Here is a 144,179-nt window from a genome sequence, read left to right as displayed (position 1 = left end):
AAGGACGACACGGCAAGCTTAGAGGCAAGTCGTGTAGGATTGTCTCTTTGAATTTTGCTTAATATATTGTTACATCAAACACCCACAATGTATAGTCCCGATGAGCTGATATTAGATGATATTTCCCATCATGCTTTTTTGTTGTCAGTTTACAAAGAAGAATTTTGCAGCACACCGAGTCTCAGAGAGAACTAAAAGCACCTAAAAGGTCATTTTTTTGCATTTAGCTTGATTGAATGATGCATGAATGATGCATATCTACAGTTTACATCTCAATTTAAGCAGCCGCCTACTCATACATTCACAAGAGCTGAAAACCGAGGAACATTCTGTTCATCGGCAGCTATTTTGATCATCACTCGTTTGAGTAATTGTTCAGGCAAAAAAACACCAAACATTTCCTGGCTCCGGCTCATAAACTGTTTACTGAGGTAATAAATCAAGTGAGAAGTAGGTTCATTCTCTCATCGACTTCTATACAATCCGACTTCTTTTTGCAAACGGAGGAGTCGCCCCCTGATGGCCAGATGAGAGAATGCAGGTTTAAGGCACTTCTGCATTGGCTTCTCTTTTCAGAGCCGGAGGTTGCCGCCTGATCCATCCTCTAACACATGCCAATTTAGATAGATGAAGCACAAAACAGATTCATTGATTATGAAAATACTCGTTAGTTGCAGCATTCCCTAAACTATCCAGCAACCCTAAACCGATCTGCTCGGCCAGACAATCAGTGAACATCTACAACAATCTCATCACATCTTCAATCACTGACAGCTCTCTCATCTCCTCATAGAGATCAAGCTAACTTCCAGCTGTGCTATGATATGGCTTCAACGACAATAATCCTCTTTAAAACCCTTTTATAAATTATATTTATACACTTGTGTCCCCCCTCTCTTGTTTGCTTGTTGCACGGCCCATGCCTAATCTACTTAAAACAAGTTGATAAACTGGTAATATAAATGAGACTGCCTGGCCATCAGCGTATCTGTCTCTATTAGGAAGCGGATCTGGAGAGAGTTTCTATTAGCTCACTATCAAGATGGGGAGACTGTGAGGAGGAAATTACGCATGTCACAAGACAAAGTGTGGTGCGGCCCACAGCTAAGCCCAATGGAGGATGAAAAGCCTTAATCAACGACCAGGACCACCGGTGACAGGGCACCATGATCGCCCAATGTGTCTCAATGTAGAAGATTACATCCAACCTCTGACGGATCGACACTTCCTCTGTACGTTCGTGGCTGGAGAGAGGAAAGAACAGCTTCTCCTCTCCTTGCTTTATTCGTTGCTATCAAAGGCCTTTCCCACATTTGGGTCATTATTTTTTTTTGTCTCATCTGCAAGGGTAATAACGCTTACTGTTCTCTGACAGATAACAGCAGCAGAGTGAGCCCCGGGAGGAACATAAACATAACTCGCCAACACTGTTAGACAGTAAATTACACCAACAACGGAATGGAAGAGTTCAAGATATCTGAGGATGTTCCCATGTGAGATACTTAAACTCAATTTAAAGGTCATTAGCCATCTGAATGAGAACCCTCACTGTTATGTTACTCTCATATCTGTTTCCTGTGTCACTCTCTTGTCCTTGTCATATTACTATGAATAAGTTACGTCAACAGTGTTGGTAAAAATTCTGCCTTCTGTTCATTTCTGTGCTTCATTATTGTCTGACCTTCCGAGGAAGACTTCATTTACTCAAGATATGGCTCGAAGCTACATTGGTGCTTTCCATCGTGCAGATAGGATGATGAGTTCAGGGCTATCTTACACGCATGACAAACTAACTAACAAACAACAACAACAACAAAAAATAATGTATGTGGGCCTTTGTCTACCAATTCATGGTGTTGTGTTTCTACCAAAACAATTTACCCGCCTTTTGAGCCTCACTTGGCTGTAGCTTCATCCATTGCCAAGGTTACTGGCCATGCCTACTTCTCCTTTTGACATTCTTCTCCTTCATGGGGCACTGGCTGATAATTAACTTGATTTAATAGCCCGGTCCTCCGAGACAACTGTGCTAATTAACACACATGAGCCCATATTTTCATCTTGCTCTCAAAAGGGTGCTAATTGTTCAAATCAAAACTGTTTGTCTGTATGCTGCATCTGCAACAATGGTAAAACCCATTCTTTGTATGTGGATTTAGTTTTGCAAATTTTAAGTATATTAATAAGAATATTGTCTTTTTCATTTCATACATTCTGCTACAGGTGCCTACATTACCCACAATGCATCACAACGGCACACAGTTTGGTCAGAGATTCATGAATGCAATGCTCGTAGCGGCGAGTGAGTGAGTGTGCACCTTTGTGTCTGTCCACGGCTGCAAACCGCGTAATAATTTGCGTGGCCGGTTACGGCTGCTTAGCCAAAAACCTCTCGTGGTTTGCGGTGACTCGAACTTTCGTTATTTTCAACTACTTTGCATAGTTTTCTACTGTGTTGTTTTTTGAGAGTAATTGTCACTTGTTAGATGTTTGCGATTGCTTTTACTTATTTACAGGCTGAAATAAATTCCATTCATCCATTTATTCATTGATATTTTTGGAAAAGAATCATGAATTTAGACTCTGGTGATTTGTATAATAACAATGACTAAACCTTTTTCTTTGTGTCTGCGTTCTTGCCCAGTTAAGGGTTAACATCAATGTGATGTAAACAAAGGCTCATTTTCAAGTTCATGTTGTGCATTCAATGAAACACCCAAGCGAGTCAAAAAGTAGAAAAAAACAATATCAGCGCAAATAGGATTCATCATAAATGTCACATCTAAAAAAGGCCACATGGCAGTTAAATCACACAGTGTTAAGCAGTCTTAAACCATATCTCACTGAACGATGTAATTTCTAAATATCATACATAATGCCTGGCATATCAAAGGCTTTCATCGCGGTGGTATGTGCTTCTTTGCTATTGTAGATTTGCTGTATATTTCAGTTTCTGCCAGTGGTTATGTAATGAGGCTTGTCACCAGGGGTCGAGCTAACACAAGGGACCCTGCTCTCTTCTCTGAGTAAGTGCCAACAAAGAGAACCCAGGGTTAGAAGGAGGAGGCAGGGAGAGTAAAAGCCAGCTTTCTAAATCCCAAAAGCTTTATATGAGATTGAATGATCAAGAGTGAATACAGCATCCTAATAAGAGCGAGAGATACTGTCGTTGCAGGACTTTTATCTGGATAAAGAGCTACAGTTGGGGGCATGAATATTGACCGTGCAGGCAGTGAGGTTGCATTTGGGCCCAAGGGGTACAACGTGTTGGGCAGAGACCAGGCCCTTGAAAGCAACTCGGATTGGCATATTGGAAATATGCCTTTGTTCAAAAAACAACTCACACCAATATAAAAGTGGAGTGATTTGCTATATATGCCCTCAAAAAGGCAAAAAAATTGTAAAATAGTCAGTAGCAATAAGGAAATGATATGTTTATTCTACATTAACTATAGGAACTATAAAACAACTATAAACTATTCATTTAAATGATTTTATTAGTTTCTTTGGTGTTTTATTCATACAGTGATGATTTCTGGGTACTGTGCATGATGATATTGTCCAATGTCAAGTCACGTGATGAGACGGTACGATGATGGGCTCGCCATACTAGCATGCACTGTGGCCCCTTGTGACTACCTAACGCCACCGGCTACACCACACCACAGGTCTAAGATGTGTTTCACGGCTGATATGAAATACTTGTCTACTCTGCGTCTCTACTGACCTTTACAATAAAGAGCCTGCAGATATGACAGAGGTTCAGTAAATTCCTGTAGGCGGTCAGGCTGCGGTTTCTGCAAAACATATCACCATGGCACAGTGACACTTGTCATTGTGAACGGTTGGCTGGGAGCGGTGACAGGAGCATCGAGAGCCGGAGCTAGTCTGTCGCTTGTCTCCACCCGGCCGCCTACAGTGATTAAAAATGGCAGGGCAGTTAAACCCTCAACCACGAGCGCTCTTCAGGGTATCATGTCATGTTTAGTTTGAGGCAGACTCCTGATGCTGCATTTTAAACAAAAAAAACAAAAAAACCTTGATGTTGCTTTCTCCTGTTCTCGCACTTTTTGCAGCAATCTGGTGCTGCAAATGAACGTTGAGAGGTCCGACACCCACAAAGCGATTGTGCCTGTCAAGGGGACTGGCAGTGCAGTTATCATGTAATAACAGCGTTTCTCCGTGGAGCGGCACCTTGTTGAGACTTCATTGTTTTCCATTCTAATCTGGTTATCCCCTGCATTTCCTAATTGGGGGTTCTGTGTTATTTGTGTTTTGGACATCCAGCATTGCCAGCTTGCTCAAAGTGTTGTTGGATAAGCAGCAGCTCTCCACTTCAGGGGTCGAATCAGAGCCTGGAGGGAGCATCAGGCTATATCTTTGAATATAGCTTTGAAGCTCTGAGGGCTGGACAGAATTCACCCAACTGCCAGTTTAATGGATTGAGTCTGGCTTTTCAGGGGGGGCCACAGAGACAGAGCTATTTGCCGTGCTGGTTAAAAGTCACAAGACAGAGGAAAAGGATCTGTGCTCTGCCTGTCTCTCATCCTCTCCTCTCTCTTATTCATTTATTCACTGTGTAACTGTGAAACAACTAAGCAAAAAGGAGTTGGAAAATACTGACGCAGGCACACATTTTAACATCTAGTCAGTCCCAGTGGGTGCGAAGTCAATACCGCATAGATTAGCACATCTTAACTGTCGGAGTTTTTAACCACATTTCAAAGTCACAAAATATTTGTATGTCTTTTCAAACAAAACTGCAATCTAATGAAATTACAGTTACAGAGGGCTTCAGCTCTGGATAAACTCAATGTGTCCTTACTCTCTGGAAAATCAGAGTCATCAATCACAACATTCCTAAACTGCATTAATAGTGTTTTGGTAATAAACCATATTTAATTGCACTGTGTTTTCACTGTAATAGAAAGGGGAGGGGGGGGGGGGGGGGGGGGGGGATGTAGAAAGGGAGAAATTAATTGAAAACACAAGATGAAAAATGTCTTTATCTTAGAAAGAAAAAAAGAACCTCAAGGACAGCCATATGAGTCAAATTAAGCTGAATATCAAACACTGCATGTGTCAGTCTGGCAGCCACTACTTTCATACAAATGATGAAAGAAACAGGAAAAGCCAACTTGCACACTCTAATGCTAAACAATGCTGCCTCACATGAGTGACAAGCTAACGTTACTGAGAGGAACAGCTTTACCTTTTTCCATAATTATGCTTCCTCATATCACTTCTGATGGTTTTCTTTCTTTCTTATCAGTTTGCATTCGGGAGTATAGAACAAAGATAGCCTTTACTGGCAGAGCATGGGTCAGACCACTATACACTGAGATGATTACGTTTAAATATTTTATATAATCCACGTTCAATGATTTGAATAAAAAGCGACTGCAGGCTTGATGTTCAGAACTAAGATTGTGGCTTTGGGCAGCAGCTTCAGCTGATCAGAATAACAACGACAAACATGGAAAAACTGTATCATCAAAGAGGAGCCATCATATAAACCTCCCTGAGTCAACTGGAGAGTTTATGAAGCAAATAAAACTGTGGCCTGAATATCACAGAATTTAAACAGCACCTCTGTGTCACAGTAAGAAAAAATATTATGTATATTATGAGCTACACAAATCTGACATTTACAGACTGGCAGCCATTTACTGCTTCTATCTACAACCAATGGGTGTGTGGGTGGAACAAAGAACAAAATTTCCCCTGGGGATGAATAAAGTATACATCTATCTATCTATCTATCTACATATAGACAAAATTGGGATCATTTATCAGTGGGGAAAAACACTAATTACAATGAGAGTACATTTACAAAAAAAACATATATATTTCAACCCACAAAGTACAGAATGTGAACAAATGTTAAAATGCTGCAGCATCTGTCGGATTGATTGTTCAGCATTGTCGAACAACTGCCAGGAATTGTGTTTTTTTTCTTTTACAACACCAAGGAGGTTGAACATTGGACACTCTGTTACCATACCAATGGCAAGGCCAGAAATCTGAATTTAGGTGGTCCTATATACTGATAGATAGATATAATGTGTGTAAGAACCAAAGTGAGGGGGGGTCCGGGGGAAAAGCCCAAAATTGGTGGCCTGTGGCAAATGCTAATGCCACCATTCCATCATATGCATTGATATTAATTACTGCATTTTTTAAATGCCGATTGTAAACATGTAGTGAATTATTGTAACGAAAAATTCGGCTTTTTGTGTGTTTTAGCCCTGGCAGTTGGTAAAAGCTCTTCTTCTCATAGTCTACATTTCTTTTTCAGTGATTATATTGGATGTGCCAGCCAAAGATTGAGATGGCAGAGGCACATCTGGGCACACCCGTGGCTATGCGGCTTCACCATACACACTGCAAAACAAATTCAGCAGTTCCTCCGCGAACACCAGGATGAAGTCAAACTGCTTCCATGAACTCCACAAAGACATGAAACCTTTATGAGATGTTCTAGAGTGCAGAGTGTAAAGCAGAAACCCTCCTCCTTCACCCGCAAACAGCTGGAGGCTTACACACAGTTCTGCAACAGCATGGCAGCATTCAAAGGACTGACGCTGCTCTGAAGCAAAATGTCGGTCCGACTCCTCGCTTTGTGCCTGATATTCATATCTGAGTTGAGAATATGGTTTTAACGATGACAAAAACCCTTGTCTGACATGCATCTCTTACGTAAATGTGTCTGAATGAGCCACTTCTTTGTAAATTGAGTCTAGTATTTATGGGTTAAATACACAGAGTGAAATTAAATGCATGTCTTGTTAGCCTGATTAAGATCACTGGTATACATCTCATTGAGGTGTCATCTCATATGATGAAAGTAAACCAAATGTGTTTAATCAACTGCAAGACACTCTGAATAAGCTGATTATACGTTAGGTGGATTCTTCTCTTGCCAGATCCTTCTATAAAAAAGGATTTCCCCCCCCCCCACTGTGCGACCAGGGCATTAAAGGGTGACAAAAAAAAACAAGCCCTCATACAACTTCAGTCCTACTCAGACAGCAGTATATCTTCAATTTGCACTATGCCAACTGCATTGGATGAATAAATGAATATCCAGCATAACGGTTTACATACAGCATGTGAGCAAATCCAGACCGTGAGCAGTTTCATGTGAAAGGGTTGAAAGAAAATAGTTCCTACATGACACTGCTCAAAACTGTGTGCAGAGCGACTGTATACGTATGCATACTGTAATTGCCACCAACTGACATTTATATTTTTTGCACTTATTTTTTGTAGTACATTCTGAGCGACATTCTGAGCTATGAAGCAGTGAAAAAGCATAAAAACAGAGTTCCAATTCAGTTAGCGTGTGTAAAATAACCATCTTTTAAATTGGTAAAAGAAACTCAACAAATTGGACGCTTGAGTTAACGGTTCCAGGATGCAAAGCGCGTCTGGAAAGTGTGTTTTTGCCTCCATAAGGAGGAACGACAGACGAGCCTTTTAAATTGGGCTCAAAGCAAAAACGCATCGTGCCGCCTATAGCCTCTTATACTGTAATAGAACTCAAAAGTGATAAATAAAGGCCTAACAGCTCTAATTAGTTCTCAGTATGGGGTCCTCCTCCCATTACACAACTGACTCTCTTCCCCACTTCTCCTTCCCTCCTCTTGCGCAATCCCTTCTGCCCCGATACATTTTAACCTACTTTCTCTCATTGATACTCTCTATGTTTAAATTGAAGGAGGCATTTCAAGGTTGTCGCCATCTTTGATCGTCACACAGTGGACCCCATCGGAAATATCAAATATTAAAGCAAGAGCTCCTTAGTAGTGCACACTTTGAGGCACGCTATGCCATGAGAATGCATAGTGTGATGCTCGAAATGCAAAGCAGGGGTGTTACAGGCTTTCCACGGAAGTTCCCACGGGATCTTCTTTCCACTACTTTGAACAGTTTGATATTTGAGCACATGAACATTCCCACAGCTAGAAGGTTAACAGAGAGTCTCGGGCCATGAAGGGCAGAGAGCTTTCAGATTATACCTGGTGGTTTCACTGAGTGGGTGAAGAGATGAGGAGGAAGCAGTCAAATCGTTTGGGGTTGTTTTCACAAACAGAGAGAGCAGAAAAAAAAAATCCGGTTTAAAGGTGATTCAAGAAAGTTCTCCAAATGACTGAGGAATGAAAATACTTTTATTTCAGCAACGAGGTTTTCTTGATCTGACTCATAAAATGGGATGATGGAACACAAAATGACAATACTATGACCTCAGTTTACTGTTTCACTTCCTTGGCTGAAAGTGTGGTTCTCTGAAAATGCCTCTCTCCCAAATCACATCAACGTGTCCTGCGGATCGAGCACCAAGCAAGCTAATTCATGTTGGTAGGCGGGTTGGAAATGGAAAAAAAAAAAGAAGAAAAATATGTGATCGTTATATTCAAAATCTGTAAAAGTCGAAGACAAACAGCCACGAGTCTCCAAACAACACCAGTGCATGTTTGCTGAGAAGCAGGTTCCTGACATTATTCTGATGCGTTACAGACAACAAGCAGAAGCCCAGAGTGTCCTCCTACTTTTATAGAGAAGAAGCAATCATTCCCATGTTTGCGGGGGAGGCACTAACTCACAATGAACAATCACATACAATAGACGCTTCTCCTCAAAGACCCCATTCACACTTCACTTCATATGTCTGTCCTCTGTGATAGTGACAGCTGAAGTGACTCTGAAATTAAACCAAAATTAGCCGTCGTTCCTCTCCGCCTCTTTAAAGCGACAGGTCACACTGAAAGTGCACCAAGCTGTGCAACCGCTGAGCGATCTGCGTGGGTGAAGGAGAGCTGCTTGAATGAGAGCCGGGAAGACGACAAAACTTTTGTCTCGCTTGTAGTGCTTAAATGAGATCCACCCGCGTGTTTTCTGTTAGTTTATGGGTCGCTATTAGCCAGCTAACTGTTATTGTTGTAACCATGGATGTTAACTGTGTAAGTGCACAAGTTACTCTTCTTTTGGGGGGGGGGGGGGGGGTTTGTGGCAGTTACCAAAAAGCTTTAGTATCATCTTGACTGAAGTTGGGCTGATTTGCATCTCGCCCTGAAAGACCAAGACGGATTGCAATCAGATTTATGATCTGGCTTACAGCGACTCATTCACTCTACGTGGCTAAGCGTAAACGAAAGTGAATTAAAAAGCCTCTGCATTTGATCTGGATAGACGAAGAATGACACGCCAAGTGTAAATGGGGCCAATAGGATGCAAACACACATTGCACCATGGCATCAAATCCCAGTCTGGAATATCTTTCAATTATTTCTGCTTACATTCAGTTGAGTGGATACGATAAATGTGTCATAACACTTCTGTCGGTTTTATGTGAGGAGGTGATGAAAATGAGTCAAGACTTTGAGCTATAGTATAGCGGAAAGCCCACATAAACACGTTCGCGCTCATCGTTGGATGACGCAGACGGGCGTGTCATCAGCGACACCAACAACAATAGAGAAGTCTGTTAAACCGATCAATGCTGCTTGTTTGGCTCACATGGTGCGCACATCCTGTGGTAATGCCATCAATCTAAGCCGTGGAACAGTGTAAATGGTGTAATAGCATTGATTTATTGAGTGACGAATACAAACTCGTCCCTAATGAGACAAAGATCCACCACAAATATCACCTATGCACAATCTAATCGGCAGGACCGTTATAGCTGCAGGTTGCTCTGAGGGGTTTTGAGCCTATTTCTGTTGGTCCTGCAGCCAATGCTCGTCTCTTTAAGAAGATCTAACGATCAATAGAAACCCCCTATAAGGGCTTCATTATTATAATGCTTTATATATATTTACTAGGACTTAAACTCATTCTAGTCTCTCCACTGGCACACTAAAGCTTCGTGAGTGCAGCCTCTGGTGCAGTGATGGTTCAAATGAAACCAGCACACTCCAGAGCACATGATTTGACACCCCTTTTGGGAGACTGTGATGTCACCCAAAGACAGCGACCGTGCTTTCACAGGGGTGTGGATATTTCATTTTCTGGGTCAAAGCTTCTAGCCTCACTGAAACTTGGTAAAGCTAAAGAAAATAAACAAATACAGTCTGTGTTTTCACTTCGTTGACAACAGAGAAGTTCTTGAAAGAGTTGCTTGAACAAATGATATTTTGTTGTTGTGACAGCTCATGTGCATAGAAAGCAGCACTTTACTGTGCCTCTTACATAAGTCGCAAGTCATTTGAAAGTCAAGCAAAACAACATTGAAGATCCATCGCAACATATTGCAGAAAAAAAAAAGAATACTTTTTTTTTTTTTTTCTTTGCCAATTTCCATCCTCCTGTGTCTCTGAGACAGATAAGGAAGAAGTCCTGACCCTCGCTCCAGCGGCACTCTTGAGAGATGAGAAAAGCTAAAGGGGTTGTGAGAGTTCACCTCACAGGTCCACAGGGAAATGTCACTGTGGGCACATTAGCTCTCTGCTCTCCTCACTTCTACTGTCAAATGTCAGTATGCTAATAACCAGAAATCCATGTCCACAATGTTATGACGTGCCATGCTGAGCTCGCGGTGCTTCTGCGGCATTTTAAGTGAGTCCTCTGCGGATTCCCTGGGTGCATGTGGCTTCTTTTCAGTACATGCTAAGGCAGATACGATCTGATGAAACATTAAAAAAAAATTCAGTGAGCCTTTGTGGTCTCTGTGGAGGGCGAGCAGATGCTGCATGTATGTTCCAAGGTTTAAGTCACATTTCCAGACCCTTTGGGCTTCACCAAAAGTGGCAATTGTGTATTTATATGTTTATTTTTAATAGAAGCACGGGCAGGATGCAGTTCCCATATGCATGGATGGCTACAATACATGCTGCATAGTGTCACTGTACCAATACGTATTCAGCACTTTTACCGTGTGCTCGTAAGAAAAGTTGATGATATACACACGCTTGTGTCGTTTATTTCACAAAAAGATCTATGAAAAGGGGAAAAGTCACCCACTGCATACTTCTGACTGACGGAATAACTGATTAATTCATGCAAGATATCATGGGGCTGGGGTTAATGTGGAAAGTTCTAAATGTATCTGTATTGTTTTCGTATTAGATCGTGGACCGCGTGTCTGGATTAATATTGAGTCGTCTGAGAGGGAGAGATACACACACCTAACATATGCTCACACACACCAACACAAAGCTGCCTTTCTATCAGGTGCGGCGGTTGACTGAGCAAGCATTTAGTGTTGGTGTTTGTTTGTGTCTGCCACAGGATGGTTCATCCATCTGCTGCAGTCCCGCAGCCGGATGGTGAGATTCCAGTGTCCAGTGGAAAGTGACAAAAGAGGAAAAGATAACTGGCCCCATATGCTTAAGGACAAGAGAAACACATTAAGAGCTGAGATTACTAAGCAACCTCACGTCAAAGAGATGAACAACTATGCTTGGAGCGTTTTTTTCTTCTCTTTTGTCATTGAGCCCGTCTTGACTCACTTCTTTCAGCACCATCAGGAGACCATTACCAAAGTGCCAGAGAGCAGTGCAAAGAGTGACATTTCTACAATGAACGCACATAGGTTGTTGTCTACGGATTGAACTTTTTGTTTTCAACACGTCTTGTTCTGTATTCATCGAGCAGCCTCAGCCTCATCACCACGTCAATGACAAATAACTGCTTTTTCAACCTTGTTGCACACAAAGTAAAGCGAGCTCTGATTCTGATGGCTGTGTAAGGAAATTAGAGTGATTACTGTAATGTGGAAACCTTTCTCGCCCTCACAGCAGCTACAACAGCATGGACCTTTAATAGGTGCACCGCAGATAGAAGGGGTTTATTCTCCGCAGTAATTAGTGCTGTTCAGAGATGAAGCTCTCTTTAAGGAGAACGTTTCTTAATTGCTACCTTTGTCGCAACATTGCTGCTGTTTGAAAGGATAATAACAGCCGGTTAAAGTAATTGTTGCTATATGAATTCATTTGTTGAATTGTGCTGGAACGTTCGCCCCAAGAAACTGGTTATTGTTCTTCACTCAAAGCTGTTGCATTGTTGCACAGATACTGCTTATTATGACCAGAAATATAGATACATGTATATGCTAATATGTTCCAGCAAGAACTCCTGATAATTTGAAGAAATAAGGGGATGATGTGCACCTCCAGGGAATTTCGGAAATTACAATTCCAACCTGGAAACCGGTATTGGTTGTGAATTTAACGCATCCAATAATGCAGTGATATATGAATTAATTAGTAAACAACTCAAAGGTTCCTTGTGAAAGGCCAGTGCAGACCTGCCCTTGGAAATTGATATGCTGGCCATTGACAGTGATTCAAATGCCTGTGGTTCTCCCTCCTACGCCTCTCCTGTCAGAGTAAGGGCGATAATGAGACAGCACGCATTATCTGGCCTTGCTGTGATCATGTTTTACCAACCAAACAGCAGCAACGGTAACCTGTTTCAATGGTCCTGCGCCGTCATGAAACTGTGATAAACCAAGCACTCTGCTGTAGGCCATGTGTACAACCACGCATACATCATCATATAAAGAGTCAGTGACAGCAGTTGACAAAAATCTATCTTGTTTTAATCAGTGGAAAATGGATTGCTGTAGATTTGGCACAGTGTGGGTAAAAGCTATGAATGCAGGAACATGCTCGTACGAAATCTGCACACAGGCATTCTCTATTAGGCTTGTAACAAAACATGAATATTCATATGTTACACACTTCCCTGGACAATGATCTTAACTTCCCGTCAATCTTTTTACAACGAGCCCATGTTCACTTTTCTCTAAGTTTATATTGTTGAATCCTGTTTTATGTATCTGTATTTGCTGTAGAAATATATATATATGTGTGCATTATATACAGTATGTATGTATATATACATACATATGAATACATATATATTCATATCTATATGCATACATTTATATACATATATACATACAAACATACTGTATATACTGTATATATACAGACATATACATATATATATATATACACATATATATATACATATGTATATATGTATACACCTATATGGCCAAGCCGGTCGGGAAAAAAGCTAAATAACTTCTCCATCGCGTAAAAGCTCCAGTGCTGATTTTTGCTAATCTTTCAATGAAGAAATATTCTCCAGTTCTGACATAACTGATGCTATTGCAGCATGTACGCCAACGTCTTTGGGAGCCATTGTTGTTTAGAACGAACAGTCGTCTCTCTGTGTTGTCACGCCACGCCCATAGCTGCCAGTTGCTCCTAACAGGACACTGATTGGTCCGTGCTCTGGTTTACTGGACACAAACGCATTCATTTGAAGCCTGACAAGATGGATTGTCGTGTGATATGTGATCCCGTGATTCTTGTGTGATGTTGTGACATCTCGAGAATCCAGCTGCTGTGTATGAAGGCAAATCAATATCAAAATCCGCACAAATTAAGAATATATCTGCTCCCGTGAGAAAACCATGCTTTGAGGGCGAGGAGCGTCCCCTGGTGCACAACTTCCGTCACTGCTGTTCTGCTCGCGAAACTTTCACCTGCTCACTCACAAGTGTTTTTTTATTTTTGACAGTAAGTGGGCGGACCCACTCCCCATTGTATCACTAACTTTAATTGGCTACAATCCTGGTCTTTGGATTGGCCGGGTATCACTCCCGGCACAGACGCTAGCTATAAAGGTGGTTTTTAATCCGCCGCTTAACACTACTCCACTGCATGTTAATGAGGCTAGTGCGTTAATCTGACCCTGGACCTCTATCACATGTCATACTTTGTCTCTGTCCCAGGCTTTCCTGTGTCTCAAACTTTGGGTAATAAATGTGAAAGATATACGCAAATTAGCCGCCAAAAAAAAAGAAAAGAAAAAGATCTCATCCCCTGAAATGTAGATACATTCAGAGGGTTGAGCCTTTACACCCATTGCATGCCTAATCAACATCCACTGAGAGAGTTTTGGCTCATTAAACAGGCCCTTTGTGCTGGCATTAATAATGCAGAGGCGATGTGAGAGTCGTGATGTGCTCAAAGACCTGCCATCTAGTTAATGCACCATTAATCGTGCAGGTTAAGACAACAGCATTGGGGGCAGCTGACCCCTCCCCTCTCTTTAGGAGGTAAAGTCAGAAAAGTGGGCACCTGGCCTCCTTGTCTCAGATGCTCATCGGATCCACCTGGAACGCCCCGGACGGATAGAAAACGGAGCAAAATATACTCACGGAATATAGGCATTAATGTGTGACACTTTGTTCTGCATTGTACAGAATTCATCCATTACACCCTAACTCCTTTGTGTATGTATTTGTACCTTGCAGTGCTAAAATAACAAGGTGAAATTGACAAAATATGGGTAGAAAACTAGCACCTCGAGGAGACAAAAGAACAGGATGTTAATGTAAGTGCAGCTCTAAATGTAATCCTTAAATTCCCTCTGAATATTTTTAAGCACAATCCTTATCATGGCACCTGTGTTTGCTTCACTCAGAAACATCCTGTCGCTCCCATATGAAACTGAAGACACAAATCCCCAATAAACATTTCTACATACTGTACAGAAAAAGTTGTATATGTCTGAAAATGGTCGCGTTTTCATTCTGGTAAAGAAATAAATTCCTCAGATATTCCGTAAATGTATGAAATTAGGGGAAGAAGTTATCACGGTGACCAGAACTGTCGACTGACTTTTCCCCTGCACCCACGTGCGCATTGCTTCGCTTAATCTGACTACATTTCCCTCGACTGGGGACAGACTGCTAGTTAGCAGGCTTTTCTGACTCGCTCCTATTCCCTTTTCCTCCCACCTGCTTCTTGGACTGAAATCAATGTTCCAACCCTTTCATCCTCTCTGAAGATTGCCTCAACCGGGGCAGAGTCTATCAGGCACCACCAGACTGACATTTCCCTCTAGCTGCAGCACCTACGGGGGACTCCATAACTGACTCAGCCCCCCGAGGGACGGATAATCCCGGGCTAAAACCCCCAGATTCTGTGATTAATGATATATGTCTAGTGGTTGTGACCCCTGTTCTCTTGCTGTGATGCCTCGTGTCGAGCCCAGGGAGCTTTGGAGAGCTGACAAGGGAGACCTGTACAATTATGCACTGGCTCAGCGAAGCAGCCCCCCTGGCGAACATAGACGGAGCTTGACAGGACCTTTATTAGCAACAAGACATGCGCTGCATAAACAGTATATTAAGAAACAAAGCGTGTGTAGCCGAAGTTATTTATACACTGTGTGTGCGGTTTGCGGCGTTCACAAAGAGTGTAAATTTATTCTAAATGTTAACTCATGTGTGGTTAAAGCTCGGCTTTTCTACAAACATGTATTCTGCATATAACCACACATATGTTAAAAGGTACCCTGTGGAGTGTTTCCCATCAAATGCATATTGCATTGTACTCTTGAAGCGTACAAATACATAAGTTCTTCTTCATAAAACATTAGCAAAAATGTTTGCGTCCAAGTTACTATCAACTATCAGTCTTCTTCTTCAGCTCTGTTTTCTGCCACCAACTATCGATCAGTGTAATAAATTTCATAAGTACGTCTGCAATAATAGTATGCTTTAGGGCGGAGCTACCTTGTGATTGACAGGTCACTAACTCAATGTTGTCAGGTCTGGGAGTTGTCAGTGTTCTTCTCTTCAAACTTCAACCCTTTCACAGTGTGTTTTCAGGTCATGAAAGTTAATTGTAACCTGCTGGTTGCCTAAAAATGTCTTAATCAGCTTTAGGTTGTAGGCTACTTAGCTCAACCATCACGTTCTTCGAATGCTGGTTGCAAAAAGCCCAATGTCGACGGTTAAAAACCCTTCAAAACGGTAGTCCACAAACCAATGGCTGACGTCACGGTGATTACGTCCACTTCTTACATACAATCAGAGTCTGTGTGCATGTTAGGGTACATTGGGCAATGACACTAACAGTCACTGTAATGGCTGTTTTACATTTACGCATCAAAAGGCTTGTACATGTCGAAATGTTGATATTCTAAATACAGATGTTTCGCAATGATAATTAGGAGTGTCCAAGCTTGGCAAAAAAAAGGTTGTGTGCAAGCTTTAAGTTAAGTTGCTTTTCAAGGTTTTACTTTCAGACTTTAAGGGCAGTAAGGCAAAGGCAACAGCTCCAGAGGGGCTGCTCAGTGACCAACAGATACAACTGGGAGTGTACTGTGCAGCCTCCAGCTGCGACTCTGTGCAAATGTGAGAGTATGCAGCAGGGCGTAGCTACAAAAAAAAAGAGACCTACACACTCAGACGTACGGGAGCGGTACATTGAAACTGTTACCATAACAGGCACATAATGGGCCTGGGTGTATATATTTCAACCCTTTCATAAAAGGCACACAGTAGCTGCTGGTAGTTTTAGGTCCAGATGTGATCAGGCTGAAGGTTAAATCAGGCCTGTGCACCACTGTTGAGGCTCTGGTTCAATTCCCGGAGGCAGTGCTTCTGGCTTGGCTCCACTAAACATAACTGCTTGTTCTTCCAAGTGAGAAGCCATTGAGGGACCAGGTCCTGGAAACTGCAATAAGAGTCTTCTGCCTTCACCTTTCCAAAAGCAAGATTGGGATTTAGCAGTAACAACTATATCCTACAAAGAAAATGCAAAACTCTAAGTGATGCCAAAAAATTAGATAATTGTTTCCAGGTGAAGAGTTTTCACTTGGGGTTACATACTGTACTAATCAAACAAATGACGTTGACCTCGTTGAAAAAGGATTGCAACGTGTCTCCATCAGATCATTTTATCCACAGGAACACTTTAACGGCTGCTTGGCAAAGTGCTCAAACCAAAAAGTTTCAGACAGGCACACAATTTAGACAAAGAAGGAACAAATCAAATGTTTGAGAGCAAAGTCGGAGATCGTGCTTCTGAAATACTGTATAAATTTGAATACTCATCTCTGCCAAAGTGGAAAAATTAAAGTATTTGTTTCAAGTGTCTCCGTTTCACTCTTTAGCAGCTTATCTCCTAAACAAGTTGACTTCGGTGCAAAGCTAGGCTAATAAACTTCAGAGGATTGAATCTAATCCAGACGCACCTTAGATTACCAAACAGACAGCACCTGATGGGTTTAGCGATCAGCTTTTGTTCTTCTCCCCCAGACCCAAAAGATGAGTGCGTCACTAGAAGACGGATTACGCTCCAGTACTAATCTTCACCACAGCATCACACAGTATCCAGCTGGAACATTTTTTTACAAAGATACTCATACAAATCTTTTGCATGATCCTGTTATGGATCAAAGTCTTTCTCGAAGGTTTTTGCTCAGAAAGTCCCGATTGTTCAATCAGACACCTATTTCCTCCGAGGAGCCTCAAGTTAATGACCCCGTTTCTCATCTGGGCTCCTCCCTGTTTTCCTCTGGCGTTGAGGGTGAATGCTTAATCTTCAGGGGAAGCTGTCAGAACATGATGAATGCTAGCAGTAGACTGGCTCTCAAAAGCTGCATTAATTTTTAAGCACAATTACTAGAACAAAATTTCTTTATTAAGCTACGTAAGATGACTGCAGAGGCACACGCAAGGCCTGGAAACTGGCACAGGGGTTTTTGCTGCAACAGTATTTTAGCATATTTGAGTCTGCGAAAGTTTTTACTGAAATGTCAAAGAGGGTCGTGAAACAGAGACAAGACTTCTCGCAAAAATGTTTTCGCCTTGATCTCCAAACACAGATGGCCGTGTTGTGGGACTGTTAACCCGTCCAACTCTTAGCTGTGGTTTGCAATCAATGTTCCATTCATGCTCTGCCTCGTCTTCTTTGATCCAAGTATTAACCAGAGGAGAGATGAAAGGAACAAATTTCAGGTCCCACGCTTCACTTAATGGACCGTCTTACACTAAGTTAGCTTGGTTTACGCTAAGCTTTGCTACAAAGAGAGGTTTGCATTCTCCCACTATCTGCTGCGGGAAATTCGACGAAAGAGACCGAGGCGCGAGATAAAGAGGACTAAGGAGGCTGTGATAGAGCAGGGAGGGGTGAATAATTAATGGGCTGTATTCAATTGTGAAAACCCAAGATGCACACAGCAAACCTGCAAGTATGGATGCTGCAGAGAGAGAGAGAGAGAGAGAGAGAGAGAGAGAGAGAGAGAGAGAGAATCCTAGCATTTCAGAAAATCCAAGCATGTCAAAGGACCCTGAATTGGAAGGTCTCCTCCTCTATCCCTGCAAAAATGACGTTTGTGAGACAAAGACCTTGAAGTTTTGACACAAGGATTTAACAGCCAGCGAGACTAAACAGGAAGAACCCTGGAATCGAAGGTGTTTCCTGCTGAAAGCCACAAAGGAGCCGCAAGGCCGGCTGCGCCCAGAGTGTGTCTACTGTTTCTGTGTATTGACATGGAAGACATACTTTCTATTTTATTGCAATCGGCGGGGGAGAGCAAAGCCGTGCGTCATCTCAACCTCAAAGTTCTTTATTTTAACAGGTTCTATTCTGTGGTCATTAATTTCTCTGACAATGTTCAGTTGACACATTCCGGACAACGCATAACATTTAACCATCTCTTTCTCATATTATTTATATTCGTATGAGATTCCTGTGATTAGACGTTTAATTCCGTCTCACTTAAACATATATAGTGAAATAAGCCTGACCAAGATGTTAATACTGCATATGTATGACTACAATTAAATATTATTTTCATTATTGATTAATCTGCTGATCTTGTTCTCAGCTAACTGATTAATAAAATAGTGAAAAACTCTTAAGAGGCTTTTTTTTGTCCAACAAACGATTGTCCAAATGTGTTTGATTTATAATCATAAATCAGAAAACCAGACATGTTTTTTGCGAAATTTTTTGCTTTAAAAATGACTACATCGATTAACCAATGATCAAAATGTTGCAGAATGATAATACTGTCAGTCAACCTGTCGATTAATTGACTAATTGTTTCATCTGTTAATGTATGAGATGTATGAGGAATAGCTTTCTGAAGACGGCATGTTCATAAAGGTTGTGTTTCATGTTACAGCTCTGTTCTACGTTCCTTCACAACAAATACAGAATAAGAAGCAGTGTGAGGATGTATTCTAGCATTAAGTCATGTCAATTATAGAGTTTGTCACTTGACTTGGATTTTCACACTTCCCTCCGGTGGGGATTGGCGGACAGGCGGACAGGTCACCATTATCATGTCTCATTTAGCCACCAACACCTTCAATCACTGCAGCTCACTGTCACCGATTCAACGCTCCTTGTAAGGAGCTTCTACAAAGTCGGAGGGCGGTTACTTCTCAAGTCCTCAAACGGCCTCTGCAGAAGGTCAGAGGCTTCTGATGGCAGCGAGATCACAGCTGACAGGCCCCGTGGCCAAGCTCGGGGCCATTGTCACGAAGCCATGTGCTGGACCCCCTCGGAGAGACGCATGCATGCGTGCATTCGTGATGGACTTGAAACGCTGCTGGAATGTCAGATTTTAGATTCTGTGTTCACAGAAGTCAAGTGAGGGGGTTTTGCAGAGCCGTTAATCACAGTTACAACCTTGAAAGGCTTCATAATGGCCGAATCATAAAACAGTAAATGAAAAGGACAACCCCTCCGCACCCACCTGAAACCGTCGACTGAGGATAACTCCTACGAAAACACCAATTAAGAAAGAAATTGCGAGGAAAAGGCCACATAGAGAAGAATGCCAAGAGTACACAGGCATGCAGAAGACCTGTTTTTTTTACTGCTTCTATCCCACGCCCAGTTGGATGATCCAGTAACAGTATTTGTGTAACATAATTTGATTGTAACAATCATCATGCACTACTTGCCTGCAGCGCTCTACTGTACCTCTTTAATGGTTTGCGAGACACTTTCTGCCAAGAATCACAGAAAAAACAAAATAAAATAATGGCAGATTTTGACAAGAGCGCACTGGCAGCCCAATTAGCAATGATGCAAAGCTTACAACCTAATACCCCTTGATTCACTGTTTCATTCCTGTGTTTAACACTCGGTTCCACTCCTCTTGGCGTACTAATGACATGCTCTTTCAGCCACACTCCAGCTGCCCAGCATGCACATTTGACAAGACGAAGGAGGGCAAAAACTTTTATAAAATCTTTAGTTTGGGGATTAACTCCATGTCCATGAGACCAAATGCTCACTGGGTACCCTTTGAAGCTGGATAGATCCCTCTAAGAAGAGATGAATGGCAAAAAAAGAGGAGGGATTTCAATGTTGGCAGATAGTATTATGCAAGCTGGGCTCTGCTCACTAGTTTATTTAGTAACGATACGTAAATAAGAAAGAAGATGAGTAAAGAAGAAAAGATAACAGCGCCAGCAAGTTAACGTGGTTGTGACGCTGACAGAGACCTTTGATGGGAGTGCCAACGAGTGTGCGGCCTGATGCTCATTATCAGTCTGCCGTTGACCTGTAACACAGCGTATCAAGGAGTCACTGCACCACGATGCTGTCTGTGAGAACATCTCGTCCACAGAGCCTGAGCAAAGGCAATTATTGTGGATGAGAAGTTTCGGGATAGTGGACCAAATCACAACTATTTTAAAGTACTTTTATAACCCTGTTTCTCCAAAGAGTGACATTCAAAGACAACTAAATGGTTTTGCTGACCACGGTTTGGTTAGGTTCAGGCGACACAACCACTTGGTAGGGGAAAGACTGTGTCATTTTGGGAAACGTGCGTATTTTGCTTTCTTGCAGAGAGTTAGATAAGACGAGTGATTCTCATCTCTGCACGGTTACTACAGCAGCCGGCTAACTTAGCTTAGCTGAGGGACTTACAGGGGAAAACAGCTAGCTTAACAACATCTCTTAACATAGTGTTTGTTCAATCTGTACAAAAATAAAAGTATAAAAATGGCAATTCGCTGCGACACAGGGGTTATGCGCTGGGCAATTCCTTGAGTTGCTTGGCAACCAGGGGGGAGTCCAGGAAGTTACTGGTGGAAACAAAAGTGAAAACTCCTTCTTTAAGGTTATTGCTCTTTAGTCACAGTTTACTTTTTTTAAATAAATAGCCAAAATGGTGATTGTTCCCTTACCTTGTTGCCCTAAGAGTTAAAATCATCAGTCGATTAATCAACTAGTCAAAGCAACAGAAAATCTATTGCCAACTATTATGATAATTGATTGATCAGTTCAGTTGTTTTTTTTATTGCAAAAATGCCAAATATCAATTGGTTTTAGCTTCTCAATTGTGAATATCTATTGGTTCTAAAGGTGATCAGACTTTAGCCATGACGTTGATTATATTAACGTGTAGGAGGCGTCTCTATGCTCTTTTTCAGCCACCTGTCCAGTACAACCTTTTACATCACAAACAAACCACTGACAACCAGCAACGTGCAGGTGTTCAAGAAACAGTAAAAATAAAAGATGAACCTTACAGGAACATGACAAATCAATACAATCACCAGAAGGCGTGATCTTGGTAAAAAAAAAAGGGAACCAGTAAAATTGATGAATATGGCAATAAAGCAAAGACTATCACCGGGTAGGAATGCAGGGTTTACAATTTGTGAGAGTCCAGCAGAGCTCTTGCACAGAGGAAGAATGAAACAAGAGCGTCAGTGCTTTTCTCTGTGCGCTGGGAGAGAAACGTGTTATTAAGGCCCTGCTGCTGTGACCTCCTGACACTCGTACAAATCCCTCCTTCCAGTAAAGAGTGCCGCAGTAGTGAGTTCTGTTCGCAGATTTGCATGTCTGGTTATCTCGTCTCAAAGTCAATGGGTTTTTCTGATTGATTTTGTTTTTGGTCAGAAGTCTGAAATATGGTTTGTGGTTAACACAAGCTTGAAACATTTTAACGTCTTGTTCTACCATATAAAATATGTCAGTAAATACCCCTTTTTATGAATTTTGAAGCTTTTCCGTGTCTTAAAAAAGACGGTTTCAAACGTCATCACGCCGACTAGCACGCCTTCACATGCCTCTTTGTCTTTACTCTCTCTCTCATGTGACCTGCGGTGTATTCCGTTTATAGCCTAACGTCAGCTTTAAACTTCTGCTGATTGCATTCTCGCTTGAAAAACCATAAAAGTGATGTTTGGATGTGAAGATTATCTTGCTGAACAAAACGTGTAAGCATCTGTGTTTGCCACAGAGCTAATTTTCTGCAATAATCCAAAACTTGAGTGATGCTAACATTTGGGTGGACCAAGAATACGTCATCGCTGCCAATCAAACAAAAGTATCAAACTATGGCAGGTGGTGAGGTTTAAGGAATACTTCTTGGGGTAAAAAAAGTTGCGTTAGTTATCAGGTAAATATCATAAATATCAGATAGGACAACATATTCAAGATTATAATTTGTAATATGGATGCAATTGTGTGAAATGCATGTGTTTACAACTCACCAATGTTAGCCATTGTTTCAGGGAGGCACAAACAGCACGTGCTCACCCTACGTTTCCTGAAAACACCATACATCACAAAGGGAAGATTCATCTCTCTTCGTTCTTCATCAAATATAATGTTGCCTTCAAAGCCCTTCAGGAACAATCAGCTTTCCTTTGCATCGCACGTCTGTATGTAAAAGAGCAGAGAAGTGAACGGTGGTGTTCTCATGCTAAAAAATCCACTTTATCCATTCAAGCGTGGCTCAACATTGAAACCCTCTTTGACAGGATGGCAGTAACTGGAGAGATGCAGTATTCATACAGTCACTTCTGTCTCCAGGAGCAGATAAACCCGGGCTATACTTAGAAGCTCAATGTGCGATTTGAAATATGTGATTCCTCACAAATAAGTCTGTGCCCCCCTATTGTTACCATCAAGGGAGGTTCACTTGGAGCGTTCGCTTTCTCTGACAAAACTATCTCCCTTGCACACTCTGAAATGTGCTCAACACTCTGAGCCAGCTATTACTTGACTATTAGGGTGCCGCTCTTGGGGAGAGATTTATTGGATTCAGACAGTGCTTTACATGGCAGCTGCCCCAGTCTTCCTCCATTTGATTTGAAAAATGTCTCGTTCTAGCTTGAAAAATATTTGCCTGGCAGCTTTGTTGTTTCTTCAGACCTACAGCAATGTAGTATCCACACTGCGTAGGAAAGTTCAGACTTAAGAATGGTTGAATACCTCTAAATGAACTGCAAAAATATTCGAATACTCAGCCTTTACTGTGAAATAATCGATTTTTCTTTTAGTCCATCCTCTCATTTTGAGTCATTCCTGTCTCTCTAATCCCACGCATGACACCAGCTTATCGATCTGCAGGATACAAGCGTCACAGCATCATCTGGCTTGACTATCGATCGGCTTGAGCGGTTGTATTCATTCTCACTTGGTTGGGAACGCCGGCAAATGAAAAGCCACATGTGGAGCGACCGTGAGAAGCTGTCCCATGTTCAACATCTACGTTATTGTTGTACTAATCCTGTTTCGACCGGTGAATCTACTAGGGTGTCTCTCTGAGTCATGTCTCCCCATGAAGCAAACAAGCGGCAACATTAATCAGCTGCATTGACGAAATAAAAGATTCTTTGGTTAGTTGCCATTTGAGGCTTGTCCGCAGCCGCAGTTTGTAAAAGCAAAAAGGCATTACACTGCAGCTGATTCTTCACACCGTCCGCTCCAGAAGTTTGTCTCATTTGGCACATTTAGGACAACGTGATTCAAGAGGTAACGGACTACCTGGCTCCTCAACAGCAAAGCTCAAAGGGTGCTTTTTGTGTGTTGTTATAAAATTTTAAAGACAGGAAAAATTTGTCCAAGCAAAGTGGGACACACATAAAGCCTCAGCTGCTTGTTCATTGCTTCACTGCCTCTCATACAAACATTTCATATCTCTTTCTCTCTCTGTCTCTCAAAAAATAATAATTCTGTCTTGAATTTAAAATAAAGGAAACAGCAGGACAAATTCACATCTCTCCTTCACCCCTACAATCCTTCTTCCATTAATGCGCATATATGTTGATATGTTGGCAGAGCCTTAAAGGAATTACCCATGAATAATTCACACCTTACATACAGTGCAAGTATGTTGCGTCATATAGCACGGAATCTGTATGAAGAGCCACTTAACGGCTGCAACACAGCGGCCGTCCAACAGTTCAGTCCTTTGATTCAATTCATTCGGATCTGTGAGAGCAACAAAGGCGTCCGGCTGAGGGAAAGATGTGTTCCTGCTCAGACGATACTCTTGTGCTCTGCCTGCATTCAGCCTGTATCGATAGATTTGTTCATTTGAACAAACAAAAAAGGAAATAACATTTGGGATCATTTTCCGTAACAAGGACACTATGATTCAGGCGTAAACACAAAAGAAATAGTCTTGTGAATCTATATTCTCATTATTATGTTTCTGTGACCTCCTTAACAAGTTATCTTGACTCATTCTGCATTTTCACCGTTAGACGTTCTCCACGGAAGTCTTGAATCGTCTTCCCTGTTAGCCCTGGGCAGTAACACAGACTGTTTGTTAATGGAATCTGCATATTGCATGAAGAAAGTGTTAATGAGCGAATATGAATCGACCCTAATATCTCCAGCTCTGGTTGAGCGAGCTAATGGACAGTGTCCTGGAGAGGGAGAAGAGGGTAATGGAGAAAAGGGGAATTAGTTTTGAGGTGGGTGTCTGATGCCTGTAATGGAAATGGGATGAATGCAGAGCACATAGTACTATAGAGTCACAATGCATGTAATGAAGCTTTGTGCACACTCCCCTCAGCTTTCCATTTCTTTCATGCACTTGCTCTGCTCCTGCACCCTGGTGTCCTTGTTTTTTCAGTCATCATACAAGGGAAGTTTCACACAGATTGAATGCGACAGTGACTCATATAATGCATCCCCGGTGATTTGCGTGATATTTGCCACAAAGGTCAGTCTGTACACACTTGTATCTGAGATTATCCCAATGTCTAACACAGGGGTTTTCAAAGGGATACACTTGTATAACAATAACCGCTGTCTATAATAAACATCCATAAATTTGCTTTATCCAGAACTTGCCTGAGAATCATCACGTTTTTAAGTTTTTCCTCAGCATCAAAGTGATCCAGTGATGGTTTTCTTTACATCCATGGGTACATTGCCAACAGGAACTCCTGATGGCTAACTCGGCTTACTTTTAAGGGTGTTCAGGTTTACCAAAGCTCTCCCAATGCATTATTGGATCTGTAGTTCATCGAGGATTATTTACCCTCACAATGAGACACAGACTAATAATAGGCATGACAAAACCATTCATATAAATTTTTTCAAATTTGCTCTCAATATACATTTTTTGTAATTAGAGTGGAAGGTATGTTGAAACCACCACAACACACACACATACACAGCAGCTCCATAACTTAATACAATTCCACCCATTTCATTTACGATTTGCGTGTACAGTAAATGCAAAAGATGTCAACTGTCACATATAAAAATGGTTACAAGACCTCTCTAACATGCTGCTGTAGACTGCATTACATTCTGTCCTTCTACAGGATACTGAAGTGTAAATAAAATGGATTCTTCTCAAACACCATAGCCAGTGAGTCACCGCTTTTACAGGATCTGTCACTACTCTCCTCAGCAATGAGGACAGGCTTGTTCCCCCCTTCGCTACTTTTATTGTCTGACAAACAATAGTCACAGTCATCAGTTTGACGTCAATAATAATTAAGCTCCCGTTTCTTTTATATTTCAGCAGAAAATGACACAGAAACAGTCTATGTCACAGAACAAAATGATACAGAGGCAACTGAATATCACAATTCTCTCCTCTGATGGATTGCTTGGATAAAAAAAAAAAAAGAGACAATAACGTTACAATGACATTTCTTTTGAACAGTTGCTCGAGCTACTCAACATTTTCTATTAACTATGCACGTGAACTTAACTAGCACCTGATCATTTACAATGAAAAATAAACATCTATGTATCCGAGCAGACCAGCAGGCAGTGTAACCCTCTCTGTACTGAGGACTCGATCTCCATCCTCCACTGTGATCATTTGGTCTTTTGGGCCTAAGTATCTCCTCTGCTGAAGCAGAACTGCCAAAACAGCAGCTCTCTGTCGGATTAGGACATAACTGTCAGGCGGTCCCAGCTACACTGTGACAGACCTATTAGCAGGCCGCATGTCATTGTGGGGCTTTGCAGACACGACAGGATGTAAAATCGAGGGGGTGTGTCTTCCTGCATTTCTTTGGTGCTTTTCGGAGTTTAGAGAGAATGAATAAAACATCCAAACATGACACCATCAAATACTCAAACTAAAAAGTAGTAGTACACTTGTAGCACCAGTATTTCCTGTGCAGATTATTTAGTATTTCTGAAGATAAAATATTCACACTGGTTTGTTTGGTTGCATAGCGTTACATGTTGTTAGAGCAGTGTCATTGTTTGGTTCAAGTTTTTCTAGTATTCATTGAAATTCTTGTCGAATAGGAGACACTAACTAAAGACATTAACTGCATGATTGTGAAAAACACCAGCTAAAAAGATGGCTTTGATGCTATTTAATACAAACAATAGCTGAAATGATATTCAGTTGCTAATTATCGGCCCGAGTTGCCTCGGAAGCTGTCTGGCTTTTGGGGGTTTGCTTGTCTTGCTGCCTTGCTGTTTGGCGAGTAGCCAAAGGCTGATTCAAAGTTTAGAATTCCTTTCGGCAATCTTTGATCATCTGGCAGAGAAAAGGTTTGCACTGTTTCAGAAGCCGTTCTCATGTGTCCCTTCAGTTATAGCATTTCATCTTTTTTGCAGCTCTCGGATACTAAAGTTAAATACCTCACGGAACCTCCCGGGCATTCAACTTCCCCATGCTTGTAACAAATTTAAGTAAATTGCACTCAATTAAAACGTCAGAACAGAGTGTGTGGTGCTGCTAAAAAAAAAGAGCCTTTATTCAAAAATCTCCATGCAGCTAATTGCTCTGGAAACAATTACCAAGATAGATTTTAAAATATCTACAAAGAAAATATGTAAAAATCATAAAGTCTTTCTCCAAAAAGGTTAGTTGATAGCAACCATGCCATGAAATGACCTGAAGTCACTGCTTACTCCACGCACACCCTCATGTTTACCTTCACTTTCCTTAAAGCCAATTTAAAGTGCAAAGAAATGAGCTGAGCATTGGTAAGATGGCTTTATCGACTATTCGCTGGATTAATTTGCACCCACAACGTAAACAAACAGACTTTAATAGTGATTCATCTAACTTTAATGAATGGTTTCCGTTCACTCAGCCGTGTAAAAAGCACACAAATGCCAAAAAAAAGAGAAGGCGTCCCTGTCTCATCAATTCTAGACACACTCCAGTAAATACTTTATACAAAAGTGTATTCCGTGGCAACGTGTCATTCCATTTTAGAGAAACCCTCAGTGGACTGAACCCTACAAGCTCTGTCAGCCATCAGTGAGGGAGTGCACACAGCAGCGGGGGACCGTGTGCAGAGGAAGCCGGAGTTCCTCCCCGTCACAGTGTGGGGGGAAGACGGCCCCTCACTCCTGCTCTCTGCAGACAGCTGATGTTTATCTCCTCTGCCCATCTGGGCCTTGTAACTAAACATCTGGTAAAGCTGCCACTGTGCGCGCAGGATATCTCAGAGCGATGACAGTATAGGGGCACCGCTGTCCACCTCTTCCAAAAAGATCCTGAGAGACAGGGCGGACCTCTTCCGAGTTGTCGGGGCTTATTCTTAAAACGTGACTCAATTATTACAGTATTGTCCGGCACTTCATTTATCTGGTTGTTTTGTTCAGCGCTGCACTGTATTATCCCGACTGTAGTTTGTCATCACAATGACGAAGGACAAGGTGATGTGAAATGTGAGGCAAACTCCTTGCCTGCAGCTCCCTACATTATTATCAAAATGCAATCGTCAAATTAAAAAGCTATTTGCGGGCCACCCGTGCTGCAAATCTTTGCAAAGTATAGCATATGGCTCTAGAGAATCCTCATGGTCCAAACAACATTGACCACTTTCTACATGGTGGTTTTGTCCTGGTGCTTAAAAAGCAGGTGTCGCTCCGTCATCACTACCCAGGCGCAGCTTTGAGCAAGTGCAGCAGTGTCGCTTCTCAGCTGTTTGACTGTTTTCAACTCCATTATAAAAGGCAGAGCCTACGTGGCCGTCCTTCTCTTCGAGGCTTTCCCCTAGAATGAAATGTTATGCAGCGACTGGTAGGCCCTCATCCATTATGGATGCTCTGTTTTAGAGGGGTGATCTGTGCAGGATGATATAAATATCTCCTTTTGGTTCCCAGCAGGGCGAGAGGAGCGGCACAAGACAGGCCCGCCTTGAAGTGTTTAGAGCAGGCCCGTCTTTAGTATTTGATTTGATGTCCAAACGTGACGGCGACGTCATCTTTAATTCATGAGTCGCGGCGAAACTCTTGACTCCTCCGATTCAACGAGATAGTTCTACAAACGTGTACTCAACATTAGAGGGAAAGATGCTACCCACTACACCTCCATTTCAATAATCACAAAATATCGCTGCTCCACAGTGATGCGTGCGGCAGCTGCTGCAAGGTAGCACACCTTTGTGGTCTTGAATGAGCTTTTGCCCTCTGTGTCCTCTGTGTCCTCTGTTATGGGCCGCACTGCCGCGGGACGCTGTATGTTAGCACACAAAAGCAGCATGAAGTAAAGCCTGACAGATATGTGTGTGAGATGGTCAATTGAGGCGGAGAGAGAGAGAGAGAGAGAGAGAGAGAGGGAGAGCTGCAAGACTCTCCCACTGTGTCCAGATCCTCTGCTCTATTAGTCTGGCACTGTGGGGGAGGCAGGCCTACTGTTGAGAGAACGCACGCGCACACACACATGCACACACACACACACACACACGCACACGCACATACACAGAGTACCCATTACCACTCTTGATACAAGGGTTATGCGAGACTACGAGGGATCAGATGTGCAAAGAGCAGATGTGTTCACAACCCGGGGAATATTGTTTCTTTCATTATCAGAATCCCATGCTCTTCATTTAGCACTATATTTCATAACCTTTTGGTTAAAACACTCCGTAGAGGATCTACATGAGCAGAGCAGTGTGCGGTTATGAAGTCTATGAAACGGTGCCAAGCAGCAGCGAATCAGTTATGCTCAAGGCACATAGAAATAATTCATCGCGGTGCTCTGAAAGCAGCCGAGGCATGGGTGCAACGCACAACAGATTTCTTGTGTAGAGTGCTGGGTCTCCGATATTATTTCTGCTTGAATTTTAGGACATGGAAACTAGTTTGCATCGCTGACTGCCCAATGCAGTTTTGAGTATGATATTATCAATTAAAATATGGAGAGCGTGACATAGCAACTTGTCTCCCATTCACTGTATTAAAGACTAATACAAGGCAAACCCACTGCATTAATCTATTGTATATTAGATCAATGCGATTGCTTTTGGTCTATCAAGTCTCCCTTTGCTCCTTCTGTTGCTTCCTTAGTGTCTAACGCCTGCCCTCTCTTTTTTCAGGAGCCTGCTGTGGAACCCACTGGCTCGTCTCATGACTTTCAGCCTGCTCGAAGGACCAAGAGGAGCGCTAAACGCACCCGAGTGATCCCGGAGAAGCAGAGAAGAGAGGCCGACTTCCCACCTTTGTACTTGCCTTGTGAGAATTCTCTCTGTGGACTCTGTGTCTCAGCTCACCCCGGTGCTGTTTAGTTACTGCCTGAAGCCGCCACTCTGAGGTGCAGGAAGAGAGTGAAACACAGAGGGGAAAGAAGAAAGAAGAAAAAGAGAGCGAGGGTGCATAATTAGTACCACCGAGTTTGTGTCAGAGCTATAAACCATGAGAAGAGACTTCTGAAGATGGCTGTGCTCTGATAAAAATTGCGCCTAACCTTCAGGACATTTGTGTGTGTGTGTGTGTGTGTGGGTACATGCGTGCACGCCGCTTTCTTTTTCAAAGGGCTTGAATTTGTATTTGGATGCAGATTTAGCCTTTCATTATGACTCTGCGAGGAGGCTTTGAGAGAGCGTGGATTGGCTGCAACAGAGGCGTCTGCTGCTGGGTGTTGCTGCTCACTTGTTATTTCTCCATCGCCTTGGCAGCCAAACCCAAAATGCCAGGCCACACACACCTCAATTCAGTACGCATTGATGGGGACATATCTCTAGGTGGGCTGTTCCCAGTGCATGCGAGGGGAAACGATGGCAGAGCCTGCGGGGAGCTGAAGAAGGAGAAAGGGATCCATAGGCTGGAGGCCATGTTATTCGCCCTGGATCGTATCAATAACGACAACGAGCTGCTGCCTAATATCACTCTGGGGGCGCGCATCCTGGACACCTGCTCCCGTGACACCCATGCTCTGGAGCAGTCGCTGACATTCGTTCAGGCATTGATTGAGAAAGACTCAACCGATGTCAAGTGTCTCAGCGGAGGGCCGCCCATCATCACTAAGCCTGAGAGGGTGGTGGGAGTGATTGGTGCATCTGCCAGCTCCGTGTCAATCATGGTAGCCAACATCTTGCGTCTCTTCAAGGTCAGTTTCTCCTCCTTCTTACTTTACTTTTTCTTCAATATCTTTCCGATGGTGGTTGCAGTGCACAGATATATTAAAGTATTCCCGACAGGATATTCCCTCCAACATGTTTTTGGAGATCAGATTCTCAGTTAAAATCAATATTAACCAAAGGAAAACTTATAATTTCATTCCGCCACTGTGGCGGTATCACCACACTGTAAGCAAAGTTCACCTTAATTGAATAAACATGCGCACACAAACACACACGCTCTTTCATTCCACACTTCACAGTCCGTGTCCTTATTGCTTCTCCTTTGACCTTTTTATTTTCCTCAGAAGCTCGAATCACAGTAGCTTCAGAAATGTCTTCCCACTGTCCAGAAAACTAGGATCAGACGACTATGCCACAATTCTCCTCACTAATGACATTAATATGCCAGGAGTCCTTAGTGTTGCCTTATTCTAATTAATCCGGGTAAGCCATGCATGGCACCATGAGCACATTGCACTGCTTTTGAATATAGTGCATAAAATGAGCCCCTGCATTGTGTTGGCTCAGCAGATGCAAATATAATGTGCAAATGAGAGCAACACATAAACAATATATGACAGGACTTTTGTAATACCTGCTCAGTGCTGTCAAACCAAACTGCAGGTCACAACCCGACTAATGAGCATAAGGACTGTGTCAAAACAGGTTGTCTCTTTTTCATAATATCCCATTATTCATGCCAGACTAGCTGCAGTAAGACGTCAGTGGTTATGTAATGTAACCCTTGCTCTACGAACACAAGTGAGGGCCTGTAATGGGCTTCCAGGGCTTGTTTTTACGAATTGACTAAAATTGTGCATGTATGTGCCTCCAGCACTTTATGTCACATGCCAACATCTTTTCGGGCTGCACAGGACTGTTTTATACATGCATTAAATCTGTGGGAAATGTTTCCAACAGGGATGCACTTATCCAACTTTTTCAGTCCCAGCCCTGATACCTGGGCTCTGGGTATCGGCTGATACAGAGTACCGATCCAATACCAGGGATTAATAAATAACCTGTATGCCTCACTGTGTGCAAATGGCTGGGATTAAATAAAATAAATAAGGAAATAAAACAAAGGCTTGCTGCCAGACTCCTTGTGGAGGGCACATCAAATCGGCAGCGGAGAGCCTGTCCACTCGCAAGCTTGTGCGACTTCTTCACAAATTGGCAAGCCTCTGTTTGAGCAGGATTTTGCCAAGGAGTTGTTGTGTGTTCCAAAAAGTTTGCCAAATCCTGCAGTGGGAACAAATTACCCCCCCCCCTCTAAAGGGCATTGAGCTGTTCCATCCAAGACTTTGTGTTCTTTGTGTTCTTGGTGCTACTCAGATTCTGAAAGGCTGCACAAGTTATTCTCCCTCTGGACTGAGGTCAGAGTAAGCAGAAATCCTGTTTTTGATAGACAATGGCCTTAAAGGTATCTGCCCCGTGGGCTTGAACAGCCTGCATGAGAGGGCCTTGAGCACGATGGACAAATCCCACTGAGGGACAGAGGCGAATGCTACAGGATGAGGTCACTTCACTCCAACAAGGAAACACTGTATTTCAAAAGGCAGCTAATAAAAACTTCCTTTCTTCAAACCACTCATGGCAAGAGATAGCGGGAACATGAACTTTGATGTATGGAAGGACAATCAAGACTCGAGCAGAATAATTAATTTCAAAGAGTCGGAAGTGATCTTGGCATATACCATTTCTGGCTACAATACTGGAATCTCCAGTCCGTCATTTACGTGATACAAGCAATGGGCGGCATTGGGAGCAGCCATTAGCTGAGCATGTTGTGGATATCACAGAGCTGCAGCCGAATAACCATGAGCTGCACCTGTCCGACTCTTTGCATCCACAGTGGGATGAGACGGAAGGACGGAAAAGCATAAGAACAGGCTTTTATGTAATAGAGTATGTGCAAATGCATCCACCTCCAATGGTGGATTTCTCACTGGCGTGGGGAAAAGAATCACAGGGTGTTCAGTCTCTACACGAACAGTTGACATCACTCCAGCTTTAAAAAGTGTGTGGCCGTCTTGAGTCAGATGATAAACTCATAAATGATGACACATTTCAGGTTTATTTTGGAACACCAACATGGCATGGCAGTACACCCAGGATGAAACATGGATGGTAAACAGGCAGGTTGGTAACAGTGGTACTATTTGTAAAGTAATCAACCCTGGAAAACCCACGATTGTCCAACATTATACGAGGGTTTCTCCAGTCTGAATGTGTAACACTGTGGTAATGAATTTTATAACGTGCAGCAATGAGTAGCTCAAATTCCTTTTTATTGGAACACCAACACCGACAGACAAGTGCTTCACCATCCCTGTCTGAAAAGCAGATGCCTATCAATGTCACTGAAGTGAAAATATTGTCTCTAACAGACACAGCAGGTCAGCGTGGCTTCCCCTTGGCGTATCTACTTCTTTATGTCTTTGAAATTCTTACTTTGTTCAGTGTTGGTTTTCATAATGTTACACCAAATGCCAAGGAGGTAGCATTAATTGCAAATAAAAAGCAGTCATTCACAACCCTGGTGGCGACCTTTCTTAGATATTCATTCCTCGAGTATTTCAAATAAACATTGTGGAAAACTGGGAAGCTCTAAAAGCCTTTAATCGACTTATCTTGTGTTTTGCAGTCGACAGGCGGAACATTTTTTCATGAATCACACTGATATGGAAACAAGAAGCCGTGGAAATGTGATTTGTATGGGGCCCGGAAGTGGCCTCAGGTGAAAAGAATATCGCAGGGTTTAATATTTTGAATAATGTTAATACTACACGAGTGGAAAGATGATAGTGAATATGCATGAATTAGACCTGGTACTCGTTTTTTTAATTTAGTGAACCAGATGCATATCACCTTTGTTTTCGTGAATGTGTGCCCTTGTTTCTATAATTTTCTCTTCAGGATTTAATCTTCATGCGAACAATTTAATAACGTAAACAAGTTGATAAAATGTTCCCCCTGTGCTTAATGTAGCTAATTATGAAATAATCAATTAACTTGTTTGCAATATTTCATTTAATAATAGTATTTAGTTCAGGTGATGGAGAAAAATGAGCCTTTTATTTTTGCTGACAGCAAAGCAATCCATTACTATCGCAAAAACATGAACCCACAACATATTGAGAACTTCTACCACAAATGCAAACTAGAGTGATGTTAGAGTGTTTTGGTTATTAAGTTGGCCGAGTGTTCATTTTCTCTCAGCTCTGGTGGAATTGCATGAACTTCTGGGTTGGGAGCAAAATTATGCTGATTCTCTGGCAATTGTCCAGATGCATTGTGGGAAAGGCAGGCAATCACTAACTGGTACGGAGGAAGATGAGTTGAGGAAGAGAGGGTATATTCAAAATAAAATAATGGGTGGATTTTTCCTTCAAAGTATTTCTCTCAATAATAAGCTTCCAATTTGGCCTTTTTGAACAAATACTATTTGAATTTGAAAAATGTAAAAGTCAGCGAGAGCCATCAGAAACCACTCTGCCGCAATCACAGTACATGCAATCCTCAGTGCTACCCTTACCCCTAAGGATATTGAATAATAAGTGGAGCTAAGGTTGTACTCCTGCACGGCACGGCAGGTTCTGCTTCTTTTCTCCTATCATTAAAGTCACATAAAACCATAAGTAGGACTCCCTTGAGTGGCAAAGGAGAGTTTCACTGCTCACCACTTCCCTCTAATGACTTCAAAAGTCGGGTTCTTCTTCTGTCAACGTTTTCCTCACCTAAACTGCTGGGATGAAACTAAACCCAAGATGATGATGATGGGGATTCTTTCTTTTTTGTGTGTGCATATAACACAGCCACTGGATTGTTTTGTAGACAATCCAGGTCTTGATGACTTAATAAACAGAAACGCATGAAAGCATACAATAAACATAATATACCACCGATATAATTTTGGAACGGATGCTGTTGACGCTGCTTGCCATCCTCGTGAGGGAAAGAATTTGTTTCCTGACTGTAACAGGCTTCATGCTTGCAGTTGTATTTCAAGCTCCTTACTTTTGGGCTCTTCCTTATCCTGCTCACAGTCTTTGAGTGCCTGAGGGCAAAGTGTTTGCTCAGCACTTCAGAGCAGGCAGGATTCCGTCCCCATGGTGTGTCATGAATATTTTACGATATTGTTATGTAATTTACGCCCTGGGATTGGGGTTGAAAGCTCCCTCTCTGCACGCCCTCCTCACTGGGTCCAGCCTTTGGTCTGTTCTCATCAGTTGGCTTTTTATACTACTCCATAAGCAGGAGCAAAGTGCACCAGCACTTGTGGTAATTAGTGGTTGGTTGCGTATGATACTCAAGACAGACTGAGAATAATTAAAGCCCCCGGCTTTTGATTGTGTCTCTTACACATCACTGAAAACAGCTACACTGGCTGGCTTTAGGGATATTGCTGCAGCAGTCAGAAACTGCAGAAGCATGCGCTGTGTTTCAGGTAGCCAAGTTGCTTTGCTGAGACAATCATAAGCTCTCAGACAAAGAGGGTGGTGGCTTGGGCAACTTCCTCACAGCAGCTCTCCAAATTAGGGACAAGCAGGCACAGTCAGTCTGCAGGAGTCTTTCCTCTGTGGAGGAGTGAGCTTGGAACTGTGGAGAAAGATGGAGTGAGGAGAGGAGAGGTGCTAGCAAGGTAGGCTGAGCAGAGAGAAGAGGTTTAACTATTTCCCTGTTGTGCTGTCTGTGGATAAGAGACCTTGCATCCTACTTTCTCTTCCCTCATTAGAGACAGAGGCAGAGGCCCTTAGGCACAGTGCCTTCCTCCCCCTCAGCATTTCACTTTTGGATTATCGCGCCAGCCTAGAGCATCCTGATCTCACTGCCAGAGCATCAAATACGTGAGCAGTGGCACTAGGCGTGTTGATACTGACGCACAAGGCACTCTTTAGCGTCTAACTCCATTGTAAACCCATCTGTGTCATTATAAGACGCTCAGAACAACGGATGTAATATTAAAAGCAAGAAAGTCAGCAAAGGGCAGGAGGGAAGGTTGATGGATGGGTCAAACAACACAGGACTTGCACTCAGTGGACCTGCATTCATGTCCCCTGTGAAATCAAAAGTTGAGTGATTTCTACGTTATGTCACGAGATGCTACGTCACTGAGTCACATGACTTAAGTTACATTACCAACGTGCTTATGTTAAGGCTAACCATGTTGTTTTTTCTCAAGCTAACCGCCATCGTTTCACAACATTATCCACACACAAACTTTCTGCAACAAGCTACTACTGCGCAAAAGGCTGTCGCCAAGGGCTTCTGCCCCAGTAACACAATATGACGAGTATGAGTGAGATCACATTGAATGAAGACTCTCAAATACATGCACACGTCTGCTTTTTACTTTCACTCGTTCATGGTCAATCCATTCATCGAGCCATGAAGGTAAATATCTTTCCCAGTTAATGTCATACATGACAATTCAGCAGCATTTATTTAATAAAATGTTGCTGTGAAGCTACACAGATATGGTCGAAGGGGTGAAAGTCACTCCTGAGTAAAATATTTGGCTCTGTCGTTTTGTGCTTTGGCAAGATGTGTTTTTTTTTTATAGCTTTTTTTGCTGGAAAAGTCATTTGACCCATTGCTCATTGCAAAATATCAATTTGTGCAGCTTTAAATTCTGTATGATGTCTTCTGACTTAATGGACATTTTGTCAACTCCATCAGAAATCTGATGGCAAAGGTTCAACCTTGACCTTTCAAGAAGTTACAGTGTGGTCAGATGTCCACTGACTCACGATAATCATAACATAAGTAGGGCACACTTTAAAGTAATTGTGTTCAATGGGATTCTCGATCGTCAGAGTATGAAACAGTTATACGCTACACTTGTTAGTGCTCTATCACAGCTGGACAGTGCTCCCAAGGTTTACCCTGTCACCTTCACAGAGAGAGAGAGAGAGAGAGAGAGAGAGAGAAAAAAGGTCTGGATAGGATAATTGATTCTGACTAAGCTCACTTCCATTCTGTGCTAAGAGTAATTGGGTGCACACTACGCTACATTAGCTCATTCACGCAGCCCATTCCCTCAAACCCACCCACCCATGCCCAACAAAATCCCATGTACTCGCTGAAATTCCTACACCCGTCGAGTCTAACCGAAACAAACAAACATGGAAGCGAAAAGCAATTGTTTTCAGTGTGCTCACAGACCAATGAGCTTCCACGGTTTTATCCGTGCCCCTCAACTTGACTTTTACAACCGAGCACACTAAATCCATGACGCCGTCTCTCTCGACCCGATTGTGGACATACTCCATCCACCATGCTCTGGCTACAAAGGAGAAGCTCCTTTAGTTCAGGATTAGTTCCGACTCAACTCACTCTGCCCACCCAAGCCCAGGCGGTCAATTCTCAGGACAGTCATGAGTGAACGCTGCCCAGAGCCTTGCCTTTTCTTGGCACTAGTATATCCCCTTTCTCCTGCTGTCGGCAAATCCCTCTGCAGGCAATCCGCACCACTGCTGGTAATCACCAAGCACGGTGACAAAAAGCTACTGTGTGACTGTGTCCTCATGTGCATTCTCTTTCTCGATATGTTAGGTTTCACTCAAATTAATTCCTGGCATTAAATTAGTGTGCACTAGCAGGCCCACTGAGGGGATGCTGGCAGGAGGGTAAAAATGTATTTTCTTTTTTAAATGTGTGATTTAATTCGGCTGAGCATTGCTGTGAAATTCTCAAAGCCAAGAGGGACATCAAAGAGCACAACACAAACACCAACAGGGTTTGCTTATGTTCTCTGTACTGGAGCTGTCACTGTACCACAGTGGTTGCAATCCTCCAATCTCGTACATTAAGATGTGCATCTGGTACTCTGCTCTGACTTTTTAGAAGTTTAAAAGAAGAAGAAAAAAAAAACCCAGCGTCTTAAGAACAGAACAAACAGAGCCCTGACATCACATAGTTTTCCTGAAAAGAGCGTGGGATTAAAGGCTTGGAGCTGTCTCACCTGCATAATCTCACCGTCAACCCAACAATCCATCACTGTCCTGCTGTGTTGAGGCTGTGCTGCTTCAGACTTAAACAAAGGGTTGATTCCACAAGGAAGAGAAAACAGAAAACCTTGAGTAGCTCAAGCAAATTCAAATATGAAGTAATCAATGGTGCCATGACAGCTTCCGTATTGATCGTGGGAGAGGGATTTTTATGTTCCTTTAACTTAAGCAGGCAGACTGACAGTGTTCGATGGCGGAAAATGAGAGGTAACTGAGTGCACAGTTATGTCTTAATTTCAGCACAGCAGTTTGTGTTCTGCTCTTTAATAATACATATAAAACCTATGAAGAAGAAAAGGTCAATATAATAAAGATTTCATAGGGCCACTGTAAAGTTCCTTCAAGGGATGATCTTAAAGGGATTGTTCTGTCAGCCTAATGCCAGCCGTTATCTTGAGTTTACCGTGCAGTGGGGACAGAAAAAGAAAGTTTGGCCGCCTTCAGGCTAAGCAGCTTGGACGTCATCCAGCCTTCCAGCACATGAGACAACATGGAGGCTCCCATGAGTCACTGCTGTGTCACACAAAGGGACTTGCTCTCTGGTCAGAGGCAGTTGGGATTTACCATGAAAACACAAAATTCAGGCTATAATTTTGAAATAACTGGGGCAAACTGATACTAATTTTACATTTTGTTTTGTAGCGAGCATTGTGATATCGTAAAGGGACAGCCATTGTGTGATACTGTGCATTCAGTGGACTTGATAGACAATGTGTTTTGCAAAACCGGCTTACAGAAAAAACAAGATTAACAGTCTAAAACCATGCTAACACGCTTAATGAAACATGCTGATATTTGAGATGTTCAGCATCTTAGCTTATGTTAGCATGCTTACGCCAATTAGCAATGAACACAAAGTAAAGCTTAGGCTGATGGAAATGTCAGTAATTTTCCAGGTATTTTGTCATTAACCAAAATATTGAACAGATTGAACTACTTGAGGAAAAGTTAAGGGATAACCAATGTTATTATAATTTGTCCTGTGGGAACCATGAATATCTGTACAAAGGTTTGTGCTAATCCATCCAATAGATATTGAGATCATTGAGTGGATAAATGAAAACTTTCAACCTGCTGGTAATGCTAGAGGAAATGTCAGAGCATCACCAAAGTCATTAGGGCTCATCCTCTGGCGAACACAAATTCACACACATTCAAGTCAATCCATACAATAGTCGTTCAGATATTTTGGTGTGGTCTAAACACCCATGACAACAGGGTGTTGGTTATACTCTGAAACTGATAATTGACGAGAGGGTTTTGCCTCTAATCTACCAACTAGACTGATAGTCATATACTTTATATTTGAAAAAATAGAAGACATCAAGCACTAGCTACATTTTGCTTTTAGTAATGTTTAATTAGAATGTCATACGTCTTTTAATTGAACAAATACAAACTCTGCCAAAAGCAAGAGACGTCAAAACCATAATTTCCTACAGTGTTATTAATGTGCAGAAGTTGGGTGTTGCACCAGGACGATATAATGAGGAAAGTACTGGCGTCATGAATTATACTAATTAATATCTACATTAATTCCACTGATTTTCTTGGCAGAAACCATACGAATTGATTAATCTAATCTCACCCATTGCTTTGAAATATATTTAAAAAACTTGTTCCAGAGATATTATTTATCATTTTATTTTTAAAGCTGTGGAACCATGCCATGAGTAGAGCTTTGATTAGCTTGAGCATAATTGCTTATTCTTCACTTTAGAAAAATCTAAATGTTAAGCGATGAGCCAAGAAAAACAATTTTGGGGTTGCATTCCAATTTCATAACACAGATGAATGTAAAAACAACAACAACAAGCTGACAAATAAATGAAATGGTTTCAGTGACTGTGATAGTTGATATTTACTGTTTGTGTGCCAACAGGCAAAGATGAGACGAGGTAAAACAACAGCATGCTGTTTACATCCAGGTCTCACAAGCCAACAGTACTATTTACACCCGAGACAGGCACGCAATAGATACTGCAAGTGTATATGTGGCCTACTGTAGGATACATATTGTTTCCTAAATCTAGCAAATAAAAAGTCAGAAAATAATAAGTCAACTCTTGGTGTAAGTCTTCAGTTTGACACAATCATCCACAACAACTCCCTACACTTACTTTGCCACTATTTATACTACTACTACTACTACTACTACTACTACTACTACTATCACTACTACTACTGAATCTTTCTAACCTGACCCGCCAGATGGTTTGTTACACAGAGACATCAGAGAAGCCGTCATTGGAAACTGTTTGGAAAAGGGCAAGCACTTTCAAAATATGTGGCAGGGGATTGGATGAACCATCTGTCGCTTAAACTCTTGCCAAAGTGAGTCAAGAGAAGAGCAAAAACATCTTTTAGATTGAGAAAAAGCCTTCAGTATTTGTTGTTTGATCTTCTTTCAATGAACAAATACTGTCCAGCTCTGATATAGCCGATGCTATTGTAGCATGTACACTAACCTCTTCAGGTTCCACCATTGTTGCTTTGAGCGAACAGACGCCTCTCAGTGACGTCGCACACACCTAAGCCACGCCCATGGCTGCCCTCACAGGACTCTGATTGGTCCGTGCTTTGGCTTACCGGACACAAACGCATTACCCGAAGGCTGACAAGATGGATTTTCGTGTGATCTGGCAGCATTGCAAGAATCCAGTTGCTTTGTAAGGTACAAATATTTCAGCCAGCTAACTATTGCAAAAATAATGTTCAACTTGGCCAGGTGTGAATAGCTGAATAGCTGCCGTGTGGCTACTGATGCACTTAGACACTTGCAGTGCATCTATTCATAATTTGTTATGCTGTTTGAAAACATTCAGACCCTTTGCTTCTTGCTTGCTTGAGCTCCAGTATGAATTTGTAATGGTCTTACACCAGATGGTCCCACTAGGCTCATCCATTTGTTTGCATTTTTTTCCATCAAGATTCCCTTGAGCGCTTCCAGTTTTCTGTTTCTACGGCAGTGCAAAGGTGGAGCGCTGCCATCGGGGAAAGAGACTATTTGCATGGCTTTACGGCGGCTGCCATTTTATGAAGTCAGTTGATATTTAAAACCAGAATCCAATGAGACTGACTGCAAGAGACGCCAATCATGCATACTCTCCAAATATTTGTACACATTCACACAACCAGCTGGCAGAGGGGGATCAATTCTCATTTACAGGCTAATTATCGCCTGAAAAGCTTCCTCACACAATAGATCCTTAAAGACTAGCTGTCCGTTTGTCACCGCCGCCCCATCACCTTGTTTCTTTAACCTGCAATCATTAAGCTATCAAGATTTGAAGACCTTCCATTACAAACACCTGGATATTGACCCGGTGTCTTCAAGCTGGTGAGACAAGATGTTTGCCTTGTCTGAAAGTCAGTGTTTGAACATGTACAAATCAGAATTCTAACATATTGCTATTGATTTCTCAAAAAAGGTGACATTTTGGCATTAAACATCTCTGCCCTGCTCCCTCTGAAGATAATTTCCTTTTGTCATTAAATGCTGTATCAATAATGATAACACCATTGTGGGCAGTTTGAATTCAGTAAAATCTTTCTACACATGGCATCAACAGAAGTGTAGCTGTGTTCAGCAGTCCGGACAATAACAGCAATACGAATAGTAATAAAACAGAATAATAGTCATCTCTCATGAGGCCAGCGAGCCACAGATTCTTTGTGAAATCTTGTCCTCCGGAACCAGCATTTTTTATTTCATGCGGAAGTAGTGTTTTGTATCCTGAGGTCCTTTGTGTTAGTCACCGCTGATCTGTCTCATATAATACCGTTTGTTACACAGTTAAACCATATCTTGTAGGTCATCTTATCTAATCTTGGTTGCAATAAATTAAATCACTTAGTATGAAGTGATAATAATTCAATATGGGCTTCAACAACAATAATGATACTAATTAGTGCTGGGCAAGTTAACGCGTTATTATCGCGTTAACGCATTAATTAATTAACGGCGAGAATTATTTTATCGCACGTTAATGCCATTTTCTTTATTATTATTAAGCAGACATTTTCAACACAAGAACCGGGCAGCGAGCGGTGAACAGCTGTTTGTGTGGCGTCTCTGCCGCGCAAAAGTTGCGGTCAGATTTCTTGGGGTAGTTTCCAGATTTCAGTGGCCACAAGTACTCAAATTAAAACAACGAGGTTACTCTCCACTCCACATCTCACCTCCCATTTCCTTTCATTGTCTTCCCTTTTTTCCCTCTCCTCCCATCCCCTCTCCTGTGATAACTCCTTCTGAGAAACGACTTCCATCGCTTCCCATCGTGCACCTCTTCCTCTCTGTGTTTGGGGAAGTTTGGTTAGATTAAGACACATAAACGACTTGGTTAGGGAAACATCATGGTCGTGGTTAAAATAAATCAACATTGATTGTTGGTTGTAAACAGGAAGAGAATCGCAGCCTTGCGTGTACAAAAATCGAACCACTGCCGAGTTACTGGCTCAGAATTATGTTTTTAGGACACATATACATAGCTAATAAATGATGCTTATGTTTCAGAGAGTTTCTACTCTCCCTGTTTGTCTGCACACAACTTTTGCCGGTTATACAGATTTGATTCCAGGAGCTCCTGGGTCAGTTCCCCATCTCAAGCTACTTGTAGTTCTTTTCACACACCATGATATCCTCTCAGGGTGGGGATCTCTAACCTGCGGGGCTCCTCGATAAACTCGTGACGTGATCCACAGCTTCAAGAGTGTTGCGAGTCCCTGCTGCTGCTGACACACAGCAAATGAAATGTCGACAGAGCATCAGTATAATCACATTAACAGTGTCACATTCTTTATTTTGTAATGCACGACTTTCTGAGTCAGGGAGAGGATTTAATAGTCTTTATATTATAGCCTCCCGTATTTTGTTTGACCTGAGATTTACTGTCTCGTGCGTCGCAATGACACGGCAAAGTCGAAAGTACAGATGGTAAACCCACAAGATCCTATTGACCCCTGCTTGAGTACGACCATTACTTAAAACCCGAGTAGTATCGACACGGGGATGAATACAGTGAATGGATGGACTTGTTCCAAAGTCATTCAAAGGTGTTGTGCCATTGGATTTAAATGATAGTGCAGGCTGTGTGTGGGAGATCAATATCCGGGAATGAGCATAACAAATTCAACTTTCTATAAATTCTGTCATTGATATGTTCAGCAAACAAATGCTGTTGATACAAATAGTTGAGTTTCCATCGTGTCAAACAATCTATTGTGTGCCTCAGGGGAAATATGAAATCACTTACAGTTTTCACCCTTTGTGTTGGAATGGAAAACATTCTTGCAGCACGGATTTATCCATATTATGTGAATCACAAGAGCAAAATTTGCTACATTTTTTTTGTCACCATTTCTGAATAAAAGATCAGATACAATATATATATATATACTGCAAGATATGACTTTTGGTGCATGCAAAAGGAGGAAAAACGTTTTCAATGAACTGAAACATAGTAATAGCTCTATTTCGGAAAACATTCCTCTGTATAAGTAATTCAGCAGCCAAGGGGGAAAAAAGAAAGCTTTAGATAAGTATATTCAATTACGGAAAGCAGGTAACTATGCCCAATGTGAGTGTGAAACTTACTTTTACACAAATATAAATTAGTTTCAATGGTGCTTAGAGAGTTCTAGATAAACCCGGAGGAAACTCTGGGTTAAATCAGCTTTTTTTTTCTTTTCTTACGGTTGGATTAGCAACACAGGATAAAGGTTACAGCTGGATAAGGAGGATAACACGGTTTACACCAATCAGGGAGGTGATCTGTAAAGTTAGCCGGAGTTTGAACCAAGGAAGAACATGTTTTAAATAACAAGAGCAGTCCTTGCAGCAGCGAATGCATCCAGCCAGCGACCGGCCTCCTAACAGCTTGTCTCCTCTAGAAACAGATTACCTGTGGAGACAGAGACACTTTTGTGTAAAAGCCATTGCCATCGACTCAGTGAATACATTACCTGCCTGCGTACTGTTCTCACAGTTAATCAACTAGTCAGTGTTAATGGAGGCGTCACATCCTGACATAGACACCGAGGGCAAGTCTGCAGCTGAGTGCTTTTACCACAATGTCGTTTCACAATAGACGGCTCTGGTCAGCCGAAATAACGTAAAAAGGCTCCGTGAAGTAAACAAGGTGTGGCGGATTAATTGTTTCGGTCGAATGCTTAGTCGCACGTGATTCATGCATGAATTACACTGCCCAGCAATTTAACGTTACACAACAATATGGATTGCACGTGACATGGAGGCGCATTGTAAAATGTCCTTTTGTTCAACAATATGAGATATGTGGAACTTCTTTTGTTGTGCGTACAGAAATGGAAAATAACATCTTAAAATCCTCATTACTCGGGATGTTTGGAAACTATTCAAGGAGGAAAAGACGGTCCACGGTCAGCACTGTGGATTATCCAGAATAACCTTTCTAGTGCTATGAGCACCACAAACAAAATCCAATTGTATTCATTGCTATTCAGAGACATACTGTCTGTCACTGTTGCTAAAGCGAATGTGTTGTATTTGGCTCAATATGGGCCCTGTGTTTTAGCCTATAAGGGGGAATCAGAGAGTGAATGCATGTGTCTGTCACCTGCAGCTTTAATGGATATTAGAGTAACATGAGGCCCTCAACAGCACTGCATTGACATCATCACATACAATCTCAGTGTATTTGGCAGATCCCAAAAGTCAGCTGAAAGCATCACTACCAGGTTTAAAAAAAAAAGAAAGATTAATCAGTTTCAACTTTGAAGCAGTGCGACAAACAGTCGGTAGAGTTTTATGATTTTCAGCAAATTTACTTATTGTTCTAAATATTTCATGCTGCCGTCAGTCTTTGTAAAAGCCACATCGCGAGTATTGCACCTATGTTTCATCTTATTTCCATTTGCAGGTCCTAAACATCAAAGATCTCCCTCAGGTGAAAAGCCTGGTTTGCTTGCACATGGAGAAGTTGGCTGTCTGTTGGCATCAATGTCAAAGCGCACACAGAAATGACTAGATTGAAACACTCAGGCAATCAGCCTGCACTGCTCACAGACTTTAGCTAGGCACAGCTTGATTTTGAGCAGGAGAGACTGCAGGCACACTCACTCAGCCCACTCTGTTGTCTCATAACTGCTGCACGCTGCATGTGCTATCAATGCTTTTTCGCCGCCCCGCTTCTCTTTTCTGCAAGTTAAGCTGAAAAAAAAAAGGGAGTAATGAAATATTTAAAATCCAAGTATTGAGGTTTGCAGAGGAGTGCCTTTCTTTCTCTCTGCGTCCCGCAGACGTTCCACATGTAGGTGTAGTTTGACCTTGATTCAATTCAATTTAATGAGATGCAACTTATCGGGAGACGAGTAAATGATCACCGGAAGATTTGGATGGTGTCTATTGGTTCATGTAATATGAGGGTAGCCAATAAGAGTGGACTGTCTTCCACTAGTTTACAATGCATGTTTCGATTGTTGCTCCATATAATTTGTCTCTGTGGGATGGGTTGTAATTTGACTAAACAATCTCTGCAAATTAAATGTGATTTGCATTACTTTGTTCAGTTCAGAAATTAGTTGTCTGCAATTCAAATGCTCTTCAACAGGGGAGAAAGGCCACCCCAGACACATGGCACTCTTAATACTGTGTCAACCCTCAAAGCTTCTGAACAAGGATTTACTCATCTCCTATTTCGTGGGAAGTTGATAGTGTGAGAGTATTCTATTGTACAAACGTTCTTCCTGTGTTCTCCTGAAATGTTCTCAATTGACCTCAAAGAGCTGATCCAGAAACTAGTTTAAATTTAAACAACCCTCTGCTTTAATGTAACAGTTCTTTTTTATGGTCTGTCATAGAAAAGAAAGAAATAACCCCATTAAATCTTTTTTTTATTTAGGAATGGGGTCTTAATAGCTTTGCAATAGATAATGAAGTGGTACTAATCAGTTGCCTTCAAGTACTTAAGGGATACTCAGAGGGGACTCAAATCCCATAATATTAAAAAGACAGATAAAACCTACCCTAGATTAATTTAAAGTTACAGAATGACAACATGATCTACATACGTTTGAGTTGAGAAACTTGCCATTAGGATAAAAGGCAATGTTTTATCTCTTACATCAGTTTAAAAGCTTCAAACTTTTCTTTATTTTTTCCCAACAATCTTGTTCGTTTTGATTTTGGTCATTCAATGCACATCCGATGGGGTACAGCCAAAGCACACAGATCAATAGTGAAGTCAGAGGCTTTAAAAGCTGGCGGGATGAATGGATGGCAGAGTGCTTTGAATTATTCAATGGCACTGTCTCTTTTGCGCTGACCGGACTGTTTACGCAGCTACATTCAAAAGAGCGGCGACCAAGATGTTAAATATCAGAACAGACACCATTAACTTATTACTTTAACACACCACTTATATTCAAGAAATATGTTTTATTGTGGGAGACAAGCTATTCATTTCTGTTTTGTTACAAGAGAAATATATATATTTATATAAAAACAGCCGTCAAATGAATTTAGACCCAGTTGAACAGCGTAGGATGATATCGCTGGCTGTCCAGATGGAGAAAATGAGAATCCTGCTTTTTATGAAAAACATGCCTGCGGCTTAATCGCATTCAGTCGACACAATTTGGCCATTGATGACAGCAATAACTTGAAAAAAACAAAACACCAAACAACAATCAGTGGATGCTGATGCCTTTTACTTTAACAAGGCAGCCAAAGTCACATTTCACATAACGTATGCACTGGTTTCCAGCCGTACGGTCTGTGACGTGCTTGACCTTATATAAATACACAGGAACACACATGGGCGTTGCTCAGTAGAAAGTGGACCTCAAGTGACTAAAACATTTATCTTAAGAGTGGATATCTAACGGTTTAACACGTCCATCAGTGAGCCATTCATCACGAAACATGCTTTAACCACCATATAATACCGAGCAAACATTGCTCCAGTTATAGAGAATTAGAGCTTAAGGCGACACGTCTGCATTCAAATCGGCAGGATCCCCTCTCAACGCAGACTTCTGAAAACAAACAAAAGGAGCAGCATGTAGGTACAGATTAATGTTTCCGTTATAAGCTGTTAGCAGGTTTGGGACTGACCATCAAGAGCACCCGGAGAAATCAGTCGATTGGCCCAGAGGGTCAAGTCAGTGTTAAAAATGATAAATGTAAATGGGTAAATCAAATCGAAAACAACGCAGGGCTGCTACTGTCTTTAAAAACTGTAGACCGTCAGCACCTCTGCCTGTTGTTAACCCAACGGCATGATATCTGCCTGTTAGCACACAAGCTTACTCAGAGCTAACAGAGCTTCATGATCAACAGAGCAGCCGGGGCTCTGAGGAAGTGACAGGTGCAAAACAAAACACTCCCAAAGAGCACAAAATGTATATGAATATTCATTCCTCTGGTCTCGATTATGGAAGCACAATTGACTAACTCTTGAAACTAAAGGCACTTGGCTGCAGTATACATTAACATGTTGTATGTGTCTTAAATGTAATCACCCTTTAATTAAAATGATGTTTACTTACTGCATTCTCTGTCTTGCAACATTTCTTTTTTTTTGCACAAATTGTAAACATTCACGATGTGAGCTACGACAAGACAAAGTCACATGTTGAGCTGTGACTTCCCTATTGAGCTGAACAACCAGGGTGACGCTTGGAAACTCAAACAGCCAATCACATTTCTGAGCACATTTTGTTCCCGCAGCCACTACAGTTAGTGTCAGGGACAGCCGTAAGTCTTTTTCTACTTCTAAGAAATGGCAGAAATGAAAGTACTCCGTAGTACAGGAGGGAATCAAAATTGGTTTTAAGTGTTCGAGCAGAAGATTGAATCCAAAAGAAACTGAACAGAATAAAAATAAATCAAGGTTTTATTTGAATATCAGTTGAAAAAGGAATGTGCAGGTGCTCGAAGACATTTCGAACATTTTTTGATTTAAAAGTTGTAACGACTTTAATCTGGACTAAATGTTGGATGTGACTCTGTTCATGCTCTGCAGCAATATGTGCAACATGATACTCTCAATAGAAAATAAATAGATTGATCTATTCATTCCTTAGAATATAGTTGTCTCCTTTCAAGTCCCCGCAAACCATTAAGTAGAAAGAAAAAAAGATCTTCTTCACCATCATTGTTGGTCCAGTTATCCATATTGGATGTTTTTGTGTAATGTGCAAAGAGGAAATATAAATGTGGGTATCATATCTTAACACAAAGCCGGAGAACACAGTGTGAAGAAGATCATAATGGAAACATTTTGGCACTGAGTGCAGTAACTCAGTAGTGGACACATGCTGCATATATTAATCAAACAGGAAGTGTTCTGAGGTCCTGTTGCCTCCATGTAATTACTGCAACAGTGAACCGGACATGTTTGATGAAAACTCTTTGAGAGATGACGGCAGGAGAGTAGACAACAAAGACGCACTCAGCTCTACTCGAGTCGACACCTGTTCCCATTTGTTTCCGAAAGACTGACACACCGCGACTTGTCAGCCGGAGCTCGGGGAAACAAGATCTAATTAGCTCCAACCTCCTTCTCCCAACTCCGAACCACAATTATACCTCATTTCCTGACACTCCACAGCAGGACAGTTGTCATCAACTTCCACTTTTATTAGCTATCTGTGGTGGCTTTTGACCAAATAAAAAGTGGTCGGGTAATTAGTTGCCCTGGAGAACAGGAGGGGGGAGAAAAAACTCTGCATTGTTTGTCGCTTGAGGCTATCTTTTAGGAATTATTTGTCAGAGAAGAGACAAGTGAAATAAAACAGCACAGAAGAGGGGGAACTAAAAGTGAATGGGTTCGAAGAGATGGAGAGTCTCCAGTGGTGCAGGGGAGAAAGGGCGCCGAACCCACAGGCGTCAAGTCCTAAAACTCCTGAAGTGTTGTAGCAGCCCGTGAAATGGCTTCCTGGGGTCGTGTAACCCCAAATTGTTTCAAGGGGTTGCGTATAATGGCATGTATTCCACCACCTCCTACTAAACCACTGAGCGATAATGGCAGGGAAAGCATACAGTAAATGTGGGCAGAGTCTTCAGGCTTTGTTTCTGTTTGTGTTTATCAGGCATCCACAGATCCCTTCCAGTGTGGGCGTCTAGGGTAATGGATTAGAGTTCTGGTGCCAGTGATATCGTGCTTGAGAAAGAACTGCATATTTTAGAGGTTCTTTGTCTCCATGTGAGGCCTGTGTATTTCACTGGTGAGTTAGACTGCTACTGATATGCCCCCTGACATGGCGGTCCAGTGTGAGCGTAATTTAGTGCAACAACACTGGCCAACCCGAGGGTGTGGAACAATGGCGGGGTAACAGGCTGGCCACGGAGGATTAAACATTAGCCTCACTTAATGCCTGCAGAAATATGGATCTTTTTTTTGCATGCAAAATGCAGCCAGGTGCACCAAAAAAGTACTCCTGGCAGGTATTACATACACTACCTGCCAATGTTTGAGTGATGACTTTAGTTACAACTGCATAAAATAAAATGAACACCAGATGTTTTGGTGCTTGAAATAGTGTTTCTGTTTGTTGTGATTGTTGGCAAGTGGCATTTCCTCACGTTACCTGCACATTTTTCTCAGCTTTTTAACAAATCGGTCCCATTTCAAGTGAAACATTTCAATTTCAGAAACATCTCGGTGGAATTTTGCAACAAAAACACAGAAAGGTGTAAGATTTCGACGACAGTACAGCACATCGTCCCACGGCTTCCCTGCGCGCATGTTCTGTCACAAGCGTTCCTTGATGCCTGACATCATCTGTCAGCCATCAATTTTAAAACGGGCGCTTATATGGAGGGAACAGATGCAAAGATGAAACAATGATGAAACAATAATGAGACGCTTACTGACATCGTATGCTTATTGATGCTTCCTGAAAATCCTGAGATGCATAAATTGTGCCCGTGTCTCCAGTGGAAAGTTGCGCAGCTTCATCTAATATGTGATGTTGTCAGCTTACATCCTGCGGCTTTGTTGAGGAGAGTCTCCCACCTCATCAATATCAACATCGCCATGTGAGGATTACTTGAATTAAAGGCTCAGAGCCGGTAGACTACATTGGTCTTTACTGAAAAATTCACATTTGTGCAAACCATTAGTGAGTTGAGGAAGAATCCAAACCATTGAAAGAGCAGCGGGGATCTCCTGATATGATATTGAAAGTGCCCACATTAATTCTGCTTGTAGTCCACCGTGGCCTAATCAAAGCCCACATAAGTAGGAGTCCACGGAGAGCTTGTGGACTCACATGACTCCGCTCTGGTTTTCTAGATCCCCACATACACTCGGAGGCTGATGGACCCATTTTTATGAGCCCATAGAGTGGTGCAGGAATGAGTCCTAAAACAAGGAAATAAGTTAGCTATTTTTCTCACTTCTACTTCCTTCTTCTCGAAGTCAATGAGATTTCTGAATGTTTTTTTTGGTTAAATGCCTGAAATAAGGTTCGTGGGTTAACACAAGCTTAAGAGAGTTTAATGTTTTATTTTACAATATGAAATATGTCAGTAAATATTCCTCTTGTGAATTTAGAAGTTTGTACATTACTACTAAACGCCATCACGCAGACTTCACAGCATTGCTGTGTATACTCGCACTTATGCGACCATGTGTAGTGTGTTTATAGCCCAACGTTAGCTAATCATGAAAGCGGTGTTCATTTGTGGAGATTATCTTGCCGAACAAAAGATAAACTGTTTGCCACACAACGTATTTTCTACAATAATCTAAAATCTAACAACATTGTTTAAGCCTAACTTCCAGGGTTGGCATACAAAAACACGTCGGCCCTGCAGTACTCTATTTGGGAGGCTTCATTGAAGGCCAAATGCCAGACCATCACAAATCCATGTGAAGCCTACAAGGATGTTCAATAAGAGAGGCAGTTTGTCTTCAAAGCTTCATGTGATAATGTAACATATTGGTTGCATATCCACAATTCTTAAACCTAAATAGCTGATATTTTGGCAACTTGGGGGCAGTGGAACAAGCTGCAAACAACAATACCATATTATAACTTCATATAGCAGATCGTGAACTTAGCTGCTTATTGACAAATCCAGCAGAGATGGAGCAACATTTAATTTCGTGTTTCTGGCTGCACGATGAATCTAAGACCAGTTTTCACCCTCCTTTTAGCTCTGATTTGCTCTCGACCGACTCCTGAAGGAAATATCTGGCTCTTCAGCTGCTAAATGCACCACCACATTCACCAGCGTGTCGCCAACTGTGCCGTTTGTTGCTGGTCAGGAAGCGTGCAGAGAGGGCTTTTAAAGCTTTATTTTTTGGCAAAAACAGCTGCCTGCTGCCTTTGGAAACGATGCTGATGAGAGCTGTGAGAGAATAAAAACAATAAGCTGAAGGCCGCTGAAAGCTCTGTCGAGCTGAAGGAACCTGAAGAGCCGGTGGATGATTCTCCGTGGGTAATACAAAAATATTGATTATAGCAGCTTTAAATTCGCTATGACAGGGTTTACAAACAGCTTTAGTCAAACTGTATCAAGCTTTGCTTTGTCTTTTAAATCGTGAATCAGAGAATTCAAAGTAGGCAGGTGCTGCTCGAATCTAATTCAGTGTATAATCGTCCTCTGCACATGTTTCGTCTTCTCTGGTAATTTGACCACCGTGCACATTCTCAGACGACGGAAAGGTTGTTTCCACTCTCGAGTTAAAAGAAAAGACAAAACAACATGCCATAGGCTTATCAAAATGTTTGAAAAATATTGACTCTAGCAACACAAAAATAGTTACATGAAGAATATAATTGATAAGTGTTTTTTTTCTTCTGTTCCTATTAGAAATACTGCACACACACCTGCCTGTTCTATCACTACCACACGAAGAGAGAAAAGCAGAACTTCAATATGTTGGTGCTGAGAGGCAGACTCGTTGATTGGATGTTCAAAATAAGAGCGTAGTGAATACAATTAATCACACCTTGAAATGATAAATAAACCAGAGGCCTTTCTAAGCCCAACAGAATGAAAATGCAGCTATCCCTAGACCCCGCATATGAGCCAGTTAAGTAAATGGAACTAATAAACGGCACACGACAGCAGCTCACTGCTCGCTAGTGGACCGGGATCATTATTGAAGGAAGTGAGGAATCACTACCGGCATTAACTCTGACGTAAAACAGCTGCTTTGCTACCGGATGCTGAAAAGGCCGAACGCTGAAGTTATACATCAACTGATCGAACCAATCGTCACATATCGCCCGATTTAAATAAATCAATGAGGCGGTCTTAAAAATCTAGCAGCATACACTCAGCTACTGATAACTCAGCTGATGCTTCACGCCGCTTCTGCTGTTTCTGGTTCTGCCTCCCACGTTGCCACATGCCACCGTAACTAATTAAGCTGCTGCCAGTTTCTGCTGCGACACCCGCTAAGAAGCAGAGGGTCCGTACTTGGATTGCTTTAAGCCAATGGCCTTTCATTATATCAAGGCCTTAACTCAGCCATAAAGTCCTGCTTCAGGCCCTGGAAACCGCTCATTAGCCTGCTCCTTTCACCGCCAGCCACACATGCATTGGAGCTCCTCGAAGAGAACCCTTTCCCTTGAACTCATTAAATGCCAGGGCCTTCACTTCCCAAGGAATTTTGAACACAAAGACGTCTCTTTAGCAGAAAAGACTGCTGGGACATGCAGTACTCTTATTTAACCTACATCACAAGCTTTAACTCCTACTCACACTAACTTTTAAATCACGTTCTTGCCGCCAGTAAGATAGGAAGATTGACCCCACTGTCAGATATGAGTTGTGTCGATCCTTTCTTCTAACTCTCAGCCAGAAAGCGAATCATTTCCCAAAATGTCTCACCGTTCAATTTAAAAAATATATTTTACAACTATTTGCCATGTAAAGATAAAGTGGAGTAATGTACCTCAGCAGAGAATGAAGCTGCTTCCTGCGAGTGTTGTAATCCGAGCTTCTCCTTGCTTTGTTGAGCTCATGGCCGCCGTCCTGCACTGCGCTCGCACGGCACTCGTATGGCGGTAACATTTGAAAATGCGCCGCGTCGTCGTGGAAGCGTAGCACCCATCCTCCATTTCCCCCTCAGGTTAACACTGTTAGGGCTACCAGCAGTTTTGCAGTAATTTGCACTGTTAGCACCGCTAGCTGTTAGCACCACTCAGACGTCGCCATGTTGAGAGCCGTTGAGAGGCAACAGAAATGCTCCCAATCTTGTGTAAAGCACCTTTAACCCTCATCTTTAAAAAAAAGAAACAATTTGCCTTGCCTATGTAGGATCATAAATGACATCGTTAGGCATAAAAACCTTATTGAGTGAAAACCGGAAACATCTGATAAAAATAAATGTTATGGTTAATATGACAATCAAGACATGGGTATCGAGACATCTTAATACAGCTGAGTCTCAGACTTTAAGAGTGTTCGTCCAAGACAAACACCACCGTTACGCTACATACTTTTAAAACTACAAAATAACTTCAGATCAGTGTAAAGTGAGAGTGAGGAAGACATCGTGCTTGCACACAGATTGACCATTTAGCATTCTAAGTAACACCTCAGCTGCAAACTTGCAACTTTATATTCAAGCTTAGAAGTTGTCCAGAACTTTTCCCTCGTATAAATATACTGCTGCAATCTTAATCATTCCGGGGCATCCAGGATGCTCGCTGAACTCAAACCTCAAATGAAAAGATTTGCAAGCATCCACCAAGAATTACAACTTGCTCGCTACCTCCCACACATGAGCTACTCGGATGAAGATTGTGCCGTTGTCTTTATTCTTCGAGGCTGTTTCCGAGGTGCACAGCTTTGTTTTTTATTTCATTTTATTTATTTATTTGTTACTGTGCTCACCACAGACTTTCACACGCCTGCTTGGATTAATTAGGGAAGTTACTTGGAGAGCGTAGTGCTATCTGCCAAACTCAACCATTTCTGGGTGAAATGGAGCATTGCATCAATTCAGGCAGAACACTGCAATCATGCACTCCATCAGGCGATCACTATTAGCTCTTACAGTCACCAATCACATTCAAAAAAGTCAATGAGGTGGTCGACGCTCCCTTTGCTGATCATTCAAGCCAATACAACACCACTAACTAGGGTTTTAAAGAGTCCCCTATCCTGATCAACTAGCAGGTGTCACTGATCTATAACTATTTGCACAGATATTTTGTTGATGAAAGCACTCTTATCCTGCCATCTGTACGACTCGTGGACACATGGTGTGGGTACCTCTCACTCGTTCTTTGTGTAAAGCCTGTAGATAATCCAATCGTCTTGAATCTGTCAATCATTGCCACTTCACGGGCAGAGAAATGTAGGTACTTGAATTTGTTGTGCATTGGTCTGCATTGAACACTGAAAAAATGACATCGCTGCACAAAGGTAAGCAGGTAAATAGCCATTTTCTCCAAATTAGCATCGACACACTTGTCACAAACAAAACAGCATCCTCGTGGTTCCAACAGCAGGCAGACTGCGTTTGTGAATCGGAGGCACGATTTTACACTCGTACAAGACGAACAACATCATTGAGGCACTTTTTGATTATTAATAGGATGTAATGTCTTGGCATGGTCTTTAGCCTTGTTCTAATTATGGATTTAATAAACCTGCAGTCTGTTTTGGCGCAGAAACTCAAATTACTGTCGTCTCATGAATAATAGATCCTGTTTTAAATACCGTATGCTTCTCAATTCATCAGCGGGCATCCAGTACACTTAAGGACATTCTGCCTCCGCTAATGTGTTTTTTGGGGATTTTAGGACAAAGTGTGAGTTACATTTTCAGAGAGAGATTTCTTTGTTTCGTTTGTGAATTCCAGAGAACATTGCATGGTGATTCAGTGGAATGTTTAGGAGGTGAATGGGGATTATACTACACTGAAGCTGAGTGTTGAATAGTCACTGTTGACGGGGTTTATACAAGCAAAAGTAAGGGATACCCTTTAGAAGAATCAGATGGGCTTATACACAGATGGAGTATAATAACTTCAAATCGATCTCTTGCTTACCAAACAGAATATATGTTTTTAAATCCAGGGAAGGATACATTTTGTTTTCTATTCAAATGCTAATCTTGATTCAAAGTCATTTAGTAGATCCGCTCATTCGTGAATTAAAGAAAAACACATAGAATAGATGGTGGTCCCAGACTGCATGCCATTAGGTGGGACAGTGGAAAGTCTGCATGAGATGGAAACATGACTGGGTCAGTTCCAGTGTCAGTTTCCCCAAACACAGGCCAACAAATGCCCGACACGGCATGTGATGCTTGCAAGTTAGCAGTTGTCTGATGCTCAAGAGAGAGATGTTACTTCCACTTAGCTTGACTGGTGTCAAAAGGCAGAATGGAAAGCTTGTATTCGGGTTTATGATCACATATAATGGATGAACCAACCTGAACCAAGAGCTGCTTTAATAACTAAATGATATGACTGTACTTTGATGAAACCCATCAATGCTGGCGCCAATATTGATTAAAAAAAATCTGCATTGGAAATGACATTTTCTAAAGTAGCAGGGTGTGTTTTACATAGATGGGGACATGGTTTGGATTCTGGGATGGCTATGTAAGGATGGCTTGAGGGAGATTCAAATATAAGTCATTTCTGCTTCAAATGCCGTGCAACAGTTGTTTCAAAGTTAAGAATGTGCAGTTTGTTTCAAGGCTGTCTCTTTTATTAATCCAAACTTCCTATTAAGATCGGTGGGAACAGTGTGTGAGTGAAAGGACCAAAGGGACAACACTCAAGCTGTTCATCCAGCTTGACAAATTAAATGATACTCCATATTGACTAGGAACTGATATGGTGTCATCTTTTTTTTTAAATCTTTGTACCGCCCACTCGTCATCCTCCTCATCTGTACTACTATCACTCTAAAACATACCTGCCATTGGTTCTGTTACACTGGCACCGGCAGCGGAGCAAATTTTTGCCTCACTAGGGCTCATTAAGCCGAGACGCACAGTGAATATTGTTAGCAGCAAACACGAGCAGCAGTTGATTCTTTGATGAAAAAAAGTTGAGAGAAATGCTTTCGTCTTTTTTTTCCTCTCTCTTATTTTGTTTGTCTGTGCCAGTTGGGTAGCTTTTCTTTATTTGTTTGTTTGTTCTTCTCTTGTGCAGTAGAAAGGAAAATTACCGTAGAGACACTAAATTCTGTGCTTCTGTGTACACCAGGGTTGGAAGTAAACTATTTGCCACTTACCACTGTGGCTGGTGGACTCCAAAATCAACCAGCCACTCAACAGATCACCATTGTTGTTTTGACTGGTGAGTGAAGTGAATCTAGCAGCAACTTGCATGTTTTACCAGCATTTGGCTGCTGCTAATGTCCAACCCTGGTGGACACTTAGAAGTGGGTAATGTGATGTTTGATTCTTTTTAGAAATGAAACAAGTTACTATTTGTGTTATTGTTGTTACTTTAAAGGCACATCAGCTGATGTATCATATAGTTGTTGTTCTGATTAAGCGTCTGCTTACCTATACTACAGCATTTTTAGTCGACAGGAAGCATAAGGGTCAACATCCACGTAAGCAGCTCTGTGAGGAATGCTTTTAGGTAAACGCTAAAGTCAGCATGGCAACACACTCAAAAGGACAACATGCTGATGGTTGGTATGTATCATGTTTAACATATTCATGCTCTTATTTTGTAACGTTATGTTAGCATGCTGAGATTTAAAATGAGTGCTAAACATAAAATGCACCTGATGGGAATGTTATTAGTTTTTGTAGGTATTTGGTCATAAACTAAAGTATTGACCAAATTAAACTATTGAACTGGTAGTGACACTGGAGGAAAAGGTAGGGGTAACTAAAGTTATTACAGTTCATCCTGAGGGGGTCATGTACGTCTCAACCAACTGTGATAGCAATCTATCAAATAGTTGTTAAGGTATTTCAGACTTTGGGTAGATTAACAATTGAAAACTTGCATTTTGTTTTAGAAGCTTTGCCATGTTTGTAACATTAGACTACACTGCATCAAAATAATGCACAACCCCCACAAATATGGCAGATTTAAATGGGTAAGCTGCAGCTGCACTATAAAAACTTTCTAGTTGGTATGTCTATATCATTTTCTGTCTCATATTAAACTGCATACAGTATGTTGGTAATTGAGGGGTACAGTTTAATATCTGTCACCTTTACTTCTCCGAATCCCCAAATCCCAGGAATGAATAGCTTGTGTTTCTGCAATTTGTATCGTCTTGCATGTCCACTGCATATTTCATTGCAGAGAGTAGTGCACCTGCTGACAAATATCCCGTGAGTTATTGGTTCACAATCTGTTTTTGATGTACACTGTTTTCAGCTTCAAGCTGTGTTGTTATGTTCTTTCACATAGAGGTGTGACTATTTCATGCCACAATTTTTGTCGCAGCACCCAGTTATGACCTCAAATCCCCAAATTTCCCCCAAGGATTTTGGGGGATTTGGGAGCAATAGATCAGGATATATACCTTTAAAGTCCATCATTTACGAAAAAAATGTTCTTTTAAACACAAGCTTCTAAACCTCCTATTGTTGTGTCCTATTATTCAAACAGCAGTAAACAAGTTTGTCACACAAACAGTACTGAGTTTTTACCAACAAACAAAAACAAAATGTCTCTCGTTAATCTCTGCAGGTGTGGGATGTCGACCCATCAGTGCCACTCATTGCTGGAACTGTTCTGGGAATTGGTCCAAAAGAGATATCATGAAACTATGTCTCTTATGAAATCATGTTTTATGCAAAAAAAAAAAAAAAGCCTGTATGAAGTCCACAGACTACTTAGCTAAAGTTTCACACATCAGAAAACTTAAAACATAAATGCCTGCTTGCATCTAAAGATGGCGGTCTTAGTGATTCAGAGGGTGTAACACCGGCGGGCACATGGTACAAAACGTATTTCACCAAATTAGACACGATTTCATCAGTGTTTACACACCTGGGGCAAAGTCGAGCTTTAAAATTCAGAATGAGAAATCAACAGACATACAGTAACCAGTAGCCTAATGACACAATGCAGAATATGAGAGGAAAAGAAGCTTTGTCAGACTCTGAGGAATGCAGATAGGCAATACTGAAGGTCGGATATTCATCTTCAATACAAATATTGATAGGGAAAAGTTTTTCTGGTACAGCGTACATTTTGTAAATTCAGCGTTTACAACATTTCATCTGTTCTGATCACAGAGAGAGAGTGACATACGTTACAAGATTTATTTTTCTATTGAGACAAAAGGCCCAGAAAAGTTACAATGAAGAAACATCCCACACCTGCAGGGCCTAATGAGACGCGAGGAGTGACATCTGTTTGCCCAGATTTTTAGCTAAACTGAAGTGGGTACTCAGTACGTGGTGACAAAAATTGTTTGCTGCTGTTCAAATAATACGACATAAAGAGAGGAAATGTGGGAGCTATTATGCAAAATAAAATCATAGTTTCTTTGTTTTTGGCACCTGCGACCTATCAAAGGCACCAAATCCTAAATGCAGTACTTGTCAGTTGACAAACCAGAAAAGAATCTATCAGCAAAGTTTGAAGAAGGTTCAGTTATCAAAACACAATAATGACCTACACAGTCCTACACAGTTTAATCAGCTCATCTCCATAAGCTAATGTTCCTCCCTTAGCTTTATTGATGTGTAAAGCAAGGTTCAACGAATGTAAGCAGTGTTGACTCATGATTTGAGATAAATGTGCAGTCATGCATTCCAAGGAGGGGATTTATGTTCTCTACCCTTCAGCAGAACTATCAGCAGAACTATCAGCAGAGCGATCGTTTGTTTTTCTCCCCTCCCCAGTGCACTATTTACCAGCTGGGAGGAAGTAAATCTCATCATCTAAATCAACTAATCAAACAGCAAAACACAGTCTACTGGAGAAAGCCCTCATAATCATACGAGTGTCCTTAAACATGAATGCGATGAAAGAACTAATTAACCGAGGTTAAATATCCTAAACCTTAAACATAGCAGACAAATACAATTTAATTCACTTGATTAGAATTCACTTGATTAGAGTTTTCCTTTTTTTTTGTCTTTATGAACATTTTCACACACACACACACACACACACACACACACACACACACACATCTATCTGCACATCCTGTATCCACTAGAGTATCTCAAGCCAGTCGCCTATAGAAAACAGGACTCACTGTTGCCTCAGAAACAGCCTGATGCAGATGCAACAGGTCCACAGGGATCCTGGTCAGTGCTGACTCGCAGATTCCTCAGCAGCAAATTCACACACATTCTGTTACACCTTATTGTGAAAGCGCTCGCATAGATAGATCTACAGTATCTTGAGATAATACAGTATCTAAAACCATTTGATCAAATCTGACAATATGTCTAAAGTTGATTTTTTTTAGGGATAAATGCATATTAATGGTGTTTGCAGAAATTACTCAGAGAAAGCATTCATTGCTTTACGTCATGACAAACTCTGTGGCTTCCTGAGGGTTTTTGGGGGCGGCTGAGTCAGTCAGCCATGACAGGCGAGGGCACCTGCCAGCCTCGCGGTAACCAAGCGACTCATCTCCCTGAAGAGCAACGCAACATGTTGAGCACAGAAGAAAAGGAGCACTTCTGATCCACTAGATAAGTCTGTGCAACAGATTGTGTGAGGAGCATTATCTCAGAGTTTATCTTTACTGCTCTGTTCTTCATGAGCTGGTTAACACTAGCTACCCTAACAATATCCACGGCTGGAGTTCTCATTATCTCAGAATACCTAAATTCTCTGTGGGGGTTCTTTCACATTCTGGATTAGATAAACCGATCAAAATGGAAAAATTGTTGATGGTATGCCACTTTAGTTTAAGTGGCGCATGTCGATTCTAAATGGCTCGTCACTGCTCTACTGCGATATGGCCTTTATAGACTGTTTGTTACACTGTCACGTACCACTTCCCACCGACATATAACTATTGTTATTGACACATGCTGATTATAATATATCGCTGCTGTATATGACCTGTTTTATTGGAAGATATCATTGTCCCTGTCCACCGACACTGGCGTCCACCACGCTGTGTCATTCTTGTTTTACTGTCATATGTTGCTTTTTAGTGCTGTTAAATAGTGGCTTGTTGTTGTTGTTCCACAGTATGTCACTGGTGTTCCACCGCCACATATTCACTGCCCACCAGCATGTCAGGATTCTTTACTGACATATACTCCTGTGGAAAACAGTATACCAAATACACATATACCGTTCCACTGACTTATATGGATACAAGTGTCATTTTGACATAATTCCAGTTGGCACATAGCGAATGTTGATGGTCCAAAAGAAGCTCTGCTAGCAGTGACAGCTGCTCAAAATGAGTTTTTTTTTCCCAGTATGATGCTATGGAATTAGCTACAAGTTTTGCACACCACCTGCTTGTGAAAAGTGGAATGTATTTAAGTGGTCTGTACCACTCAGAATGGACAATGTGTTTAATATTGGCACGACTTCAACCCACTGTCAGAAGTTGTGGTACACTGTGTTTACCCATCATTCAGTTGGTGCATGGTGGGCCATTTACTTCGAACATAACTGAACCTGCGTGTTTAGACATAAAGTGCCTTTTTTATGCTCTCACAGTGTATTGCATTGAGATCCTCCAGTACTAGAATACCCATTGGTCTTGCCATTCTCTCCTATCCTCTCCAGACAATGATACATCCACTGGACGGTGGATAACTGGATGTGTTTTTGCATTTTCGTACTATTAAAACCTGTGAACACGTGCACCAAACTATAGAAAAACTTAAACTCCCCAGAGGGTGATTGTTTCTGAGCTCCAGATTATCACCAAACTCTTTCATATTTAATGGCGTCTTGGCCATTGTTAACACTCAGACAAATCCTCCTGTCGCTGTTTACTTAATGCTGAATATTCATGAGAACTCGTTGTTGTACACATGGAACTCTGCCCAATAAAGAGGAGAGCATCCAGAGGGAGAATTACATACTGTAGAACTCTTTGCTGCAGTGGATAATATCGTATGTTGTGAGTATCATCTTCTCTATCCGCAGTACTTACCCTCCAACAACAGAATCTGTCACTCTGATAGTCGCACAGATAACGTATCAGAAGGAAATGAACGCGTGCACTTCCTTTTGTCTGCCCCAAGGAAATTCATATCTAAAAACTTGCCTTATACACAGTATGATGAAAAAAATGCTGAAAAAAAAAGATGCATTATGAGTCACAGTCACAGGGGTACAACCAGATAACAGCAACTGCTACCCAGACAATTCTTTGACTCAGCACGCTGCTCTTGCTGGAACTCAAATCTCTCAGACGGCAGCGCAGAGGCCCTGCTACTCCCATCCCAGGTTTTCAAACTAAAAGGAAGTCCTATTAGCTCAGTTACGCCTGGGATATGTGGCTGATGGGACGATGTCCTGGAGCCCAGTTTGACACCGCGATGCTCTGATCCAGCAGTCAGTCTCTCTCGCCCTGGGTGCTGCTGTTTGCAGTATCAGACCCACATAGAGGAACTGTAACGCTGCAGGAGCCTCTCTCTATCTCTGTGCCCTGTGGCTCAATACTGCTCCACGCAAAGGCAGAAATCTTTAGAGGACATCCAGGATCACTTCTGCAGTACAATAAACCAATCCCTCCCCTGACTTTATTACTGCAATGTGTCTCACTCTGAGAGCAAATACACAGTGAGATGGGACTTTAAGTGTCCATCAAAATTAAACATATTGCACAGCTCTTGAGTTAAACAAACCTTTTGAGTTCCACTAGCTTCTGTAACATTTCGTTCCTGCAACATTGTTGCACTTTTCCATGTTTTGAGACGAATCTCCATCCACTGGAGAACTACAAATACTCATAGAAGTTGACATTTTTTGAACATAGTTAACCAATGATTACTTTGTGAGCATGTACAAAACTATATAATATAATTGCTTACGTCATCATAACTTGGTTTTGTCCATATCCATAAAATGGAGACGCTCTCACTCAAGGCAGTTTTATCAACCTCTGCTTTTGCACCACACTGTCCTCGCTGTCCTGCTGGTGTTACTGACGTGTCTAAACTCGCTCTTCGTCTCTTGCCCATGGACTCGCCTCTTCTTTTCGAATGGAGACATCCAACCTACAATTGTCTGGGGCTTACAGGAAATGGTATTTGTTAACGTGGCAATAGACACGTTTTTTGCTTTAACTTATCAATATGAAGTAAATGTCGATTGCATAATGTAATGACTATTGAATGATGACCCTATAAGCCCTGTTTACACTATGCAATTCAATCTGTGTACCAGAAAAAAACAAAGGCTCGATTCACGGTGCAAAGGAAGAGGGTAGTGCTTGAGTTGCGCCTAACTGTTAATACCGCTTACAGATGCTTCATATAAGAAATAATTGTTGACAGACATTAAAAAGCCATTTATTAAGGTTCATACTCTTCTTATTAATGGTGTATACGCATAGTTGCGACATTATGGAATACAATATCTAACATTAACATTATTATCATACAAAAAATATGTCTATAAATAGAAGGTACAACATTTCTACCAACTTAATTGAACAATGTTTCATCTTAACCCATCAATGGTTAAACAGGTGAAATCTCTATATTTTTCAACATAAAAAAGCTAAAGTCTCTTTTGTTGAACTCATTTAGATAACACAGGATTCTCTTAAATATGTTGTAAAACATTGACTAATCTTTAAGTCAAGCCACAGTCATCCTCAACAAATCCCTCATTTAACTGAAATCCATTATTTTTTAGAACAAAATAAAAAATAAATCCCATGATTCTACAGCCAGGCCCTCTAGCTTGAGTCAACATGGATCAACTGTTAGGCTCGGGCTGCAGAAATGTCTCTCTCTGTGTCGTGTCCCTAGTCTGTGCTAAGGCCGAAATATTTCAGGGGAATCCCACATAAAACAAAACCCATTCCTCCACTTGATTGTATTGAAACAAGAACATTCTCACATCTAAAAACCTAAAAAACATTTGATTTAAATTCTCTTAAGTAGCTCAGATTGACTCACAAGGGGCTCTTTGCTTTTGTTGTTCATGCCAACAGTTTGCTCATTAAATAAATAATCATACATCAAATTGGAATGTCTTGTATTGTAATTACAGCTTGTGTCACTCTGGTTTGTTCTTTTAATAAATTGAATGTATGAGGCACTGCAGCTTGGGAGGGATGAAAAAACATTGCTAGAATCCCACGGAGAGAGAGTCAGCATGATGCTGGTAAGTGCGCACCATTTTTGCTTAAATGTTAGCTCCGCTTTTTCTCCTCCTCCGCTAATGGCTCCAAAACAACCGGTTGAAAGTGCGGCAGTTAAATCCGCTGAGCCAGAGAGGACCTGCTTAATCATTTAGGAAAAAAGAAGAGTACTTTCTTGTTGGTAAGAATGATAATGAAGTGCAAAACCCTCTTGCGTTTTTTTGTTTTTTCCCTGGGAGTGTCTAATGAGAAGAGGTGCCCTACTTTAACAAAGACTCTATCTTCTGCAGCGCACACAAAAATCCAGGGAAGACAAATATAGATAACATAATTAAATCAAACAATGTGGAAAGAAAATAGGAGCTCAGTTAGATGAGGAGCTCAAAATGGTGAACTGGATACTGAACAGCAAAGCCCTGGAGACATTCGACACATACAGGCAGGATGATGGTAGATGGTTATTTATGTGATGCTCTGAGGAATTCAAATGTGGGTTTGACATACAGATGTTTTAATTAACACACACAATAAGGAAAGAAAAAAATAAACAGACCTTTCAATCTTCTGTTTTATCTCCTAAAATGTGTGTTCACTCTTGTAATTGGATGAGTTCAAATAGAGTTAACTATTTTCTTATATGTGAATCCCTAGTCAGGTGACTTTAGTGTGGAAGTTGCTGGCAGTTTTCAGCACACACTCAAGTTGTGTTTGCACTCTGAATAATATAAAAAGAGAGCAAAAACACCCTTATCAAACTGCCTATTTATGATTTAATATTTTATAAACACTGGAAGCTGGAGTGCGGGACTTTTACATATAAATGAACACCTCTCACGCTCAAGTCCTTGCCAAACGAGTTGACACAAAGCTGATTAGGCGTATCGCCACCAGGGAAAGCTCTCTGTATTCTGCTCAACACCAGAGTTGTGGTGTCTGCTGTCTGTGGTGACTTTCTGCTAGAAGGAAGAAAATCCTAAGAAGCGTCCAAGGAAAGTTTCTGTGGTGGATCCATCAGATAAAGAAAGAAAGAAACTTAAAGAAAGAAAGGAACTCAACGATCAGAGGAAGGATTAGTGAGTGTTTGTGTAATTACTCTCACTGCCAGAGGGGGAGACAGAACGTTCAGCATTCCAGCTTAAATAAAGTGTTTATAACACTATAATGTAGTTCTATGAGCAAATATAGGGATTTGTCAACAACTGATACTACTGTGGAGCAACTGTCACTGGTGTGTAAACAGTTAATGACTGATGACACAATACAACAATATATGAATCTATATGAAGTATTTATGTATTCATAAACTCCCTCCGCTAATGACGGCCATTACATACTACTGATACATCTGGGAAGTAGATCTTGAGTTAAAATGTTTGTTAATATTTTTGAGATCAAGAATAAATTAAAGAATCTCATATGTTTTTAAACCTGCATGTGGACGGTTTGTACATGTGTATAAACAGTTAATACTTGTTGACGTGTGTATTTATATACAGTTAGATATAACTACAGCTTATACCGTGTTATCACTCATTCATCCAGTTACAGATGCTTCAGAGAAGACGTTATATGGAAAACAAGGGGGGGGGGGGGGGGGGGGTGACGGTTAAGTTTTACCATTGCGAACTAAAAAAGTGTAAATATGGAGACAATGACGGACAGCATTTATGTATATTTAAACCAAGAGTAAGACTCCAGCTTCTGTTCAACTTCAACAATATGGCACACCCAATATTTCTTTTGATAAAATGCTGTTTAAAGAATTTAGAAGCTCCAAGTCAGGAGATCTTTTGCGTTTTGTCACTTTTCCAGTGATGAAATGAGAAATAACATGTCGCGTGGCACTGACAGACAGACTTAATAACAGATTACAATGAACACCTGTAAGCTCCGTGACCTTGATCACTGCCTCTTCGTGGCAGGTGCCATCATAGCGGTTATTAATAGAATCGCTGCTGACTGCACTCCAGCAGGTCGTCTATGTCGGAGGGATTCAAATCGCTGCAATCTAATGGCTTTCATTTGGATCTGACAGCTTGGTATTTGCAGGTCCCTCTTGAATTGATAGATTGCATAATTTGCAGTCATTTGTTTACCCAGCGTGTCTTGTGTGAGCTATTTCGCCTCCGCAGAACTGCTAAATCACAGAACAGGAAATGGATATGATTAATACGACGAGTTTTAATGTTAAAGCCGATTCTTGTAAAAAAAAAAAAAAAATAGAAATTGTTTTCGCTCTGAACTCACACAGGTTTTCTTAAATAAATGTTTGTGTTATTTCTGTTTAAAAGCAGGTTCATCAAAAGTCGTAACATGAATGTAAACATCAGATGGCAACATTATACTGTAGCTTGTGAGCTCTATCTGATTAACCGTCATTGGTATCAGGTGATGCTGACGTCTAGACCCCCCCCCCCCCCCCCCGGGGGTTGTTGCTGCCATGTGGCATAATCACACCAGCTTGCATGGTAGTCTCCACACAGATGACAAACTAATGAAATCCCGTCCAGAGGGAGTTTGTGTACGATGGTAATCTGAAAGCATCTCTAGCGGAAAGCCAAGCAGCCTCAGCTTAGACGTGATCAAAGAGATCCAAACTGTGCTGGTGTAGGGAGGTAGAGGAGCTGCACTAAAACACCGCAAGAAACTCGCCGGTCAACAGCTGTGAAAAGACGGATCCATAAAAGATAACCCTCAGAATTTATACTGGCGTATATCAGATAGTTGTAAATTTGGAAAGAAGCTGGGTTTCATCATCATCCTTGCCCTTGTTTTGAACCCAAGTCTGAAATGTCAGGTATTTCCTGGTACTGGCACTGTTATATTGATCAGTAAGTCACGCCATATTTGTTGATTTGACTTCTTTTCGCCAATGTGAAGACAATCTCTGGAGTCGAAATGTGGAAATGACTTCCACACTGCCTGCAGTGGCACACAGAACAGGAACCCATAACCCAGACGAATGTGTTTTCATGCATGTCCTTCATGTCAACGTAACCAACAGCAATCTGGCTTTATGGGTGGAAAGAGACGCATCGGGCCAGAGAGAACAGAATCAAGTCAACATGACTGAGAGTACACGCCAGTCCACAGATACAAGCCCAACGCGAGCCTCTCCCTTGAGAGATTTTTTTTTTTCTTTTCTTCTTCCCCACTTCTGCTTTGGTCGTGCCGACTTCAAAACGTCCTTTGGGCTTATGCTCAAACACTACATGTGCAGAAGAACATAGAGCATAAGTCTGCTTTTGCAGCATGCACACAGATGCTGTGGGTCATATTAAGGGAGTGACAATACCAAAGGCAACATTTGGTTTCAAGGTTTTCCTCAAAGCTTTAATCTTTTCTTTCCATGTTCAGTCAGTAGCCTACTGGGTCGCAACAATTAAATGATAGTAACCATTAAAGTGAATGTGATTAACATTTTTTTTGTCTGTAGGAGTAACTCATTTTACAGATAATATACAGCATGGTCAATCAAACGACCGCTATGGCTCCACATATGATATGGTGTGTTATGGTGGAGAGTAACAATACAATAGATCCTCTTGTGCTGTGAGGGGAACATGATGCCAAAGGGAGATGAAGCCAGAAATGACAGGAACATGAGAGCGTGTTGGTACCTAGTTATACGTGTGGGAGTAAACATGAGACAGAGATTTATCTTAACTCAAAAGCATCAATGAGCACGTTTAAGCAGGGTATAATAAATGACAAAAAGGCACAGGGTTTTCTCACTCCTCACAGTTTTATACAAGTGTCCTCCAATGTGAAGCCATGCGATGAGAGACGGATGGATGTCTACAATAAGGCTGGCAGATTGAGAGCACAATACATACTGCCTGACGCAATCAAAGGCAATACATGTTTGTATTTTTGCTTTGCTCGCTCCCCGGTTGAAAAGGCAAAAGTAAAAGTACAAACAAAGCAAAAAATAAACACCACATGCACTAAAAGATCTCAGTTTCCTTCCCTCATATTTGTTTTTTTGTTGGCAGTTTCTACCTCACCCTAATGATAGATAACAGCTAGTGTGAGTGGCATGTGGTATTTCCTGCCATTTGTTGGGAGCAGGCTGCCATATTCACTCTGTGACACATTGGGACTGCACAGTGGAGAATGCCATTCACTACTGCAACACAGCTGCATGCACTTCTGCTGAGCCGTCAGTGCATGCAGCCTCTCGTTACAACTGCAATTTATGTTGCTGTGTAAATAATTAAAGAGCTGTGTTTGTTCTGCAGCAATAAAGAACACGCGGAGAGTCGGTATCACAGCGGGAGCTTTTTTGCCTCGAGGATCTTGATCGACTTTCAAGGAATGTGATCATTGTTGCGTCTTGGTGGCTTTCTTCAGTAGGATCAGTGCGATGAGTGGGCGAGAAGGTGAGGCACAGGCTGCCTTATGGGATCTGAGAAATTGGCAAAGTAGTAAACTGTATAGGACCTTGATGGATGGTTTGGAAGAGAGATGCAGAGTAATATTTTGGGAGGGGAAATCTAATTTTCTCAAAGCTACCTTAAGGGAGCACTGAACTCAATCAAACATAAATGTAATCAAACATGCCATCACTCTTTGTAGCTGCAGAGGGATCTCTCTGACCACAGACTTATAGTGTTCTCTCTCTCTTTCTCTCTCTCTCTCTCTCTCTCTCTCTCTCTCGTCTCAACACTCCATAAACAAACACACAACAGCCAGAGTGGTTAAGGTCACTCAGGGTTTATATTGAACAAGTGCATGAGGGAACCACTTTATTGCTTGTGTTTGATAAAATAATTGTGGTTTTATCTTACCGGCTGAAGGCTCACATTGCATTGGCAATGCAGATGTAGTTCTCAAACAAAATAAGGACAGTAAACCAAATGATGTAGTACTCATGTTTGATGCACAGAACTATGTGGTTCTGCAGCACCTGAGATAACAACATGGATAACAAGGACGGCATCAGTTGCTGGCTGACAAGACCCAGACAGGCTGCTGCTGTCGATATCTGCTATATGTGCAATGCTTTGAGCGCCTCAGCACCAAGCATACATTACATCTCTGGGGAAAAGTGAACCATGGCAGTGTATTGATTAACGGGCCCTCCATTTGTACAACACTACTAGCACTGAAGCTGCCTTCAAAGCTCTCTGTAGGCGCGTTTGGAATATGCTGACAACTAGGCGGTCCACGGTGATTGCTTTCTCAGAACAATGGTGTTGTTTTTGGGGGTCCACGAAGTCGGGCGGCCACAGAGGCTTGAGCCACCGGGTCCCCCACCGTTTCACAGTCAGAGCTGCCCAGATGGGACTGGCTTTGACTGGATTTGTGCATGTCTGAGAGCATGTGTGAAAACACAGGGGACGGAGGGAGATGTGTAATGAAAGCCCATTGGCTGGACAAAGGGTAACTCAATCTATCAGGAAGTGTCATGGGGGATGTCATGAGGGGAAAAAAACACTTCAGCCTACAAAAACAACACTTCATGAGATGGTGTGTCCTCTTTAATCAATAATTATCCTTTTTTTGTGTATTAGAAGATAGCCAAGGCAAATATGGAAAATCTAAATATTTTTGAGGATGATCAAGGAAGAAAGCTAAGCACAATCCACTACACACCTGGTAAAGACAGCTTCTTCTTCTAAAATAGAAGGGATGTGTTCTATGACACACTTGTAATATAAACGACTAAAAAGCATAGCTGAGACGTGTCCGGTGTAAATATCCTGTTAGCATGTGAAATGCATTATAAATGATTTAGGCACGGTGCATAAAGGGACTTAATGCAAATTGTGTTTTTCTGACCAACTTACACAACTGGTTTGGGTGACCATTGTTTTGCTAAAGAATACACATTTCAGTACATGGCTGCTGTGTAGATATAACCAGTGACCATTCACTTCCATCAAAGGCTAGCTACTTGGCCGGCAAACAACAGGCATGAATCAGACATTATGTTGGCTCGAATACTTGTTATGTAATCATAAAGCCAGACTTCTGATAAGACAAAAATACATTTTCCTTTCAATTTAACTCGATTTGTAGTGACATACTATCAGGTTGTAACTAGGACATATATTTCCCATACCAAATGTTCTCAACTCTGCTAGGTTTCATCATCTATGATTATACAAGTGAGTTATGGAAGTTTTCCTATAATGTGTCTATCTATATGCATTCTTACGTAATGAAAGAAGAATATTTACATGCTTGTGAAGCTGACACAAAAGCATGTTTACCAGTCATGTAGCTCACCTTTTTTCCCACCCCAGGGACAAGCTGTAAGCGATATCAGCCAAGACAGACAGACAGACAGAAAATCTATGGGAGGGGGAACTGTGCCTTAAAAAGGTTAGTTCTAACAGAGGGACAGAAATAAAGACAAATCCGTCTTCATTGTCCTCAGTCCTTATAGCTGCAGTGGGCCCTTTTAATGGCGGTTTCAGCTCAGTGGCTGTTTCTCCCCAAACAAGGCCGCACAATGAAAACAGATTTTTAAGAGAAGGATTTGCTCAAATTGCAATTTCCCGAATGCAGCTGCATGATAAATAATGTTTACCAATGGCCAATTACCATATCAAGGGATATTACAGGCTGAAGTGTAGTTGTGTGGAATGAATAGGAGAGGAAAATGTTCGGAGGTTCACACAAAGGTCTCTTCCATTAAGGATCAACAAGTTATAAGAGACCGGCAGGATTATAGGTTCCGATTCCTCTTGCAGATCTTTCTGTTTGCTGATGGAAATGTGTCAAAAGCAAAATTAATCCAAATACAATGACTGCCTTGGCTTTCAACATTCATAAATAATAGCCCTGCTTTTCAAAATAATAGATGACACACTCAGTCGACCTCCTCATATTTCATGGCCGATTAACACGTGTGGGTCCCACACCACACATTCATCTGTATCGTTAACCAAAAGTATATGCTTTGTGGCTTTTGTAATCTTAGGCTGCCCACATGTACCCGAGAAAATGCTTTGAATAACAGATTCTCATTGATAGAGATCCCAACTCCACGGGAGAACTATCTATGCATTATTTCCTTTACTCTCACTGATCACAAGTGGACCTTTAACCTAGTTTGTATAACATCAACTACAGCAGAACAATGAAAGACATTACTTCAATAACTATTTTGGTAAAGAGCTGGGAACCTTAGAATACGTGGCACATTTAATTCATAATTTCATTGGAACTGGGAAGTTGGAATTTCTGAGTTGCCAATGGGAAATTTCAACTAGAATGCCGCCTAAAGACAGACGTACCCGACCGACCCCGACCTCAAAATTCAAGATGGCTGCTCCACGCATCAACAGTAAAAAAAGTTGTTGTAATATGCTGTTAATTAGCACTTTAGTGCAACCTTTGTCTCATTAAATCAGTCATATATACAGTCCTGTCCATCTCCTATGTGAACATGTTGCTACGGTGTTTGTATAGTAAAATATTGCCATAATGTGTTGTTATCAACTGGTATTGCTAATCATAGCTCACCTGGCTGGAGGAAACCCCATGAAGTTTTCTGACTTGTTGTACTTTAACGCAGTCAACTCGGGTGTGACGTCATTCCCAGCTCCTAATTCCGATTTCCGAGGTAAATAGAACGCAGCGTGAGTATTGATAAGGCAAGGCTATGACTTTGAGGTGATTGATTTTGGTTCGGAGAAAAGGTCATGTTTAATGACTTGCAAGTGCTTCATGCCAGCTTAGATCCATTCCAATATCAGGCCGGTAAATATCAGACAGAACACAGTTTAATCAAAGTGAAAAGGGATTGAATTAAGAGCTTTTTCCCCCTCCAGATATTACACTGCAGGTAAAGAAACTACACTGTCCCCACACAGTATGTGATTTGTGAGCTGTGGATCGATTGCAAGAAACTTTGCACAAATCTCTTTGGCATATTTGGATGATACCGATTTCCAAACTGTGTCAACACGACTTATGTTACAGAAGGTTGTGAAAGTATGCAGGGCAACGAGCTCCAGCAACTGCTGACAAAGCCTGTGACAGGCTCTGGAGCTCAGTGCTCCCTGGCTTGTTTCTGCATGTTGGAGTCAAAAAAGTAACTCTTGCTAAGACGTGCTTGTTACGCAGCTAAAAATAGTCACTGAATAATTAAGAAATTACACCTCATCTCGCTCTCTGACACCCATATATTAACACCTCTTTCATATCAATCCCAGACTCTTGCTCCAACTTGACTTATTTGTATTGTGCCATTTAGTTCTAATAACTAAATGAAGTTGCGGAGGACAGCAAAAAGTTAAAAATATTCTCACTCTGGATGGCAATGCTGTCTACCGTTGCCGGTATCCTCTGCTGGCCTCACCTAATTTTACAATCCTGCTCTCTTTCACTAAAATTATATCTGATGTGTCCCTGTGAATGTAGCATAAGACTTGATTTTTTTAGTCACCCCAGAAATGTATATTAGTGAAACAAATTGCAATGCCAAAGTAATGAACAAAGAGATAAGAATGAACACTTTTATAAAACCAAAAAAGCAAAGCCTACATTCAGTTTGTATGTTTCCACCCTCTGCATGCAGAACCCCGAGTTACTGCGACTTACACACATGAGTTAATGAGGGCTGGATGATATCAGTAAAAGCTCTCGAGCCACCAAAGAAGGCACAGAAAAGTTGATTTGATAACCTTTCGACAGGGACCACTTTAGTCCTGTTGTGCACACACGGTACAGAGGTACTTAAGGAGATACTCATTTCACTTTCCTATTAACTGCCAGTACCCTTGTCTCCGTCCTCCACCCGCAAGTATATTGATTCGTCACAAGAGTGGGGCCTCATACTAGGCTAAGATTGCCTATGTCTGGATTCTTTGACACTTTTTGAGTGGGGACTGTTCCCGTCTGTGATGTGAGGGATGTCATCAAAATATACTTGATCTACTACAACACAGATCCATTGGCTATCTAACACTGTGCTCACTATAGCTTTGCTTTGCTTTGTACTGTGATGTTTACTCAGCTCTGGCATTTTGTTCTCACTGACTTCAAAGCAAAATGTTGCAATATTAAAAGTTGCCATGTGATCAGGCCTTGATCCATATTTATTTTGTTGGTTCAGTAAATGTGTCTGTCCACCATCCTGAGACAACAGATGTGTTATGGCCCGTGAGTTGTGACCAGACGGCAACCTCTGGTTCTGCCAAGTGAAGCCAATGTGGAAGTGTCTTAAAACTTGCATTCTCTCTTCTGACCAGCAGGGGGCGACTCCTCTGGTTCTAAAATTTAGTCCGATAGCATAGACGTCTATGAGAAAATGACTACTTCTCACTTGATTTATTACCTCAGTAAACATTGTCAACATGAGTTTATCGTCTCAATCACTAGTTTCTAAGTCTTCTTCAACACAGCATGATGTTCATTTAGTAAATGATGGTCCCATTTAGAGTAAAATAAACCATAAAGCAGAGTATGCTTTAGGGCGGGCTTACTGTGATTGACAGGTCTCTGCCGCTACCTGAGCCGTGTACTGCGTCTCTACGTCACTCCTCCGCATTCAAGATATGGTAACTTCCGTTTACCGGTTGCAAAAAGTCAAGATGGCGACCGCCATAATCCAAGATGGCGACGTGCAAAACTCGAGGCTTTATAACGGCGGTCCACAAACCACTGGGTGACGTCACGACGGCTACGTCCACGACGGCTACGACCACTTCTTATATACAGTCTATGGTTGTGACTGACTCTAAGAAACAATACCGAATATACCTGCTTCATCCCAAAAGGACTCTTTCCCCAGTCTTAATTAGTGGGTCGTCTAAAATCAGCGGGAGTCACACACAGATATCACAGACTTTCCATCATACCATTGCTCTATTTATGAGCCTCCCCATACACCAGCACTACTCTCCAGGGAGGTCATTAATTTGCCTCTATGTCGGTGCTATGTCCCACAAAAAGTCCATCAGCACTTGCAGGCTGCTTATCTATAAAGATACATTTGCTCCACTAGAAATTATAGCCGTGTGTATTCTCATTAGAAAGACGTCATTTAATTACTGCGTCATGACAACTGCTGTAAGAAGCCCATAAGACAGATGACCCTCTTCATCTTTTTTTGGTTTCTTGTGTGTTAGTTTCAGACAGAATTTAATTATCTCTAACATGATTCACATTTATGTAACGTTTCATGATGGACTGCTCTGGAAAATAGGACAAAGCCAACTTATCTTTGTGGCATAGACCAGCGGCATAGCCAAGTGCCACGCATTGGCTCGGATGGACAATCAACACTCCACAGTATTGATTTCTTTTCTTTTGAATATTCTTCATTACTTTCCAACAGTGCAAGTGTACAGCGACAAGATATGCGGGACAGAACAAGGTGGACGACCAGATGTTTTCCAGCGTCAATAAAATGGTCTCAAGATAAATGTAATGCATTCGATGACTCTGATAACCTCGGGCTGCTTCTTGTGTGGCTCTTCACTCCCAGCTCCTGTCTCAGCATTTATCAGAGGACCACTATAGTATAGGCTCACCCCTTGACCTGCATGAGCTTATATCGTGCTTTTCATTCCAGGCATAGTGCCACGGTGGCTGTGAAAGGTGTTTAATGAACTGTCTTGTAGGAAAGAAGGTTGTGCTTGCCCATCAGCACTCATCCCTCCTCCCTGTTTCTGCATCACTTTCTTATTTACTGCCATATCGCTGTGGCTTTTCGCTGAGCTAGGGAGTTTTTGCCCAAATTGGAAAGCCCTGGAGGGGTGAATAGTCCATCTGTGAGAAGATACATCGTTTGTTGGGATTTGCATGTTACAGAAGAGAGTGCGAAGAAGATACTTGCATTTAATCCACCTGATTTTAGACAACTAATTTGTCAATGCACAGACTGAATCACATCAGAGAAAAAGGAAAGGTTTTGTTGACGTCGAAAGCAAAATTGGATAGATATAACAATATCCTAAAAATATTTTGGGTGAACAACATAATTTTGTCTATTGGTCTATAACAACCGCCACTGGTCAATGGCTCTTTGTTGGAAGCCCTGGGGGTGTGTTAGATACATTCATTGTTTATTTATTCCATATTGACCATTCTGCACATGAACAGGAGGCTTAAAATAGAGAAAGAACTGTTCATATGTATTCATAAAAGTTACTGTAATTTACTAGTTTTATCAGTACTATTATGTATTATGTATACTAAGTACATTGTAAGTCAAGAGAACACTGGGGACATACAAATAAAGGCAAGTTAACAAGATTTATAATGCCAGCCTTAGTCTGTGGCATATATGCTTGCCGGCTAGTAAACTCGTTTCAGTGTGCTGCTGGCCAATCCAAACGATCAGAGGAGAACCATTTTTATTAAATCGCATTTGATTTGCGAGTTCAAGAGTCGTCATCAAAATATTAATTCTACTGGAAGAGAGAGGGTTTATAATGGAAAACACAAGTTAAGTCTTTTTTGACGTATATTTGGCAAATAACAACACACATCTTTTGATCTTACTGTAATCATCCGTTTGGCGGCTCTCTGAAGGAACTCTACTTTATACCTCATAGGAGAGCTGTTTTATGTGTAGACAGGGGAAGGGGGAAAAGTGGAATAACATCATAAATATGTAATAGCCACTCTATAGTTGAATGGCTTTGCACTTTCAGTCTGGGCTCCTTCCTGAACATTTAGGTAAGGATCATGAAAAGGACATACAGTAAACACCACTACTCGAAAGGACTGTTTGCAGATGCTTTTCAGGTGGTCCATATTCCTTTAATATGTTGCACACTTCATCGTGTCACATTCCCATGGGGAGACCTTCAAAACAGTAAAGTGACCCATATTGTCTAGAAATATGTTCACTTAACTATTTCGCTACCAGAGAAACAGCCTATCTTGAACAAACTCACAAATTGCAAAGAGGTTTTCGATTACCGCAGTGCAAAGCAAACACAATTAATGCAATGGTTTAAAGAGCAGGAAGTTGCCTGGAGTGAAGTGTTCCCACATTTACGGGACTGAATTAGATCAAAACGATGTTTGTTCCCTTGCAGAGTTTAAGGCATGCGGTGCACATTCATCTTTGATGAGATCAACACCAAGAATACAGTGCCCTCATTCGTTACATCTGACCTCAGGACTGTCTAATCCTGCAGGTAGAATTAGTTGGTGAGTGATTTTAGTTTTAAATGTAGGCAGGAAACGACAGAAATACCTTCCGTGCTGTTTTACTGCAGGTTCTCCACTGATGGCATTAATGAAGTGAAAGCCCTATCGTGTTTTCTTTTCCTCAGGCTTTCCGCTGGGGTTTACGTTTCCCTGCTGATACAGTTTTATATCAAGAAGCACTTGAGCCTGGTTTGTTGGTTTACAGGACTGAGCTCCAATTTCTTCTCTTCACATCAATGACAACACTTGTTTACCTTGTTCACTTGGGACAAATCTTCAAAGTTGCATCCTGGATTCAATTTTGCTCGGCTTTTTAGTTTGTCTTTGTGAACAAAACAGCTGTGCACCAGTGGTTTCTCTGACCTCTATTTGTTTTTAATGCTCCCTTTGAAATGAGCCTTCTATTCCCCCCTCGAGCCACTTTCCTCTGTGGGATCCTCTGACACATTTTACAAGTTTACCCAGTTATGAAGGTGAAACACTGGCTGATCAAAGCCTGTTGGGAAGCTTCATGAATAGAATATGATGTCTTAGACACACACAAATATTTGAACCAATATAGATACTTTCTCCTCATTAGGCAGGTACGGATTTCACAGCAGTTTGTTTGAATGTGTGCATCCCTAATAAGTTGGGAACAGGTGAGATGAAACATTAAATCAGATCTACTGTATCTATTCTGTAATTATAAGGCAGCTGAAAGACTTAAGAAGACGGAATGGAAGTTTATTTAATGTTCTACATATTTTATAGCTCTAATTGAGTTTGAGTGCGTATACTTTAACTAACCCACATAGCCTCACCTAGCCTGGTACAGTATCCCACTGTGTGCATGACAAATGAGGAAAAGGAAATACAAGATCATTTGGCTCACATTTGCGGATTAACACCCACTTGGAGAGCCAGTTATTTTGAGGAAAAAAACATAACGTGCTGCCTTCTTTGTAGAGGTTCAGTATTATTCCATAATATGACACAATTCATAGAGGATCAATCAGCAAAGTCCAGGGCTGAACGGCACCATTTGATGATGAAACTTCCAAGGTTGAATGGCATGAAGTCGATGGCAATTTACCTAAATACATACTGAATCAAATGTTTTAGGGGCTCCTTAGAGGCACAGTCGTCATTAATTGACATCTCATCTTTCATGCTAAAGCATGAGTCTCTCTCGCTCTCTCTCATCTGCCTTTTCCTCGTCTTGCCTGACTTGTTTCCTGAAGCAGAATAAATAGTGGTGAAAGAAAGCAGGAAGGAGTGGAAGTGAAATTTGGGACACACCCTCACATAAATCCGATGATGCCATAGTTTTGAAGTGGCTCCCTGTGGTCCACCTGCAGGGAAAACTCATCTGAATTCCCAGTCACTTCAGATGATGATGTCTTCATCTATTCTAGATTAGATGAATAATGTCACTTAATACAAGGCGGAATTATGATGTATTCAAGGAGTCCATGCTTTCATATTAACAGATGGATCAGCTGTGTCCTGTATTTTGCAGCCGTCTGCCACAGTGTATTTTCAAACCACGACTAGGGGACACCACAGTCAGAACATTTCTGGTTCTACAAACAGGCTGTTAAACATTAAAACCCCTGATAAGAATCTTTTTTTCTTTTGCATAGAGGATTTTGAGTCATTCTGCAGCCATGCTAGCAGCTCTGTGAGGCTATACTTAGCATTTAGCTCATTGGCTTCTATAAAACTAACCTCCTGTGCAGCAAAAATGTAATGAAATGCAATACTTGTTATTTGCTACCAGCTTAGTGCTTGCCTCTAACCCAAAAAGTGAAACAAGAACTTTTTCTTCGAGAAATGGATCCAAAAATTGGAAAACTTGCTATAAAGAAAAATATATTTTTTCATGCAGTCCTGTTGAATTACAAAACATATCTCCTGCTAACTTTCCAACACAGACATTTTATGAATTAGAATGAATTTCACGGGTATTATGCAGGAGGAAATGGAACTGGTTAAATAAGCCGCATTTGAAATAAAATACTGTAAATGAGCCTATTTGAATGTGTAGGAGACACATTTCTTTATTCTAAACATGATATTTCCCATCAGGTTAGGGTGTATGTTCAGGAAAATGTGATTTGATGTGAACTCATTATTTTTAATTAGCTCCATCCTCTCGGCCCCGTTATCACCAGTTCGACCGATAACACTGCTGTCTGTCAACACGTGTTTGTGCCTGCTGCTGAGGATTATGGCTACTGCCAGCAAACCGGAGCCCCAAATGCAAAAAAAAACTTTAATGAACTGGCTTGGGCTGGATTTATTTTAGGTCATAAATCAGTGACACAGAAGAATGAATCAGGCATGTAATTATACAAAGAAGTTGTGAAAAGGCCTAGAGGGGGGGGGGGGGGGGGGGGGGAGAAAAAAAACAGCCACTGCTGCAGCATCATTGGTTCGACCCCTGGCTGCTTCTGGCGTGGCTCTATCAAACTAAACTGGCAGTGCTCATTGATGTGAAGCATTGCAATAAAATTAATGTGAAATTCTTCAAGAATTCATGATTCGTATGGAGAAACAACGAGCAGCCCGATATACTGTACTGTAGATGGGTTGGGGACCACTGACCTCATGATGTTTAAGACACTTTTAAGATTGGCCTAGATCGATGAATAAATGAATCTGACACAGCGTGCAAGACTCATTCCGAATATTCCCCAGAAAATATTAAATCCATTCATATCCCATGGCACTGTCGGGAATTTCCCTTTTTTCCCTTCATTGATGTCTTTTGAACCAATGCAGGAGAAAATGTGCGTTGCCTGGGGAGAGGAGACGAGGAGGGCACCGGTGCAGGGACGTTGAATACAAAAGAGATTTCCATTGTGTTAACCGCAGACACATTCAGACATTTCATTATATTTCACTTTTATTAATTATCAGTTGTGAATCTCCAAGAGCTCTCATATAAGACTCTGGCTTTTCATAGCTGTGTGCTACCTGATAAAAATCACTCGTGTCAACATTTTGAGCTTTTTTTATAAGCTCGATGTTGGCAGACACAGATCCCTCTGTTATTTGATTATAGTAGCTGGTCTACAAGGCTCCATCTGTCCCAAAAATCATTTCAACCGCTCTGAAGTTAGCGTAAACCATAAACAATTCGAAATTTTATCCTTTTACTTAGTTTTTTCTTCAGAAAAAAAGACAATTTAAATGATAAGGAAATAAAGGTTTGTATTTTCTTGGATTAAAAGATATCTTGTCATTGGTAGTTTTTCTGATGTATTATTTCTCACCAACACTACATTTGTTCGAGATCACATGTGAACCTTCGATCGTTGGCCGTTAGCAGTGCTACCGTCGTTACAAGCGCTTTCAACACAAAGTTGTCGTTCAGAATGCAAAATTATCAGAGATCAGAAAAAGCATAAAAGCCGATGTCCTGTGATGGTTAACGTTAGTGGTCCGTTACACCTCTCGTTCTAATGCTAATTCAATATAATCAGAGGGTGGATCAGTGAAACGTGAGCATTAATTGCACTTTTTTTTCCTTTCAAATTTTGTGGTAAACAAGTACATTATTGTTTATGCAGTGATTAATTTATCACAAATGTAATTTAGTTCAAATCTCACGACATTCTCAACCTTTAGTTGAGCTCATTTGCATGTTTAACGCAAGTTATAATTCAATTTGTAATGAGATAATTAATCACAGTTGCCACTGTCCAAATTAATGATTGCCACAGCTTAACAAATAGAACAACAACCCTGTGTAGGAGCAGCATACATTGGCTTTGGGAACAGGGGATGAACAATAAGTGCCAGGGCACATCAAATATTTAATTCAGCCGCAACATTTTGTTTTGTTTTTGCGGAGGCAAAGTATGAAAAATGAGCTACCTATTTGTGACAAAAGGTTTAAAATGAAATGGAACAGCCCACCCCTGCACGATTGTGGGGGAAAAAAAAAATTTAATATATTGCCTGTCTGTTCTCTTTTTCCAGAGATACAAAGATTTATGCAAACCCGAACAATGCAGAAATAGCTGTTAGCTACTGTGTGTGTGTGTGTGTGTGTGTGTGTGTGTGCGTGTACAATTGAATAAACAAACTATGACAACAACAGTTGTGTAAACTGGTAGTGTACATCATATCACATCCAGGGCTTTCACAGCTGCAGAACTTGTAAATCAGGTCTTGGAACACTGAGGTTGAAGTGGCCTGAGGATGTTTGGTGCCAGGATGCAAGCTGATAAGTGAAACTGCCGATAGTTTCACTGTGGAAAATACGGTGGAAGTTACACATCACCCAATTAATCAGTTAAGCTCCAACTCTCCAACGTGTTACATATTCAAATTTGTCTTGAATGGCTGCGGCTGTTGCTGGGTTGCCAGATCCCTGGCTCCTCTTGTCCAAGTGCCTTTGAGCGAGACACCGAAACCCAAGTTGCTCCCAATGAGCAATGGTAATGTGTGTGTGTGTGTGTGTGTGTGTGTGTGTGTGTGTGTGTGTCAATGGATGAATGAGAAGCAAATTGTTAGGTGCATTGTCCATTAAGGTAGAAAAGTGCTATATAAGTGCAGTCGATTTACCATTTAAATTCTTGTGTCATAATTACAGACACTTTTAAATGTATCTCTGAGGCTCATTTGCTGAAACTCAATGTAGAACTGCAGGAGCAACGGTGACATGGCAGACATCACTGTTAACGGCAAGCCACACACTGCCAAAATCCTTAAGTAGTGTACTTTACACAACAGTGAGGACTAGGAAAGCATGTCGTAGGATAGTGATAAAAGCAATAAAAGCACAGAGGAAAATAAATATATAATTTCTGCAGAAATATTAAAACAGGAAATGAAATGTTGAGCATTTTCTACCTAACTTTTTGTGTGCTTCAATGTCATGCTCTCTAAAAATTCCCGCAGAGTTCAGCTTGGCAGAAGATTCATCGAAGTCCCGTATTTAACATACAGCACGTAGGAACATCTGCCATTTCTGTAAACATAACTGTCACACTTATGGATCTAAACAACATGCGTGCCAAAGGCTGTGAGAGGAGAGGGAAGCAGGGAGTCGTTGATACGTAGCATGTTATATTTAGCGTTTCTTTGTACATTCATGAATACAGAATACTGCTGCCACTAAGATTGGCTGGTTCGATTTAATTATTTATTTTTTACTTTTACACATTTTTGAACTTGATGGTGGACGGTAAATACAGTATAATGCACGAAGCAGCAAACATTTCATTTCCGACATAGCTTAACTCTCATAGACACAGACTTCCATGCACACTAAACATTCAGAGTCACACTTTGGTGGAGTTGTCAGTGGACTTTCACTGGGAGCAGAGCCAAAGTGTTTTTAACACAGCTCTTAATGTCTCTGCTTCGCTCCCATCCCATTGAGAACAATAAAAGCGTTTGTTGACGGTAATGTCTCACACTTTCTGTCTGTCTGGGGCTTTAGAGTCTCCTGAATCCATAAAGAATTGAATTTTATTAAGAACACTAAAGTTGAGGCATCAACACTGCTAATGTTGTGCTGCTAGCCAACTAAACCTGCCAACAGAAGGGAACAAGAGTGCAGTCTTGCTTCGGCGGTGTAATTTGTGCTCTCGAATCACTAATTTGTGCTCTCAAATTAGTGATTTGTGCTCTTGATTTAATATTGTTACTGCCGTGAGACACCTGCTTTCAAGCTCTGCCTCCCGCTCCCTTGCCGCCGATACATAAACCACAAAGCTAAACCATAATGAAAAATATCCAGTAGCCGTAAGGCTGCCTCCTCACACAGGACCACGCCTGAACGTCGAGCTTTTTTCCCACATCCAAAACTATTTGTGCGGCCATGCCAAAATCCCTTCTTAACTTTCTTGAACGTTAAGTTTAGCCTCTTTCAGACTGTGAAGCATTAGCAGGATCCATACGACTGTCTCCAAATTAAGAATGGCACCACAGTGATTATTTCATTAACTATTTATATTGTTTTCAAGCGTATCCAGTCAAATCTTTTGGAATAAAGCACTCAGCCCTACTGGACAAAGAGACACCAACAGATGTGCTTATGTTACCTCTTAATATAAACTCAGTATCTGCGCCCTACTTTACATTGACTCCAACAAGCGATTCAGGCATCGTGTTTGTGATGGACATTTAGACATCTAACAATGCACTACAGTATATCAGGCTACAATTCCACCTGATCTAATTCATATTCATACATTTTTTATGTGGTGTGGAACAACAAGACTTGAGGGACGTCGCTCGCTCTCGCTCATTCGGTTGTAGTAGTAACAACTGTTCAAGTCGTTTGTGTGTAAAAACCAACTCAGCTGTGCGTAACAGAGCTCAGAGCGGTCAATATAATAAAAGAGCTCATGCTGCACACCGCTATCTCTCTCTCTTCTGCACATCAGCGAGCACTGAACTTCAATTTACCAACAGTATTCATGTTTCATGTGATATTTAAGTGTACACTCTCTTGGAAAAGCTGTCTGGATGAAATGTCTCCAACGGGACTGGGCATACAACTCGACATCATGTAACTTCATGCATATCAGGCTACAACGTCAGCTGATATATTGTTTTCAGACTATTAGAGGTGCAGTGAAAACAATGTCGTGGTGCTCACCTCCTTTAGCAGCCACAGAGATGAAGCCTGCGCTCGGTGCACTCATCCGGTAGAAGTTCTTTATTAGAAAGTAGAGAGAGGCTGTATTTTTTCGAGGTCAAGGGGAAAGTCAAAAGAAAGTATTGATAAGGCTTGGGGGGGTTCTTTCTAAAAAAGTCAAAAAAATAATTAAATATTAGACAATATTAAATAGAGAGTTGAAAGAAAGTAATTGCAGAACACAAACTATTATTTTTAATTAGGGACACTGGCTGCCCTGAACCCTGTTAACGTGCAGCACTTTAACAGGTGTAAAGCTGGTTATTGGTTATTGCTGTCAGTGAGTGGCGTTCATACTTTATCCATGTACAGCGTGCACAAACATGGATGGAGGTTTGCATGCCGTTAGTGGCTTCTACTGTATTGTTGGAATTGGAGTTTTTGGGGCGATTTGTTTTCAAGTCAATATATTTTTTCTAATTGTTGTTTTTTGTCACACGGAAACAAGTGGCGAAAAAGCGACGTCATTTTTTTTGTGGAACAAGGTTCACTTTTCTGAGTTTTTGCAACTCAAATAAAGGCATCAGCCAATCACGTTGGGCGGAACAATATTCAATATTCAAAACGTTCACTAGTGCACAACAACACAGAAGCTCTGTAGTCAAAACCAAGGTGGTAAGAGTTATTCACTCCTCTCAACCTTAACAAAGGCACCAACATACCAGATCCACTTCTTCCTTTCACAATAAAAGCCCTAGACACATACACTGCGTAATGGTTTACCAAAGGAAACTCAAATTCACTCAGAGCATTTTTTTAAAAAGGGAACTCAATAAATTAGCTCACAGTAGTTTAGGATATACGACTAATTACCTGGGTTAGTCACTCCTCTGCCTGCGAGATTCCATTCAAAACCTGTCGCAAATTTGCATCACTGCCACTGTGAATAGTTGTGATGCTGGTGTATAAAGGCCTTTGGAGTTTAGCTTCATACTAGTAGAAGGACATGTGGCAGGTGTGATGGAGAATGTTCCCTGTGCTAGTACATTTCTACTGTGACTTAGTTTATGTGCCTTACTACATGTGGTTGTGTGCCCGGCTGAGTGGTGGCGGGACCATCGGGGGTATTTCTGCCTTTGCTTTGATAAGAGGAAGTAACCAAATGGGGGTTGCAGTTTAACCAGAGAATGTTCAGGTGTGAAGATTCCCAGAGATAAGCAAGGTTAATAAAGACAGCTGTCTTTTTTAGGAAGGGGATGACTGGAGGGGTCAATGGGGAGCTTGAAACTGCTGATCAATTGTTATAATGTAATTACCTGATGTTTCAGTATTCAGTATTATAGGACTCACTCGGTATTGTATAGTTTTTTTCCACCACACAGGTCAAAGCAAAACAATTCTCAAGAGGCTTTTGATTTATAGAAGAAATATTAGAGTGGTGTGGAGGGAATGTTGGAAAATATGAAGTTGGCCCTGATGATACTTTGCAGAGAGGGGGGGGGGGGGGGGGGGGGGCAGATCCTTGGCCCGAGCATCTGTGCAGAGCTTGCATTGTTCACTTTAGTCTCACCATATTGATCTCAGTAACAATGGGTTGAAAGACCTCGATGCGCTTTATGACTCAGCACATTGGTTCTGCAGTTAGTCACATAACCTGCTGTTGTTTTTTTTGTTTTTTTTTACTTGGCAGAAACGAAGCGTCTTAAAGACACAAACACTGAAACTGTTGAATGGCATAAGATAATGAAAATAAGAAAGCACAGAACAATTCTCTCCAACACAATAGTTTGATCAATCAGCATCATTGTTTAACTTACTACTGGGGGAGAATGGAAATCTACACCGTGGAGATTCACTGACCGTAAATAGTTTACGGTGGCACATTTAGGACGAGAGCGGGTTTTAACATTTTTGAAACTGAAACTTATCTGATTTCATCAAACTTAGCAACTCTGTGATCCTCCAGCTGACTTTTTTAAATGTTTCCATCGAACTAGTTTTGAACATATAAGGGTCCATAATGTGTATGTGATGGCTACATACTATATAGTGTACAGCATATAATAGTAAAACTAAACTTTATTTTCTCATTCATTCAAAAATCTCTCTCGATTTCCAGCTTCTACTCCATCAGTTGACTCTGGCCGATCACTCTTAAACCAAACAGATTTCGCCACAAACAACAAAAATTTGCTGTCAAATTTAGAATAAAAAACTGTTTTCTCGTCTTATGTCAGTTGCCATCACATCAGGGCCCAAGGTTCCTTCCACATCAGAAGTCCCGCTCCTCATCTCATCATATTATTATCATATTATTTCTGTAGAAAACATGGCATCACTACCCCCCCCCCCCCCCCCCCCCCCCCTTCCCCTAAATATGACTTTGTCACGTTGGAGTTGAATCGCCAAGGACTCTCCACAATTCTAACTCTACTGTGCACCATGTAATCAATGTAAAAGTTCAGTCTAAATGAAGTCTCTCCTGATCGAATTGCAGTCAGTTCATGCAAAACTTTTTCTTTCAGCTTTTTTTGTTTTTAAATAGATGAAATATATACTTCAGCCAACATATTTGCAGGAAGTATTTACTGGAACATTTCCAGAGCCTGACTAAAGCTTTTCATTTCCCCCCCCCCAGCAAACAGTACAGATGTACAATATTTCTGTACAGTTCTAATGAGCATCATTACTCCTGCATTGATACAGTGCCAAATGAGCTCATTGAATTTTTAAAAAGGCACAGTTATTTAAAGCAAGCGATTTGAACGTCAAATCTGCATCATAAATCTGCTTGAGACTCACATTACAGCAATTAAGCATATTTCCCAAGCCCATTAGCAATTAAATGGATAGTGTTGGGGTGCTGGTGTGCAGAGTTAAGAAGTTCTATAAACTTGAGGGGGGGGAGGGTGACGTAGTGAATTGGTATATTTTATATATATATATATATATATATATATATATATAATTGGTATACTCTGTATGAAGTGATGGGGTCACAAAGCGCTCTCAGCAGACTCAGCAGCTCAGCCTGAACAGATGGTGAGTGCATACAGCTTCACTAAAATACCTAAAACAACCTACTAAGATATTTACCACTGAATCGCTCTGCGAGTATAATGAGCCATCTTGTATTCCACTGCACAGTCCAGCTCTCATACGTCAAACCTCCGCCAAGATATTCTCTCCTCGCCCGCATGTGGGATATTCTCTGTTCACAACACATCCTGTCTTTATGTTTTCCTCCCAATCCCCATTTCTTTTGATTCTCTATAGGGGGGGGACCAGAAAGCGGGCCTTTGCTGAGGAATTTAATTCCTGAGTCAGTGCTGCAGAAGTGACTGCGTTATATTAGAGGAAGCAGACTGTTCAACACTATCGCTGTAGTCCACTGAGCAAGAACTCTCGCCAACACAAACACACGATAAGCCCTGTCTGTCCCGCTTTCTTGACATAATGCTGAAATTGTGTGATTGTTGTAGCAGCGAAAAATCTCTCAGGTGAAAAATACAACACAGGGGAGCTCTCCTGCAGCTCCCACTTATTTGGCAGATATGGGACTCGACATGTCACGGGCATCACCTCAGTACACGACAGCAGCAGAATTAAAAACACCAAGAAATAGAGAGAGATATTTCCAAATCAAGGGGGGAAAAAAACATTTACTTGGATATTTTTCATGCATTGCATGATTTTGCTGACAAAAGATTTTCTAAAACCATCTTTCAATTACTAAGCTACTAAACCACATGATACTTTATTATTCTTCAAATTCAGCGACTGGACTGAATTTTACAGCACACATTGTAACTTCAAACAAAGTGTTCTTTCGTCAGGGCTTTTGGAAAAGGTTTTGAACAGCTACTGTAATACACAGCGATAACAGGCCCAGAACTAGCAGGTGCGGTCATGTCTATCAGCAGGGATTCCTGAGGATATGTTATCTGGGTTTGTAAAAAAAAAAAAGCAATCCTGCTGCTGGATGCCATGGGAAGTAGATGCCAGAGATTTGTTTCTATACATGTGCTATCACCTCATATTTTACATAGCATACTTATTTCGCAAAATTGCTAAATATAACCACATCTAACACGAATACATTGAGGGTGCAAAGTGATCATTTCCACTGTGCTGCTGTGTGCTTCAGAACATTGAAAGTCTAAAATGAGACATTATTAACACCTTCGCACAACACATTTTCTGATTGCTAGATCCTCGCCTTATGACGTCAAGGCAGTGCAAGAAAGAAAAAAACGAAACGGGTTCACACTTTTACTGGTGACAAGAGGGAGAAAAACGGCGACGTAACAGTTCTGCCTGCCGCCGTCGACGCATAATTAAAGTGAACAAACTTTGGGGGGGTCAGGTGTGCCTCAGCCTGCCGCCGTCACCAGGTGTTAAATCAACAAGTTGTGTGGACTGCCGCCAGTCGGCATGTCCAGGTCAGTGTCTCTAAGAGTGTCCCACGGGGACGTGTGCAGGAAGCGTGTCAGCCTCCAACACGGATGTCATTCAGTGCTCACAGTTCACGAGGCAGAGCGATTTGCACAAGCGATTCCTAGATCTAAACAAGCCAACCGATGCAGAAATGCTGCGAGCAACCCGGCACAGTGTGATGGCCCGGGACGGCCGGGAGCCATCAGCGCGGGAGGCTGACATGCAACATGCACGCGGTCCATTAGCACACACAAGATAACCTTTTCTGCCTTTTGCGCCTCCTCTTTGAAAGGGAATCAAGTTAACAAGGCTGCTTTTGAATGGCATGTTTGCCGCATCACAAGTCACTACATATGAAGCCACGCCTGCGCTGAAGCACAACTCTAACATATTACAATAAAAAAAGGACTCCAGGGGACATGTTTTACATTCATTTACTGTATGTTGTGCACCAGGCTTTAACCGGAGGTTCCTTGTTGCAAAAATAAAGTGTGTGTGGATGTGCGTTACATGAATTGTTGAGCTGTGGGTCGTGGGCGCGGATTGAACATCTGTGCTCCTAACACAGGCGTCAGCGACAAGCAGGGAGCTCAGTGGTAGCAGGATCAGTGCAGCTGACCACTGTAAAGGCCTCCGCTGTGTGAGGTGAGGCAGAGAGGAAAGGGACCGCATCACTTCCACAGTCAGTGGAGTAAATATTTGTAAAGTACAGTGTTGGTGGGTAAAGTCTACTTGGATGTGAGGCTACTTTATTTTTCCGCCACAACGTAACCTTTTTAAATTGAGATTTATTCAAAGCACATAACAAAGGGCGTCCGTCTTCTTAGCTAAGTTTTAATTGATTTCAAAGTGTTTTTCAGTGTCATATTCAGATTATCTGTCCATCGGCACCTCCCCCCATCTCTGTGGGGATGCTCAAGAGGTGACAGTATTTGTCAAAATCCCCAGAGCATGCTGAGGTGCCGTGACAAACAGTATTTGGAAAGGAAGAGCAACATTTCATTCAAGTGTCAGTCATGAGATGAAAAGGCAAAGTCCTTATTTATCTTTGAAAAAAATGTGTTGCTCCAATTCAAATTATATTGAAAGAATTCAGAAAAAACAAACAATGTATGGCATCGGAGGGAGTTGGATGTGGATAACTGGACATTTAGGAAATGTCCAGATGATTCCAAAAACTACGCAATACTAAGTACAATTTTTTTTCTTTCATTTGTCGACATTATGTTCTTTTGTTTGAGTTTACTTTAAGGACGAGTACTCTGCTATAATACTGAGCTGGACATGCACATTAAAAGATGTTCACCCACTGACTCTGTTGTGGTTTAAAGCAGCTGCGACTCAGCCTTCTACATCTACTGCCTGAATTCATTAACCCTGGAGAATCAGGACCAAAAAAAATAATATGCATTAGCATGAAAAGTGTGTCCGTATTTGAAGTTAAACCATGAAACACATTATTGAAGGTCATAAAATCTGCTCAGTTTACTTCTAAAGCGTGCTGCACAGAAGCCAGAGGAAGATCACAGAAGCTATAATAGACATAAATCTGGAATAACTTGAGCAAGCAGAAATTGAAATTTCATACCAACTAAAACCACTTTCCCACTCAACAAAAAACCCACTAACATCTGGATTTCTGCCTTCAGTGGAAAATTACAATGGCTCTGCAGTAGTCACGGCTTTTTATCGGCTCCAGCTCCGATCGGCAGCGATGGAAACATGACACCAGAGTGGAAGCGCTTATTTTCTCCCCCTTTTTCTGGTGAGATATATAGAATAAATTAAATCAACAGGGATTTGGACAATTATTATAATTAAATGAATGTACAAAGAACCAGACTCCAATCAGACAACAGTCATTTTACCTCACTGATCATTAAACTTCATTCAAACTCTGCAGAAAGCAGGAAAAGAAAAACAGAAAAGCAATGAACAAGGAGTCTGTTGCTTGTTTTTTGCAGGTTTTCCCAATGTTAAAAAAAACAACCTGCGTACCTGCTTCCTTCAGAAGCTGCCTCCAAGCAGAACTCTGGAAATTGCCATCTACAGCAAAGCTGTTTTCATATCTCATTAATGGGTTTTTTAAACAAATGTATATGAATATGAGAATATTAATTGATAACTATATCAAGATTGTCTAAAGCAGTTACAATCACTGCAATAAGCTTGACTTCCTTATCTTCCATCTTATCAAGTTATCTCTTAACAGTTGACTGATTTCTAACTGTTGCAGGTAACACAATGATATTGAATCATATTTATGTTTTTTCTAGCCTTTCACATGAAACAATAAAGGCTTTGTGATGTCTAACAAGAACACTGGGTACTAATGAAGCTCCAAAGGCAGATCATTTTGTGCTTTTATGTGTTTCAACACCGAAGAAACCTCACATTATGCTCGAGACAAGTGTGAATCCCATAGCAGCTTAGTGTTGCTCGACTGGTGGGGAAAGTATATTTTAGCTACAGCTAAGCCTGTGATCATCAGGACTATTTAAAGCAACAGCAAGCCAACTGTGGAGGGTGAACAACAACCCAAGGAGCAGTTCAGCAGATGTTAGGTGCCATATTATAGTCATGCTTTTGAACATGAAGCTGCAAGGAACCGCTCCTGCTGAACAATGTAATGCATTCAACACAAAGTAAACCACATCTCTCTTCCTCCCCTGTAGATCCCTCAGGTGAGCTACGCCTCCACGGCCCCGGAACTGAGTGATAACACCCGCTACGACTTCTTCTCCCGGGTGGTGCCTCCAGACACCTACCAGGCCCAGGCCATGGTGGACATCGTCAAAGCCATGCGCTGGAACTACGTCTCCACGGTAGCCTCCGAGGGAAACTACGGAGAAAGTGGTGTTGATGCGTTTATTCAGAAGTCCCGAGAGGACGGTGAGTCTTCTCTTCAAACATTCCTTCAAGCGTCCCAGAGTTTGTTCAGACTGATGTGAGAGGGGGTTCCCGCTGTGAATTTCCTTTTGAGAACCATCGAGAGGGGTTCCCTGTGATTGGACACCTTTAAACATCCGCCAGTAGGCAAACTCTCGTTGTAAACAAATCGATTCATTTGAGAAATCAAACTATTTAGGTTGGTGCTACATTGGATTTGATGAGATGTTGTTATAGAGAGAAGCGTGGTTTGTCTGTTGCTGAAGGGTCCTGTGCTTATGTCAGAATTTAAACCATTACTTAGATTTGATGATCTGAATATGAAGAAGTAGCTTATAGGGCTGAAAAACTAATCGAATATTAACCAGAACACGTTTTTGGATACCCACAATTAAATGAACACGATCGAGTAATGTACTGTAGGCCAGGCGGGCAAAAAAACGAAAATGCTCTGAATTCAGGGAAATAAGTATCTTATTTTAAATCCTATTGTTGATGCAAAGCTTTGTTAATTAGCAGAAATTTGGCACAGTGTGAAAGTTAAAGCAGTGTTCTGCTGGTTTGAGTAAAAAGTTGAGGTACAGTTTTACTTCTATGCACTGCGCATCAGGACCAGTCTTATTTTCGATGCCAAGCTTTGTTAATTAGCAGAAATGTGGCACAATGTGAAAGTGAAAGCAGAGCTCTGCTGGTTTAATTTTGATTTATGCTGAAGTCCTAATTCTTTCCATGAAATAGCTCCAGACTTCAGGGAGACATTTGTATCTGCCACACAAGAGCATTGAGGCGATGCTACGTATATTGGGACGCATTGACGGTGTGAAAGTGAGGCTCCAGCGCTAAAGCCCGGAGCAACACAAGGAGAGGGCATTGTACAGTGTTGGGAATACAGTCCGTTTGGCACAGGGAGCTGCCGGCGCACGCTCAGTCTGACCCCTGACCCTTTCTGAAGCACAGAGTAATCACTACCGACATGTCCAGTACTCTCTGTGCCACTGCGTCCCTTTCTTTCCTGCCAGCTCTACGCTGCAGCCCATCATCGGGCGTCGTGGAGAAGCACCAGCAGCAGATTACTCGTGGAGAGAGAGAGAGAGAGAGAGAGAGAGAGAGAGAGAGAGAGAGAGAGAGAGAGAGACCTCCAGTTTGTCCAGCTCAGTTGCCTATTTGCCTAACAGCCCATACAAAAGGGACTCAAAGCCCAACCTGACAGTTTCAATATGGTTTGAGCTGCTTCTCTTTAAAAAAAAAAAAACGACAAAAGAAACCTGTTTTCCCCCTACCTTTAAAGATACTGGGGTTTAATGCTATATTAAGGCCTAACCTTGCATATGATTTTAACTATTTTGAAATATCAATTCCCATATCCTCATAAAAAGGACAGACATAAAGAGGATAAAACCTTTGGGTTTAATCAACAGCCGAAACAGTCATGTAGAGGATTACGTGGGTGGGTGGAAAGTGTGATTCCCTACATTTTTTGAGATTTTACAATCTTTTAAAATCTTTGTTTTGTTGGAATAAAATGCCGTTTTATAGAGCTGTAGGTGTCTGTGAAAGGTAGAAATAAAATATCAAATAATTGAGTTGGTGGCACTAGATGAAAACCATAAGCCAGTGTAAACAATCTAGATTCAAACGAATCAAAATAAGACTTGAATGAGATAGGAAAGGTATTTAAAAACACTGTTATGCTATAAAGGTTGTAAGTATACAATGTGTTTAAGGGATAAACACTTTTTTCTGAGAATGAAACTCAGAAGGATAACCTGCTGCACATGGATGTCTCTGGAGTGGTTGTTTTCTCTACTCTTAATGACTCACTCGGAGCGCAGGTGTAGAATCCCTAAAGGTGCCTTCTATAGTCACTCAGCACAGCTTTCATTAAATCAAGCCCTAACCGAGTCATGAATGCTTAAAGCACTGAAAACATCTCCTTATTCCACCGCTTCTGTCTCCAGCCACAGAGAGATCTGATACTTTGTAAGTTAGTTAACTTAATTAGAAACGTTTTGTAAGCATCCAAGGGGAAACATGCTTGTTGCATCATGTCGGTTATGTATTTTTAACATGGTGGTTTGTTTGGTATGTTGGGATTAAATCAGTGATTTGGGGCCTTATTACTCTGCAAATTGATTCATATATTCATTTAGAAAGTATCCTCAAAAGCGGAGCAATTTTCACCAAATACAGGCACTGTATACAGCAATTGTTCATTAACTTAGATGTTTCAGACTAAATTCGACGTAGTTTTGTCATTGTCTAATGACTTGATGTCGTGTTTTCCTGTCTCACTTGTAATCTAACTATTTAGGCTATCAATGAGAAAATTGCAGCAAAAAACATCTGTGCATGTGCAACCATTAGAACCGCTTTGATTAAAGTATGATTAAATAGAGGTAACTAGCAGTGGGGCAGTATAATATACTGTATAATACAATTTAGTTTATATTACAAAAAAAGCAAACAAACACAGGAAACGTAAGAGCGACGAAGAGCGTTAGAGCTGATGGTCTTCGGTCGTCCAGAGCAAGAGGTCGATGTCTGCATTGAATCATTTTTTCCCCCGTTATTCACACGTGATCGCCTGGTTGCACACGCACCCCCGCTCCATCGGCTGTTTTGCCCAACTCGCTTTGCCATGGGGCCTCTCGGTGTGATCGTTCCCCCCTTACAATGATAAACCAGGATTTAGACAAATATCTGTTGAGTCTTCCGGCCTACAGCTCCTTTAAATCTGTCAACTGGAGTGATTGTTTCAAAAACATCTACACACGTCTGTTCCCTACATGCTGAAGTATACCGTTTGATTCCCAGGTCCTCTCCTCCTCATTCAGACTTTGATTGATTATAGGACAGAGACACTGACGACAGGCAGGCAGCTCCGTCAAAACCAAAGCCACAGGTATTTGGCTGCTAAATGGGTTCTGCAGTTGTCTGCTCACATAATAAAACAGCCAGATCAGAACTGGCCAAATGTTCCATCTCATTAAGCAGCCAAAGGCCGTGCTGAGCAGCAGTCTCGCCCTCCTAATGTCACACTGGTCCTGTTTTCACTGTGTGGAAGATAGATCTTAGCTTTGAATGGCAGATTTGGGTATGTTGAAGTAAGATTAGAACCACGTAGATTATTTTTCTTTATTATTTATTTCATTAAAACAATTAAAAAACGATTATCAACATCTTGGAAACTGTATAGAACTAGAAACGCCAAGCTGTTTCCAGAAGTAGGATCAAAACAGTTTTATCTTCTTAAAAACAGATTCAGAAAACAATAACTGCAGTATCGTTACAATAGATATTTCCTTGGACAGAATTTCAGCACCACTTGAAGGACTTTATCTTTGAGATAAAGATATTTGTTTTCGAAGCCGTTCCAGCCGAGATGCTTTATCCCTGTAGAGAAACAGATGTGTTGACCCACAGACCAAATGCCTGGGAGGTCCTAACATCAACACACTGCAGCTGGTGTTTCTGTGCTAAGGTTCAGTTATATTTCCAGCACAATCCGAAGCTCAAGCTCATGAATGAATATAATGGTTTTTATATATTTTTTTATTTGGCCTTTTCTTCACAGCGTCCTGCAGTTTAATGTTTCTATTTAAGGCTAGCTGGGGGACAAATGTAAAAATGTCTCCCGTAATGTAATCAAAACATCCAAAGTATTCCAGCAATTCAAATAATCCATTTAGTTTTACTGTCTTTCCATTTGCTTCCTCAAAAGGGAATAGAATGAAATACAGAGTCTCTGACATTCCACAGACCAACTTATAGGACGAATGTTTTTAATATAATATTTTTGGTCAGTTAAACATTTTAAAGAAGGATATATTAGCGTGTGTGGTGCGGTGTTTTGAGGAGTTGTGTTGGATGTCGGATGACAGAAGGTCTCGCTGGTGAGAGAATCTGATATCATTTGATCCTAGCTCACTGGGCTTTCAAGTGGAGAAAGAATTAAACTGGAAACAGTCTTTGGTCAGACTGGCTGGACTCGAGTATCGGTACCGCGGAGCAGAAACAGTTTGACATGACGGAAGTCGATATCTTAGAGGAGGCGCTGAAAAGAGTGAGAATAACAATCAAGACAATTGACGGGGACTGGCATGTTTCTTTCTAAGTGATCTCATCTTTTGTACATTTAGTCTTAAACAAATCTTTTATAAATTATGAATGGCAGTTTTGTTTCCTCTAAATACAGCATACTTGTAGCATCCACTGTGAACAATGTGTAACCATGAATGTTTAAACTCAAAATGAAGCCAATGTGTTCTGATAATCCAGATGGCGTTTATTACAAAATGTGAGAGATATGTACGGGCTCTTGAATTTAATTGTAACAGTTCTTCGGTGGTGACAAATCAGATATAACAATGCAGTGATGGATTAGCGTCAACATATGTCATTAACATCATCATCCAAATTGTTTTTGTTTCTTTCTGAATGCTGCCAATTTGACTTTTTGGGGATTTTGCTGACCTCAACATTTGTGTTGGATAAGAAATAATCTTATTTTCTGTGATTAAAAAAAAAAAAAGCATGACTCCTGTGGATATTTTGTCTGCAGGAAGTGCCGTGTTTGGTACTGTGGGAGATGTGCAATCTGCTATGAGGAGAAGACTTTTACTTGTGTTTTACCACGTTAACTGCCTTCAAAGGGGGGGGGATTTTAGCAAGCTACTGCTCCTTGTCTCTTGTTTTATAGGAATTTTGTGAATGTCTCTGGACTTTTTTTGTTTGAGAAGTAACAGATCCGATGATCTCGTATTGAGAATTCAGCCATAATAATAATACATGTATCTTTTTAAAAAACAGCTCTGCTGTCAGCTCTTTCAGTGACTAGAACGGTGCACTAGAGTGCAGACTGCCGCCAGGTGTGTCTTCAACGACCACCGATGTATTGTGGGAATAAATGAATACAAGCCACAAATGGCTAACACCCTGTCTAAAGTGCAAATCAGATGTGCATTTCTCTTGCATGTTGCACACAACAGAAGGTAGTGTGTGTACTCGTAGTGCTGTTAGCTGTTAGCGGTTAGCCAAACACACAATCCAACACAACGGTGTACAAACCGTTTCAGCCCCATTGTTTCTTTAGGCGGCTGGGGGTCGGCAATGCACTCAGCTGTGTCTTCACGAGCGGGCCCTACCGGGGGCCACTTAGGAGGGGGTGAGTGAGGAGCCAGTCAGCAGACAGTCAATGGCACCATGAAACAGGCTATAAAAGGTGTTTGAACAAAGCGTGAGTCATAACAACCACGCTACGTCCTTGAATATGCAGCCGATATTGTCTCTCCAAAATATTGTGCAGTTTGCTGCAGCAGAATGCGAGATTAGCCGTCGACAAACACAGAGGTGCACATTCACTCATTCACTCAGTCACGGACTCACACTGTCACAGTCACTCTCAGTCACAGACGTACATGGGAACAATCGCATGATCCTCCTGGGGGAGATAATTACATCTGACATATTGCCATTTGAAAAACCCGTCATGATGATGACACCGTTCAGCAAGCAAAAAAAAATCCAGCGGCTGACACACTTACGAGACTAATGCAAACAGATTCTGTATGTGAAGCTTGCACGGTCCAATATTAAACATGTATGCCTCTCTTCCCTCATCTGCATCTTCACTGATGAGACATCTTTTACTGGATATGCCGTTTCCTCTTCCAGTGAGAATAAAGTAGTTAATAAGAAAAAAAAAGCTTTCTCCCCCCTGACTGAAAAGCTCCACCTTTGAGACACAGAGCCGTTTTCAAAAAGCTGCAGTTTCATTTGGGTCCTTCTCATTGTGTAACATCTATCACACCGCCCCTTGGGATTAAGGCCGGAGTGTCATTATGGAAGATGATTACAAGAAAAGAGGGATAAAACGTGTTTTCAGTATGATGTCTCGCTGTTGTCACCATTCAAATGCAAGGCTGTCCTTGATGTCTTTTGCTCCCTTAGTAGATTCCTTTCTGTTTGTGCTTCTCTCTGAAAAGCTGCTGTGCCTCCAGTGTCTTTATTAGAGTGTACGTGCCTCTGCGGAAATGGAGGCCATTTTTTTTTTCTCACCTTGTAAAAAGGTGAGAAAGTGGATATTGCACACTTATCATATACCTGTATGTAATCAGATTTAGTGGATTTTACAAACTCAGGTGGTGACACACTTTGAAATAAAAGTACTACAGGAATGTATCTTAGATACATCCAATACAACTCAACCACAACTATTTTTTTGTTTTCTTTCCTGGGGTTTTCTTTTTTCAAATCTGACACATATTGGATGGATCATTTCAAATCATAATTAATCAGACTTTTTCCTTTTCTTAAATGACAGTTGAAGCCGAGGAGGAGAAGGATGGCAAAGCTCGCACACAGCACGGGGATGACAGGGAGATTATGCAAATGTTAGAAATGAGGGTTGCGTTCTGTAGCCTTTGTCATGAGGGAAATGTCAAGAGGAACGACTGGAATATTCATTAACCTGAAATGCCTCGAATGTCTGAAAAAGAGGTTTCAGTAACATTTTTTAAATGCTTTGTATGTTTAACGCCTTATTCTGCAAAGATGATAAATGAGGTGTTAGCACTACGCCAATTTGTAGCTTCAATAGAATTTCCTGTTTAACGTACTAACTCATTCTAATTATACTTTGTGTTCAAGAAAGAAAGGAAGGGAAGAGGAGAGCATGAGGAAGGAGGCTAGGAGTTCATGTCCCCTTGGCTCAACATGTCAAACACAGGAAATCCCTGTCAGGCCTGTCAGACAGCTGCTCCTCGTGCTTCAGGCCTCATTGGGTCCTGATAAATGCTGTGTTTGGCTTCTCAGCGTTAAGAGAAACATTGAGACGAGAGGGGAATTTGCTATGACTGTGCAACCACCTGTATATTTGATATTTCACCCATCAGCCCCACACTGTTCACCTGCTGGCATTACTCATACTACTGCACATCCACCCTGTGGATAAGACACCAGGTAGAGCTGGAACCATGTGGGAATGTTGCTGTGAAAGCCACAGAGCAGTTCAACAGCCACATATGAGGATATGTTATGATAAAAAGAAAAAAGCTGGGAAAGTAATAATTTAGATGTGTCAGAACAAAGGCTGGCATCCGAACAAGGATTTTATCCAAGACATTAACGCAGCACGTATTTAACTTCTGTCATGACTTGAACAAATGTAGAAAAGAGGTAATTTACATAACAGTAGAATTTTGACTGGATTTCCTATTTTACCTCTCTCCACTACAGTTACATTGTTATGCTGCTGAGCCCATTTAGTACTTTTCCCTTTTCCACTGTTCATTACCTTTTTGTTTGATTAGTAGTTCGCAGCATTTCGCAAATGATTCCATGTCTTTAAAACTGTCACAGCTACACTTCCGAAGACTGCTTTATGTTCCTTGCAACCACCTGGAACGTGGTACCTCAGACAGTGTGAAACTCAATGAAGGGTTGCAGCTGCAGGTGTGCAGAGAGAGAGAGAGAACGATTGTCAAGACTCTGCCACAGATCTTCTATTTGCATAATGTGCTTCATCTCAATCACGTCACAGACACTTGCCAACACTTCCCCAAACTTTCCGCTCAGAACACAAAACTCAAATCTGTGGGTCTGGTTCATCCAGCGCAACTTTTCTCAGTTATTCTCTCTAATCCTTTGTTGGCATTAAAGATTCGGTTGACAGTCTAGCAGTTGGCACAATTGTGTCTGTAACATGTGATTAGGAGAAGGCGATCTGTTCTGCAAAATGTGCAAATAAGATATTTTGTGATTTACTGAAGAAGGAATTCCAGCTGTTCCGAGAAATATTTAACCTTCTCCACTTTGAGGCCAGAAGCTTTGAGACCACTATTTTGCCACCATAACAACTTAACTAAACGTAGCATGCATTTAAGTTTAAGTTTCTTGGAGAAGTGGTGTGCCGCTGCAGGAGGCTGTGCTGGGGCCTGCCGGAGGCAATATTAAAGGTGAAGCCACTTTATCACAAATAGATGGACCTTCAAATGGTTGGATTCTGCTGCAGCTTAGAGGGGCACCTGCAAACCGTGGTCCAGTCTGATGGCGCAGCACATTTTACAGAATGTGCAGCATTTCTTAATAAAAATATTTGAAATACATTTCTGAGAGTGACATTTTGTCCGGAAAACCCTGTTACTTGCACAAATTTAACTCTATGAAAGAACAAATCTTACTTAGTACTGGATACAAAGTCAACTATTCAGTAAGTAGCTGTTGAATGGTATGCAACTATTGATTATTCACTCATAAAGCCCTCCACAATCAGGCCCCCTCCTACCTCACTGACCTGCTTCACCACCACACTCCATCCCGTCGGCTCCGCTCCTCTGATACCAACCTCCTGTCCCTTCCACTCAGGACCGCTCTCCCCAAACACATCCGAGACTGCACTGACCTTTCCATATTCCAAATCACAAATCAAAACTCACCTTTTCAGAACTGATTTTAATGTGTGAACAATATTGTGTTTTACAATTTTAGTGTATAGCTTTTTTTTATTATTTTTTTTATATGATGATTTTAATGTAAAGTGTAATAAATAAAATGTATGATTATTATTATTATTAACTAGCGAGAAAGCTTCAGAATTTTGTCTAAAAACCATGTAATGAAATAGTGAAATGTCCATTTAAATTTTCCACTCTTTTAAATTGCTTGTCCAAACGGTCCAAAACCCCATAAATATTCAGCTTACTATTAAATATAACAAAGAAAAGCATCTCATCCTCAGCTAGCAAACCTCTGAATGAATTGACTAATTGTCGCAGCTCTACTGTTGAGCAAGTTTTCTGCCATTTATGCGGCTACAGCTCTGTGACCACACAGAACTTGCTGCTGGCTGTATCAGCAGGTTACAATGACGAATGCCAGCAAAGTCAAGAAGCTATTTATCACAACCTCAAGCGCTGATAAAGAAACTATTGTGATGTGCCAGGGGATGAAAAAAAAAGTGATTTAAATTCCGAATACCATCCATTATTTCACTCATCTGTTGTCAGAAATGTTTGCCGGCTACTGAAGGTAACGTACAGAGCCCGACAGGCTCACATCACATGTAGTTGCAGGGAAGTTTTCAGCATTCAGTGAGAATGAGCACCTCAAGGCCTGACTGCTCTTCACCCGTGCCCACGCCTGATTAGACTGCAACATTAATGTTGACTTTACTCTTCAGCTATAAGGTTTACCAACATTTACATCTTAAGAGCTTTGCAGATTCTCCGTGGTGAGAGGAAAGTCCCACGGTTGTCAGGTGAATCATTTTACCACGGTGCAGAAAAGCTCATTTCACAGCGCTTAGAGGCCCGTCTTTGACTTCTAAATCATTTGCACCGAGAACGAAAATGTCATTCAGTCATTTTGTAATCTAATTTATAGTTAGCCCCAGAACCTGTTGTCATGTACCTCGAACTATAAAGCAAGGAATCGCTGTCTGTCTGTCAGTCCGTGTGTTCTTCAGCTCATCAAATTTACTTCATACTTTGCAGGTGTGTTGTTGGGGAACACATGGAGGCCTTTGTCTAATTTGGTGCAATTTGAACAATGTTCAATATATTAACAAACTTTGACAAGAAACCCTGAACTGGGTGTGTTTTTTAGGGCTGGATTTAGTGATTTGTTTCACTAACTGGGAATGTTGGTATTGACAGTGGTAGAAGTAGTACTCCAAAACAATTCTAAAGTTACACTATTGAGACTATTATTTGTAAAAACCTATTAATACCGCACAGAAAAAGTCCTGCATTCAAATGTTATTCTTCAAGTGCAGAGTGAGAGAGAGGCATTGTCAGCACAATGTTCTTAAATTTAATTAAAGTCTGTTCAAGGTGGCGCTTTCAACTGAAGGCAGGATAGTTTAATGAATAATAATGCATCCGAGTTTAATAATAATCCAATTTTATTTTGTTATATTCAAATCTGAATCTGCAACTAAGCCAGTAAGTAGAAGTACACAGTAAGCAGTAGGTTATAGAGCTGAGATGCTTATTTTTTTAAGTGCTTTGGGTGACTTTTGTAACTGATTTTGGGGTTCAATGAGCTACAATAGTAATGTGATTCAATACTTTTCATATCTAAACATAATATTAAATCTATAGCTTTTTGGGGCCCTTTTAGTTGGGGCCCCAGGACGTCTACATTGCAAGCTGCAAGCAGCAACACCACAGGCCCGTTCTGAACAGGCATGTTTTCAACGATCACTAGGATGTTAAGTGATCGTTGTATACGGAAAAAATACTATATATTTCCAGCAATGCACCAGATTGAAGGACGTGTGTGGGATCAATAATACGTACGAAATAACATGTTCCGTCAGTGCTGCCCTCTTGCCCTCCGTGAGCTTCCCCTGCACTGTGGGGATAAACAGAGAGTGGGTCCATTTCCCTCCGGGACTTACAGCGAGCTGCTGATATCGGAGCGGAGTAGCTGACAGATGTAATACCAGCACTGGTTGCCGTTTGGCTTAAGAAAATAGCCATGCCAACAAATACTTTCAGTTGATCCATCAACTTTGAGGCCAGAGTGTAACTACATCTCCACACTGCTGTGTTCTCACATATACTTTCGCAGATTGTTAGCGGAGTCATCAATACGAGCTTGAGTGGATCATTTTTTTCTTTCAGAGACCAAAGATTAGACCCACGCAGTTCACAACATTCAATTCAACAAGCTAGTCAAGAGTGCAGCACAAGTTGGGGCAGTAAAGCTGCTTCATTGCTCCCTTTCCGTACCTTTATTATAGTGATGGAAAGTCGTCGGTCTCAAATTAATTGCCTCAGCTCTTGGTGCAAGAATTCTTTTAAAATAATACCAGTAGAAGTGCTACTGACAACCCATCTGCCAATCATAAACATTGTAAATATAGTGGGTTACCAGATGTAAAGGCCACTGGAGAGCGTTGCAAAAGCAATGCGCTGATTTAATACATGCAAGTGCACATTCCTGGTTGATTACTTTGTAACTTGAGCAGCATATGAGCACTGTTTACCTTGCAATCATCTCATCAAATGATAAAACGATAGTCGCCTCAATACCTTTCTAGTGGAGGATAATCCTCGTGGTATAATGAACAAACTTCAAACTCATGGATCTATTACTCAAACTGGACACCCTGAATCAGATTTCATTATCAACCAATGCAGCGTCATGCGTAGTACAAGCCCCTTCAAAACGGGCTTGTTCAGAACCCTCCGACATTGCTGCTTGCAGCCTTCTTGAGAACGGCCTACTTCACACTCTGCACTGTGTTTCCCAACAGGCTGTACCCAGCATGCCGCTTGGTAATTTAGTGGTTCCCTTTCAATACACACCACAACATGGACATAACCCACTGCGAATAAATGTGTCCCATAGTTCCCGACAGCTCACATTGCTCTTCTTTGGGTGCTCACCAATACACCTGCCAAGGGTGAAGTCAACTGGATGACAGACATACATACAGACCCTTTCCATTTTCGTTAGGGCGGGGTTTAGTCTTCACGCCCACTCAGTCCCCTTTTCCAGATTAGCTGTCAGTTGAACATGCAAAGCAGTCTGCATTTCTGAATAATCACCAAAGACATTTTTTTTATTTTGAAATTACTAAAATATGAACTTAAATTATTAAATTATTCATTTTGAACAGAAATTGGTTTTCCCAATTTCATCTGGACTGAAATAGAACGGAGAAGATCCAGTTGGTGATGTAATCACAACAAAATAAAATTATGTCCAACCAACGTATTGAGTTAGTGGAATATCATTTCCTCAAGAATAAATTGTATTATTTAATTACCACTTAACAGTTGGCAGCATAAACAAGTTTTTTAAAGTTTATAATGAATGAATCTTTAATTGTTAATTACTTAATTACCATGCTTATGAACAAATGTTTCAACGCTGACAACCATTTAAAAAGTTAAGTTAATCCAATTAGATTTTCTTCAGTAATTTTTCTGTTTTTGTTCTTGTAGTAGTATTTTAAAAAAAAGCAGCTGTGTATTTGAATATTCAAAACTTGAAAGAAAAAACTAATCTTTATTTACCCACAAATTATAAATAAGCGAACTGACCATGGCCTTGGGTTTTTAGGTAATTATACTCAATTATGCCATCACAGCAAAGTAATAGGTTATTTAAAACCACAGTGCCAAACGTGTGAATTCTGTAAAATGTTGTTAACAAAAGACAAACACTGCATTCTCTGTATCCTACCCTCTAGCAGTCCCTCTGTAGGCTAAAATACGTATTTTCTTTAAACATCATCTTTGTTTTGTCCACTATCAGGACAAGATGTGTTGCACATAAAGTATGCAAAGAAACTTGAGGGAGAAACAGTCTCAAATGTTGCCTTGTGTTCCTTTTAATGTTGGACTATCACTTTTGTAGGCTCTTCAATGCTTAGTGCTATGACAGAAGTGCAATCTTCAGAAAATACTGCTCTTGAGATTCATTGCTTTGGTACTGGCCTTCAGTCCATCACTTTTAAGGAACAGCTTCTGAAACACTTCAAAAGTACATTTGAGTTCTTTGCAATCGCTCACGTTGAGAATGGAAAGCTCTCTCTAGCTGAGCAGATGTGTCAAATGAAACGTTATCATTCTTATCCACTGCTATGCCCAATTACACTGATTAAAATGACAAGCTACGTGTAGGAGGCAATTGTGAATATGCTCAAATTCATGCAGTAGAATTTATTTCTACATTTGTTCTAGTCATGATTATTGATGACCCCAAATATGTAAATCATTGTCGAGCATACTTTTGTTTCAGATATTTTAATAGAGATGGAGGCATACTTATTTTATAGTAAACATGTAGGAAGATGCATCTAAGCAATCATCGTCTACTTCTAATCTGATCTAATTTCACACATCACCATGCAGACGTCTTTCTTATTAACATCAGATCATCTCCCCATGAGCACATTCAAAACTCATTATAAATGTACTACTGTATACAGCAAGCTAGGAAATTGCTCCTTTTCCTTTTTTTGTTTTATCTCTGCTTCTTTGACACCCAAATATTCAGCAGGATCACTTTCTTTCAATAACACAAAGGCAAGTTACAGAGGAAGTGTACAGCTAGTTTTTCAGAATATACATAAAGGCTTGTAGGTTTATACACCGATTACTATTCAATGAGAGGTGACAATTAAAGGACACTTTTCATCAGCCAATAACATAGATGTCCATACCCAGTTTGCTATTCTCAAACCATATTGTAGGGAGACATTTTGTAATGTTCCCACGGTGTTTAAATTCAGAATCATTTAATGTACTTTTAATGTAGATACTCAGAAGCCATGGTGCAACTTGCTTGTCTATAAGGAAAAAGAAAAAGGTCATCAAACTGTGGTGCATTTGTTAAACTATCCAATTCTGAAAGACTACTTTTGAGTTAACAATCACCAAACAGTACAACAGCATTATACTTATTATATCTCACAGTCTACTGTCCTCAAATGTTATAAAGACAGAATCGGAACCAAGTACGAAGAGAAAAATGCTGCCTCAGCATTGTGAATTGATTCGAACTATACTTGAGGTGGTGCGACACGTTTCAAAAAGCCTCTCACTTTTGTGTTGACTTTGGATCCCTAACACATTTTGGTAATTATATTGCCTTATCTCCTAAGAGTCCTTTAATATTTTTCATTACGAATGAAGAGGCCAGACACATCTTTCAATCTGATACAGACCCATTTAGCACCGTGTGCAGCCTCAAAATGCACCAGGGAATAGATTCAAAACCCTCAAAACCGTATTTTCAATACGGTTATTCATAATGCAATGCTATCGCATTTCCTTAAATAATACAGGTCTTTCTATTTTCCTGGCCTCTCAGTATATAACCTTCTATCTATTCTCCTGCAGATACGTATTTACATTAGCAGAGCCGAGGCAGACAGAGAGCATGTGTTTGTGATATCGGAGAGGAGAAACTTGACTCCCACCAGCCTCACATCTAACCACAGTCCAGCCGGATTTTCGTAGCAGTACATCACGGTCCACCCAGGGCTCAACACAGGGTCTCTGATAAGAACCTGTGGACTCAGCAAGTCCCTGTTAATGTAGCCAGGCTGTGCAGAAAGCTCACTCAGACACATCCATGTGTTCGCAATTAATTTGAAATGGAAAAAAATATACTGTATACACACACATACTATATATACTGTACAACACTCTCCGGAAAGAGCTGTTTGGTCAAAGGATGAGGGTTGTATGTGGAAAATGACACGTAGGTTCGGCACAATGCAGACGAATTACAGTGATCTATAGGTGGAATTGGGGTCATTTATCTCCTCCCCTCTAATAAGAAAGCCATTCATGTGGTTCAAATAAATTGTATTCTCTTGCAAATTTTGCGCATCATGTCGATTTTTATCATTTGTGTTGTTTTTTCCTCCATGTTGCAGGCGGGAGCAGGTCAGTTACATCTCAGCCATCCTCATGTAATAATGCAGAGAAGGATGCAATTTGGTAGTTTGGGGTTATCTTTGTGTCTCAGGAGTCTATAATAATTATAATGGCATATTATATTGTAATTGATCCCCTGAGGAAAATTTTTTTTTTCTTTTTTATCCCCTCAGACCTGCACAGTGAAGTATAGGAGCACAGAGTCAGCGACAGAGCAGCGCCTCAGGGATTGAGAGGGATTTAGTGTCCTGCTCCAGGACACTTAAGTGGGGTGGGGGGGGGGGGTGTTTCTGGAACAGCGGACTAAACCTGGGACTTTTCTGTTCAGGGTCACACTCCCTAATGATTTGAGCCCGGGCTTTCACACACTCGCCCGCAGCTGTGGAGTGGAGAAAAAAAAAAGAACACAATCAGTAGCTAATGTACCAATATTAAAACACAGCACATTCCCTGCAGCTCATCTACGGTCATATTTTGCGACCAGGGATCGGTCATATTTTTTAGATTTTAACAATACTGTTTTTTTTTTTTCTTGCCTAAAAATCAATTCCATCCATTTTCTCTCCCTCTCGGGGGCCTGAGCGTGTCCCAGCATGCACTGGAGGAAAGGCAGAGAAACGTTGTGCAGGTTGTTGATTTATCGCAGGCCTCTGATCAACTGATTTGCATAAATCATTTGGTTTACAGTTTACCAACTCAGAGGGGGTATTATTTATCTCTCCATTTAGTGCTATCAGCTCGTCTTGGTTCACATTGTCCACTACTTTGATCCCATCCGAGAGTCCTTGTGCTAGGTGAACCGCTGTGATCACACCGCTGAGGCTGAGCGTCACCGTTCTTTACATTAGACTGTTGGTCAGCAGCCAGACATTGTATGTCGATGCATTGATGGAACAACACTGCCGTTCAAAGCAGATGGGAATTCAAAGCTCGGTGCGGCTCAAACAGGCTGTGTGATTATTAACCGTTTGTGTCTGTTGCCTAACAAATCATCTGCTGCCAAAGGAAGTAGCAACTACGCTGCTGATGTTTTCAATCAGCGTTGACGGAATTGACAATTATTCAAGTCTGCGGCGATGGAAAATGATTGAACATCAGTACTGTAGAAGCAACATTAGTTTCGTTTGAGATCTATGCATTTTCACGCTGTAATGTTCTCCAGCTGCAAATCAAGCCTGCTTCTGTAGGTATCTCCACTGAAGACATCCCAAAAAAAACAGGCTATTTATATACCGGCACCTTCCCTGTAACACCCACCTGGGTGTATTTTGCGTGCTTCTGCACTACTTCTCACCGAGCACAGGCGCTTTGCTGCCAGAGAGTATTTAATGTTTATGGCAGCGCGGTCTCTCCCACGGGTGTCAAATGAGAAGGAATATTAGTGTTCTGAGCTGTTAGGAGAGCAGAGACTGAGGCTGACAATGGAGGACTCGAGAGGGGAGGCTCGCAGTCTCCTCAGCAACGGATATTTTTAGAGGTGGCTTTTAGACGCTCAGATGTTAAGAGTGGTATGGGCCGAGTGCCGGGAGAGAAACACACCACTTCACTACCAGTAGATTTGATTCAGATAATTTATTGGGGTTCTGGCACACTGCAACAGGTTATTGGCAAAATGACCAAAATAGCGTGAAGGTTTATTAATGTTTTGATTGTTTTTTCACTTTGCGAGACCTAAAACACAACCCAGTTGCTCAGTTTAAGGTTTAACACGTGTCACCGATTGTTAATCTGCATAATGTTCAGGTAATTTTGATGTATAATTGTAATTAATCAACAGACAAAACACACAACACATGAGGTAAATGGTGGGGGTTTTTTCAGGGCTGCAACACATTTCTAATTAATTGCTTTATAATTGTCTTTCTTTATGTTAAGTAACATCAGGTGGGAGCCGAAGGTCTGGTTCAGTTTGGGAAAGTCTGATGAGAGGCGGTGTGCAGACAAGAGGAGGGAGGGGGGTCTCCCTAATTACATCCTGTCCGATCATAAAATGGAATCCAGCAAAGTGTTTTATTGAAAATGTTATACCTCTTAAGAGACTTGTTTTTTTAATTAGCTAAAATTAATATAAACTATGTAATGAGGAAGACCTATAATTACCAAGCCCAATTAAAAGCCACTTAGGCCTTTGGAGCAGCTTGGCGTAGCTGGATCAACCTATGAAAGATATCTCAGTATGCAAATACTGCCAAAACAACATATTATTATTAGGTCTGCATGTACGCACGGTATGTATCAGTGTGTGCCATGGAAACACAACCCTTGTTCCGGGAAAGTAATTCATACTTCAGGTGAGTGTGATGTTTGGTAGCTGCTCCCTGTCACGGAGCTTGAATTGGGGTCCTCGAGTGAAGGGAGCGCGTCTTTAAACCTTTGCACTTAGACAGCAAACGGTTTGATGCATGGACAGATGCATGGATGAATGGGTCGACGTAGCAATAAAACAAATTGCAGTGTCAACCCTACAGCTAACAGAGTTACAACACCGGGCCCATGGAGGGACTTGTTCAGTGTGCATCAACTCCCACGAGGCTGCTCCTCCTGGTATTCTCTCCAGAGGTTACGCAATGCTGCAGCCTGCTGCTGGTTGTGTGAGAAGAGAAGAAAAGAAGGGGATGAGCGCTCTGCTTCCACAAAGCGCGGGGGGGGGCTGAAGTATCAGTGAGGCAAAGACAAAGAATCTAATGATTGATAGAGCCTCTGAGAGCAGAGAGCTTCTGCTGCTGTTAGATTTCCCATGTGTCTATCATGGTAGTGTATGTGTAATGACACAGAGAGGCAGACAGATACACCTTCAACACTGACGATCGTAGAATGGTACACAAATATTGTGAAAATTGAAATAACTATATTTAGCTTCATTTGTCTTTGCGCGTCAATAATTGCGCCTGCAACACGAGTCTCAACACCTACCGAGTAAAGAACAGCAATTTCACTACTCGTGATCACTACTGTACGTACGGCTCTGGCTATTTATAGCACACGTGTCATTAATTTGTCAAATTACCTTCAACAGTGATATTCAGTCTTCTTCTGTCATGTGTCGCACTGCATAGATCAAAGTGTGCAGATATATCTTCTGTCAGTGTACTCTCGTATCGAAACATACTGAGAAGATCACAGGGAAAATAATGCCTCTAATGTAAATTATAATGAAGCTCACAAAGGTATTCGATCAAAATTAAACAATGTTTTACTATGAATGTTATTATTATTAGAGGTCTTTTCATCTTACGTTCCCCAAATCCACCATATCATAGTATCACGCTCAGGTCAGGCTAAAAAACAACATGTACGACTGGTGTAAAGTACGTGTGAGGAGGCTTGTTTATATGCATCATTTATACATCTCGCCCCAGTTCATTAAGTACAACATGTGTGTTGCAATCTTTAAAATTCCCTACTATATCTAGAAATCTGTGTTAACATCTTAGGTTTAAGAAATGGAAAAATAAGTTAATTGAGTTTGATGCAGCTTTGATGAAAAGAAGAAAAAAAAAAAAAAGAGTCTTGCCTGATTGCAGAAGGAAACATCCCCAAACAACAGACATGGGTCGGCACACACAGAGGAATCTCTTCCTCCAGTGAAGGAACTGCTAATCCATTAACCAGCCAAGTGGATGTATAAACCAGAACTGTCGTGCTCTAGCTGGGACACGCAGCCTTTCGGGAAAAAACTAAAAACAAGAAAAAAACTGAAATAACGAAAGCGCGAGTTTGAAGAGAAAGGAAACATCATTAAATTAATCCCCAGTGTACAATCAGAACGCTGTTGCAGGCCACTGACTGAAGCCCCTCGCTTAACCCAGAGTGACTTATTGTAGCCGCGAGCAAAGCAGCACGACATCATCGTTAATTTAATGGCATCCCCTACTCTTTACTCATATTTCCAGTTTCCCAACCTAATACTATCTGAGCTGTGGCCGGGCCTTGTTTCACGGTGTGAGTCTGGCTGCCGTGAACTGAACTGCAGGGTATCGGTCCTGCATTGACTGGCCATTGAGTTAGCTTTGTGCTGGGTCACGAAAGGGAAATTCATTAGCATGCACATACTCTCTGTGGCATTTTGGCAAGAGCCACAGAACTGTTATCCTTGACATGTTGCGTTGGGAATTAAAAAGGTTTTGTTGGTAACCAGAGGACGTCCACTGCTGCCTTCAGACCTGCGTTCAATACCAGAGCGTTTGTAAGAGGCAGAGGGCTCTGTGTAGACCGATCCGTGGGGAATTACTGTCGGCATTGTGCTCGCCAAGAGCCTAACAAGCTAAACTCAACTAATCAATGTCACTGGACAATGCTGTGGGCTTACCAGCATGTGATTTTACTGAAACTAAAGTAATGTAGTTCATGTTTATTTTCTGTCTCTTTCAGAAATGGCCCAATCTTCAGGCAATAAAGAAGAGGAGATTTAGTAAACAGTATTTTTATTTTTACCTCGAACAAAATAAAACAACCTTTGTTATGAGAAAAATGACTCTGAACAAATGGAAGAAGTTTTCAATTACACAATTTATAGACTTCCAAATGTCTACCAAATTCCCCCTGTCTCACTGGCAGCACCATAAACTGAATTGATGGGTCTCCGTGCCTCAAAGTTGCCCGTTGTGGTCCAGGGAAAGATATTTTTTTAATACCTTGTATCCCTCATACTGTGAAATATGGCACCTTTCCACATATTACAAAAAAAGTCGAGAGGATTGAAAAAGATTTGTGTGGGTTAAAAGATGGAAGAAAAACTATATGAAAAACAAATATGTCTGGTGAACAAGAGTCTGAAAGAGATCCCCTGAAACAGCGGCATTGATGTGCATTTGACGTTAAAATGTCTGCTAATGAGATGCTCGGATGTTTTGCAGATGAAAAGGCACTTTGTTTTTTCTTTAAAATGTCTAATTTGGAAACGTTTCTTCTTTTGTCTTCCAACTAGGAGGTCTGTGCATTTCCCAGTCTGTGAAGATACCACGTGAACCAAAAACCGGAGAGTTTGACAAGATCATTCGCAGGCTGAGTGAGAACCCCAACGCCAGAGTGGTCATTATCTTTGCCAATGAGGACGACATCAGGTGAGTGCAGTGGAATCCTAATTGCTCTCAGTTAATAGAACTCTTTACCCGACTTTTAACCACCTATTGATTCTTCTCTTTACAACATTTACCTGCCAGTTTTTCCTTAAATGAAAACACACTGTTATGATAAGTTGAAGTAAAGCTGTAAGAGTTTTCTAAATCAGCTAATGTCTAAATGTTGTTTAGTAATGTCTTAACCTGAAGCTGCCTCATGTGCTGACATTAAAATGTCACGCGTCTCCTGTGTGCATTAATATATTCAACTGCCTTTTGCTTTTGAAAAACAGTCTGCTACCCGCATGCAAATATTTATGAGTTATAAATGGCAAATATGATTATGTTTGGGCGTATTCGCATTTTTTTAAGGTTCGTCACTGTAGATGTTGTCGCAGCTACAGCCGAGTGAAGTAGCTTAGTAACACTGAGACTAATCATCTAATGCAATACAATGGAAGAGGCCTGCAAGTAACAAAGCCCAGTGGTGGAAATCATTAGTCAAAGTACTTTGCTTCAGTACGGTTTTGATTTATTTGCTCTTTACTTGTGGATTTACATGTTTTAAATACTTTTGGAGGGAAATATTAAGCAACATTTTGAGTGCAGGACTTTTACTTTTTACTTTTCCTGAAGTAAAAGGATTGGGGCGAGTGGTGAAATCAAACTGAACATAGTGTTTTTCTGAGCTGATGATGGAAGCAGCTAAGGAGTGAGCCTTCTCACCGACTTCTTATCTCCGTTGAGAGTTGCACCAGCGCAGCATCGATTGGGAAAAAATGGTGGCAGGTAAAGAAAAACTTTAGCTAAAGCGCAAGCGCGCATTTCAACTATCCTGGAAAAAATGCAGGACTTAATAGAGTGAGACTAAACTCGCCCTACTAAACATAAAAATTTACTTTAGTCTTTGTTGTTATTTGATAGCTGCTAATAAATAAAAAAATATGTATAGGAGCAAATAAAAATGGGTGTTTCTAACATGTACCAAAGTACAATCACCAGTCACCCAGCTCTCCTTGCGGGGACGCGAATGTATCATTTAAAATTCACTATCCATTATTAGGACGGATAGTCTGCATTAAGAACGAGGTAATTAGTCGTAGGCTGAATCAACACACACAGCACTGTTGTGGCTTTGCGGGGGGAAATGTTTCCCAGCAACCAGTTAGTAGGCCAGTGTATTCCTGGTGGAAGTGGGCAGTGATTTGGGGCGGTCTTTTGATGATGACCTGGGCAGAAGTCCCAGCGCTCATTGACTTAATCCGGTCCTGATAACGGGTAATAGTCTGGATAAAAAGTAATTACAGAAAGCCAGGAGGATTTCAGCGCTGCATTCCTGCTCTATCCTTGAACCCGGTCAGAGTGAGCGGGCAGGAGCCCAAAACCAGCCCCAGATTGTCTATAGAAGGAATAAGAGACTCGAGCTGTTTTGATGGAGCGCTATAATTTGAAAGGTAAAAATAAATACACTGCCTAGTTTTAGCTTTATAATGAGTGGGAGGAATCCTTTTCTGTTGGTTTGCTTTTCATAATCTAGCCAGGTAGGTTCGTCCTTTGTTGTGTTGCTCTGTGGGAAAATAACATGCTTTCACAACATTAAACTACATTTATCATCTTGTACTGTGCGCTTCAATTATGTAAACATTGTATTCCTCCACCTGATTATTTTACACTTATTGCATATTTCACTTATCACCTGAAGTTTTTACTTTCATTGTAAGTTTTTTGGCAATCATGTCTTGTTATAACACAAATTGTACTCACAGTTAAGAACTTAATGAGTTGGGAGGTGAACCGGCTGTCGGAGTTTAATGGAGATGTACAGTACGCGTTCATCCGCGACCTCGACACAGCACATTTATTTACATTGTGTTAAACTCGTCGGCCTGTCTAGTCATGTCTCCGTTATGCAATCTCCCGACGGTGAGAAAATCTATTTCTATTTTTCCGACATTGAGCCCATAATTGCATCTTGAGACATGCTCATTTCACTAAATTACTGGAGACGAGACTCAGAGAAAAATCATTATCAATCAAACATGCGTCCCTGGGGTCATAAAGCTAATGTAAAGAGACATAAAGTTAGTCGGATGACTCATTGCTCGCCCACACAAAAAAAACATGTGGGGTGCCCTCCTTCTTTATGCAACTACAAAGTCTTATGAGAGAAGTTAAGACAGCATTTGCCATGTAAAAGAACAAAGCTGATGTTGTATACAATGCAATATGAAGCTTAATATTTATCTTTTGTTCCAGCATCTTTGGGGAGATATGAGGGTCGGTAATGCTTCACATCACATGCCAGGTGGCTGTGTTTAAATTTGATGTTGCTGTGCTCGAGCTTTCTTGATGTACCTCCGCTGCTACAGCAGAGCTCTTTTTACAGCTCCCCAAACTAATCTCCACTGGCAACATGCCTGGACAAATATGACAAGGGTGTCATTCTGCCACAGCCGAGAAGAACTACTCTACACGGGGATTGGACGGCGCGGTGGCTTTTCAATTCTATTGAAGTGCCTCGGTGCAACTTTGTCCGGATTCAGAATAGAATATTCTAGTTATGGAATCACCCGTACGGCCGCCACACTTCCTCTTTAGGGTGCATTTAAAATAGGAGCCTTTTTTTATAGGCTATATATAATTGAATGTGCGTGTACAGTAAATACATTAAATAAATGGCAACACAACATTATATGGTACAATCAAACCGCTCTCCTCCTCTGTCCCACAGGCGGCTCCTCCAAGCAGCAAAGAAGGCCAATCAGACCGGACATTTCATCTGGGTGGGTTCAGACAGCTGGGGCTCCAAAATCTCCCCAATACTGAACCAGGAAGAAATGGCAGAAGGTGCTGTCACCATTCTACCCAAACGACAATCCATAAAAGGTATTCAGAACACGCCCTCTTCACTTTGCCTTGCAGAAGGCTCTTATTGGTTCATTGTGGTTTATTATTGTTGTTTTTTTTCCTTTCCTGCTCATTGTAGTCTATGTTTGCCTCCGCTCATTATACCTCCCCTCAACATTGAACATAAATGATTTTTAATGAGAGAGCTTCAGATGACCATTAATGTATTTTACTGGCTAGTGTTTGCTACCGCTTTAAAGCCACATTGGACATCATCGCTGTCAAGACGCTGTAAATACTCAGAATCATCACCAAAGTTATCCAATAAGACCGGGGACCAAAAGAGTTTACATTTTGCTCAGCATATTGAAATGTCAAAAGGTAATCGATTAAAATCTAACGGCATCTCAATTCTTTCAGGTTTCGATCGCTACTTCATCAGCCGGACGCTGGAGAACAACAGAAGGAACATTTGGTTTGCAGAATTCTGGGAGAATAACTTCCAGTGCAAGCTCAGTCGGCACGCTGTGAAGAAAGGATCCGGCATCAAAAAATGCACAAGTGAGTCTCCACCTAATAGCAGAGGAGGCGCCCGGTCAATGGAGAGCACTCAATCAATGACCAAGTATATTGATTGGGTCTTCTGTGAATACATTATGCGTGCGTGTGTGCGTACTTGGTGTGCATTAGTAAATGTATTTGTCCCCAGGGAGAAAACAATGGCGCTCCTCTAATTTAGGTTAAATGTAATGGGTGGAGATAAGTGAATGAGAATCTCTAATTTCTTCCGAGAGAAATTAATGTTCACATTAGTCGTCTGTTGGCTACTTCAATTTGCAGTGGGCGACAACAGCAATCACAGAACTCTGCCACCGCATGCGCTGAAAACATAATCAATAGTAAATTCAATCAGCCCATTAGAAACAAGCTTTCAGGTTGTTAAAATCAGTCGGCTCCCCAGGCCTGTCTCATCCCAGTGTGCAGTGCAAGGCTGCATCTCAAGTAGTCCAGGCTGACGGATTTAAAGCTGGTCACCTGTAATGTTTCCAGGCGATACATTCCTCAAGTTTATGTTGGAGTGGCGTACAACACAAAGACCTATACGCTGTTCTCTGCTCTGAGAGAAGCCGATCGGCTTGTAGGGTTGCGGCTGTCCTTCACTGACCCAGCCCTGGTGGATGATAGTGCTCATGTTAAGAGAAAGGTCCATATAAAATGTGTGCTGAAGCATGAAGAATATTATTCAGTTATACACATTAGTCTAAACAAATTTAAGGTGGAAAAATTTCGTTTTAGCCAATTTCTTCTGTTAACAAGTCATTTGTAAATGCTTTTTCATGCTGAATTACTCATTTCGAAGACGCTTATATGCACACCTCTGGTAAACACCAGCTTTAAGGTGGTGCTTTTATGTGATTCTTTGCAGAGAAACTCAGTTTTACATATCTGTCAATAAAATCAACTGGACGACAAAATCGTATGAGTGTTCGTCCACAAAGAATTTCTTTGGTGCAGAACAGCATTAACCAGTGTGATAGTGTTAAGGAGAGGTTGCCATCAATCTCCAAGAGAGGGTCGACATTTGAATACAAATGATAAAAAACTCCCACACACTGTCTCTACTGCTGGAAGATTAATCAATGACGCTTCTGACTTTTTGGACTTTCATCAGGTATCATATAATATATAAAGAAGAGGAAAGGATTGTAAACAAATAATTGCGACATAAAACACTGCAGCACATTTCTTTATGGAGCCTCCAACTATCCAAAGGTCAAAAAGAGAAAACGATGTGTAAATAAGGGCAAGATAATAAATCTTACAATACTAATAAGGGGGAAAGTCATCTTAGCTAGAAACTTCCAAAACTACAAATCTGAAAAAAACAAAAAATAAATACTTTTTATCTCGCCAACCAATAACTTCCCCCATCCACCTGTTTCATTTAGTGACTTTCAGTTTAAAATATATGTCAAACATCACGTTCCATAGCCTACTGTTGAACCATAATCTTGACTATTTAATATATTGTGTCGTGTTGTAGACATTTTCTCCTGAAAAGACCGTTTTATTTTGTTGTTTTGATTAGAACTATCAGATGTGTCTTTCTTATCCGACTAATATTGGACACTGCATCCTCAAAATGTCACCAAACACCACAGCACACAAACTAAATTGGAACACCACATGAATGGGCAAAGCTAGACAATTAACTCGAGATTTAATTGCCGCCTCTCAAAACAACAGCGTGAGAGATATGCTTCCAACAATTTACTTTTGCAGGTTTCAGGAGAATACGTAATCTTGAATAATTTCTTTATTTATCAGTTGTCATGGTGGCTGCTCTTGGCCCTAATTGCTGCAGGCCCTCTTTCTTCCTCTCAGTAGCCTCCAGGGCAGTCTTTTTTGTACAAGAGGTACAATCATTTCACTCAAGAGCTTTTCGCAAGTACTATCACTAGCCTCCACTTGTTCCATTTGTAAGCACCATCATTTCCTGTCCCCACTCATGCTTTTTTTTTTTACCTACTCTAATACTGAATTGTATAGATCACACATTATACATCGAGTTTTTTAATAAGTAAATACGAGTAAATTCCTCTTTTGAAAAATCTGTGTAAAGCTGTAATCAAAAATAATTAAATTAAAAATAAAAATAAATTAAAAATAAATAAATTAAAGTACTAACACGATCAGATGGGCAGGTAATTATTATATTTGTGTGGTCATGAAGCTTTTAAGTGCACAGTGCAAGCCACTGGCAACTGATTTATGAAGCATAACAGCATGGTAGTAACAGGTTATTTCCCAGGGCTGACACATTCAAGTGTATCTGACTTAAATAGCGAGGAAAACAACACAGCAGATGTAGAATTCAGGTCCTATTGCTTCTCTTCTTTTTTTTTCAGTGTACTTGTAAATCTGCTGCCCTAGAGGCCAATATTTACTTTGTGGCTTCAGACATACAATGTAACTCACAGATCATTTATCTGTGTTGGTATTGTAAAAATACCATCTTGAGTACCTGAAAAGGCCAAAACCTCCTTACTTTAATTTCCCGCATGTGACAAAATGCACCCGCTATAATGAATTACACAGAGAAACAACTGTTAGTATATCAATAAAATTCAACCAGCCCAAAAACTACTTCCTCCAAAGTGATCATTAAGTTGAATCAACACCACTCAGCAGCATAGCAAAGACACTATATAAACTCAAATAATATATGAAACAAATCTAAAATGTCAATAAAAGTGAAGTTTATAAAGAATGAAGACCTCCTGCTCCTCTGCTGATGAGAATCACTGCCTGCAGGTACGCTGGTAGAGGGAGGAGGGGCTGCTTTGTCCCAGTCAGCAGAGGTGTATAAGAATTTGCCAAATGTTAAGATACTCGTCAAACTAAGCAAAATAGTTTGACAACATACAGACAGCTTTTGTTTTACCTTGTGTAGCCGGGGGCTACGTTGCACCTATGAAGGTAATACAATATTAACACTGTAGCCTGCACTATAGACTGTGTATAAGAAGTGGACTCAGACGTCACAAATTGGTTCGTGGACTGCCATTTTGAACCCCATTCGGCTGCTTCGCTTACAAACTTGTTGAATTGCACAGCCAGTTTGCCCTCCATTCTTTTAAAACCTTTCTATCAGCTTCAGTCGGTTTCTACAGACGAATGAGCGGAAACCCAGAAACTCCTGGTTAATTAAACGTGTGAGGTTCATAGAAAATACAAACAGAAGTTTGACTTTCTCACTGGTTCAAATGTGAACTGTTTGCCGTGTAGAATCCAATAATTCTGAAGTTTTCTGATCTGATCTGCTCAGAGCACTCGCTGTACATCACACTATTTCACGCTGCTGAACCGTAAAATACGATGCGACACGAACGAGAACTGGCTGATACGACAGAGAACTAGTGACGAGAGAGACAAAGTGGTAACAATAGAAAAATGTTGCACTGGATCATGGCATGAGATTCTCCATCACAGTTGCATTTGTCAGAAATGAGCAGGGCTGATACATCAAGCATAAATACTTTGGGGTGAGCAGAAAAACTCAAATCTACCTGGTTGAAAGTGATACTGAGAGGAAATTGTTGAGTGATTTACTTTTTGGATTGTAAAACATGAAACATGCTGGAAAGACAGAGAGAGTAAATCAATTTGCCAACAGTCCAGCCATTTAATGTCGCATTTCATGCAGCATTTCCTCCATGCAGCCATTTCATGCAGCATTTCCCATCATTAGAGTTTTCTGACTGGGGTGTTGGCAACGACGAAAGCCTCTGCAGGTGCACTGCCTCATGTTCACGTCATTCCGGCACACGCAGTGAGGTTCAAAATTTGAACGGAGCAAAACTGGCTCGAGTCACTCTGTTGCTCTGCATCCCTGCAGACATGAGTCATCCAGGCTACCAGACCTGTACCCCTGCTCAATTGTCTGATGTCCATTGCTCACTGAAAACATCAAGGACAACAAGTGCAGCCAAGCAATGTTCTCTCACCCTATGTGATTCTCGTAAGATGCAACACAAATATTCAAGGTTCAAGTAAAAGAGATGCCAGACAACAACAAAGAGATGTTCTCTTCACTGCGGATATTATGATTGACCTGCAGTGGTTTAGAATCCTCACTCTGTATGATATTACTGGGGAAAAGATATCCTTTTTTTACACTCAATGTCTTAGTTTGGATGATTCCTCATTCGCTATCCATAGCTTGCAGCTGCAACAATGAGTCCGCTTCATGTGACGGGCCGTGTCTTTGGAGGCTATGATGGCATAGCACTGTATCTATTTCTGTCCCTTGGGAGATGATGCCCTTATTTAGAACAAGAAAATGGGAGGGGCTTGTAATGGCCGTCAACCCAAGTTTGGCCCGATTCCCAATGTCCACACTTAAGGACTCACAGACTTGGAGGCACATTCCTGCAGAGTCTGTTTGGGGGTTTAGAGCTGTCGAGTGCCTGAAGGAAATGCCCACCACTCAGCTTTGTGACGTTAAACACGGAGTTATCATTGGGGGAAAAGGCAAATAAAGAGGAGGGCACATGGGTATTCAGCCTTGCATATGAAATTGACATAGAAACACTACAAGGATTTAAGATTATACATAAAAAAGTCATGAAATCATGGGCTATATTACATACCAATTAGCTCTCGTTTGAAAGGACAAGAGCCTAGAAGACGTTCAAATCAGGCGGTAAAAAACATCGAATTAAAACCTGCATTGTACATTACATGTTTTGTCGTCGTCAAGGTAATGTTATTTGTTGCTAAAAAGTGCTATCCCACTCATATTTGTACTGTTTTAAGCTCTTGCAGCCTTTCACACCAGGTGAGGGCTTCAAATGGCTTCTTTTGTCCAGACAACTGGTCAAAACACTCAAATGTAACACAAGCAAAGGTAGCAAATCCTAAAATTTGAAAAAGGTGGAAACATAAAAAACTGGTTTTCAGCGGATTTTTTCATTTATTAGAATAGCTTTCCAAACCTAACTTAATTAAAAAATATAGCAATATATTTAATAGTGGACACTATTGACTAAAATTCTAAGCATCACAAAGATTGCAAAATAATTTACATTTTAGTTTCCTGCTACCTCGAACGAAAAGGTCGCAACAAAGAAACAATTTGCCTTCATTTAAAGGAAAATATTGAGCAAGGGCATACATTGTGACCTGGAGCTTTCTGGATCATTGCGTTCTTTCAGAATCTCAAGGTATGCCTTGATGAAAACTCCTGGAGCCCTCACAAAACACATACAGTTGCAAGGTTTGATTCTCATTTACGTCAATGCTTGTTTTGCACTGCTGACTAACCTTGGCGCAGCACATCTCCACATCCAGTTACCATTCTGTTTCCATCCATCAGACAATGGAGCCGCCATTCAGAGGACTAGAGTCTGAACACGCAGCGTGCGTCTGAATGTGGATGTGTTCTGGTAGTTCTTCAGGTTTTGAGGAAGGATGATATCTGCTAAAACTAAATATCAAAGGCCCTACAATATTAAAGATTTATTAAAGCACGACAACGGTGAGATCAAAAAGATTTGCAGTCAGATTACAACACAGACAGTGCAAACAAATTAGACACCTTTCAGAAACATAGATAAAAGACTCAGGGCTGTCCTCGACCAAAGACATTCTTAGTCGGCTAACACTCAATACAATTTTGGCGATCAGTTGATTTCATTTAATTTAACTAACAGCTTTGTAAAACTGAGTTTCTCCACCACCAATCACACAAAAGCACCACTTTGAACTCTGTGTTAAGCAGAAGGCAAGTCCGTCAGCATGAAAAAGCCTAAAAATGACTGCTCGACCTACAACATCGTTTAAATGACATAGACTACAGGGGCTCAACCTTATTGGATGCGGGGCCCGGCAAACTAGCAAAGCGTGGTCTTGTGGACCAGTGAGGTGGTGGAATGGTGTGTGTAACCAAACTCCTTAAAAGATCCCCACCAGACATATTTAAAAGGTGTATAAAAATAATCTGTCTTTAAGAACATTTCTGTCTGATATGGGTTTTTTTCATTGTTCGGCCTTCCGTGATGACGTCAGTTAAAATATGCATGCATTTAATTAGAAGCCGCTCCGTGGTACAGTACTTTCACCCAGAACGTTTTCTTAATTATTGGCTGTGACCTCGCTGCGATCATGCGAAGGACACAGAGACTAAGACTCGACAAAAGCGTGGCAATAACACAGATGACAAGCCTCGAGCTAACGTTACAGTCAGTTCTCTACCGTAGGTTCATCATCACTGTCACAGCTGTACCTATGCAATAAAATGCAACTATGAAGGCCAAGGCCACATGAGAGTACAATGAGCCTAAGGGCGACGACTTTTTCAAGGCTTTTTCAAAGCCCCTACCCACCATGCACCATCACGACTCAACTATTGCCCCGTCCAACCTGCAAGGACATCGTCAACGCTTAAATACAATGAGCAGCTTGCAAACAATAATGCATCAACAATCACTCCCTTTGTGCCAATATTCATCTCTCTCACACATAATGCATGCATAAGCACATACAGAGAGAGAAAGAGGGTCTATGTTACCAGTGTCAATGGAGAACTTCCTTCTCTTTACGAGAGTCAGTCGCCTCTAACATTTCACTCAGTCAGTCAGTAAGAAAAACAGATCTCAGTCTCAGATGTACAGCTGATAGAAAAAGTTTTCTTTTCTCTCCTGGCAGGTTGTGTCGGGAGTAAAAATAAAAAAAAAAATCCCTGCTGCCATTCAATTTACGCATGGAGCTTCCCAGTGGCTCCTCTCGCTGTGAATTTCATTTTTATCTTACTGTGCATGCTGTCTCACCGTCACTCCGAACACTCGAACAGAACGGAGCCATCGTTTGTGATATTCGTATCATCTGGGCTTTTTACAAGTCAAAATGTCTGTGAAAAGGGCCTAAAGCAGAAATTGTCACAAATGGCCTTGAATTTTTCTCGTTTATTCCTCCTTTTCCTCACTCTATTCCACCCCTGATCTCCACTGAAATACTGTACTTTATAATACAGCAGGTGGGGGAAAAAGGCTTTGGTAAAACACCCATATACGGACTTTACATACGGATTACAATCTTCAGTCTAATTTCGTGGCTCTCAAACGGAGATCTATGGGGTCACACTATGATTAAAAGGATCAGAAAGGGAAAAAAACATTTCTGTCGCACAAAAATATGCGTGACTTTTAGTAGTTGTGTTATTTGCTTTTTTTCGTTGAATTAGTGGATACTTTCACCTGTTCACGCCCATAAAAATCCTTCACGTCCAACACTTTATGAGGTCATAAACTAGGGATCACGAGCACATATTGCTGCCATATTGCTACATTTTAATGGGCCAAAAGCCCAAAAAAAAAAAGGTTGGGAACCACTGTTCCTACTGATCTGCATGTCTTTGGACAGTGAAGGAATACTGAAGGAAACATAAACATGCAAACTGTATACAGAATCTTTTGGCTGTTATCTGAACCTCCGAGGCATCTTGCCATTAATGGGCCAAATGTCTATATATTTGTGTAAACGAGAGAGAAAGGGTGATTCAAAGAGACAGAGAGCAACACATTAAAATGAGAGAGGCTGTGACAGCCCCAGAAGGAGACAGACTGTCTATCCATGCTTCACTTTGCCTGTAGCACACATTTACAGAGTAACTGGGGATATTCAAGCTGCTTAAACATTCAGAGTCTTGTCACTGATGTTAAATTGCCTCTTCTTAGCGAGCAAATACTGGGGGAGCATATAGATAATAACAACAAGACAAACAAAAACTATTCATCTGTTGAAAGCTGGCACTTGTTTTGAATGAAGTGTCTGTTGAGATAAGAAATGGCTGCCACAGACATCTTACAAGGCGTGCAAACAAAACCTGATTTCACTTTATCAAATGCTGTCTGTCGCTTTTTATCTGATCATGATGCAGCATGGACAGCGTCTTGTGTTGGGCTCGTCTTGCCACAAACCTGTGAATGAGAGTGGAAGGGCCAAGCATTTGTTGAGCTAACCTTAAAGCTACTATATGAAAAGTATGACAGTTTATATGTATTTTGAATCTTTGTATTGCCAATGTGTGAACGGACTGTAATGTCATTCAAACACTGAGACCTTCACAGAATCTCGGTGGCCTGTAACCGCCTGTAGGACTGATTTCTATGTAAAGGAATTGGAATTGCTTTGCCAGGTAAATCCAAAGACGTGGCTGGCCAATTGATTAGCATGCCATTTTCAGCTAATGTTACGGAGCTAAGGTTAGCCAGCTAGCTGTAACTTAGCTATGCAGCATGGATCTGGTGTTGGGTGCTTTGTAACGTTAGCTAATCAAATAACTTGCAAACGGCAAGCTTGTTAGTTTCATGGAGCCTGTGATCCAAATAAAATATAGGACCCTTACAGATATTAAAGTTATTCTAAATATGATATATGATTGTAATGTAATGTCTCAATCGTGCGTACAGAGTGCGAGCACACACGCGAGCAACAGGATGTTGATTGCAGTTTATGAAGGCAAATCACTGTCAAAATCCAAGAGCCAAATCAAACAGCCGCGCACGTATTTTACTTTGACGAGCGCTTTTAAATCACTCCGCGAGCAAAATTCCCTCTTGCGCGAGAGGGAATTTTGCTGTAATTAGTTGCTGTAATACAAATTGTTCCATTACTTCCAAAAGTTTGTTTTCCCTCAAGCTGAGTAGAGTTCAAAATCAGGGGCATTTAATCGTCCTTAAAAAGCTTCAACCTTCAAAGCACAGGAAAAGTGACTGACATAGAGCATCTCCTGCACTGAGACACATGAACCCGTACAACAGGGTGTCAGTGGTTTTGGATTGACAACAATAAGTTCTTAAGACATTTTCACAAAGAGTAAAAAAGTGTCAAATGTTGTCTGTCACTTCAACGATCACTTGTCGTCGTCCCTGTTTCTGACTACAATATATGTCGTATTTCCAAAGGGGATTTGTTGGCAATGCTTTGTCAGACAACTGCTTTTAAAACTTTGCTAAGTGTCTCTCAAACTACTTTTCCGTCACATTCAGGGAAATAACAATGCGTAAAACTTCTGTACCTGTTCTCATAATTATCTTTCTTTTTTTTAAATGTTGAGCTTTGAGGACTTTACACAGCAGGGGCGGGACAAATACATGAGACGAGAATACTTGACTGCTAATACTTTGCATCAAAACTATTCATTCTGGCAACGATGCCAATAAGCAAAAGTTGCAGCACTTTTTCAATAAATGATTTGAATGTATTCACACAGGTCTGTCTGAGGTAAATCGTTGTGTAGCCCGAGATAATGCAGAACAGAAGGAGTGGATCTGGTCTTTGTCAATGTTGAAAGGAGTAATAAAGTTGGCCGTCTTGGTTCAGACCACAGAGAATCCGTGTTGTTGTACAGTATGAGTGCATATTTTGAATATGTCAGGCACGCAAAGCGTGATTGGTCCATTATTTGCGATGTAATATCTGTCAAAGTTCTCATGACAAAACAGTTTGACGTACAAATGAATTAATCGTACAAAAAAAGAACTCCCCCTTTGCTTAAAGTCCTTTAAGAATCAATTCATGAAAAAAAAAAGTTAAATATATGAGTTGACGCAAGGAGCGTTAAAATCAGGTCATAACCGGCATTTACACCTCAGTCGTTCTCTCTGTTGACTCTGATTTCTGTAAAAAGCCTTTTTCAGATAACGAATGTTATCTTTCTGTAAAAGTGAAAACTTTTTTCATTCAGAGATTCAGACGTTTCTTTTTGTGTTATTGTTCCTTACGGCTTCATTCAGACATGGCAGCACATTTCCTGAAAGAGCCACAGTGCTCGTGACATATTTGTTACCAGTTGCAAGTGAGAGTGAGAGAACAGCTGAGAGTTAAAAATATCATCATGTTAAAGAAGAAGACTGTTGTCTTTTCTCTCACGGGCTGCAAAGTGAATCTACCGATTCATTTTGATACTGATAATAAATACATTTTAATATGAAGTTATTAGAAAGTGAAGATGGGACCTTTCGTTTTAATCCTATGACCTTTTTGTGCTTTGCTGTATATTGATTCATTCATATATGCAGTTGGAATTAAAATTGGACAGATTATTACTGTGGTTATAAGTCTGAACAAGCACAGTGCTTTTTTTTAGACATGTGACTGACATGTACAATTGCCATCAGATAAACCTAAAGAGGTGCGTGTCCGAGAGGGCTGTATTTCTACTCAAGCTACTTTTTAAAAAGGTTGAAACTTTTCCGATCTTGCCGGTTGGTTTCTGTCAGTTCTTGCCGTTTCTTGAAGCAGTCACGGTGTCCTGCTGCCACTCAACCCATCTGGCAGGGCACTGGCTATCAAAAGCATGACGCTGCTAATTGAAAACTTGCTTGGCGGTTAACACATTTTCAAAGCATTAGAGCAACCGCAGCTATGATTAATATACACCTGTCATAACTAATTACGTTAATGCCGAAGAATGATTCGGCCCGTCTTGCTGTGTCTTCCTCCGTCTCTACTCCATCACACTCTGCTCTCTTGAGTAATGGATGTGAGGTGGCCTCGCCTTTGAAGGGGCAAACACAAAGAGATCATATAAACAAGACATGAGAGCGTCCACCAAAATAGTCTTGTTGAATAATCTAGAGTGGCTCTTGTTGACGATGGACAGACCTATATGAGTGAGGTTGCACATTAGGGCTGTCAAAATTGGCCAAAAATTACATTTGAATATTAGTTTTCAAAAAAAGCATCGGTGTTTTGTGCTGAACTTCTTTCTATGTATTCCTGTCACAACATAAAACCTGTTTTCTGATTGTACATTGTACATGACGTAACACTTGCTGTCAGGACACGGAGTCTCTCTGTGCGTCCAAGTTCTCTGCCATCATTACGGTTGTTGTTGAATTATTTCTTGTTCAGCTTTACCAATTCCCACTGAATCAAAACACTTTCATTATATCAAATGTGTCAATCGGCACTGGCTGATTATATTATAAAAAAAATGTTTTTATATATGTGCGCCTGCATTTTTTTGTGAGTTTAGTGAAGCACACAAAGATCCTGCTGTGTGATATTTTGAACGTATTAACCGTATCTATATTGATCGATAAAGGCTTCCAGTCTTCCAGGCAGATTACACTCACGCGCTACGTTGGGAGGGGAAATAAAATCAGTAATCAATACCATGGAGCCGACAAGAAAACTATTTTGGTTCAGTCAATGTTTGCCGTCAGTCAGCCCGGTGAAGGCAGGTCAGCGAGCTGCTGTCCACTCAGTCGGGCAGAGACGTCTACGCGCTGCTCACGTCTCGCTCCCAGTGGGGATTCGCAGTAAAACGTTACATTTCCCTTTTATAATTAATGAAAGCGATGTTAACGTGGTGCATTCAGTGCGTGCGGGGCACACAGCCCCCGCTATACATGAGACCATGTGGAGATTCTGTGATTGATTTCAAAAAAGAAATAGCATATAATCAACAAGCAATTCAACTCCAATCTCGAAAGAAATTAAATCTAGTGAAAAAATGATGGGTTCACAATTGAATAATCAAGCCTCTTGAAAGGCTGTCATTTGGTGGATTTTACACATCAATGTTCAGTTTTACATTTTTGACTGATGATGGAGAAGCGTTTTTGTTCTGAATATTATGTCAGTCATATGAGATATTCTAGTCTTGACTCAGTCGGTACATCACAGCATGGGAACATAATGTATGTACGTTAAAGTTAATCTGTGATAAAACTTTTTGCAGTATTTATGAATTCAAGTGAGTCTCATGTATGGACAAATTTTCAAGAGGAATTTCTGTGTCGCCGTTCCCTTTTAGACCATGAGCGGATCGGGAAAGACTCGTCCTACGAACAGGAGGGGAAGGTTCAGTTTGTGATCGACGCGGTTTACGCCATGGCTCACGCTCTGCATAACATGCACAAAGATCTCTGCCCTGGAAAAGTCGGCCTCTGCCCCAAGATGGAGAGCATCAACGGCACACTGCTGCTCAAGTACATCCGCCATGTCAACTTCACAGGTGTGTACTCCTGATTCCACCGAAGGTAGGCTCATGTGCAAAGCTATATTCTACCTTGTATGTATTGCGTAACGTGTATGTCCCCGTTTGTTTTTTGGATTCACCAACATGCTCATAAACAGTGGCTTCTAATTATCAGGCTACTGAATGCAAATTACTGCGAGCACGTAGAAGAGGCAGAGATCCGTAGGAGGGTTGACAGTCAGCAGCAGAACAGCGGGTCTTTATCACAGCGGATGATGTGCAGGAACTGTGCTTACTGAGATTTCCCGCCTTATCTTGTCAGCGTTGAATTGCCCACACAAGAGATCTTCTGCTCGAAGTGCGCTGAATGCCGAGTTAAAATTGTACATAAACGAGAGCACCATCTGAAACAGGCATCAGGAGTTTTCCAGTGGCGGTCCTATGTAGACTTGAATCCTGACCAATTCAGTGGGCTGTCATCTCAAATCGTTAAACACACTTAAGAACACTAAGGTCACACACACTAGCATCAACTGGAGAGGATTTTTGACATTAACGCCTGTCTAGCCTCTGTTCCACTAGCTTCTGTAAATTACTGCAATCCCTCATCGAGTTTGTCTCGCTTCCTTTAAAAAACAACTTCCTGGATATTTACTTTACATATTGTAAGACAAATAGGCATCCACTCCTAGAGCTAGACCCCTATATCAGCCAGGCCAGGATATCAGTCAATAGCAGATGCATCCTAGCAGTGAATTTGTTGGCCGATATGCAACTAGAAATTGCTGTTACAGAAATGCCAGACTCGGTTTGAGGCAATTCTGAAACGTCCTCTCAATCCTGCTCTTATCACTAGCCCTTCGTTTAACCTGCAGTGGTCTAGGCCTTATGGGAAATAGTGTTCTTTTAAGACAGCTATAAACAACAATATTGAACAATTAATATTAGATTGTTTTTTAGTTTTTTTCTAAAAGACTATTATACATGTGGCGTGAACCGCACAACATACTGTGCAGTAAGTTTATGTACCAGGGCTGAATTTATTTTGGTATTTGTTCTGTTTTTATAAATCTCAATGTGATTTTAAATGAGGTTTTCTTATTTCTGGAACAGAAGTTCGTGTCACTTCGGCTTTCTGTAAAACTTAAATGCAAGTGTTCCACCGAGGCCAAGTGGAGAGCCTCGTACACCATATGTAACTGCTGTTGTTCAGCAATAACGAAAAAAACATTTAAATATAAACGATAGTGTTATATCGCCAATCTTAAATATTCCACATTTCAGAGCTAAAGCTGCACCTTATTCTGCACCGTTTGTCGCCAGTCGTCCTGGGTAAGAACAACTACAACGTTTAAATACAGAGCAAAGACTGACTCAACTACACGTTATCTATTTCTGCATGTGTGGATAGTGCCTGAATAATTTACATAAGACAAAAGTCTCCTCTGCACATATACCCTTTTGTGGATTTTGTGCAGGGATAGCTTCGTTGGCTTATTTGTTTTAGACAGTGTTTTGTCTTGTGCTATTAATCTTTGATGACTGCTTTTGGAAATCTTGAAGAGGATTAACACTCAAAAACATTCAGCTCAAGAATGTAGAAAGGGACATTTAGAGGACGTTGGTTATCAGTCTCGACACATAACACATAATTATACAAATGTACCACTAACATAGCAACAAGACAGATGCACTTTGAAACTTTGAAAAATGAATTATGGGCTTACAGGTAGAAGCACGGATGCATATTTAAGGAGGTCATGACAGCAGCATGTGCATCTGCTGGCTAGTGAGGAAATAACAGAAATGTACACTGAGCGGGTTCTAACTTAGATCAGCGTTAGTGGTTAGAACAACTTGAACTAATTATACATCGGATGAATAGAGGGTCAAAGTGTTTATGCAATCATGCAGAATGCAATGCGAGCAAACCTGCGCCACCCTCACAGATGATTATACAGTAGAGGAACATTTATTTCTGTGATAATTACTGGGTGGTATCTTCAGGGTGAGGGGCGGCCACACCTCTGAAAGTATAGGACAGGAATAATTTGATGTAGATGAGAAAAATAAATAGGAACTTCAGGACGAAGCAAAACACTTGCCCTCTGCTGCAGAATCCAGAGCTCCGAAGAAACACAGCTGGAAGCAAGAGATGATGTCTTGCACTATAGTTCTTACTCGTTAGTCAGGGCTAAATCCTTTTTGGGGAAAGGATAACATAACCTGAACTATCTCAACTATCATTGGCAAAGTCAACCAACCGTCAACATTGGTTTCTTTGATTTATTAACAAACTATTGCTTCTCTTAACTACAATAAGGTTCCTTAATCTTAACCGGTTAGTCTTAGTGCCTAAACTGAACCAAACATGAACCATAGTGGTGTTTTTTTAATAACCACATGTATATGAACAGTATTGTCAGACAGCATTGGCCTGCTGTCCGAAGCGTTTTATAGTTTTATAAATGGGTGACAATGTATTTTGTTGCCTGGTTTGGATGACACGTTGGATTCCATGTTTGTTTTGACCTATTTTATACATCATGTTTTTAAGGCAAGGCAAGTTTATGTGTTTAATATGATAGAAAATGCGTATCTATAAGTTGGGGTGGGAGGGAGGATGTGGAGTTTATTTTATTTAACGTCTCCATCTTCGCTGCTCCAAGTTCCCCATCCCATTTTTCAAGAATTAAAAATCATAAGGCAGTAATTTCAATGATAATATTGTTGTTTCATGAAGGCACAAAGGGCAGAGAGAGGGATGGCAGCAACAGGGATCAGTTTCGTTGGTAAATAAATTGAGGTTATATTTCCGAAAATGTACAAAAACGTTAATTTGGCATTTCCTTCCTCAGATGTGTTGTTTGGTTTATTGGTTTATGTAAGAGACTTTTAAAGTGGACACAAAGTAGCGAAGGGACAAAGCAAAGATGGATATGAATGTAGCAGTAGCATGGAGGATTCTTGTATTTGTATTAATGTAGTCAACGTAACCTTTATTGTTGGGGATAATAAAGGTTAACTTGACACTTGTGTTTGCAGCAGTTACTTTTTAACCCTAATGGATATTGAAAGGAAACTTTGCAGCGCTCAGCAGTGTTTTACTGCAGGCCCCATCTTCAAAGTCAAAACATTGTTTACCTGCACCGAGCGTGCTTATTATTATGTAAGCATGTCAGTCCTCGTTTGTGAAGAATAAAAAAAAGAAGATGAAATTGTTCACAGTTGTATCCTGAAGTCATATTTGGAAGATAGATCTTTCCTCCCAGCACTGGAGTAAAGCTTTAATCTGAAGTACTGTTCAGCAGACTTGTGTTATGGAATGAAACTGCAATTCTTTATGCATTCCTTCATTCGTGGTGTTGTATTACTGGATGGCTTGTCAGCACTGAAGTCGTTGGGGTTGCTACAGGGATGGCTAGAAAAATCAATGCTGCACATTACCGGATTGTTTCCTTGCTTTTAAGAGTCTTTGGGCACAGAGGATTTAAAAAGGTTCGGAGGAAAACAACAGGAATGTCCACATGACCCCAGTGTATTCTGGGAATTCTCGACAGACGTCCACGCTGACTTAAGGAAAGAGAAAAACCAAGCGCTGCAGATACTGTAGATGAAGTTGATACTTATCGACGCATGGCATTAAGATTGTGTTCCCAGTGAAGCTGGTTATGTTCTGTAATGTATTCAGTGGTGCTAGTTATCCTGAGGACATTTAGTTTTACGGAGTAACCTCGCAAGACATAAATCTGATAGTGAAGCCGTGTTACAAGTGTTGTGATTAAAACTTGGCTGTAACATCGGGTTTACAATGTCTTTTAGATAAAGCTTAGTAAAGGATCTTTCCTGTCCAGGGAAGTAGGAATATTAAGCAGTGCAGAAACTTGTGAGGATAGAGTTTGAGAGACTAAATTGTTCCTGAGGTCAGTGTCATTAGAGAGGGACCGCTGAAAAGATAATCAACCCCACGATCGGTCCTTAACTCTGGCCAATTAAACGCCTAATAACCATGTAAGACCCGGCTTCCTTTTACAATCGAAATAAATTACAGTCTCCGACGGCTCTGGATCTTTGCATTTCTAAATCAAAGCTTTGCATTTAGGAGGGAAGCGTGGTAATTCAGTTTTCTTTCACTCGTATTGTTAGGTTTGCTGCAAATGCCTTCATCAAAGTCACTGGAACCACCTCTGTGCTTTTAAAGTGCAACGGCAGAATCTGCATCTTGTTTTGATTAGTTTTCATACAACATTTGTAAACACATTAGATTTCTCGTGGCTTTGGCTAATGGCTTTTAATGGAGTTGAAGGGTAATTATTTTTAAAACTGCAAACGTGACACATTGGAAATGACTATTTGGTTTTGAATACATTATCAATTCTTAAGAGAGGCTGAGTAGAGCTTTAACTGCGTCTCCTTCAATAGACCAGCTTTAAAATGGAGAGTAAACATCAGGAGGTCAAATATAACTTTTAGAGATCACTGGTCACGTTTTTTTATACACTTCTTAGAGCTAATGTAAACATAGTCATAATTCATCTCTAATATCTATTTATGTTGCCGACGTCCTGATTGAATATTTTACAGAATATTGGCGGATAACGATCGTCAGTAAAACTTTATTTCACACTGTGATGATTAACGTTAAACGGTGTAATTAATCCGCGGTTCACATGCGTGCCGAACCGTGAGGGGGGGGATCCGTACAGGTCACGGATCGGCAGTGGTCCGTTACACCACCACTTCACAGCCAGTCACAACTAGAATGAGTAAATGTGAATCATATTTATATGTTCATTTCTTCTCATCTCATTTATAATTGCACGTTCGTAAAAATACAGTCAGTGCACACTGTACAGTTGTGTTAGTTTAGCTCTCAAAGTATAAACAGAATTTTACACACACATTTTTGAACCCAGTTTACCCACTTTAGAGTTTAATTAACAAAATGTGTTACTGTGACCGTTCCATTTGTGGTGCATTTGGGCAGAGCTGCAGCTGCTGACGGTGTGGGTTTTTTCCCCGCTAAATCATGTGATTTTTATTGCTGAGATTTTTGAGGAAACACTTGTTATGCAGCGTTTCCTCACAAATCTGACCTGGTTAATAAAACAAGCCGTTTGTCAATGTTTGCTGGCTCTGCACGAAACACGCAGTGTCTCTTTTTTGCAAGAGGTGAAACTAATCGATTAAGGCAATCAAATTAGTAGTAACATACATCCCACTCAATTCCCTGTATTGCTGAGATGGGCAAGAAGAATTTTCATAATTGCACATGACCGCCTGCTGTTGTCTTAGACATGCCCTCTAGATAATGCAGCAGGATTACACTGATGTAATTAGATCCTACGGGTTCTGATCAGACCTCTGACACACAGAAATCTGCAGAAGGGAGAAAATGAATGTGGTCTCAAAGCCTGACTCGCAACTTTCCAACTCTGACTCAGAGGTTCAAACAACAATCAATACTGTGACCTATACTCAAGGCAACAACACACTAAAACAAACAATTCCCTTTAATGTTATGACAGAGGAGAGTGTAGTCAATACTTGTGGAGCATGAACAACTCTCTCCCAAATGATGGAAAACACTGAGGTGGTTTCTGGACATGATGAGCATCCCTCTCCCTTTAGTGTAGCTCTAGAATTTACTGTACACAACATCCAAATATTGACTGTGAGCAATCCAAAACACATTTCAGCTGCACGTTAACGAAGGGCATTTATTCCCCTTTACAACCCCCCCCCCCCCCCCCCCACTTGTTACAGGATTGCTGAGTGTTAGAGGGTTGCATTGAGGGAGAGAAAACAAATATGGTAGAAGCAAATAGACAGAGAAGGGGATGCTATTAATGGTGCTTTGCTCAGAGAAGCTCCGCGGTGGGCTCTCGTGACTAAATTTTTGCTCCCTTTCACCATGATTTTATAACACGTTGCGAAGCTGCAGAGGGGTTTTGTAGGTTGGCTCGGCAACAGGAAGCGCGGGGATGACAAGAGACCTCAAAGTGCTAATCAAAATCAGTGCTGTCATTCGTTAGCACTCCGAATGGGGACCTTGTGGATAACAAGCAAACGGGGCAATAAGCAGAATGAAGGGGTGTGAAATGATGCGGGAACAGCAACAGACAGCAGCCCCGGCCCTCCTCAAAGGACCAGGACAACATGGCTGTCAACATCTATTTTGCTCCCATCATTAACACTAGAACAGCATTAGCCTGAAGTCCCCTTGCAGCCTCATTACATCTGACAGCATTGTGGGAACTGCTTGGGTTCGTACTGTAATGTCCAACACTGGACTTCAGCGTAAAACAACAATAACATATAAATATAATTTGTTTTTTCATCCTCAGGAATCGCTGGCACCCCGGTGGTCTTCAACGTGAATGGAGACGCTCCTGGTCGCTATGAAATCTACCAATACCAGATGACAAATAACGCCACAGAATACAAGATCATTGGCAACTGGACAGATCAGCTCCACTTAGACGTATGGATATTTTAAACATTACTTCAAATATGTCTGAAAGATTGACTGTTGGAAAAGTGAAGCATGCCAGAGTGCCAGATGTTTGTGCTGGTGTTCATGCACATTATCTCCATCAGCATAAATAATCCACCAGATATCCAATATTTGGTCGTTTAGCATTTCCTTACTAATTCAACTCTTGACAAAACACTTAAAAATATAATATTTAGCTTCACCAACTAAAGGATGAATGTTGTGACCCTTATTCCTGTAGAAAGGTATTGAATGGAGGAATTCCCCTTCATCAATTAACAGAATAAGCCGAAACTATCTCAAAATATATCTTCTCATCTAAGCACATTTTTCTTCCAAGTGCCAAAGCGGCCTCTTAACCATTTTATGCGACATTAACAGCAACTTTAATGTTGCTACACGTAGTAGAGCTTCGTTTATCCACCCCCTCATAACGTATCACTGTTATCAAAGATAATGCTGGATGCATCTAGCTTACGTCGGGTTTTATAGGGCAACAGTCGACGGAATACTATTAATAATAAATCATCCTCTTCCTGGTTGGCATTAGAATTTATAAACATGCAGGCAAACAAATGCTTTGGGTCAACACAGAGCGTTCTTCCACTCACAATTATGCCCCAAAAGTAGGTCTCCAATGAAGTAAAAAGCCTTTTTTTTTTTTGCATTAACCTTATTTTGACATTTGCCACCATTACAGGGTACAGTAATACACCAGTTCCTTGTTCACGATAAAAACATATGCATGAACCACAGAATCTGTAGCTTTGCATGTGTTTATCATCAAAATTGCTTTGTGTTACATGTCAAACTTTGTGAGGAGCAATGTTTATGCGTCCTTTTGTTGTTATGCATCATTTATACACGAGCCCCCCGGCGAGGCACAAACTGTAGGTACGGTTTAAGATTACTGTAGATATCGAGGTCCTGAGCCTCTGCTGCATACTGATCGACTTCACCTGCATGGCAGCATCACCTGCACACCGCATTAATAAAAAATAAATAACGTCAGTAATACAGCACAGGCACATGAGACTGCAGTAGCACGCAGACTCGATTTACTTTAGGTCCTCCAGTCAGTGCATTCCCTGTAAGTAATTAAACGGCAAAGTTGTTTCCTGTTGAGTTATAATTCGATGAGTTAACACGGTGATGCCTTGATAAAAAAAATAAACTGCAGCTTTCATGTGGCAAATATCCCATTTACAGTTTGCTCAGTCGATCATGCACTTCTCTGTGTGTATGTGTGTGTGTGTGTGTGTGTGTGTGTGTGTGTGTAAACTAATCTACCAAGTGTTAATTGAAATGTGTCCTCATGCATTATGCATTATGTAACTGGTGTAACGATAAGTAGTAAATGGTGTTCATGTTTTTGCTATACTGACCCTTACAGGTACTCTTTAATTACAATTGTGAGCTGGTAAAATGTGATACTGAGTAATTGCCCGGTATTCATGCACCTTGTTTAGGTTTCAGGGCTGTGAAATATATGAGTAAAAGATTGTTGGTGTGGTGTGGTGGAATAAAATGATAATATCTCTATACTTTCCCCTCCAGACCAAAGAAATGCAGTGGCCTGGTGCAACGCAAGAAGTCCCGTCCTCTATATGCAGCCAGCCCTGCCGGCCCGGGCAGCGCAAGAAGACGGTGAAGGGGATCCCGTGCTGTTGGCACTGTGAGAACTGTGACGGTTACCAGTATCAGGCCGACACGTACACCTGCAAGATGTGCCGCTTCGATTTGCGGCCTAACGCCAACAACACTGGCTGCGACCCCATTCCCATTGTGAAGCTGGAGTGGAGCTCCGGGTGGGCCGTGATCCCCGTCCTCATCGCTGTCCTGGGCATCATGGCCACTCTGTTCGTCGTCGTCACCTTCGTGCGCTACAACGACACGCCAATCGTGAAGGCGTCGGGTCGAGAGCTGAGCTATGTGCTGCTGACGGGCATCTTTCTGTGCTATGCCACCACGTTCCTCATGATCTCCTCTCCAGATGTGGTGATTTGCTCCCTGCGGAGGATTTTCCTGGGCCTGGGTATGAGCATAAGCTACGCGGCACTGCTCACCAAGACCAATCGGATCTACAGGATTTTTGAGCAGGGCAAGATGTCGGTCAGCGCCCCTCGGTTCATCTCCCCGGCCTCCCAGCTAGTCCTCACATTCACCCTGATATCGGTGCAGCTCCTCGGGGTGTGCATCTGGTTTGGCGTGGACCCGTCGCAGGCCATCATCGACTACGAGGATCAGCGCACGTCCAATCCCAAAATGGCCCGTGGCGTTCTGAAATGTGACATATCAGACCTGTCCCTCATCTGTCTGCTGGGTTACAGCATGCTGCTGATGGTCACCTGCACGGTTTACGCCATCAAGACCAGGGGGGTCCCCGAGACGTTCAACGAGGCCAAGCCCATCGGCTTCACCATGTACACCACCTGCATCGTGTGGCTCGCCTTCATCCCCATCTTCTTCGGGACCTCGCAATCAGCAGAAAAGGTAAATATTATTTCAAATGTGGTGGAAGTTTTGCCTCATTTTTTACAAATGAGCTATTTTAAATTTGTACACAGATGCCAATGTTGTCACTTAGCTTTCATCAATTTTAACTAAAACGAACCCCATGGCAGCAGGTCAATTTAATTCACTCGGGCATGTTGGATGTCACTTTTCCATTTGGAGTTCTGTTATATTTCCGACGCGCCTCATTGTGAGCAAAATGGCCACTCAAATGACGTTTGTTGTAAAGCATCAGCCTCTTGTGTTTGTGGATACTGCCATTAGTCATCATGAGACGATAGGCTTTGTGCGCCGCTGTGGGGATTACAAGGCTTTTAGAGCCGTCTTGAGGATAATTCATTCACCTCAAGTTTGCTTGGATATGTTTTCTGTAATTGTGTTCCTGTGCGTGTTTGATTTAGCTTTACCGGGTGGGAATACCGAGTAGTCAATCACCGCACCTTCAGGCACACACAAACAGGTGATACAGGTTTGTGAAGTAGCACAGAAATCACTGTGGCTGATGATGTTGCTTGTCACAAATAACCTCTTACAAGTGCTAATTTAGAGGTTGCTCAACACGGAGGTACACATTGAGAAAGCAGACAGAGGAAAAGTCAAACTACTGGTAGCAACAGAGGCATCGGTATGGGAATACTACAGTTTGGCGCTGCATAATAAACTTAACAGCATCCTTTATACTGCCAACAACATAAAAGAGTATGTTATAGAGCAACAAAATAAAGAAGAGAAAATGTTCTAGTAAAGTAATAAAAGAGGCAAATGACTAAAAAAAAAAACTAGTGTTTCTTAGACAAACTTTAGGAATGGACACTCTTTGTTCTCCTTTGAAAAAAATAATACTATCATTCTTCCAAATTACTCGTTTGGTACTAAATGTACTGCAGCCCAACAACGATATTTGATAAATACAATGCAAGTTATGATTGGAAAATGTCACTGGGAAAAGTTGCTTTCAGTATCAGCCTCTCAAGTAACACACGAGGAACATTTAATTAGAGAGAGAAGAATCGGGAGAATGGTGTTTTCAAGTTCCCTTTGCTCTCTGTGTGCCGTGTTGAATATAAACAGCACAGCAACTCAAAACTCAGCGTTAACTAACACACAAACACGTTTGGAATAAGCTTGTGGCAGAATCCATTCGGTCCTCTGTGCCCGCTGTGTTTTCTGGAGATGTGGTGGAAGCCCTTCAGGATCAACAGGCGGCAGAGCTGTTGCCTTAATGCTGTGCGCTTGTGAAGCATGCACACAGCTTTACTCAGATTCTGGCCACAAAAAAAAGACGAATTAATGAAACGGGCAGCCAAATAGAAATAACCTTCACGTGTATCTCCACCACTGAAGAGCAGGTGAATAAACTGAGCAGAGAAATCATTCTCAATCCAAGTTTTCAATCCAATCCAATCGGCGCTTGCACAATTCAAAGACTTGTTATGTTGTTATAGCAGAGGGTGACGGTCATATTAAAGTACACCATGAAATAATACAATCTGTAATACTGATCGTTTCCTATTTATTGATTAAACTCTCTCTTATATACACCATTAATAAGTAATCCATTCTTCAAAACAAGAAAACAAAAACAACCCCAAATCACAGAGACAAGCACAAGACTAATAGTAACGCATGCCCTCTGTGTCTGGTGAAATATGGGAGGTCATTTGCGGGTCGATTTTTTTTTGACAAATTATCAGCCTATTGCCAAAACATGTGCTGGCTTAGAAAGCCACTGTGGATCGCCGGCTGCAGGGTTTTTGCCACGCAGCCAAAACTAGCCAGGCCACGATCCGTCACAGCTTTTGCCATAATTCTGGCGTTATCGCTCATGACAGCATGCACTTTGGCTTTGTCTATTCTCCATGTTTCAAACATATTCTCTAATGCCTCTGATGGTCTGGGAGTGTAACATGGCTTTTATTAAATCTTTTGTCAATTGTGCTGCTGTGTCACTGTGCTGTGAAAACCCAAAGCCCAAATATGTGGGTGCAAGGCCTTGGAGGAGCTGTGTTCGTGTCTTCCTGTTTGCATGCTTTGCGTGTAGGTAGGGACAGCTCTGGCAGCTGTCAGGACGAGCGATTTGATCCCTAATGACATAAAAAGAGCAATCCTGCTCCGGAGAAACTTCATAATGGCTGAGCCTTCTGAGGTTTCCTGTCCCCGGCCTCGTTCTCTCGCTGCACCGATGGAGCAGATTGGCAATCATATCGGCGTGTCAGAGAAAATTTATGTCACCGGGGCCGATGGAAGTGGACAAGGGTCCTGGCTCTCCTCGCAGAGTGACTCTACTCTGTTCTCCAGAGGGGTGGCAATATTGTTCCGAACTCACCACAGGCCACGTGTAATCTTCTCAGGAGATTACAACCCCCCCCCCCCCCCCCCCCCTTCACCTAGGACTGCTTGCATTGCAGTATGATGGAACACAATGCCCGATCACTTCCATTTGGCTTTGACATCTGTTTTTTCTCACTTGACATGGCTTTAGGGAACTTATTTTGTGCAAGGCGTCTCTATAGTTTTTTTATTACATCAACATATATCATTGTCACTGTACGACCAGTCATGCTATTTATTTCATATTGTACATCTTTGCTTTCCCCCCTAGACCTGAGTGCCCTATAAGATAAGGTCATAGTATGCACAAAAAGAATGCTGCGATAGCGTATGCTGCAGCTCGTTTCTCAGTCAAATTAACAATGGACATTTAACTACACCTTAAGATGGTCTGCAAAGGTTTGTAAAAAAAAAAAAAAAGAAACAATTGTTAGCATCTTGAAATGTGAAGATAAATGTTGTACAAGCTGATATACAAACATATGTCATGACCCCACAGTGGGAAACACAATTTATATCTGTTGACATGCTGGTGGTTCAAGGCCCTGTGGGATATTCCCATGCCAAGAGACTCAGTCATTTGTGATGTGTGCAAATGTAATGTCAGACAAAACCTCAGGCAAATCTCTCTGAAGGATGTCTGCCAGCTGTGTGCAGACTGTACCCTCTTCGCCTTGTGTTCATCAACTTCAGAGGAGCCCAGCCATCTTATTCCGAGAGGCAAAGTCAACTGTTCTCTAATTAATGGTTTTGACACCGGATCACTTTGAAAAGATGGAGCGGGATAATGATGAAATTCCTTACTTTGATGATTTTATTGGAAATTCACTTTTAATCTAAAGAAATTATGCTTTCACATTTAACATGAATGTGTCGATATCAAATATGATCTACCTCATTATATGTTTTTACATCCCGTGCGCTGACTCACCACATTCCCCACAACAAATCAGAGACGGACTGTGTGTCTGAGCTCTGGGATGATTATCATAAATGAAAAATCACTTGCAGGCACTTTTAATATGCTGTAGGATGTTTCTCTCCGCTCCACAGCGGTTTGCCTGCGGCCATATATCTGCTACCTAGCTGTGAGCTGCAGCTGTCACTGGCTTCAGAAAGCACACAGTTCTTATGCTGCTGTCTAAAACCTCGGTGGTAAAGACATCAATACGCAGACTACACAGACACCTAGCAGTGGGGCACTGCTATTAGTTGTGTATAATAAATAAGCAAACGCATCGATGAAAGCAGAGCTCAGGGGTGATGAACCCAGCACGTGAAATAAAAAAAATATGAATAAAGGGCACTCTGATACAGCGTGCTGTCCAAAGTGAAGTTCTCCTACATGTGAAGCTATGATTTACATCAAAACGTTACCATCTACTATTCATATATTACTTGCGTATGGCAGTGTCTGTCCTTGAGGCGTCGTTTTAAGAGCCTCAGTCTATTGAAAGCAATACATTCCCGGCCATCACATGGCCCTCAAACCATTCTTCTTCCTGCAGCTTTATTAGAAAATTGGCTCTCAGAATAAAAGACATGAATTTGATTTTCCTTGATGGACTTATTCAAACCGTGCAGACTCGACAGTAAGTGTGCTCAATTTAACCTGATATTCTAGAACTAGGACGTCACTGCCCATCAGTCAGTGTAGCCTCGACAAATGATTCTGTTTGCTTGTGTCTCTTCCATAATACAGATGTACATCCAGACCACAACCCTGACCATCTCCGTGAGCCTCAGTGCGTCAGTCTCTCTGGGAATGCTCTACATGCCCAAGGTCTACGTGGTTCTCTTCCATCCGGAGCAGAACGTACCAAAGCGAAAGCGCAGCCTGAAGGCGGTGGTCACTGCAGCCACTATGTCCAACAAGTTCAACCCCAAAGGCGGCCTGAGGCCCAATGGAGAGGCCAAGTCTGAACTCTGTGAAAGTCTTGAAACACAAGGTTGGTATGACACCTGATGGCGCAATAGCGAGAAAAGAAAGAACTAAAATGTTTTCCAGAGAACCTCAACCAGGAGTTGATTTTATGCTGATGCAATGAGCTGCTTCTCTGGAAAAAAAAGAAAGTAGTAATAGAACACAACTTGAAAATAATGAAATTATTTTTTATGAACATAACTGATGGCAGAGTTATTTTGCACTTCAGCAGTTCTGGAAATTAGCAAGCCTTATGTGAGCATACAATAAATTAGGGGACCATTTCAGTGGCAACTTAAGTGGTATTATATTATGGTTTCTGATCCATTGCAGATGATATAAAAAAATTTAAAAAACTGTGTGAATAATAGGGCTGACCTCAACCAAAGAAAATCTTAGCCCGTTAACACTAATCGACTACTTAATTGTTCGTAATCGACAGATCTGTACAACTGAGTATCTCCATTGACCAGAGATCAGCTCATAGGTTTCTCGGAAATAAGTCATTCAGCCTGAAAAAGTATAAATAAATGGACTAAAGAATTCTTAGCAGACTAAGATCCAAACGACCAATTAGTTGACTTATCGACTAAGAGTGGGCAGCCCATGTGCTATATCGAAATACAAAAGAATGTGCTTGACAAAAACAGGATGTAACTTTTCCGTTTCATCAGGATAATCCATGTATTTAAATTACATGGAACAGAAGAAAAATAATTCCATTCTCCCTAACTCAGACCACACTGGATTTGTGAATCAGGAGGTGTGACAGTGTGCCCACATTATTCTGATTTTTGAAAAGGAACTAAGGTAGCACAGTGCTGGGAAAAAGGTGATTTCAATCACCAAGATGAAGCGTTTGAGACAGCCGTCCCTGTGTGGGGCCATGGTTACATCCAATCAGGCAACCACACATGTTCTGATTACTGAAAGTCCTGATTCTGCACTCTGACAGGCTCAACAGTGTAGAATGATTTGTATTGGAGCAAAAGGCCAGCGCCCACACTTGTAAGAATGCCTTTTTTCCGACCTCAGAATGGAGTCATTATGTCTCATCCTATTATAGAGCCCATTTATAGGTGCTGATCTCGCCCTCTGGTTTGAACTGTGAATCTAACCACTGCTCTTTGTGCTTGTGTGTCAGACTGTGTTGAGGGAGGGGAGCCTTGTGAGGGACTTTAGACTCTCAGGTAACCTGATTAGTCGAAGACTTTGCCCTTTTTTTAAAATTTCTGCTAATGTTCACTACCACACCCGTGCCTGCCTATGCTACGCACAAAGCATCCCGGCTGCCCCCGGCTAAAACACAGCACCCTTGAATGACACCCGGCAGTAATCACACCCTCACAAATCCACCCTTGACCAACAGACATTAACTTGGGTCGACACTATTGGCGACCCAGTGCCGCGAAATGGCAAATCAGCAAGGTGAAGTCTGTTAGTGTGGGAAGATGACACCACTCCGTCTGAGTGCAGGAGACAAGCGATAGCCACGTGTCCACTGCAATTTGTTTTCCCCGTTGACAAAAAGAAGGAATTTGCGGTAACGGGACAACAACAATAAGAGGGAACAGGAAAAGACAGATGGGTCTGCCAGCTCCAATTCTTTCTGGACCATCTATTCTTTATCTTGGCCTTGCAGCACCTAAATATTCAAATAAGGTTCATTTATCAAGGCTTCTATGCGAGAATGTCCCCCCCCCCCCATATTCGTACACCCAACATGGCACCGACAAATATACGGAAACATTTACCATTACATGTCTCTCCTCGAAAGCACTTTTGGCTCTGGCTTTCAGCCGTCTTCTGATTGGATTCATCCCCTCTGACATATTCAATCAGCCAAGACTGCTGCGGGCAGATTGGTAGTGTGATTACCACCACACCAAGCATGCTCGCTGAGGACAGTTTTATTAAAAAAATAAATAAATAAAATGCCACACACGACATACTGCGTGTGCATCGGAGCTTGGCTGCGCACACACACAGGTAGTGTACTGTATGACGGTGGTGTTTCTGGGCTTGTTTCGGTCACGGTGGTCTGCCCTCCGGTCATCTGTTTTATGTGTTTTATTCACAGCTGATCAAAAATTCCATGAAACATAAAAAAAAACGAATGTTAAAGAGTAATGAGCACCATTATCAAACATTGATGAAAACACTTACAGTGCCAAGTCAGATCACATATTGTCTAATATGCTTTACAATTGTAAATGGTACTGTGATACACTGACTGCTGCATGTTCTGCTTGGTGCACAGAGAAACCTCAGGTCTTTGCATGCGGTACAAGACTCACCGTTGCATTTCATACCGATGCTGTGAATCTGCTCGGTGGTTCTATTGACACAATCAAATGAGATAATCAGCTGTGAGGAAAACATTATGAACAGAAGATTCCCTGATGTCATTAATGCTGCTGTAATAGCAGGTACTTACAGTGATATGACCAGTGAGGCAGCCTATGAGTCTGATTCCATCTGCATCACTGTCTTGACAAAGATTTTAAATGTCTGCAATGTTACCATGTACAATAACAATCAACACCCAACAGTTATTTTCTACCCACATGCTATGACGTTGTGTAAAATCTTTTTTTAGAGATGAAACAATAACTTGATTTATCGGTTAGTTGATTAGCAGAAAATTAATCAGTAACTATTTTGATTATTGATTCATCGTTCCAGGATTTTTTTTACAAGCAAAAATCCCAAATATTCTTTGGTTCAGGCTTCTTAAATGTGAGGATTTCTCTATTTTCTGTCATTGTACATTGAATATTTGTATTATTATTTGGTTGGACAAAACATGTCATTTTGAGCTCTGAGAAATTATGGTGTGAATTGTTTCAGGAGTTAAACAATGAATCCATTAATTTGAGAAAGCTAGTGGAAGATTCATTAAACGTCCTAATCTATTGTAGATCTTTATTATTTTGCATCGTTGTAACAGTTTGTTCTCAATCAGTCAAATTTCAACTTCCTTCAGATTTGCAAATTCTGTTTCCCATTTCTGTTTAAATGCAACACAATGACAGAGGAGGTGTCATCGCTGTAGATACAGCTTTCCCATTACTACACCCTGCTGTTATGATTGGTTCCACCTGCACTGATTTGATGAAGGTACCCAGAAATAGCACTTCCCATCAATCTGGACGCCAACATGTGCACTGACAGAGTACCGTTGCATGCCTACTTGAATCTCACCCGTTGCATTTTTAACCCTTTCCTCCCTTCTCCTGCCTCCTACCTTCACTTACAGCGTTGGCTTCCAAGCAGACATACATAAGCTACAGTAACCATGCCATCTAAGCCAGGGACGAACAGAGGAGGCGGAGCCAGGGCCTGCCTGAGGAGAAATCACCTGATTCTGGGGAATACTGGAGGACTTCCAAAGCTGCAACAGCAGAGAAGAACTGGGGTGGAAAGATGGGAATTTGTCACTCCATGAATAGAATGGATGTCATATTTTTTTAGAGAATCAGGTAAAGGCTTAAATGGCGAGTTTATGAGAAATTAGTAGTTTTGCAGGAGGGAGATGTGTAAGGGAGATTGGACAGTTAATTTTCCTCTTCCCACCCTTTCTGAGACACACGTGAGCGTTGACGTCTCCAGATGAACCACCCGGCGTCTACACTATGTTTTCCTTCTGAAGTGTAAAGCACACAATTTCAGTTCTGATCTGAGGCTGAATCGTTTGTCTCATTTCTATAAAAACAGGGGGAGGGGGGGGGGTTCTGTTTTTCACTCAAGTCAAATGCAGTCCACAAGATGAAACTGTATAAAAATAAAGTCTAAATTATTTTTGGTTACTGATATTATTGGGGTTGAAAGCTGCAGTACTCTTCAAACTGTACATGCCTTACTACAGCACATCCAGTATTCCTACATGAGCTGACCATATCTGAAACACCTGGAAAATAAAGCAGTGGGTCATCCCAGTTTTTTCTTTTGGATAAATGTTTCATAAAAATAATGATGATGATGATGCCATCGCCTTGGCAAACCTAGTGTACAGTCCCAGAGCATGCTTGTGGGAGCATCACGTGTACTGTGCTGTGTTGTCAACGTCTTTGGAATGCAACATTTGTCATGGTCGTCATTCACAGTGGAGATGTCACTTTGGACCATTACCCACTGGGTTACCCTCTGCTGAATCAAGAGGCATTTCAAAAAAAAAAAAAAAAGGAGCTTAATCCAAACGCAACATTGCAGTTACTATCAGCCGGGACCTAAAGACTTGTTGATGCATACTTTAAGCATCCCAGATTTACTGGCCTTTATTTATCATGCGCTTGTTGAAGCCTTTGCCAATTCGAGGAGTTGAATGATCGTGAGAGTTCATATTTCGTTAAACTTTCAGCCCAGCAATATTCAAAAAGGTACAATTCCTGACAAAATAACAACACATTAGCATTTGGCATTCCTTCCAATAAATTACACCAACTGTTATTTCAATATTATCCTGTGTTTTCTATATTTGTGTATATTAATGTTTCAAGATATACGATTTACAAAAATGTGTTCATCATTTTTATAGCAGCGGAGCTGGAATAACCGTCTATTCTGTCACTTAACAGTTGATTTGTGACGGAATAAAACTACACATCAGTCTGCTGTCGTACCAGATATATATTAAAGCTTACAGTATGATGGATTACACAGGCCAGTATTACATGGGGACCTCTTATGATTAGTGATAGATGCACAATCTGTGTTCCCGGCAAAGGATTTTATTCCCTTTCTGAGTCATGAATTTCACGGCCACAGTGGAGATTGCTAATGAGAGTTTTAATAGTATTTTGGGTACAAAATTAGGCTCATGCAGCTACTCAGCATGAAGACCCATTTGGAAAAGGTGCAAACCTTTGAAATGTTCAAAGATAATTAAATGGATGACATGCAAAAGATCTGTGTTTTACCTTTCAACACACCCAATGCGACCATTTTAGGGTTGACACTGGCTCCGTTTAAATATTCCCCACAATCCTAAAGAATAGTATTTTGGTAAATGTCAGATTTTCACAGATAAAATCATGAATCACTTAATTTAGCCTGCGTTAAGTGACAGGGATGCTAATACATCTACAACTCTATGCAGCTTTTAGGTTCATTCATCTATTCATTTCTTTAAATTGATAATCCCTGCTCATTCTGTCTAATATACATTATCCATTTTGAGATGAAAAGGGGGGAATGTACAGCTACTTGATAAATAAAGGCCAGTGCCTTCATTCTGTGCCTCGTTTCCATTAAACTACTCCTGCCATTCTTTCCATGGATCCTTCATGGTGTCGTTTCATGTTGCATCCATTACCTTTCAAGTGTGTTCTGTTCAAACATCAGCAAAAGTGGACTCAGTGTACAATTTATAATGAAGTGTGTAAACTCCATTTCTGTCCCAAGTCTCCAAAGTATTTGCCTCTGGAATTTCTCTCATTTAAATGTTATCCTCAGCGATGCAAAAATATGTATGTTGCATGTCAAAACTCATAACAAGTCATGTGAACAATCTGAGAGGAATGGTGTAATGTCCAGAAGGAAAACTACTGCAGAGGATTATAAATAACTAATACTTTGGTTTGAATCAATGATTCTCTCAGCTTCAACAAAAGTCGACGGTGTTGCCGCAAATGTTGTTTTCTCATCAGTTGATAAAGTATTGTTTGTGGGATTGTTTGTGTTTGTGAATATGATAATTTACCGCTTTTTTTTGCCATAACCCCCCCTACCTCCCCTTTATTTTTCTAAAACACTTTGTCTGTGTTACAAAAATAGAATATGTAAGTGCTGACTGAAACTAAGTGGCAAGTTAATGTACGTTATTACAATGGATTGATCCTGTCTGCTTTATGTACTGAAATATAAAAAAAAAGAAAGATAAAAAAAGAAATACAGTGCCTGGATATTTATGAATTGTCTATAGAATAAAAAAATTACAATGTGTAGAGCATGTTCATTTTTATACAAGATATTTCTAATAAAAGACTGTTTTGCTAATACAGTGTGGCCGCGTCTTCTTATTAAGCATGTGTTACAAAGAAAAGTGTTTCCATCAGCAACAGGTAATGACCACAATCATCATTATCACTAATCAAATCATGAATACAAAGTTGACACTATATTGAAGACTAAGTAAAGGCATGCAATGTGATTTTAACTGATGCACAGACAGGATGCTTGTCCTTGGACAGACATTTGAACGAGCGATTATGTCATCAGTACCTGAGAACAGGTGTTCAGATTTCTGTTATAATCAGAGCTGAAACAATCAATCTACTCGTCGATTGACATTGTTTAAGTCATTTATCAATCAAGAATTCTTCAATGTCAGGATGTGCTGCAAATGATCACTAAATGCATGAAATACACTAAACCTGTAACGTGTTTGGGAGGCAATGTTTAAGTCAGGCCTTCTGTTGCCTTAGACATGAAAAAATTATCCCAGTCACGTCCGCACATTGAGGCATACAGGTATTAGTTAAAAACTGGTCTCGGATCAGTACTCGGTATCCGCCGATATCCAAAACCCAGGTATCCGTATCAGGTATCAGGACAAGAGTTGGATCGGTGCATCCCTAATTCAGTTTTTGTCAAGCACCTGGAGACCGATGCATAATTTATCAACATGATTTATGAGTGGGCGGCCACATTCAGATCACATACAACGTCTCACCAATGCGATGGCCCAGAGCTAAGACTTGTACGTCGTTATTTTTACGGCTGAATCGTAGAGCCATGTGATTTGCCAAAGGAGAAGCTGTCAGGGAGCTGAGGAGAAATGGATTTCAACATCAGTTAAAAATACAAAATTGGGAAGTAACATGGTGAAGATCTCAAGGCCACTACTGAGCTGAAACCTCTTTTTGAACGTGCCCCTGTGTCATTGTATTGACAACAGAAAATGTCGAAGTAACCCTCAGTCGAAGTCAGCATTGAATGACAATGCTGCCTGTTTGCTGGGAGTTTCGCCAGCAATCAGGGCCTTAACCTCGGTTTAATGGTGGATCGATATGGTCAGCCACACTTGCAGCACAAGCCTTGAACAAATTGAGAAAATATCATACTATCTCTAAAAGCTGACAGATTTATGAGCCACTCCAAATGAAAAGTAGAGCCGGTGAAACTATCTTTATAGTGCATTTATTGCAGGGTGGAAATGGCCACCTGGATAATCCCTGATACAACACTGTCATTAGCCCTGTGTCTTCTAAGTGAATCCCCTGCCCTGCACAATTAGCAACACAACAACTATGTACAAGATTCTATAGTCTATCTTTCGCTGCAATATATATGAGACTTCCCAAGGAGGTAATTTACATTTTTCATGTTCTAATAAGGTTTCTCCTCCCCAGACCATGCACTACAAAGCATTTCTTGGGTTTCATAGAAAAGCAGGTATTTTCTTTGCAAGCCAGTATGTTGTCCTAACTAATATGACCACAAGATTAATGAAAAACACAACTCTGGAAGGAGTGGGCCCTTAATCTGCAGGACATTTGGTCTCGGCTTCTGAATTTGCACCACCTCAGA

At 41.2% G+C, this 144,179-nt stretch overlaps 1 protein-coding gene across 1 annotated transcript; it reads left to right on the top strand.

The window, feature by feature from the left end:
- Nucleotides 1–29,814: 29,814 nt before the first annotated feature.
- LOC142957667 (metabotropic glutamate receptor 4-like) lies at nt 29,815–139,958 on the top strand. The gene is made up of 10 exons (XM_076099621.1): nt 29,815–30,348; nt 88,375–88,591; nt 107,915–108,050; nt 110,779–110,933; nt 111,315–111,455; nt 123,220–123,420; nt 129,732–129,868; nt 131,438–132,373; nt 136,428–136,674; nt 139,909–139,958. The coding sequence occupies exons 1-10, from the start codon at nt 29,815–29,817 to the stop codon at nt 139,956–139,958; spliced, it is 2,754 nt and encodes a 917-aa protein (XP_075955736.1).
- The last annotated feature ends 4,221 nt before the right edge of the window (nt 139,959–144,179 follow it).

The sequence above is a fragment of the Anarhichas minor genome, unplaced genomic scaffold (assembly GCF_050575085.1).
Source record: "Anarhichas minor isolate MPS153535 unplaced genomic scaffold, ASM5057508v1 ptg000003l, whole genome shotgun sequence".
Taxonomy (NCBI): domain Eukaryota; kingdom Metazoa; phylum Chordata; class Actinopteri; order Perciformes; family Anarhichadidae; genus Anarhichas; species Anarhichas minor.
This window is presented reverse-complemented; position numbering and strand designations above follow the sequence as displayed.

Coding starts and splice junctions, on each gene's coding strand:
- LOC142957667 (XM_076099621.1), top strand. CDS start 29,815: ATGACTCTGCGAGGAGGCTTTGAGAGAGCGTGGATTGGCTGCAACAGA. Junction 30,349..88,374: donor ACATCTTGCGTCTCTTCAAG/GTCAGTTTCTCC, acceptor CCTCCCCTGTAG/ATCCCTCAGGTGAGCTACGC. Junction 136,675..139,908: donor TGAAAGTCTTGAAACACAAG/GTTGGTATGACA, acceptor CTTCACTTACAG/CGTTGGCTTCCAAGCAGACA.